The sequence below is a fragment of the Castanea sativa genome, chromosome 6, assembly GCF_040712315.1.
Source record: "Castanea sativa cultivar Marrone di Chiusa Pesio chromosome 6, ASM4071231v1".
Taxonomy (NCBI): domain Eukaryota; kingdom Viridiplantae; phylum Streptophyta; class Magnoliopsida; order Fagales; family Fagaceae; genus Castanea; species Castanea sativa.
The window spans coordinates 29,605,357-29,749,535 of NC_134018.1; the positions used below are offsets into that span (position 1 = coordinate 29,605,357).

Consider the following 144,179-nt stretch of genomic DNA (forward strand, 5'->3'; position numbering starts at 1 on the left):
TTTATGGTAATTTCGGTAGGAAACTTTAGTTTCATGCTCAACAATTCAATTATACAATGGCAACAATGGAAGGCAAAAATAATGATGACATGGCCGAGACAAGTCAGTTCGAAACTTCAATTTTTTTTTCCCATTACATAAGAAATTTTTTTTTTTTTCCAAAAACCAAACCCCAAATACAGGCTGGGCTTTATTGAAACAAGGAAAAAAACATCAAGAAACATCACCCAAAACTAGAGGGGCAAAGTCCTCAGGACAATCCTCTAACCAAACTTGTAAATCACACCCTACTTTAGCACGTTTGGCCAAGGCATTTGCTACTTTATTACATGACCAAGGAACAAAACAAAAATCAGAGAAATATAAAAGAGAAGCTTAGGCTAGAATGTCATCGACTATGTGACCATACAAGGATTGGTTGGCCGATCCATTAGAAATAGCGTTGATGATTACTGCTGCATCACCTTCAAAAATCACTTCGTGTAGCCCAATTTCAATAGCAAATTGTACAGCTCACCTACAAGCTAGAGCTTCAACCATTGCCACGGACTGGGGGAGTGGGACTTGCTTTGACAGAGCACCTATGACCGCGGCATTGGTGTCTCGAATTATCGCGCCCAAACTAGTTGAGTCAGTGCTTTTGAATAGAGCTCTGTCGAAGTTGGCTTTGTATCGTGGCCGTGTTGGGACAAACCATTTAGGCTGGACTGGATTCCGGACTAGGACTGTTGCATCATTGTGAACCTCAAGGAAGTCTTGCAAGATTCTGGCAGCTTTAGAGAAGACCTGGTTCAGTGGCATTAAAATCACTATGATGAATCTCCCTCAAGACTACACAACATACAAATAAATTAGATTAACATCACTTCAAATTTCTAACATATATTTTCTCAAACATCTTCAGTGCATTTCACAACTCAAACCACAATAGTAACATAGGGAATGAGAAAAAACTGATCCACTGTAACAAACTTCAAGCTGAGAGATTTTTATCAAGCTGAAAATCATAGTTCTGTTTCAGTGAAAGAAACTAAGGAATAAGAAATGGATACTCTTAGGCAAAGAAATCAAGATCAGAAGAAAAAATCATAGATTTAGTATCAACATTTCCAAAATGCCAAAGCCAATAGACCCATACACATAACAATTACAAGAAAACCCATTTTCATTCAATCACAACAGATTCGGCCATATTGCAAAGCCCTAATTTTCAAACTCAAGCAAAACCATCAAGCTTTACACTCAACAAGAAAACCCATTAATCAAGCTAATAAAAAAAAATCCAATTTCCATACACATAGCATCACAGTTTTGGCATAAAAATCCAAAAAAAAAAGAGCAGAATACAGAGAGATGAACTAAAACTCTATGAGGCATTTCAACAAATATCTTCAATGCCCACCCAAAAACCAACTTTAAAAATGCCAATAATAACAGTTATTGCTAATTCCAGAAATCCAAACAAGAAAACCCATTCATCAAGCTAATCAAAACTGAAACAAAATGTTATTCATAAAACAAAATCTCATCCCTCTCACCCCAAAATCAGTGAGCAAACAAAAGGAAAAAAAAAACTCACATAGAAAAGAAAATAAATGGAGAAAGAGAGGGTACCCGACGGTCACCAGCGTTGGTGACGTTGTTGAGAAGCACCGCCAAAGATGGTGGTGTTGGGGCAAGCAAAATCTTGGCCACGGCTAGACTTAAGAGAACGAGAAAAGAGAGGGACCTTAAGAGAGGAGAAGGTTAGACTGGCAAGCACCGCCGGTGGTGGTCGGTGGGCCTCGGAGGCTTCCAGTTGTAGCCATAGTTATGGAGATTAAACTTGTTGGAAGAGAGAAAAGTTTTGAAAATTGGATTTGGTGAATCTGAAGACAATAGAAAGGGGAGAGGTGAAGAAAGGTAGCCCAACACTAGGTGAGACACGGATCGATGACGTGGCAACTAGTTACAACTGTTGGATTAAATCAAAGGCTGAGATTATGAATCCAATTTTTCTTATACGAAAGTGCAGAACGGTTGTACTACTCAATAGGGAATTCCATAAAAGTGCACTGACATGTGACATTGGTGTTGCATAATGTAAGGATAGTACCTTCAAATGTGAGAAAAAAATAAGAGAATTATGAATGTGATAAAAGTACAGTCACATGTGATGTTGGTATTATGCAATGTGAGGCTGATACCATAAAATGTGAGAAAAAAAACAAGGGAACTACCGAGCGTGATAAAAGTATAGTCACATGTGATGTTAGTACAGTCAAATGTGATGTTAGTACAGTCATATGTGATGTTGTTATTACGAAATGTGAGGCTGGTACTATAAAATGTGATAAAAAAAATAAGGGAACCATCAAATATAACAAAAAAAATAGTCACAGGTAATCTTGGTACTGTGCAATGTGAGGATGCTACCATAAAATGTGAGAAAAAAATAAGGGAACCACCGAATGTGACAAAAGTGCAGTCACGTGTGATGTTGGTACTGCGCAATGTGAGGATGATACCATAAAATGTGAGAAAAAAATAACGGAACCATCGAATGTGACAAAAGTACAGTCACATGTGATGTTAGTATTGCATAATGTGAGGATGATACCATAAAATGTGAGAAAAAAAATAAGGGAACCACCAAATGTAACAAAAGTACAGTTACATGTAATGTTGGTACTGCGCAATGTGAGGATGGTACTATAAAATGTGAGAAAAAAAATAAGGGAACCATTGAATGTGACAAAAGAACAGTCACATGTGATGTTAGTACTACGCAATGTGAAGATAGTACCATCAAATGTGAGAAAAAAATAAATGAACTATCGAATGTGACAAAAATACAGTCACATGTGATATTGGTACTACACAATGTGAGGATGATATCATCAAATGTGAGAAAAAATAAAGGAACCATCGAATGTGACAAAAGTATAATCACATGTGATGATGATACTACGCAATGTGAGGATGGTACCATCAAATGTGAGAAAAAAAAATTGGAACCATCGAATGTGACAAAAGTACAGTCACATGTGATGTTAGTACTGCACAATGTGAGGATAATACTATCAAATGTGAGAAAAAATAAGGAAACTACCGAATGTGACAAAAGTACAGTTACAAGTGATATTAGTACTACACAATATGAGAATGGTACCATCAAATGTAATATTTTGGTAACCTGGTATAGCAGGTTGACTACTAGTGGGTACCATACCCCAAAAAAAAAAGGGGGGGTACGCTAGAATTACCCTATATATATATATATTTTGAGAAAAATATATATTCCTCTTTTGATATATCTCTTTTAGATGACAAATTTAATTTAAATACTATTTATTATTAATTTTCAAGTTCAAAATTTATTAAAGATAAATAAGGACATTTTTTTTAAGCGAAAATTTTGATTGAATAAGAATAATACTACAAATTTGCTTTAACTGTGTTTTACCCAATAAAAAAATAGTCTTGTTAACGGATGTTCTTAGGATTGGAACTCTAATAGCAATAAAGCCCACCAATCTTCCATTTAATGCTATGGAAAATTTGGGAATAAAATTTATTAGAACTCTAATGGCAATAAGACAGCTCATAATAAATTCTAACTCATTGAACATAAGCTTCATCAAGTTTATTTTGATAGCATAACAGGCTTGAGAAGCTTTCCTTAGGAAATAGGCCACTCATTGTCAGTTGGAAAGAACTAATTATAGGCATTAACAAGACACATTATAAACAGATTTTTGCGATGGTCATTCTATAAGCATAAGAGCTGGTAGGGTGTTGAGGGTAAGGACTGTGGTTCAAATCTCTAGGAAGGAACTTCACACACTTATACACTTAGATTAGGCTAAAGTAGAATTTTTATCTTGTAAAAAAATAAAAATAAATAAATAAACAGATCCTTGCTAGCAACATGATCATTTCAACGAAGACAAGAATAAGTGACAAAATGATGCATCTCAACTAAATCATCAATATATTACAAACTGACTCTCTCTCTCTCTCTCTGATTACATTTGATTTGCTACATAAATTGAACCCTGGAATCTAACTAAGTGTACATTGATTTGAATCCTTCTATAAGAGGAACCACTTTCGCAGACACCTTGGACTGCAACTTTGATACAGCTTGCCGAATGTCCTGCAATTGACAGACAAACACTCAAAACATGATTTGTGAAGGAGAAGAACTAAGGGTCATCCCTAAGAAATGAAACGCTTCCTGATGTTAATGTACGTGCTGCTCATGCAATTGGGCTTCAAGGTGCCATCTGTATTAAAACCCTTACTCTGAAACATTCTTGTGTGCAGTGGAAGATAATGCCCAAAAATAGAAATTAATACCCTTAGTGCATAAACGTTGCAAGTAAAATCTTAACACAATAATACACTCGACTCAAAAGAATTATATTGTAAAAGACCATGATCATCAAATGATTCAGGACCATTTCATTTTACCCTATTCCTTTTAAGTGGCTAATTTTTTTGTGTAAATGAGTAATCAATGCCATTAAAATTATAACATTAATAGACCTAGTAAAAGATTACATGTCAATTAAGAAAGTAATGGAGTGTATGGACTTCGAATAAAATAGAATGGCAAAAAAGAATACATGTGGTTAACCCTGACAAGTCTATTGAGGATCCTAGTTGATTCCAAAATTTTGATACTAAGGCCTGATTGTTGTTACTATAATTGATGCCATTAAAAGAGCCCCCAAAAGGGATGCAATCCCAGTATGCAGGGAGTGTAAAAGGAAGAACCCAAAAAAAATAAAAAGTGAAAAAAAAGGAAAAAATATTACAAAAGCATTATCTAAAATTCTATTCTAATGTTTTTCAAAAGGAGGAACTGATTTCAGCATTAACATTCTAATGCCTGAGGCATATTATTGTCAATGTCTTTCTTCTAGGCAGGAAACCCATGGTGTTTTACATATTGGAAATTCCACAATTAAATGCTGATAGAGGTATTACATATAGCTATTACTACTGAACACTGAAACAGACAATTTAGTCCAAATAATAATTACCTCTATGCTGTAGCGAGAAGAGAAATGAGTCAAAACAACTGCTTTATTTCGAATCCACTGAGCATGTTCAATGATCTGCAGTTTCAAAAGATCACTACCTCAGTAAACAAAATTAATCCGATAAAAGATTCAGTAGTCATACTTAAATATAATAAAAAAAAAGTTATTTAGACAAGAATTGGGAGGATGACAAGAAGTTGGTGTTTCAGGTGGACTGGATTCATATCTTAGTTATAGAGCCACAAAGCTAATCCAAGTCAAACAATGCATTGGTTCATATCACCATCCAATTTTTTTTTGGGTCATTCCATAAATTATGCATGCTAATGGAAGTGTAAAAAAAGTTGCTAAGTTTATTTCTTTCTGTCTTTGTTCTCACCAATTAACACCTCACTCTTTCCTTGGCCCCAATATATGTGACAATAGTTATGAAGTTCCAGGGAAAGACAAAATGAAAACAAAATTCCTCTCTAAGCTTGACATACCTCAAATAAATGTGTATGACCATGTTGTCGTGCATGCTCAATGCTGATCCCGTCATCTAGGAAAGTTGCCTGTTAATAAAGCTTCATCGATCAGATATGATATTTCAATGAAATCTCAATGAATGATGCAAAATCAAGGTTATTTTAGTTTCCAGAACACTAATTTAAGTCCAGCATTGAACCACTGCAACATAAGATGGAGCATATTCTGTTTTGAAAATTTTCAAGTTTCCATTCTTTCATATTAGGTGAGACAGAAAATAGTGTCTAGAAAATGGTCACTTAGACTACCACAGATATCAGACACAAACTACTGAACAAGAACATCAAGAGAGCCAGTAGAAACAATTTATTAATAGATGAGTTTGTACACACGTGGGATTAAATAAACTGAGGTCCTTTACCAATGTGTGGTCAGCAATAAGAATGGCAGCCATGCAAAGGCTAGGATCTGACCATTCATTTCAATAGCATATGTAACCATGTAGGAAAATTATATACATCTTATAGCACTTTTTAAATACCGAATAGGTAGCATGAAAAGAGTTCCAATTTTCAGGAGTACAAAGACCTATCTTTAGTGATTTAAACTCTGATTCTACTGAAAAAATAAAGATCAGAAAAGAAACTCATGGCTTATCAAAGTCTGCTGTACAGTAGAATTTCTTCAAGTATTACAGTTTATCATAAATCTGGTTTTGGAGTTTTATATTCACAAGTTAACAAATTGTTGCCAACAAATGTAAATTTAGCTTTTAAAAGTCAGTAAGGTTCTGTCCTCTCCACATGAAGACAACATCAAACAAACTTCCACTATGTAAATGGCAACAAGTGACTTCACAAGGAGTCTATCTACTGCATACCTCAGTTATAAGAACTTTGGCCCTCAATGCATCAGCATTACGTGGATCAAGCATATAATCTGAAGTTGTGTCGCCAGTAAAGGCTACCTCGGGAGACAATATAGTATTTGTAATCTTTAAAAAAGCAGAATTCAAGTCAGATATATGTAGATTCAACAGAAGATTAGAGCAAAGCTATATTGCAGAAATCACAAACCTCAACACCGGACTTCTTCAATTTCTCAATTTGTCTGCCTTTCATGTTAATGTACTTCATCTTCAGCTTTTTCCTAACTGAGTAGATGACATAACCCTAAACAAAACCAAGCAATAACATATTACACATTCTGAATAATATGTTGCAAACTCTTGATATGATTTCACATAAGCATCAATAATCATCTATAACAAGGTCTCAACCCAGGTCCAAAGTTCTCTAGCTCTAGTACAGAAATTGAACACAAGGCATGTGTTCATTGCTGCATAGTCTGCTCAGAAGTCCAAAAATAGACCTCATTAGGAAGACCAACTTTTAAAAATCACAATAGAACAATTTAGAATCAATCAATTTCTTGGCATCTCTTTAGAATAATTTATCCTATCTCAATTAATGACAAAGCATTAGACCATGCAATATTTGAATCCTAATAGTTCAACATACTGTTGAAACTAAGAATTTACAAGCCATTTATTGTTGGATCAGCTCTTCTTTGTCTTCTCTACATCATTCCAATTTTATCAGATGTCCTGAGAGAACTAGTTAAGTGCTTCTTTGAGGAAGTACTGTCTCTGAAACTGAGCTACTTCCTACAGTCTCAGTACTTTTAACTAATACTTTTCCTTTTAGTAAATTATACATAATGATAACATGAAGAACCATTAGATGAAGATCACCTGACTGGGTATGACATGTTGAGTTTTGAATGCTCGGACGACAAGGTTATTCCGCATTTCGTATGTTTCTCCTGAAGGCAAACTTGACAAATCAGATGCAGCAAAAAGTGATACAAACTCCTCACACAAAGACAAACAAGTAGACTAGAGCTGCATACCTACATCCAATGCAACCAAATCAAGGTTCAGATCTACTTGGCCCATGGACCTGTGAATTTCAAGAAGCTTCTCAACATCATCTTTGATGCAAGGAGGCACAAATACCGTTGGAGGTTTCAAGTTGTATAAACCACGGCTGGCTACGTACATTGGCAGCCCACCCTGAGTCGGTAAATATGGGTTATAAGCAAGTTGAAGGAAATAACTCTGAGCATAAGGAAAATAAGACCAACCAACACATGGGAAGTACAACAAAAACAACAAAGCCATAGTCCCAAATTTTTTTTGGGTTGATTATGGATCCTTAAAGATTAGTCAGGGTTGGCCACATACATTCTTTTCCTCCATTCTATATCGATTGATTCAACACGTCACTCACTATTATTTCAGTAACTGACAAGTGATGTAGAAATAAAAAATCATATTGAACTTGAAAAAACAATCATACTTTTAATCTTTATACTGAAACTCACCCCCAACATCAACTTAAATTTGGTTCCAACTTCCAAGACAAGAAAAATTTAACTAATTTCCAACTATATTTGAAATGCTAATGTCCACCACCTAAAATGAAATCATGGATTCACCACATACATTAATATTAATATTTATCCTTTACGCTTAAAAAACCAATGTTCACAAAGAGACCAAAAGTCAACACTGAACACACTTTTGTTGTTACCACTGCCAAATTATGAACAAATGGGGCAAAACCAAAAGAGGAAATAGAAAAAGCTCATACAATGTGATCAAGATGAGCATGAGTGATAAAGACAAAGCTTTGTTGAATGGCACGTGAGGGGCAGCGGCCGATATCGAAAGCACACTTGAAGTCAGGAATGATAACGCAAGTCTCATGGCCACCAATGGAGAGTCCCTCAATTGAGAAGCCTTCCAAGTCAAGTCCTTTGCGGAGAACTTCGGCACGTGCTCTGCGGTATTCCTCTTCTTCTTTGATAGCTTGGCTTATAGTTGATATATAGCCCGACCCTTTGAAGGAATTCACGGGACTGACATGGGTTTGGGAAAAGGTGTGGTGTTGTGGTTGTGGTGAAGAAGGAAGAGGTTTTGGTGAAATGGGGTTGTGGTGGTGGATTGGGAAAATTAAGGGGGTTTTGAAGGGTAAAAGGGTCAGAGACGTTTGCATTTTTGGGCAGTGAGACTGAGAGTGAAGCACATCAGAGAGGAAGAGAGAGAAGATGGGTTTTTGAGAGGTTTTTCAGTTTCACTGGAGAGGGAGAAGATATTTGGAGGGACAGTCACACATACATACTCACCAGAGAAGAGATCCTATCTTTTTATTTACAGTGCTTTAAGCCATTTGGGCCATTTTTGTTAAAAAGATAAAAACGATTACCTTGTTGCATGCGGACTTAGATACACTCCGGTCCAACTAGACGCTGCATCATTTTCATTTATTAGAGGCTTTTTAAGTTTTTTTTAAGGCTCATAATTTTCATTCATCGTAATATCATAATTTAGAGTTACTGTATTCTTTCATCCCAAAATACCCAGTGTGATGAGATTTTTATACAAAAAAAAAAAACATAAATCTCAACACACTCCTAGATATTTTGTGACAAAAGTATATAACAACCCTAAATTATGATGAATGAAAATTATGAATATTGAAGAAAAAAATAGAAGAGCCTCTAAGCACGCATGTGGGCACATGCTTAGAGGCTAGTATTTCATGGTTATAATATATATTTTTTTATTTTACAATTCTTTTAAGATTTACATGTTTATCCAATTATATTACTCATTTTTGCAATTGGCAAGCTCCAAAAAATGAACACCAAAATAGCATTGAAATAATATGATCATGCATAGATTTATTCATTTTTAGCCTAGTGAAATAACTGACAACGAAAAACTACAGAATTTGAACAAATATTTTGAATATTAATTAAACTTGCAAAAGTTAGATATACTTAACTAATGATTCCTTAATTTATAAATTTAAAAACGAACAAACTATAGCAAACGAGAGATTTATTCAATAACTCATAAATTTTAAATTTTAGTACCACCTTCGAATGAATGTATGTCGTACACATATATATGATTTTACTCATTGGGGTGGGGATATCACTTTTGATGTAGCCTATTGAATCATAACATGAAACTAATACATGTGCAAAAAAATCATATCAATCTTTCTCATTCGATCTGATAAATTCTTTATAATGTGAAAGCCTGGCAATCAATGTTTTCAACAATACTACACATATAACAACATCAACCCATCAAGGAAGAAGAATGATATGTCATTGATACTCTGGTGAAGCACAACCAAAACTTCTCTTCTTAATCTACTTGCTCAACTTGCAAATACGTCAAACAATGGGTCACTAATAGTAATCTCGATTGCTGATGGGAAAAAAAAATTGCATAATATAAAAATTTTTAAATAGAATTATGGGAAGACAAAACTAACCCATAGTTGGTACAAAATTAATTTCACACAAAATAATTCAAAAAAATGACGTAAAATGAAATTATTCTCAGACTTCACCTGAAATGTGACCAACAACACCCAATGCAACGGACTTTAGCATCAATTAAAACCAATAAATCATTCATCCAAGTAAGTTAATTTTTATTAACCATAAATATCAATTGGAATGATATTACCAACAAATACAAATATTGATGGAAAAATGCATGTGCGCAGCGAAAAAATAACGGATCTACTTCATTCATAAAAGTTAACATGTACTATATAAGTTTCAGAATTTAAGAACGAGTGTACCTTGGAACGATGAATTTCAAAATTTTTCAAAGATCAAAATCGCTTGGTAACACTTTCAATCTTCACTCCAATTCCACTAACGCCCAAGATTTGTGGTCTCTCAATCAGTTCCAAAAGAAGAATGTCAAAAAGTGTCTAACACACTTTTTGCACCACTTTGCAATAGTTCTTACAAAATTCTTTACAGAAAATTCTGTATGTTTCTCTCTTTATTTCTAACTGATTATCTAATTGGGCTGACCTATCTAATTGGGCTGGCCTTTTGGGTCTTTCCAATTGGTCTTAAGTGTGTGGCTTGGAGTGGGACCAAAAGGGACCAATAAGATACTAGCTCCAATGGACCTTGAGCTTTTCTGTCAACTCTTGACAAGTCCAAAGTTACCATTAACTATATTTAATACCACTATATAAATATAGTTGCACTCTAGGCCTTATTTACAAATTATATCCCAAGACTTTATTGTATATGCAATCCCTTCATAAAATATTTGTATTAATACAAAGTCATGAAAGAAGACTGTCACTTTGTAGATTACTACATCTTAATTCCTTGAGTACCCGGTTTAATCCTTTAAAGTTATTCATTATATATTTATGAAATCCAATTCCATAAATATATATACTTTAGTAACTCCTTACTAAAGTGGTTAGGCCTAACTCTCTGAATAACAATCCCATTAAACTTATCAAGGGGATATTTTGTATCTCCGTTAAGAGATTATGAATTCCATCTTGAGAATATATGTTCCATCAACACTAAATATGGTTGCCCAACATACTGAGGTTTTAACCGTTACTCTAGATCACTCCTGATATATCAAAGTAACCTACACATCATGATCAAGTCCATTATTCTCTCGGGATTAAGAGTTCATGCAAATATAAGTCGTGAGTTTATTATTCATATGACAGTCGTTGGAAGAATAATAAATCTCACACGGTCCAGTTCAATATGTTTTAACTCTTAAAACATATCAACATACCAACTAGAAATATAAATTTCCATGATCAAGACAAATCATCTTAGTTAATATGTTATAGTCTTCGCAGATGAAATGCCCAATTTTCATCACCGACTACGAACTACATTTTGAGTTTATAAGGAACTTGTGATTTACATCTTCTGTGACTAAATCACATAAATTACATACAATGCATCTCATGAACTATATCATAATGTCCCAATATTCATGTTACCATTATTTTTAGATAATAATAAAACAATTTATTAAACACGACATTAAGTCATACATAATGTTATAAATAATAACATACACAGCATCATACAATAGAATTTAAGGGCACTAATCCTAACAATCTCTCACTTGCCCTAAAGACTATTGTGCACTAATCTAACTCTCATCTCCTCCAAATGTGACTCGAAAGTCCTTTGGGGTAAGACTTTGGTAAAGGAATCCGCTAGATTCTTTGCACCATCAATCTTTGCTACTATCACATCTCCACGAGCAACAATGTCTCGAATGATGTGATATTTTCTCTCTATGTGCTTTCCTATCTTGTGATTCCTTGGATCCTTGGATTGTGCAACCGCTCTACTATTGTCACAAAACAATGTAATGGGAACTTGCTCAATTCTCACAACACCAAGATCAGAAATGAATTTCTTGAGCCAAACAGCCTCTTTTGCTGTTTCACAAGCAGCAACATATTCGGCTTCCATGGTGGAGTCTGCAATACAAGATTGCTTAACACTCCTCCAACTTATGGCTCCACTTCCCAAGGTGAAAACACATCCCAACGTGGATTTTCTGAAATCTAGATCCGATTGAAAATCCGAATCTGTATAGCCAATGGGAATCAAATCCTCACAACGGTAAACAAGCATATAATCCCTCGTTCTCCTTAGATACTTGAGAATATGCTTTACAGCTTGCCAATGTTTAGGTCCTAGATTTGATTGATATCGGCTGACCATGCCAACTGAATAACAAATATCTGGTCTAGTACAAATCATGGCACACATGAGACTTCCCACTGCAGAAGCATAAGGAACTTGTCTCATCATATTTTCTTCCTCTTGAGTCTTAGGCTTTTGGTCATCAGACAGAGGAACTCCATGTCTAAAAGGAAGCAATCCTTTCTTGGAGTTTTGCATGTTAAACCGTTCTAGAACATTATCTATATATCCAGCTTGTGACAAACCTAATATCCTATTCTTTCGATCTCGCCAAAATTTGGTCCCTAAAATATAGTTAGCTTCGCCCAAGTCCTTCATATCAAATTGGCTTGACAACCAAACTTTAACCGATGACATAACTCCTACATCATTTCCAATAAGTAGAATGTCATCTACATAAAGCACTAGAAACATCACTACTTTGTCTTGATGTCTCTTGTACACACATGGTTCATCAAGATTTTATTCAAAACCAAATGATTTGATTGCCTGATCAAATCTGATATTCCACGACCTAGATGCTTGCTTAAGTCCATAAATGGACCTTTTCAACTTGCATACCATATGCTTTTGGTTCTTTGCTATGAAACCTTCCGGTTGTAACATGTAGATTTCTTTTTCAAGATTGCCATTAAGAAATACAGTTTTGACATTCATTTGCCGAATTTCATAATCATAATGAGCAGCAATGGATAAGAGAATTCTGATAGATTTAAGTATGGCTACTTTTTGTGTATACATTTTCACCACTAGTCTTGCTTTAAAGGTTTCAACCTTTTCATTTATCCTTCTCTTCCTCTTGTAAACTCATTTGCAACCAACAGGTTTAATGCCGTTAGGTGCCTCTACAAGATACCAAACTTGATTGGAATACATAGAATCTAATTCAGATTTCATAGCTTGGACCCAATAATGTGCAGCTATATCATTTATTGCTTCATCATAAGTGTAAGGATCCGATTCAGCCTCTTTAGAGATAGCTTCATAAGTTTCTCCCAAACCTATGAATCTCACAGGCGGTCAAACAATTCTCCCACTACAATAAGGCTCCTGTGTACTAGACATCCCATCAGTAGTATCTTATGATGTATCTAATACAACCACATCATCCCTAGTTTTATCCCATGGTTGTTGATTTACAGATTCATTCATTTCAGCCAATACAACTCTACTTCTAGGAGTAAAATTATTCATATAGTCATTTTCTAAAAATCTAGCATTTGTACTAACAAAAACTTTGTTATCATTTTGACTATAGAATAAATAACCCCATAGTTTCTTTTGAATAACCCACAAGTAAACATATTTCTGATTTTGGTTCCAACTTATCAGGCTTCCCCTTTAGCACGTGTGCTTAACAACCCCAAATGTGGAGATACCTCATACTAGGCTTACGCCTACTCCACAATTCCATGGGTGTTTTGGGAACAGATTTTGATGGAACTAAATTCAAAAGATGCATTGTTGTATCTAAGGTATACCTCCAAAAAGAAATTGGTAAAGTTGAATAACTCATCATGGACCTAACCATTTCCAAAAAAGTCCTATTCCTTCTCTCCGCTACACCATTCTGTTGAGGAGTTCTAGGTGCAGTCAATTGGGATACAATCCCATTTTGAATTAGGAAATCCTTGAAATCCCCAAGAAGGTATTCGACACATCGATCAGATCGAATGACCTTTATGTATTTGCCTAATTGATTCTCAACTTCAGCCCTAAACTCTTTGAACTTTTCAAAAGTTTCGGACTTCCGTCTCATTAGGTACACATAACCATATCTTGAGTAATCATCCGTAAAAGTGATGAAATACTCATAACCTCCTTTTGCTTGGGTTGACATAGGACCACATACATTTGTATGAACTAATTCAAGCAACTCTTGGGCTATTCTACCTTTTGCATTAAAAGTTCGTTTAGTCATCTTACCTTCCAAACAAGATTCACAAACTGAAAATTCATCAAAGTCCATGGGCTATAAGAGTCCATTTTTTATCAGTCTTTGAATTCTATTTGAATTAATATGATCTAAACGCAAGTGCCAAAGATATACATCACTAGAAGGAAACTTTCTCTTTAATGATTTTACATGAGAGTTATCATCTAATTTAGAATTATGTAATTCATGCTTATCAGGAGTTAAAATATAAAGACCATCTATAATATTGCCAGAATTAGGGGTGGCAATTCGTGTTCGCGTGTCGGGTTCGTGTCGTGTCAAGTCATGAGTATTCGACTACATAGGTCAACACTAACCCGACCTATTTATTAAACGGGTCAAGATTTCTCAACCCTAACACGACCCATTTATTAAACGGGTCAGTCGTGTCGACCTGTTTATCAGATTTTATCAAAATGAAAAATAAAAATTAATGAAAAAACAAACAAATAAATATTTTTAATATAAAATTTAGAACTAACGAGTAACTGCATCACAAATAATCATTCAAAGTTAAAGCATATCCCAATATCACAAATAATCAATCACAATATGTCAAAGAAAATAAATCACAACAACTAATAAGTTTATATACCTAGAGTTTGAAGGGTATATTGGTAAAATATCATTTAATTAAACGGGTCAGACAGGTCAAACAGGTTCTATGTGTTCAACCCTAACCCAACCCATTTATTAAACGGGTTAGTCGTGTCAACCCGAATATGACACGAACCCGTTAAGCCTCAACCCATAACCTGCTAATTTCGTGTCGTGTCGTGTCGGGTTCGCGGGTCGTGTCAAATTTTGCCACCCCTAGCCAGAATAGATAAACATTTTATCCTTCTTTATTACAACATTATTTTTTAGGATAATACAATACCCATGTTTACCCAAATAAGTTGTAGAAATTAAATTCCTACAAACATTAGGCACAAACAGACAGTCTTTTAATATTAAAACCCTAGACTCAAAAAACAAATTAACAACGCCAACAGCTTCAACCGGAATTCTGCTCCCATCAGCCAAAGTAAGAAACAATTCCCCCCTCCACTCAGCTTTCTAGTCTCCTGAAACCCCTGCAAAGAATTGCAGATATGATTAGTACAACCTGAATCCACACACCAGGAATCCGTGAGATTCTGTACCAAACATATTTAAAGAAGAAAGGAAGTTTTCATACCCTTGTTCTTGGCAGCCTTAAACTTTGGACAATTTCTCTTCCAATGTCCTTTCTCACCACAATGGAAACACTTTCCTTTGAGCTTCTTTCCTTTATCGGCAACCCTTAAGGAAATTTGCTTACCCTCTTGCTTAGTGAAGTCCTTTTTCTCCTTCTTCTTACCCTTGCCTTTCGACTTAGGTTAAGAAGTAGAAGCTTCACCCACATTGGCTTCAACACTAGAAGTACCAAGGATGCATTCCGCCGCTACCAACTCATTCATTAATTGAGACAAAGAATAAATCTTTTTGTTCATATTGTAATTGAGTCTGAATTCCTTGAATGATTCCGGTAGTGACTGGAGTATCATATCCATTTGGGATTCTCCATCAATGTCAGCACCTAAAACCTCTAATGTATTCAGATTAGAGATCGTTGTAAGACAATGCTCTCTCACTGAAGTACCTTCAACCATTTTGGTATTATAAATGCCTCGTGGTTTCTTGCCTTGCTGAACGGCCTTGCTCACTAAACATCTTCTTCAGACTATGCATAATGTCCGAAGCAAGTTCTACATCCTGCATTTGATGCTGCAGAACATTTGAGATGGATGCTAGGATATAGCACTTGGCCATTTCATTAGATTTCTACCAACGATCATATCGCTGTTTTTCCTTAAGAGGAGCATCTAATGAAGGAAAGCTAGGACATGGTTGAGAAAGCACATATTTGTACTCTTCAGTTGTTTAAACAATGTCCAAATTTCTTTTCTAGTCAACATAGTTGGATCAAGTCAGTTTGTTTTGATTAAGAATAGAAACAAGTGGCTTAAATGATGCGTGTTTAAATCTAAAAATAATAAACATGAATATAATAAGTAAACTGGATATTATCAATTTAACATATAAGCATATAATATGGAATCTTAACAAAACCATAAAATAATATATGCAACGACAACCCAATCCCATGTTTAAAATTCCTTGGAAGCAAGTAAATTATAAACACTATGATTGATTGAGAACTATTTTCATTATTAGTGATATCATGATAACTCTTAGCGAACACTAATTATATGCCGTTTTTCCTTTAGCCTCTAAGTAATAATGACATAGCTCCGAAGGGAGGTTAACATTAAACTTAGTCTAGTGTACACCATTGACTGAATTCTATGTGAGTCATTAAGTAACTCCACAGGAGCGTGGTCGTTCTTAATGTAAAAACACATATTATTCATCATTAAGAAGTTTAACCTGTAGTACCATGAATTAAACGCCCTCTGAAGGGAGCAAGGTATATACGCTAAGGTGAGGTGCTAAATAACACTATTATAAACCGTCAATGGAGGCCGTGAGATCCAACCTTTGTATCTCTCTCCCACTAGATGTTTTAAAATAAATGTTTTTAAATTTAAAACATGCATAAACTAATTACACATTGCTTTACTTTTTATATATATGTAAAAACACTTAGGAAAAATTCTGAATCCACAATCCTCGATCGATCGAGAAAAGTTCTGGCTGCCCAATCGATCCTCGTCAGATTCTCGATCAATTCTCGATCGATCGAGAGATCTTCTGTTAGCTCGATAGATGCTCGACAGATCCTCAATTGATCGAGCGTCGCGAATTTTGAATTTTCAAGAATTTTTCTAAGATAGTTTTTCTACGTTTTCATGTACAAAATAACCAACATACGATCATAATGAATATAAATTGATATCAAAACTAAATTACATTGATGCTATAGCCTTGAAGTTCAGTTTAACATACTTAAACTAAAAATTAAACAACATCATAACATCAAAAACAGTTTTTATAAAACAATAATTTCAACAAACATGCAGAAAACTATTTTCTAACAACATGAAATCATTGCCAATAATTCCAAAACTATAAACATGTTAAACAGATACGAAATGAAGACCACTCTGACACCATTTGATGGAAAAATGCATGTGCGCAGTGAAAAAATAATGGGTCTACTTCATTCATAAAAGTTAATATGTACTATATAAGTTTCAGAATTTAAAAATAAGAGAGTGTACCTTGGAGCGGTGAATTCAAAATTTTTCAAAGATCAAAATCACTTGGGAACACTTTCAATCTTCACTCCAATTCCATTAACGCCCAAGATGTGTGGTCTCTCAATCAGTTCCAAAGGGAGAATGTCAAAAAGTGTCTAACACACTTTTTGCATCACTTTGTAATAGTTCTTACAAAATTATCTACAGAAAATTCTGTATGTTTCTCTCTTTGTGTCTAACCGATTATCTAATTGAACTGACCTTTTGGGCCTTTCCAATTGGGCTTAAGTGTGTGGTTTGGAGTGGGACCAATAAGATACTAGCTCCAATGGACCTTGGGCTTTTCTGTCAACTCTTGACAAGTCCAAAGTTACCATTAACTATATCTAATACCACTATATAAATATAGTTGCACTCTAGGCCTTATTTACAAATTATATCCCAACACTTTATTGTACATGCAACCCCTTCATAAAATATTCGTAATAATATAAAGTCATAAAAGAAGACTGTCACTTTGTAGATTATTACATCTTAATTCTTTGAGTACCCGGTTTAATCCTTTAAAGTTATTTATTATATATTTATGAAATCAAATTCCATAAATATATATACTTTAGTAACTCCTTACTAAAGTGGTTAGGCCTAACTCTCTGAATAACAATCTCATTAAACTTATCTCAAGGGAATATTTTGTATCTCTGTTAAGAGACTATGAATTCCATCTTGAGAATATATGTTCCATCAACACTAAATGTGATTGCCCAACATACTGAGATTTTGACCGTTACTCTAAATCTCACTCCTGATATATCAAAGTAACCTACACCTCATGATCAAGTCCATTATTCTCTCAGGATTAAGAGTTCACGCAAATATAAGTCGTGAGTTTATTATTCATATGACAGTCGTTGGAAGAATAATAAATCTCACACGATCCAATTCAATATGTTTTAACTTTTAAAATATATCAACATACCAACTAGAAATCTCTATTTCCATGATCAATACAAATCATGTTAGTTAATATGTTATAGTCTTCGCAGATGAAATGCCCAATTTTCATCACCGACTACGAACTACATTTTGAGTTTATAAGAAATTTGTGATTTACATCTTCTGTGACTAAATCACATACAATGTATCTTATGGACTATATGATAATGTCTCAATATTCATGTTACCATTATTTATAGATAATAATAAAAACAACTTTATTAAACACGACATTAAGTCATACATAATGTCATAAATAATAACATATACAACATTATACAATAGGATTTAAGGGCACTAATCTTAACAAATATAATCCCAAAGAAATTGAGAATGAGAATTTTATCTTGTATATGAATAAAAAAGAAAAAAAAGAAATAGAGTGTGAGAGAGAGAAAGAAAAATATGTGATACTAGTTGCAAACGGTTGTCTTTAATCACAAACCAAATGAAATTACACCCTCATCACTGAGAAAAACAATGAAAGAGAATCAAATAAACACCAACTTCATATGGGGAAAGAAAATGAATAATTAATATTTTTTTTTAAACAGTGAATAACCAACCTGGAAAATGAATAATTTGTTGGATATATTTCAACAATTTACTTTTGTGATTAAGCAAAAAGGAACAACATGCAGATCTAATTATAAGTAATAACACAAATAGATGTGATAAGCAAAAACAATAATTAAATACTATATATATAAGAAGAAATATGCAAAAAAATTAAAAATTCACAGACCAAATGCATGAAAGATGAATGATACAGATCAAGTCTTGTGTTCGACACAATCTCCTTAAAGTAGATTTCGCCCCTCACACAATATGTGGTACTTTGAGACTCACGGACATCTGCCTCCTAGGATAAAATAATCTACAGTACGAAGAAGAAGTACACAAGGTTTGTGCTCTGCAAACTACTCTATATCTTTTTCTCTCTCTTTGACTTAAATGAATGCACAAAAAATTCTCTCTGGGAGAGTTTTTTAGAAAATTATTTTTCATGAATGAGGGACTATGAATATATACATTACTAAACAAACACACTGTTTCAGTTAATAACTGCTATATATAGACTTATTGACTCAAAAAATAAGATAATAAAATATTATTATTATTTGGACAAGAAGGCCCAGTCCACACATGACTAAAGCCCAACTCATTGTCCAACCCATGAGCATATAACACTCATATTCTCTATCATTTACAATGTGGGACTTAAGGATTCTTATCACATTAATAGCATCTTCAAGTAGACACATTATGAGTCAATTTCGTATTCACTCCATACTATTTTCCAATATAATTACATATAAAAAAAAATCAGAGAATTACCAACTTGGATTGGAGATATAAGCCTCAGAATTTTCTATATAGGTCATTCCTTCTAGAGAGAGAGAGAGAAATGGGTGTCCATAAAAATAAAAATAAAAACCAAAAAAAAAAAAAAAGAGAGATAGATGAATGCGTGCGACTGGTGACGTTTTAATGGGATAAGTGATAAGTCTTCAATTTGTGGAAATTACATTTGAGTAGTTGTGGTTAATTTTAAATTTTAAATAAGAGTGGTGAGACATGAAATGACAGAGGAAAATAGATAAGTAGATTAGTGGGAGGGAAGAGAGGAAAACGGAGGAAGTTGGGTTTTTTTTTTTTTTGTGAGTGGTTTTATTTGTGTAGTTGGTAAATTGCTTAATGTTAAGATATTTTAGAGAGTGTTGATGCCCATTTTGACAAAAAGGCCTAATGGCAAAAGAAACCCAACAATATGAAAAAGAAAAGCAGTAAAGTAAAGATCATTGAGCCAGAATGGCAGGAATAATTGTCCACAAGCTCATAAGATAATAAGTGGCCTCAAAGAAAGCAAAATGGGCGTAGGAAGCCCCATAGGATGAGGTAGTAAGCCCATGGGAAGCATAAGAAATAGAAGGAAAGCAAAAGCGGGCCAAAGGAACCCAAAGTAAGGAAGTAGTAAATGGGATTGGTTCAAAGGCCAATAAACCCAAAGACAAAGGATGTGGTAATTGGGTCAAGGAAGCCCAAAGGATTTAGCAAACGCTCTTGGGAATGTAAGAGGTAGGAAAGAATGAAATGGGCCAAGGATGACCAAAGAATGAAACAGGCTGAGGATGCCCAAAGAGTAAAAATGGGTCAAGGAAGCCTGAGGTGCTGAATGAATTGGCCCAACAAGAATGCTGGGCAGTAAAGACTAAGAGAAGGAATGATGTTAGAAATTGGCATGGCAGACGCTTTAGCCCGCAAGCCCAGAAGTAATGATAAGACAAGTAAGGATGAATGATATCATAACAAGAACAATGCAGTGGCATGGCAAGAGCACCAGCTAGCCCACAGACAAAGAATGAAAAGGGACATGGGCCGAATTAAAGAAGGGAAAGCCCACACCCAAGCAATGCCCATCTTGAAGAAGAAATGAGATGCAAGGAATGAAGGCCCAAAAACTCATTCACACCACAAGAGTTAAATAAACACCAGAGTGTGCAACAGAATCAGACAAACCTGGAGGCAATGGCAAACGCATAAGAACCAAAAAAGCAATGGACTCATATGGAAGCAAAGCATGCACACAAGGCCCAGGCACCACCTACGTATACCCAACCAATACAAGGGAGGTGGATCACGGGTCAAAGGTAAGAGAGGGTATAGTCTAGCGGTGGGGAGAAAGGGGAGCCTATTTTAGGGTTCTCGCTCAAGCTCTTTTGGGGGAAATATCCTACTGGGATGACATCTCATCCAAAAGAGGTAAACATGAGTTGAAGCCACTAGATGCATGCTATAAAGGTTGGTGAAGGAGAGGATTAATCCTTATTCGAATGGGAACACCAAGGGAGAGTAAAAAACAAAAGAAAATCACTTTTGTCTAAGAATGAGGCATGGCACAGCCAACACAGAGTAGTGGTGGTAGCTGGGTAGCCAGCAGACCAGTGGACAACCCTGAAAAGACACCCACAACGGGCCAAAAATGGTTAAAGGGGTAAAAATGGTAAATCTTGTCACGAAAAGCAATATAAAAAGGTCATAGACATGCATAGTAAAACAACAACAACAATGGAGGGGAGAAGGAAAAAGAAAGAAAAACAGAAAACCAAGAGTAATGAAGAAAAGTCTAAGTGATAGGTGTAAAAGCATGCATCAATAGACTACTCACTTCTCTCTCTCAATGGCCCACTCTCTAACAAGTCAAGACTCTAAGACTAAGTCATCTGAGTCCATTTTCCAAAGTGAGTAACTTCTACAGCAAGATCTCCCTTTGAGGTTACCTACATTGGAGATTGGTTCCCTTTTGGACTTCAATCTGTTAAAGGGTCAAGTTTATTCCTTTAGTAAACTACTCCTCTTTTCCTTAGACATGGTTGAGTAATGATTAACATTACACCTCATTATTAATCTATTCCTGCCTTAATCGCATACTAATACTTCTTCCTTTGTGAAACTGCTCACGTATTGTTGCTGTTAGCAAAGAAAGATATTTTAGTTAAAGTATTTTAGCTATCTTGCTGTATTGTATTTTCTTGCTATAACACTTGTAAAAATTATTCCTACCGTGGGCACGTGAATACGCTCAAGATTCCTGTCAGGACGCGTCAACACAAGAAGGGCCTAAAGTATGCACAAGCTAGCCTAAGGTGCATCTCAATTACGCCAGTCCCAACTCCCCTACCCCAGAATCATAGGGCCTTGTCACAACAAAAGCAATTTTTCCCAAGACATAAAAAAGATCCAGCACATTTAAATTGGTGACTCCACTAAGAAGTTATGAAAAATACAAGGCAAATAGACAAAGCCCTCACAAGTTATGCCCCCGAGATCAAAGACGATGCGAAACATGGGTGTCGTGCCCTTGTAGGCAGAGTCAAGACCAGCCACGCCCCACCAACAACAGCCCAATCAAGCGGAAGGTGTTAATGGAGCGAGGGTTGGGTCGCAGCAGTAATAAAGAGTTCCTGCTGACAATACCAACTATTTTATTGAGGTGTTGCAATCTATGCAACATTTCCAGCAGCAATTGATGGAAAAGATTCACCAGATGAAGGCATACAAGACGAAAGAGAAAGGAAGCAAGCATAACCCAGAGCATGCAGCAGACAAGGAAGAAACCCCTGTAGGGGGTGGCCCACAGGGCACATAATAGCGTTTCATTACTATGGCCCAAGTAGCAGCACTTCTACAGCAAGAAAGGGCCAAAGTGCCCAAGGAGAGATTCTAAACACGAAGGCCTCCTTATCCGCTGATGATACTCAGTAAACCATATCCTAAGAGATATGAACTGCGAACCTTTACATGATACAATGGTAGAAGGGGAAGTGTTATTGAGCACGTGAGTAAGTTTATTGACACCCTCATTCCCTATGCAGTAGACGAGGATTTGTGTCTTTGGGAGTTTTCCAAATCCCTATGTGACTGGGCTTACACTTGGTACACCAATTTGAAGCCAGGATCAATCCTGACGTGGGATGACATGATGGCTGTATTTTGCACCAAGTACTTTCATGGAGAAGAAATAGTAACGCTTGCAACTTTGCAAGGAACTAAGCAAAGGAGTGGCGAAGACCTGATGGAGTTCATTAAGAGATTTAGGGACATAGCCTTGATTGCTATGATCACTATAAAGAGAAGACATTGGTGGAAATGTGTATGGGTAACATGATCATGGAATACAAAGCTGTCATGGAGAACTTGGAAATCTTTCAGTTCGCACAGCTATTGCGAAAGGCCAGGAAGACCACCCAAACAATAAGGCCAAGCTCTAATAGACCCAAAGAATGAAGATCTACACCGCAAGCTATGGTGGCATCTACTGGTGAAAAGAAAAGGAAATCAGACTAGAGGGAGTATGAAACCCCCCGTCACTACCATGTTCATCAAAGGAGTTAGATGTGCTTCTAGACAAATGGATTGCAGATGGGGTCTTCAAGCCTAATCAAGTTTCCAGAGAACCCACTGAGGAAGAGTGGAGAGACCCACGCTTTTGTCGTTTGCATAATTAAGTGCAACACCCTACCACAGAATGCTAGGCGCTTCGCAACTAGTGCATTGCAAAATCAAAGTGGGAACTCTCAAGTTGTCCCAGCCAGAAGTACAAAGAAACCCACTCCCCAACCACAAGGGAAAGGGAGTAGCAGTATTCTTTATTTGCACGGATTCAGGAGAAGACAAAGAAGAAAGGCTGGCCCTACCTACCGCAGCCATTACCACTTTGCAAAGAAACTCTCAAAAATTTGTTTGATTAGTTGGAACTCACAACCAACGAACGGAGAATTGCCATAGAGGCTATAATAAGCATTACCTCAGGGGCAGGAGTAGAATGCCTGTCGACAGAAACCATAGCTAACAAAGCCTTCCTACAGGACACTAACGAGATCACTTTCAGTGAAAAAGACATGAAAGTAGGATATTCAGACCAAAGGAGACTTCTCTACTTGGCAACATCCATAAACCAAATCTCCATCAAGAGAGCCTTAGTTGACATAAGTGCTTCAGTGAATCTCATTCCGCTTAGCACGCTACAAGCAGCAGGTTTTTCAGAAGGAAAATCTAGGGATGCCCAATGGAAGTAACGTGATTCGAGAGAAGAGGTGAGTACACCGTAGGCCACATTCAGCTAGGCCTAAAAGTGGGGCCAATAGCCTCCTTGGCTTGCTTCCATGTAGTGAAAACATAAGTTTCATATCATATATTATTGGGAAGATCATGGTTGCACAAACACAGGTTGGTCCCGTCTACCTATCATCAGTGCATGAAGGGAAGATTGAACAGCAGAATGATACAAATAGTGGCAAACCTATCACCCATTGAGCAAGCAAAAGCCCACTTAATAGAAACCATGTTCTATGATGAATGGGCAACATCTAGTGAAAGTTTGATGTCCAAACCGCAAGGCACCTTCGTCTCTAGGTGGGAGGACTCCAAGATTACCTAGAGCTTGATTTGAGAGAGTTGCTAATGCAGAGGAAAAAATAAAGGAAAGAAACGCCCACTTCGGAGTCAAATGGTATGCCATGATGCGTCAGGGTTCAAACACCTGACGGCAAAATAGTCTACAAGTTATGAAGGTGCGCGGGCCCAGTTGCAGTATGTGAGGGAGTCCCAGAAAAGAGTCACAGCATAAAAGTTTAGTGTACTGTGTGGCCCAAGAAAATTTGAAAAAAGAAAGCGACACGAAAAGTGAAAAGGAGGTTATAGCAAAAAAAGACACACAGGTAGTAGCAGAAGAGAAGTTAGAAGAAGTTGATTTGGGTACAGATCCGCAAAAACCAGGTTCCATTTCAATAAGTTCAAAATTGTCAGAGTTTGAAAAGACAGAGTTGATCCTGCTGTTGAAAGAGTTCAGAGATGTTTTTGCATGGGATTACAACAAGATGCTTGGGCTAAACCCAGGATTGGTGGTGCACAACTCAACGTAGATCCCGAGGCTAAGCTAGTGGCTTAGCCTGCCAAAGTGTTTCACACCAAAATAGAAGAATAGATAGTAAAGGAAGTTCAAAAGTTGCTGGCAGTTGGCTTCATCAAACCCATCCAGCACCTGCAATGGTTGTCCAATATAGTGCCAATGAAGAAGAAAAATGGGCGGACAAGATGCTGTGTGGACTTCAAAAACCTCAATCAAGTTTACCTAAAGGACGAATTCCTGCTAGCCAACATAGACTTATTGATAGACTCTGTAGCAGGGAATGCCATGTTTTCCTTCATAGATGGGTTCAATGGGTACAACCCGATTCAAATGGCGCCAAAAGATGCGGAGAAAATTACCTTCAAAATGCTCATAAGTAATTTCTACTACACTGTGATTCCCTTTGGGTTGAAATAGTCAAACGCAACTTAACAACGCACGATGACCGCCATATTCCATGACATAATGCATCGCGAGCAAGAAGACCATGTGGATGACATAGTCATGAAGTCGAGAAGGCGAGAATACCATGTTAAAGTGTTAAGAAAGGTATTTGAAAAGTGCAGACTTTTCAAGCTGAGAATGAATCCACTAAAATGTGCTTTCGGGGTGTTTGCTGGGAAGTTTCTGGGATTCTTGGTCCATAGCAGGGGAATAGATCTGGACCCTGCTAAAGCCATAGCCATAGCAACCATGAGGCCATCGGCCACAGTAAAGGAATTGAAGAGTTTTCTGAGGAAGGTTTCCTAAATTTGAAGGTTCATTCTAGATTTAGCATCACTCACTTCAGCCTTCACCAAATTGCTGAAGAAAGGACAAGGTTTCAAGTGGGAAGAAGCACAATGGCGGCCTTTTGAAGGCTACAGCAGATCATGACAAACCTCTCCATGGTGCAAACCCCAATTTGCAAGAAGCCACTGCTGCTCTATTTGGCCTCAAGCCCATCTTCCATAGGTGCTTTGATAGCCCAAGAAGACGGAGGCGGTGTCAAATAGCCAGTTTATTACATAAGTTGTGCCTTAAGGGATACGGAGACCCACTACCCCAAAGCCAAAAAGGCGTACCTGGCAATAGTTTATGCATCACAAAGACTGCATCATTATTTCTAGGATTTCATGATACACTTGATGACAAAGTTTCACGCCATCAAAGCCCTTCTCCGATAACCTATTCTCTCCAAAAGGATATCTCAGTGGTTATTACAATTGTTGCAATATGACATAGCAGACCTGCTAGCCCAATTTTTGGGCAAAGAGGAATTTTTGTTGGACAATGAAGTTCCAAGAGTGGTGCCTACAGTAGAAGTAACTAGAGAGCAATGGGTCATAAAATTCAATGGCTCTTCTAAGCAAACTTAGGGGGTGCAAGAATGGTCCTCTATCAGGAGTCGAAGCCAACAAACCAGGAAAAGTAACGGTGTGGGGAGGGTTGAAGAGTTCCCATTGAGGACGCCCTGTTAAAAGAATGAGAGCTGGCAGATTTGAAAACATTAAAGGACTCCATCCTGGTGAAAGGGGAGCTATATCGCAGAATGCCAGGAGGAATTTCGTCAAGGTGTGTGGGGCACGAAAGGCCCAAAAAAACTTAAGGAGGTGCATGGCAGGACCTGCGGGTTTTGCGGTGAGATCAGCCTTTACCGCAAACTCCAGGGAGCGAGTTTTTATTGGCCAAGCATGGGTAAGGATGCATAGCTAATCCAAACCTAGTGCGAAGCCTGCCATTTGGCTACAGGTAGGCAAGAAAGTTATGTCGTGATCACCAGTGAAGCCTGGAGAAGTCCATTCATGTAGTACCTAGCAGAAGGTGTCCTGCCACAGAAGCACATTGAAAGATATAAGCTTAAGAAGCTGGCATCCCGCTACTTTTTACATGAGGGAATCCTTTTCAAAAAGGGGTACAACGGGGACTTGTTATGATCCCAAAGAAGCTGGAAAAATGATAAAGGAGGTACATGCAGGGGAATGTGGAGAGCACTAAGGAAAGAAAAAGTTATATCGGTGTATGTTGTAGATGGGCTATTATTAGCCCACTTTGGAGAAGGACACGGCAGAATTCGTGAAAAAATGTCATAGTTGCCAAGTACATGCCAACTTAATGCACACCCACCCACAAAGCCTACAGAGCATGGTCACCCCCATGGCCCTTCCATACTTGGGGGCTTGATTTAGTGGGACTAGTTAATCCACCTTTTCATGGGTACATATAGATCCTCATGGCTACGGAATACTTCACCAAATGGGCAGAGGACATACTGCTCTGTAAAACCATGGGAGGAGCTGTGGCAACCTTTCTCAAGGAAAACATAATTGTCAGATTTGGGGTACCTTATAGGATCATAAGTGACAATGGCACTCCATTTGTCAACAATGAGGTAACAAACAAAACCCTTATCAAAATTATCAGCAAGATGAGTCAGGAATACACTAGAGGATGGGTGACACATCTGCCAGTTGCCATTTGGGCTTACCAAAGTTCGCCTAAGTCTGCCACATGATTTTCTCCCTTCTCCTTAGTCTACGAAATGGAGGTAATAAGCCCAGTGGAAGTAATGATGCCTTCTTTAAGGGTTATGTAGCTAGGCAGGAAGGAAAGAAAAAAAGAAGGAAGTCTTTGTGACAGAAAGATGCGAGGACCTAGAAGGGTTAGACGAGAAAAGAAAGGAGGCCCAAGAGTGCAGCCGCAGATATAGACAAAAGATGACCAAAAATTATGGCAGAACAACTAAAGAAAGGGGGTTCATAGAACGACAACTTGTGTTGAAGACAGCAGACCACGTCAGGTAAGGTATGGCAGGACCATCTAAATTCTTGCCAAATGGGAGGGACCCTTTGTGATAAGGGAAGCACATGCAAGCCCAGATGAATGGAAAAGATTTAATGGACCCCATTAATGGCAAATGGTTAAAGTGTTATTATGCCTAAGAAACATTATGTAGTTGTTCCTTTCTCGTGTTTTGTTTTTTTTTTTCTTTTTTTTTCCTTCCCCCAAGTGACCACCCTTGAAAGGGATAATGTCAAAAAAAAGTGTTGTAATGTGCTTTCACTTGTAAAAAGTAATGAAGACTATAGAGTATTAGCAAAACATACTGTATCATGATCATAGTAATAGCTATAGCAAATGTAGCATAGTAGATTACAAACCTAAAATATATAAGTCATGTTAAACTTATCAAATAAGTGCTAGACTAATAAAGAAGTGTACTGGGCAGGGAGAAAGGGGAAAGAAAATAAACATAAGGGAAGGAAACAAAAAAAAAACGTAATGTAACAGTCTAATCAAAGGCCTGAAATAAGGGTTTGATCTCCAAAATGGCTAGAGCCAGCGATGCCAGAAAAGAGACGCTCATGACTTGCCTATAGATCCGCCACCTCCTTCTTCAAAACCTCGAGGCAAGCATCTATGGCGTTCAGAGCAGGCTAAAAATTCTTCATAAAGAAGGCTTGAGCAATCTCTCACAAGTGATCCAACATAAACTCCACAGCAAAGCCAACTCTGATCAACTCCTGAATCGCAGCCCTCCACTATAGAATGCTCTCAGCAGACATAGTATATATGAAGTTATGCTCAATATCATTCATCATGCTCCCCAATAGCTTAAGAAAATGCTCCCTTGTGGATCGGCCAAAGAGAAACCTCTGCATGAAATCCCCACGGCTATTGTAAACTGTCTCCAAGTGAGTGATGCACTGCCTAAGAACCCAAAAACCATGGAAGTCAACATAGGGAGTGCCAGCACCCCAGAAGTTTGAAGGATCAAGATTGTTGGTCTTGGGTTGGTCAAATCGGATGAAGAAGGAAGCAGCCTCACTTGCTAGATCAAGAATGGTGGTAGAACTGTTGCCAACCTCAAACCAAGAAGATAGAGCCACCTTAACAGGAGTTAGACCTGGAAAGAAGTATGAGATAGAGCATAAGTTCATAAGAAATAGACAAAGTGAAGAGATGAATCCAATAATGAAGATCAAAGAAGGTACAGGAGAAGGGAAATTACCAGAACCCATAGGAGTGGGGGCTACGGGTGTGGCAGAAGCAGGAGCCGTAGGCATCGCGATGCCTGCCGTAGCCTTGGGATCCTCAAGAATGTCTATGGCTACGAAGAATGATATGTAAAGTAATCAGAGAGTTGCATTAGGAGATGACAGGAAGAAAAGAAAAAGAAGAATTTCCAAGGACAAAAGACACATACCCATAACCTCGGTTTCTTGCTCACCACCATCATTGTCCTCATCGAAATCAGAAACCCCCGTCTTCATGACAGGCTCATCCTCAGAATCCTCAAGAACCTCTTCAGATCCATCATCAGAAGACAAGTCTGCATCAGGCCCTCGAGTGGCAGAGCTAGAAATGAATGAAAGAGTGAACACCAAAAAGGAGTCATCCTTCACGGCCTGGAAAAGGGCAACAAAAGGATCGCTGGCGGAGATGACAGGAGCCGCAGCAAGAGTAGCACTCCCAGTCTGTGATACACATGCAAGAGTAACTTCTTTCTAGGGAGTAGGAATCTTAGCAGGAATGGGGATGGACTCACCAAACCTCTTGGCTTGGGTACTCTCCTCAACAAGAACGAGCTTGGGTGGAGGAATTGGAGCCTTGGCAAAAGCTCCCTATGCAGCAGCAGAAGAAGAGGTCATGGCCTCAGCCATGATATCTGCCCCATCAAAGAAGCCCTCCATGGGCATGCCTATAGCAGCAGGAGCTTCCCCACTTGTAAGGTGATAAACAAAAAGGGGCTCGGGGTCAACCTGAGAAAAAAAAAAAGAAAGGAAGAGAAAGAAAGAAGGTGGATGTTAAGGCAGGAAGAAGAAATAAATAAGCATGTAAAAGAAAGAGAAAACGCATGGAAACACGTGGCAACGCAAATGCATGTATGGGAAAAGAGTGTATCTCAAACTTGGGCTCATCAAGCAATATAGGGCGAGTGGCAAAACTGTCCTTCTTATGCTTAAACTGCCAAGGAAGAAAAAAAAGGGAAAGAGAGATGAATGAGTATACATGTGGAGTTAGCCGCAGGGAAGCCCCATAAATAAGTAAAATAAAGAAAGATATGAAGTTTAGAGATTACATACTCCCCTCTTGGTAGTGGCAGATGGGGTTGGTGGAGATGTCTTCCTCTTGCTGCCACAGGTCTTGCTAAAAGAAGGAGCATCCGTAATTGGCCTTAGAGCTGAAGGCTTGGGCTTGCTTGTAGTAGAGCACTTGTTGGAATGGGTGCGAGTAGAAGGAGGAGGAGAACTCTCAAGAACTATGTTTCCAATAGGAGAAAGGCCACCCTTATAAGGAATGATGTTAGAACAGGTCTCAGAAGAATCATCCACCCTCTTAGCAAATTTTGGCTTATCGGTCCGAGACACCGAGCCTTTCTCCACGAGCGCAGGAAGGTTTAACACCCTCACCTTCTTCTCCCAACCCGCAGGATACTCACCAGCATATAAATACCACCCTTTATACTTCTCTTGCCACTTAAGTATGGTGGACTAGCTCTATTTCCTAGCATACGTCACCACGGACTTGATGGGGAGTAACAGCTATGGGTTGGCAGAAATAATAGCATGAAGACCTTTGAGAGGAATAAGAGGAAACCCACAGCCACCCAACAACTTCTGCCCAAAAGAAGTCATCACGACTTGCCAATACCCATGCATTGCAGCCGTGCAAAGACCCTCTCTTTGTGAACCCGGAATGGTGACTACTATGAAGGCACTAGGACACAAAAATGGCCGAACAGAAGTAGTGGACTCTAGAATGGCAGTGAAATCATCAAATATGTCCTGATCTAGCCCAAATTGTCTCCTTACTCTGTTGGCAAAATAGTGCACAAAGCGAATGCCCTCATCGGTAAGGTAAGGCAACCACCCAGCATGCTATCAAATATGTAACCCCCCCTCTCATCAAAAGCAGTCAACGAGGTGGTGGTCCTAGCAGTGTCTGTAAGGGGGCCCATAACCGAATCAGCACTTGTGAAGCTAGTGCTTAAGTTGTATGCCCTCCAACAAAATCCAACTCCCTTATCAAATAATTCAACGACAAGATGCTTAAACAGCTTCAACCCAACCCAGCGGTAAGCCAACGAAAAATCAAATACGAAACGACCACAAAAATTAGTATTAACTTTCAAACAAGAATGGTACTTCTCTTTGGCAAAACGAACAGACTTGTACTTAGCCAAATGCCTGGCACAACACTCCCACAGCAGACGATGCAATATGGTACTATGGGCAAAAGTAGTAACTTTGTAGCACGAGCCTACTTGCCTCTCATCACTCTGCTAAATATCCAATTGCACATATAGATTACCTAAAAACATAGGGGCCAACGACAAACTCACCCCTGAAGAAATCTTTATGGCTAAGCAAAAGTAAAGAAGTTTTACAGCATAATGAGGGTGAGAGCCAAAGATAAACTTACAAAGCCAGAACGCAACAAAGGTCGCACGGCGAACAACATCAGAAGCCTTAGAGAAAGCCCCAACCCAATGCGACAACTTCGTGTTGCCACTTATCCCTTTTCTCAACTCGGCCTTCACGGCCTCCTCCTTGAAGGAAAGTTCAATGTTGCTTGGGTCCGCGTCGCCAAGGATAGGCAACAGTAGTTGGTTTGCCATATTCTCCAAGGTCACGGTGATCTTGCGGCAAGAAAGGAATAAGTTATGGGTGGCATTGCACCATTGGCAAACCAAATAGCAGAGATTAAACAAATCCCTATAGTTGGAAAAGCAATGAGACAATACAATAGTGTTCAACACGCCGGCCTGTTGCAACGCCACCATGAAACCCCGTGTTGAACAACTCTTCGTCTACCCACTCCTTCCAACCCAAAAAGGTACCCGAACCAAATTCGTAAAGAATGGGCACAGGAAGCGATGTCCCTTGGTGTGTATTAAGATTAGTAATGGAGGAAGTCAAAGGGGACCAAGACATTGTATCACGACGGCAAATGGGGAGCCACACACGGCCCGGCAGTGGAGGCAAATAATCACTAGGCACTATGGGCAAGTGAATGTGGGCATCATACCATGGATTGATAAGGGGAGGGCACTCGCTATTTGGGTGGCGACGCCTTTCCTCCTCCTCGGAACAGTCCAATTCAGAGAGGGGAGCCTCTTCGCTTATGGTCTTGGCAGGAGGATCATCGGCGGCAACTTCTTTCCCCTTATGGCAGGAAGAACCTTCATCTCTTGTTGGCCATATGAAGGGTATTTGAATGGAGAAGATTGATGGTGAGGTTTTGAGAAACAAGACATGTTGAAGAGAAAGGACGAGAAAAATGTTTTGAACGAATGATGGGAAAGGAAATAGTTTAAGTACTAATGACAATAAAGGTGACGTGAAAGGATGCAATGGGTCAGCCATCAAAAGAAGCATCGTATTAATGAAGCAAGGGTTGTGTTTCCGAATAACTGCTAAATTGGAAAATTTGAAGAGACAACATTGTTCACAGCAAGAAAGAAAATAAAGTGGACCCAATGCTCAAAAAACCCGTGAAAAAAAAGGGAGAAAAAAGGTGAAAGGAAACTTCGTTTTTCGCATATGAACCACGGAAGCAATTCATATGCTCAGAGGGTTGAATGTTGATGTCCATTTTGACAAAAGGGCCTAATGGCAGAAGAAGCCCAACAATATGAAAAAGGAAAGCAGCAAAGTAAAGACCATTGGGCCAGAATGACAGGAATAATGGTCCACAAGCCCACAAGATAATAAGTGGCCTCAAAGAAAGCAAAACGGGCCGAGGAAGCCATAAAAGATGAGGCAGTAAGCCCATGGGAATCATAAGAAATAGAAAGAAAGCAAAAACCGGCCAAAGGAGCCCAAAGTAAGGAAGTAGTAAATAAGATTGGTTCAAAGGCCAATAAACCCAAAGGAAAAGGATGTGGTAATTGGGCCATGGAAGCTCAAAGGATTTAGAAAAAACCCATGGGAATAAAAGAGGTAGGAAAGAATGAAATGGGCCAAATATGCCTAAAGAATGAAACGAGCCGAGAATGCCCAAAGAATAAAAATGCACCGAGGAAGCCCGAGGTGCTAAATGAACTGGCCCAGCAAGAATGCTGGGCAGTAAAGACTAAGAGAAGGAATAATGTGAGAAATTGGCATGGCAGACACTTTAGCCCGCAAGCCCAGAAGTAATAACAAGACAAGCAAGGATGAATAATATTATAGCAGGAACAATGCAGTGACATGACTGGAGCACCAGCCAGCCTAAAGGATGAAAAGGGACATGGGCTGAATTAAAGAAGCCCACACCTAAGCAATGCCCAGCCCGAAGAAGAAATGAGATGCATGGAATGAAGGCCCAAAAAGCCATTCACGCCACAAGAGTCAAATAAACATCAAAGCAAGCAGCAAAGTCAGACAAACTTGGAGGCAATGGCAAAGAATGAAATGAGCCGAGAATGCCCAAAGAATAAAAACGCGCCAAGGAAGCCTGAGGTGTTAAATGAACTGGCCCAGTAAGAATGTTGGGCAGTAAAGACTAAGAGAAGGAATAATGTGAGAAATTGACATGGCAGACGCTTTAGCTCGCAAGCCTAGAAGTAATAACAAGACAAGCAAGGATGAATAATATATAGCAGGAACAATACAGTGGCATGGCAGGAGAGCCTAAAGGATGAAAAGGGACATAGGCTGAATTAAAGAAGCCCACACCTAAGCAATGCCCAGCCCGAAGAAGAAATGAGATGCATGGAATGAAGGCCCAAAAAATCATTCATGCCACAAGAGTTAAATAAACACCAGAGTGAGCAGCAGAGTCAGACAAACCTGGAGGCAAGGGCAAACGCATAAGAGCTAGAAAAGCAATGGACTCATATGGAAGTGCAACATGCACACAAGGCTTAGGCACCACCTACTTGTACCCAACCAATACAGGGGAGGTAGGCCACGAGTCAGAGGTAAGAGAGGGTGTGGTTTGAGGGTGGGGAGAAGGGGGAGCCTATTTTGGGGTTCCTGCTCAAGCTCTATTGGGAGAAATGTCCTGCTGGGATGATATCTCATCCAAAAGAGGTAAACATGAGCTGGAGCCACTAGATACATGCTATAAAGGTTGGTGAGGGAGATGATTAATTTTTATCCAAATGGGAATACTAAAGGATAGTAAAAAAACAACCACTTTTATCTTTAAATGAAGTGTGGTACAGCCAACACAATGTAGTGGTGTGACTAGGCAGCCGGCAGACCAATGGGTAGTCTTGGAAGGACTCCTACAACGGGCCAAAAGCGATTAAAAGGGTAAAAATGGTAAATCTTATCACAGCATGCAATATAAAAGGTCATAGACATGCATAGTAAAACAACAATAACAACAGAGGGAGAAGGAAAAAGAAAGAAAAATAGAAAACCAAGAGTAATGAAGAAAAGTATGAGTGATAGGAGTAAAAGCATGCATCAATAGGCTACACACTTCTCTCCCTCTCAATAGCCCACTCTCTAACAAGTCAAAACTCTAAGACTAAGTCATTTGGGTCCATTTTCCAAAGTGAGTAACTTCTACAACAGGATCCCCCTTTAAGGTTACCCATATTGGAGATTGGTTCCCTTTTGGACTTGAATTTGTTAAAGGGTCAAGTTCATTCCTTTAGTAGACTATTCCTCTTTTCCTTTGCCATGGTTGAGTAATGATTAACATGACACCTTGTTATTAACCTATTCCTGCCATAATCATGTACTAATACTTCTTCCTTTGTGAAACTGCTCACGTATTATTGTTGTTAGCAAAGAAAAATATTTTAGTTAAAAGTATTTTAGTTATCCTATTATATTGTATTTTCTTGCTATAACACTTGCAACAGTTATTTCTACCATGGGTACGTGAACATGCTTAAAATTCCTGCCAAGATGCGTTAGCACAAGGAGGGCCCAACTTTTGCACAAGCTGGCCAAAGGTGCATCTCAATTAGGCCAGTCCCGAATCTCTTACTCTAGAATCATAGGACCTTGGTACAACAGGAGCAATCTAGCCCAAAAAGCAAAAAAGGCCCACCACAGAGAGTTGGAACTAAAATTTAGGACCAAATAGTTTGTAAGCTTTTTTTTTTTTTTAAATTTAGCTAAAATTTATAAGTTTTTAAATCAGCAATTTTACATATATATAACCCTATTATTTAAGCTTTATGAACTGATGAATTTGAAGGTATTGTGAGTATCAAAATTGAAGATTCTAAATAGGAAAGTACCTAAAATAGTAGTATAGATAATAATACTAGACACTGAACTGAACCTAATCTTTAGTAAATACCATCATTTGTTAAATTTTTCTTTATAAAATATTAAGATTTTTTTTAGTTAAATACTATTCTTTAGCGAGAATAGTACGTTCCAAAAAATAAAAATAAAGACTGCAATCGTAAATGTTTATACTTTATAGCATTCTCATTTGAAGTAAAAGTTTTTTTTTTAAAATTTATAAAAGAAGTAAAAGTTGAAACCCATAAAAATGTTCACTTAAAACAAAACCATAAAAATGGTTTTTTTAAATAGATAATGCTGAACAAAAACTCCTTCACCTGGTTATGCATTTTATAAAAATTTTACAATTTGTTATAATGCTTATGTAAATAGCATTGTATAAAACTTTTTTTTTTTTTTTAATTTTATAATCTCTCTCTCTCTCTCTCTCTCTCTCTCTCTCTCTCTCTCTCTCTCTCTCTTAATTATTTAGTACGTTATATTGTAAAGGGTCTAGATAATGAGTGCCTTTAGAGTATTTATTAATGAACAATTTTAAATAAGTTTTGATACTTTCATGAGAAATATAAAAAAATTATCCAAAAAAAAATTCCCCAAAATTTCTAAAAATATTTCATAAACCAATGTCCTTTGACTTTTCCCTATTGTAAAATGAAGACTCAATGTAGAGTTTATTGTTTAGTGGTTATGTAAAAGTAATAAAAAAAAAAAAGACTTTTTTGTAGAAAAAAAAAAAGACTTTTCATGATGCAAAATGAAAGAAGTCTCGTAAATTTATGAAAATTCTTAGAAGTTAATATAATTTTTACACAAATAGCTAGCTCCTTCAAATTTGAGAGAGAATTGTAGCATTTTTTTGTAAAATTTGAGTAGTAATAATAAGCTGAATATAGAGACTTTTTAAGAGTATCAGTTGTGAATTCTCTAATACAAGAGTATGATAGCTTTTGTATAAGATTAATACATCTTTCTCTTCTTTTGGGTATCAGTTAACTCAACTGATAAAGTCTCTGATAGTTGAATAAAAGATTTGGGATTCAATACTGGCTTACACTAAAAACCAACTAATGTCTTAGTCTGATAATAAAGAACTGTTATCAAGAGCAGACACCATAAGTTGGCGAAACTTTCTCAAAAAAAAAAAAAGTACACCTTTCTCCATTGTACTAATCTCTCTTCTTGTAAAAATAAAATAAAATAAAATAAAAAAACTTATCTTCTTCATCCCTCTGTACTCTCTCTCTCTCTCTCTCTCTAGAAAACTAGATGTAAATGCTCTAATTCAATAGTACGATAGTGTTTATATAATATTAAAACACCTTTTTATGTCATTCCTGTCTCTCCAAAAAATAAAAACCCATCTTTTGCAGCTGTACTCTCTCTCTCTCTCTCTCTCTCTCTCTCTCTCTCTCTCTCTATATATATATATATATATATATATATATATAATCATAGCTCTTGCATCTCTCTGTACTATGTATCTATCTCACACTATATATATATATATATATATATATATATATAGGTCCGATTAATGTGTGCTCTAAGGGCACAATAACCATTCATTTTTAGAAACATTTTATGAAAAATTAAAAAAACTGTAAAAAATTTCAATTCTCCATAAATTTTTTTCCAAAAATGGTATACTATTGTACCCTATAGGCACAAGTTAGTAAAATCCTATATATATATATATATATATAATCACAGCTCTTGCATCTCTGTGTAATATGTATCTATCTCACACTCTTTTTTAACTCTTAAGGTACCTCTCACACTGGATCAAGTCGGCAGCGTGTGGGTATGGATGGGCATTGAGGGTGAGTGGTCAAAGTGGCGCAGTGGTCGAATAGGAATGAGCCCCAGTCATCTTCTCTTGGGAATTTTTTTTGATGATAGGTTATGCTCTTAGGAATATTCATGCTTAAAATATATGTAAAATTATGCAAAAGCATTAGCACAAATGGCATATAATTGTGACTCAAAAAATAAAAAAGCGATATGGACATACCTGTAGTAATCACAATGTACAGTCAAATTTTCTGTTCAAAGAGTTTTATCTCAATGCACACATCCAAATGGTGAAAGGCTCAATCTAGACCATATATACATGTTAAACATGTACAAGTACAAGAAGGGGAAACTGATTCTTGATTTCCCTTCCTATAAACATTTCCAAGACATTTCAGAAGGGTAGCCTATATTTATCTATCCAAATGGACAAAAGCTGACTAAGATTGTTTGTTTCTGTATATATTACATCACTGCAAACCATAATTCTTGAATCCGAGCAGATAATGTTAGCATTGTGAAGGGTGAAACCATGAATGACGGGCAAAGGAAAACCTTGTACAAGGTGTGAGTTTGCATACGGCAAGAAAACCGTTTGAATAATTGTCCACATCACAGGCTGCAACAGAAGACGATATTGAAACTTTATATTAATAAACATGCAAAATAAAATTTTATTTTAAGTAATTACTATGTTTAAAAGTACCTGAACTAGATATAACCGCAAATTACCAATATTGCTCCACTTTAATGACATTGTGAAGTCATTTAATTTCACACTTCCAGTAAGGTTATTCCCTGCAACTTTAACTAAACCTGAGGCCCGAATTACCTGCACCAATAGAAAGCAATAGGGCAATTCTACTCATGAAAAATGAATATTAAAAAATAAAGAAAGAGCATCGCATTCTTCATATTTACATTTTAAAACACCCCCCCCCCCCCCCCCCCCCCGGCGGCAAAAAAAAAAAAGAAAGGAGGGGAATGGGGTGGAGGCGAACATTTTTCAAATTGCACAAATTCAGAAAAGGAACTACAAAAAGATACACATGAACAAGAAAAAAAAGCCATATATTACAAACGTAACTTGCAATTTAACATGCATAAACTACGTGTCTCACAACAGTGTGCAAACCATATAATTGAAAAAACTGATAGCTTCAACTGATCATGTTTGACAGAAACCAACAGGTGCTCATTTCTATGTTGTAATTTTACACAGGACTTAGAAGTTACAGAGCAAAACTGGGATTAATCCAGTTTCCAAATGTACAAAGGTGAAAGAAGGATTGCATCTTGGCATGGTGCTCGTAAATGCCTGATTTCAGTGCGTCAAGGTTCTATCATTTTGTCAAAAAAGAAAAAAAGGGTAATGAACTAAGTTTATGGTGTCCACGCTTAGCAAGGGGCAATTTCTTCAATTTAATTTTTCCCATAGGTGAATATGTGGAATGCTAATGACCACCTGCTACTTATATCTCATAAAATAGAAACACATTGCCTAAGATGAATTATAAAATTTTAATTCTGTTGATAACGTAATTTAAAGAGACATATGCAGATGTCCCTCAGCACTCCTCTCAGCTGTGCCCTTCATGTCAAAAACCAGTGCCAACCCCATGTCCATGACCAAATCAGCCACTTACTCTCATCACATTACCATTGATAATGATTATGCAAAATTCAAGCATTACAGGATGATGGAGACAAGAGAAGGATTTGAGAAATGATTAGCGTATCAATCAGCAACAAGATAGGAAAACAGAAGCAAATAAAAGAACATAATACAAAAACAGCGAAGACAAAGATCAAAATTGTTATTTCATCCATCAAAAAGCTTACCAATGAGATGCATGCAACCGGCACTACTTCACCTGCTTCCAAAACATCTATTACCAAGTCTACATTAATGGTTGCATCAATTTTGTTCTCTGCAATAATTACAACTGGAGGAGAAGATAAAGAAATATTCAAAGTCATATCATCATTGGGGTATTTCTTGTACAGTTGGGGAACAATGAATCTCCATCCGCCAGTGTTCAAAAGAGACTGATCCGGCAGTTTGTCCACAATCCATTGCATAAATGCTGCCTAAACAGAGAAAACATGTTTATTTAAGAACAGAATATAAATCAGGAACAACAACTATAAGTAATAGCAATATATTGCTGTTACAAAAGAGCACATGCTTACTCATTTCAACAATATAAGCAAGAATATTTAAAATGGATCATACAGAAACATAATCTTTGCAGAAGTTCCAGACTTACATTATAGTACAAAGCTGACGCAGAGTTAAAAACAGCCTCATCTAATGAAATTCCAACCATTTTAGATGAATCTGGGCAGAAAACTGATGTTTTTGAATTTTCATGATGGTATCCAAGGACTGGATCTCTTTTTCTTTCTGTGAACAACCCATTGATCTCAAATCCAACAGAAGCATTACTCAACAAAGGGTCATTTACAAAAGTTACATTCAGAGAAGCATTATCATCCACTGGGATTTCTTGTGGAAGAGCTTGCAGAAAGGTATCAAGCTTCAAAATCCCTTCTTTAAGTTTCTTAGTAATAGCACTTTCCACTGCAGACCCTATTTGCTCTTCAAAAGCATCAATCATCCTGCCAGATTACAAGAAAAGTGTTAAAGAACGGTGAGTAAGCAGACGACCCTCGTTTTTGTCTGAACTGTATGCAAAGCATATTCATCTGCAAAGTATGTACTGAGTTCTTTCATTTTTTGTGAGTGAGTCACTCTGAGGGAAAAAAGGGCAGGTACGGGGGGAATCAAACTAGTGACCCCAGCTCAAGAGGCCAAAGGACAATTGGAATTTAAAGGAGTAATAACACCCACAATGCCGCCACAATAATAATGCACATCATACAGAGAAATAAAATAAAGGAAGGGAAAAATAGCAATCTAAAATTGCTTGTATGGAGAAGCAAGGCACCCAGCATTACTTTAATTTTACCTACCCATACAAAACAAAAAGATTTCTTTTTTTTTTTTGGTTGTTGCTAACAAGGGTGTCTAGAGCTACTCGAGCATCTGACTATTCTCCCAGAAATGTGTAGACTAGTCCTCCTGTCCTATACATGCCAAGTAATTACCCAGAGGAATCCCTTGGGGTTGAACCCAAGATGCTGTCTAAAAAAATGAAAATATTTAAAACCACAGGAAATATAGATACACCAAAAAAAATATGATACACCAATGCCTAATAAACAAATTGAGTTATAAGAGAAAATTCCATACCCTTGATAGAGCCAGGACGCTCCTCCATCCAATTTAATTGAAATATCTTTAACATAACAACCACAGTCCAAAAGGGAAAGCTTCAGAGTCCCTTCCTGGTTGCCCAAGCCTAAAGTAAGCCCCACTTCCAAGCCTTCAACCTTACCCAGAAGCAGCACCCATCAAATTCCCTTTTTTAATGGGCACATGAGAAATGAACAGATAAATACAAAAGGCAAACCAAACAGGCTAAGAGTCCTACGAAGCACTTTTTTTTTTTGTTTTAATTTCACAAACCAGTCCTAGATTAAGGAGGGTTGTGGTAGGTTGACTGTCAAACATGAACCCAAAGATAAACTCCCTAAGATAACCGAATTCAGAGAAAAAGAAAGAATCTACATCAATGTCAATATCTTTCAAATTCATAAGACAACCATTTTTTTTATAGGTAGATAGTGGGGAAAGGGGAGGTGGGGTTCTAACCACAGACATGGGGTGCCACAAAGGAGATCATTACTGCATGGAAAATTCACAGACAACTTTTATAACCCAAAATTCAAGGGGAAAACTTTCAAATTCATAGACATAAAGGGCATGTCCAATTACTCTAGGAACGACAAATCATCCTCAGATTCCAGGTAATTGGCACACAATAAAAAAGGTAACTACCTAATGCTGGTAAGTGGCATTATTGTCGTGACGATAACCAATTTGAAAGTTCCCAATAATTCCAACTATATAACACACAATAAAGAAACTAAGTTCCCTTCCAAGTACATTTAATGAATTAAACCATATGTCATGTTCTAAAAGATTTGCATGAAATTAACCCATCAGGAAAAAAAGATCTGATAAATCCAAGCCAACTAATAAACAAGAAAAAACCAGCCAAACAACTACCATTTACCAAAACAGAAGCACAACCTACTGATAGAAATCATGCCGTAATTGAATATAGTCTCCCAAACAATTATGAATTTTCTAAGTTTAAGAGACCAGTCATGCCAACATTATTAAAAAAAATAATAATAATAACACTATGAAGCTGCCTAATTAACATTCAAACGCGCCTAACAAATGAAACCCAGATGCAAATCTCAATACTTGCATCAAATTTAGCTACAATTAAGTCCAACAATGAGAGCTACATCCGAACAAAAGTACCGTAAAGCCACCAAATTCCCATTCAAACTCACCCAATGAACAAATCTCAATTGCTCAAAGTCAAAACTCTAAAACTTGAGCAATACCTGAACAGAAGCAGACCCTCTATCCGAAATCTCAACCGGCACAAGCCACGTACTATAAGAATAATACCAATTCATACTCAAATTACAAGTAGCCCCTGACACAATAATCGAAACCCCCGCATCACCAAGCTTCGCATAAGACTCGGAAACATTGATTTGGTATATTGTAGTATCTGAAAGGACCATATCAACGCTACCCACAAATGGGATCTTTATAGATTTCTCAATCTTGGGCAGTTGGAGTGGGACTATTGAGGAAACGGCCTTTTCTATGAGCAAGTCTTTGACAAAATCAAGGCCTCGTTGGGATATGACTATGGAGGTGAAGGCTTCGTCGGTATTAGGTTGGAAATGGGATTGGGTTTGGGATTGTGTGGGAGTGGGAATGAAGAGAGAGGCTATGCCTATGAGCATGTAGAGAATACTAGCGGGTGCCATTGGTTTTTTCATGTTTGAGACTGAGACTGAGAGGTCTAACAATAACTGATGTGGATTTGGGTTTTTGTGGGGTGATACTTGAGAGGAAGACTATTGATCAAAGTAGTTTAGGTGTGACAAGTAATCAGAAGATTCAATTCAAGACACCTTTTTTTAGTGTAGTACAAGTATCAAACTCCTTTTATCAAATGTCAGGAATGCCCCCATATATATATATATATATATATATATATATGTGTGTGTGTGTGTGTGTGTGTGTGTGTGTGTTTTTTGTATATAATTATATGTTTTAGTACACTTTATTCATTCAAAATCACTCTATGCATTGGAAAGACGTGAGTTTTAAACCACAAACATATGCTATTCCATTGGACTGTTCAGTTTTAATCCTCTCCACCTTTCCTATCTGATTTTCGTGTAGATTATTATTATTATTATTTTTTTTTTTTTTTGTAGTGGAAATGATAGCATTAAAAAAAGAAGAGAATACAACAAGAGATCCTGCAGAAGCAGGATGTTACAATAAGGCAAAAAGTAACATAAGGGAAAAAAAATAAAATTTAGAGCATTCATATCAGTATATATTGATGACGCGAAGAAAATTAATAAGCTGGATGTTTCGGACTTGAAAGGACTACTAACTGTCTTGATGGCCTGAAAAATGAAGAAAAGCAATCAAAGGTGACCGGGGTCGCCGACCAAGAACCCTCCGATGGCAAAGTTAATTTTTCTCTCACAAATTTTGGAGTTCCAACTTTTTAGGATGTGTAAAAAATGTACCTTTGTTTGGTCTGAATAAGCATTTATATAGTGTCCTAAGAATAGTTATTAGACTTGCAACCTCCCCTGGATTTGAGAAGGTATGAGGGTTCAGGGATAACTTCCTCAACTGTTTAGGAGTTACATTTTTCTCACATAACGGTCACTGGAAGTTATGTGTGTGATATAGAGTTGTTGTACATACTCGGAAATTTTCCCAAGTGTCAAGGGCTCGTCTAGGGGTCCTCATCCAGAGGACCTCTGGACGAGCATATCTCGCTTCTAAGGGAGGTCATTCCTTTATGGACGACCCTCTTATGGACGAGGTTGATGGTTTCCTTGGACGGCACGGTGTGGTTTTGTAAAACTGACCACACAAAGCTTTGTCCAAGCACCTTCCTGCATGGACGAGCTTTTTATGGACAAGGTTCTCACAGCCTTTGCTTTCTTGGTCTAGCTCTGGACGACCTCCATGGACAATATTGGAGTTTGTACCCCATCATATATATAATAAAAAAATGTATTGAATCTACACAATTTTTCCTAAAAAAAACTTATATCATTCCATGTATAATTATGTAAATTTACAAGTTTGTTACAATAATCGTATAAATTTACATTATGCATGTTGTATTTAGGCTGCGTTTGTTTTAGTGTAAAATATTTTTCGGGTGAAATAATTTCAAGTGAAAATATTTTTGGGAAAGGAAAACAATTTCTAGTGTTTGATTGCATTTTAAAAATTATATTAGAAAATAATTTCAAGTGTTTGGTAACATTTTGAAAATGCAAATTTTCTACTAGTTTCTCATGTTTTCTCAGCATCCAACAAATTTTATTACAGAAAATTTCAAAATATACACTTAACCAAAATATACACTTAACATAACCAAAAATCAATATAAAAACATTGTAGGAGAGGAAGAAATAGCGAGATCGGAGGGAGAAAGAGTGACAGAGTGAGGGACAGAGAGATAGATCGGGAAAGAGAGAGATCAGAGTGGATGGAGAACGGCGGCAACCAGATCGGGTGGGTTTGGAGGTGGAGTGGAGTGGGTTGGTGGTTGGTGGTGGCCAGATCAGCAACGTTGAGTAAGAGGGAGAACAAGATCGGTGTGTAGAGAACGAGCTCGGTCTTGGGTGGATCGGTCTTGGGTGGTGACGATCTAGATGACGACGTCAATGAGCTTCCAGTGGCGACTATGGATGCGATCCAATTCTAGGGTGCGATCTCAGTGGTGCTATGGGCAGCGCGATTTAAGCGGTGCTTCAGGCGGCGCAATCTCGCCGATGCTGGAGTGCGACGAGATCGGTGCGATCTGGGGTTGCTTCTGGTCCTTGGTCTTCTTGTTGTCTCTCTCTCTCTCTCTCTCTCTCTCTCTCTTTCTCTCTTCTATTTTCCAGGGGTGGAAATCATTGGAAGGTAAAATAAAACTTGAAATTCATTTCCGGCTTGCTGGGGTTATTTTACAGTCAACACGGAAATTGATTTTCATTTGACCCAATTTTCTATGTTTACCAAACACATAGGCTGGTGTAAAATGATTTCCTGAAATCATTTTCAGTCAAAACAAACGCAACCTTAGTTGTTTATTATTTTTTTACATATCTTGAAGATAAAGGAAGAAAGTGGATAGTAGTTGTTGTGTATGAAGAAAGATAAATGATGATGCAAAGAAGATCAGTAGGCTGGATGCTTCGGACTTCAAAGGACTACTGGTTCTCTCTGCGGCCTGAAAAAGAAAGAAAAGCGAATCAAAGGCGACCGGGGCTGCCGGCCAAAAACCCTCCGATGGCAAAGTTAGTTTTTCTCTCTATGTTATCTGAGTTCCAACTTTTTTGGAGTAAAAAATGAACATACCTTTGTTTTGTCAGAATCAGTGTTTATATAGCGTTCCCATAGACGGTTATTGAATACTGGAACCTCCCCTGGATTCGAGGAGGCAAAATGATTAAATGTAACTGCCATACCATTTAGGAGTTACATTTCCATTTCACAATGGATATATGACAGTTATGCGTAGAATAAGGGATTGTCATATTATATTCGGAGATTTTCCTAAGTATGATGTCCTCGTCCTAGAATTCCTTCGACGAGTGTGCCTAGTGATTCCAATAGCATCCTCGTCCACCAATCTTTATATGGACAAGTCCTCTCGGGATAAACCGTGCGCATCCCATGGACGAAGGGTGGAGCTTCGCCATCATCCTCAAGACGGCCTTGCCTGTTACCCTCGTTCTGAGGATAACTCATGGACGGCTAGGTGATGACCGTCCAGGGATGGTCAGCGTTTTCGTCCCAAATCAGTTGCCCCCTCGTCCAGGAGTTATGCAACGTATCGACAGATCTTAGGACGAGTTCATCCCCCTTTATCCTTTTTTTTTTTTTTTTTTGCATTGCGTGTCGCACATCCATAGGGGACCAGTCATCTGTTTTTATTCCTTCGAGGCATGCACCACGTGTCGCCTTTTAGTTGGTTCCGTCGTTGTGGTTACCGAGACTTTTCTGCCTATAAATAGTGGTTTCCCTCTCATGCCCCTTTCACTTTTTCAAATTTTCTGCTTTGACACTCTCGTCCGTCGCTTCGTCTAAGAAATATCCTCAGCGTCCTTAGTGTCCTTCGTCTAGAGCCAGGTAATCTTTCTATACTTATTTTAGCTTTCCTTTTTAAGTGTTAGAGCATTTTCAATGGCCTCCTGCTCGTCTAGTGACAGTGTGGCCAAGGCCATAGACGAGTACCACGACGACTCTAGTTATGAAACTTCTAGTAATGTCAGTAGTAGTAGTGGTCATACAACTGAGGAATACACATCTGGCGTTCCTGGAATCCCCGTAGAAATCTTTCAAGAGAGTGTTAGGACGAGGACAGCCTCTGGGGCTGACACCTCGACGAGCTCCCCGCCGTCCTCCCCTTTGGACGAACGGGAAACCGTGTATAGTTGTGCTCTAGAGGTTCCTTCTAGGACGGACGAGAGAAGGTTAGATGCCCTTAGGACTTGGTTTCAGATTCCTGATGATCTAAACCCTAGGTTAGCTGTCCGAGGTGAATGGTGTTGCCAGCCTCGTTTTGGGATAGGTGTCTATGAGGCTTATTTGTTGGGGGGGCTTAGACTTCCTTTGAATGTCTTTGCTAGGGAATTACTCACTAGGCTGGGCTTGGGAATGTGTCAGCTTAACCCCAACGCATGGAGACTAATTGTCTCCATGCAAGTCTTATGGATGGAGGTGTTTGACGGGGACCGTCCTATCACCGTGGACGAGTTCTTGTACTGCTATAAACCCTCCGAGATAAATCAATCTCGAGGCTTCCATCAGTTCACAGCCAAGGGCAATGATTGTAGACTGATTAAGTCTTTGCTCTCGTCTGACAAAAACTGGAAGACGGAATTTTTCTTCGTCTCTGGTTTCTGGGCGGGGCATCCCGTTGAGGTTGGTAGAGACTCTTTTGCTCCTTATACTGGAGACATAGGGATCCTTCGTCCAGAAGGTATGTTATGCTCTTCATTTTTGTTTTCTTTTTATTATACTCTCTTTGGACGATGGTCTAACCATAACTTCTTTCTTCCCTTTCCAGCCGTTGGACGACCTTCTCTGAGCAAGTTCCACCAAGATCGCGTCCATAGGGCCCGTCTACATTCTGAACGAGACTTTCACTCGTTAGTGACCCTTAAGCGTCTACACAAGTGGGGACTTGGCCCTGAACCGTCCGTCGAAGCCTTAGCACATGAGCTAACTACCCGTAGACGTGAGTGCTCCTTTTAAGATATGCGTTTTCCATTTTTGTTTTTTTATTATTTTTTTTATTTATATATTTATTTATTTTTTATTATTATTATTAATTTTTTTTTTTTTTTTAGGAATGGCAACCATGAAAGGAAACAAGGGGAAGGAAGTGGTCGACGAGGCAGCTAGATCTGAACCTCAACCCCAACCTCGTCTCGTTTCTGGAGAAAAAAGGAAGAGCTTGTCTAAGCATGTGGACTTGGCTAGCTTGCCAAGTCATCGAGGGAAGAAGGCTAAGTCTGGGTCGTCCAGGCCTGAAACTGCTAGGCCTAATCCTCCTTCCCAGCCGCCCGTCCTGGTCGTTGACGTAGACTCGTCCACGCCCCTTAGCGTCACTCCGTCCAAGTCTCCTGCTCTTGACTCATCCCAGCCTCGAAGGATTTCTACCAATTTATTGGAGAATGAGGATCTGGCTTGGGAACAATTCCAAGAGGCTGTGAAAGGCGAGGACGTAGCTGCGTGCTACGACATGTCCTTGAAATAGTTCGAACACTCCGGCGTCCACGATCTCTTCAAGGTGAGCATTTTTCCTCATCCTGGTTCATCCATGTTTGCCCATTCTATCTTCTGAACTTTCTATTCTTCCATGTAGGCAATGTCAAAGTTCATTGCTGCGTCCAGGCAGGCCACAGAGATGGACAGGACGAGGATCCTTCTAGAGAAAAGGATAGAAGAGATCAAGAATGACTGTAGGATGTGGGCGGAGGTGGCGAACAAGGCCAAGGACGAGGCTGAGGAGTTGAAGGCTTTGGTGGGGGAGCTGAAGTCCGACGCTGCCAAGAAGGATGACCGTCTAGAGCTTCTTCAAAAGGAGAATGACGAGCTGAGTCTCCTTCTTAAGAAAGCTAAAGACGAGGCAGTGGAGGAATTCAAGGCGTCCAAGGAGTTTACTGACCTGATGGACACAAACTACGCAGCAGGGTTTGAGGACTTTAGGATGGACGCTATGGACAGCTTTCCTGAAGTTGACTTTAGCGTCATCAAACTCAACCTTGCCGCTGCTACAAGTTCTCTCGTCCACACAGGTTCAGACGATGTCAACATTGAGGACGACGCTTCCACCAGACCAGCCCAGGACGACCCCAACGTTGATGCCCCTTCCTCTTGAAGAAGATGTTTCTGTTTTTAACCGATTGTCATTGTCGCTTAGCTTTCTTTTCTTTCTTCTTTTTTCTTTTTATTTAAAATGTATTTAAGAATTTGAAATGTTATTCAAGTACAATTTCCTCGTCTAGAGTGTTCTAGACGAGCTTATGAACAATGTCTTTTACTGCTTATTTTATAAGGGTTTTTGGACGGTGGCCGTCTACCCTTTTCAAGTTAAAGAATATCTTCTTTGTTTGTTATCATTTATGCCATTGTCTTTTAAACAATGCTCTAAGTGTTGAATGACCGTCTATAATCTTTTTATGGATGACCCACTTAGGACTGATGATGACTGCATTACTTTGGCCTGTCCTTTAGGCAATTATTATTCGTCTTCTCGAAAGCAGTTTATAATGTTTATATTTTCTCGTCTTGACGAGTGCTCGTCTCTGGAATGTTATACCTTAAGGCTTACTTTTCTTTCTTAGACGAGTGGGCCTTGGCTTTTTTCCTTTTGCTTTATCCTTTTTTTTTTAAAGGAAAGCTTTGGACGAGCAGTCCTTGGCTTCTTTCTCTTGCTTTATCCTTTTTAAAGGAAAGCTTTGGACGAAAAGGCCTTCGCATTTTTCCCTTTGCTTTGTCCTCATTTTTTTTTTTTTAAAGGAAAGCTTGGACGAGCATGCTTTAGCATTTTTTCTTTGCTTTATCCTCATTTAAAGGAAATCTTAGACGAGTTACCTTTGTCCCAAGATTTTACTTGTCTAAGGCTTTTGCCTCGTCCATGGGTATTATCAGGGAAACTGGAATTCAAATACATAAGAAATCCAAACCATATTATTACATGAACATTGTTCACAAACTTGGCACATGCTTATAAGCTAGTGCCTTATTAAGATACCCAAGTACATAGCATCGTCTTTCATAAGCTAGTCTGTAAGTAGTGCAAAAGTTTAAGAACTAGTGCACTTTTATTCATAACACACCATAACAGTAGTAAAAGCAAAAGTAAATATAAGCAAACACGCAAATCACAACTGTAATTTTGCCACTGACTTCCCTCGTCCCTGCTCATCACTGATAGTACCTTCGCAGATGTTCCACGTTCCAAGGATGCTCTAACTTCCGCCCGTCCAGGGCTTCCAGGTAGTAGGACCCCTGCCTTTTGCAGTTGATTACCCTGTAGGGTCCTTCCCAATTGGGTCCCAGTTTTCCATGAGCTGGGTTCCTGGTTGCCAAGGAGACCCTTTTGAGGACAAGGTCCCCCACACCGAACCGTCTGGGTTTTACCATGGCGTCATGCTGTCTGGCCATGAGATTTTTGTACCTTGCCGTCCTTTGCTCCGCATCCATTCTTACCTCATCAATAAGATCGAGGTTAAGGCGAAGTTGTTCCCCATTGTCTTTCTCCTGGTACTCCATCACTCGGTGACTTGCCATATGGACCTCCGCTGGTATGACAGCTTCACTCCCATAGGCTAGTTTAAAAGGGGTCTCTCCTATTGGAGTTCGTGCGGTCGTCCTATAAGCCCAAAGAACACACTGTAGCTCGTCTGGCCATATCCCTTTCGCCCCTTCAAGCCGAGTCTTGATGATTTTCAGCAGGGATCGGTTTGCTACTTCTGCTTGCCCATTTGCCTGTGGATGGAAGGGTGAAGAATAGTGATTCTTGATCCCAAAATGATTACAAAAGTCCCTAAAGGGTGCGTTGTCAAATTGACGTCCGTTGTCAGATACTAATACCCTGGGTACTCCGAACCTGCATAGGATATTCTTCCATACAAAATTTTTCACGTTCTGCTGAGTGATTGCTGCAAGAGGCTCGGCTTCTACCCACTTGGTAAATTAATCTATTCCTACCACCAAAAACTTCATCTGCCGGATTCCTACGGGGAAAGGACCCAGGATATCCAGTCCCCACTGTGCAAAGGGCCATGGGGCCGTCATTGGGGTCTGATATTCTGACGGCTGTCTAGGCACATTGCTATAACGCTGGCACTGGTCGCATACCTTGACATAGGCTTTAGTGTCTGCCTGCATTGTTGGCCAATAGTATCCGGCACGGACGATCTTATGGACAAAGGACCTTGCCCCTGAATGATTTCCACACGATCCTTCATGAACTTCCCTTAGAACATAGTTTGACTCGTTAGGAGCCAAGCATCTTAAGTAGGGTTGGGAAAAGCCTCGCTTGTACAACACCTCATTTATGAGGATATACTTGGCCGACCTACCCTTAACTTTCTCGCTTCATCCTTATCCTCTGGAAGCCTCCCATCTTTGAGGTAAATTATTATCGGACTCATCCAATTCTCTCCTCTTCCTATCTGCTGTATGTCAGGGATGTCTATGCTCGGCATGTACTGGATGTCGCCGAACTCGTTTATGACCCCTGCCGAGGCGGCTTTCGCCAAGGCGTCTGCTTCCGCATTCTTCTCCCTGGGAAGTTGAATAAAACTTATAGCTGAAAATTTTCGGGCAAGGCGTTTCACTTTGTTGAGGTACTTCTTCATTCGATCTTCCTTGACATCACACATCCCATTTACTTGGTTAATGGCCAGTTGAGAGTCTCCTCTGATTGTTAACGACTCCGCCCCTAAGGACTTTGCCAATTCCAACCCCTTGAGTAGAGCCTCATACTTAGCCTCGTTGTTGGTAGTTGGATACTGCAGACGGGCTGCATACTCCAGCTTGTCACCCTCAGGGGATTTCAGTACAATTCCAATCCCTCCTGCATACAGTGTGGACGATCCGTCTACATTAACCACCCACGTTTCATTTCCTTCGTCCTTGTTCAGGTCGTCCTGACTAGGGGTGAATTCTGCAATGAAATCTACCAACGCTTGCGCTTTTATCGTGCTCCTTGGGAGGTACCTGACATCAAACTCGCTAAGCTCAACGGCCCACTGTACTAGCCGTTCAGCAGCTTCCAACTTGCTCATCGCCTTTTTTATGGGATGGTCTGTTAGGACGTTGATGACGTGTGCGTGAAAATAATGTCACAGCTTCCTGGAAGCCGTTATTAATGCGAAGGCTAGTTTCTCCATCATCGGGTATCGTCCTTCTGCCCCTCTCATCGCGTGGCTTGTGTAATAGACCGGCTTTTGGACTCTCCCCTCTTCTCTGATTAACGCTGAACTTACTGCGTGCGGGGATACTGCCAAGTACAAGTATAACTCTTCCCCAGGTACAGACGGACTCAACAGTGGTGCCGTCATTAGATACGTCTTCAAGTCTTGGAAGGCCTTTTGACACTCGTCCGTCCATTCAAAAGCCTTCCTTAGGACTTTAAAGAATGGTAAACATTTGTCAGTAGCTTTCGATACAAACCTGTTGAGGGCGGTGACTCGTCCAGTAAGAGACTGGACTTCCTTGATATTTTTCGGTGGCTCCATGTTCAGTATTGCCTGGATTTTATCCGGATTTGCCTCAATCCCCCTGTGCGACACCATAAACCCCAAGAATTTACCCGATGAAACCCCGAAAGCACACTTGCTCGGATTTAATTTCATGTGGTACCGTCGCAACGTATCAAAAGTCTCTTGAAGGTCGTCCAGATGTTTATCCTCGTCCTGGCTCTTCACCAGCATGTCGTCCACATAAACCTCCACATTTCGCCCGATTTGAGGACGGAACATATGGTTAACCAGCCTTTGGTAGGTTGCCCCCGCGTTCTTCAAACCGAAGGGCATTACCTTGTAGCAATACAAACCTTGGCTCGTGATGAATGAGGTCTTCTCCTGATCCGCTTCATTCATCTGAATCTGGTTGTACCCTGAGAAAGCGTCCATGAAGCTAAGTAGCTTGTGACCTGCCGTCGAGTCCACTAACTGGTCAAGGGCAAGCTTTGTTTAGATCAGTGAAGTCCACGCACATCCGCCACTTGCCATTGGCTTTCTTGACCATGACTACGTTTGCCAACCAGTCTGGGTAATGAACTTCTCGAATGAACTTCGCGGCGACCAACTTCTGCACCTCTTCCTTAATGGCATTGTCTCGCTCGGGAGCAAAAACTCTTCTCTTCTGACGCACTGGTTTCGAATAGGGACACACGTTCAGGCTATGGGTAATGACGCTCGGATCAATGCCGGGCATGTCCTCATGACTCCATGCAAAGACATCGAGGTTTTTCTTCAGAAACCGAATCAAAGCGTGCTTTGCCCCCTCTTCCATGCTCGCCCCAACTCTAGTAAACTTCTCGGGCTGGTTATCGTCCAAAGGGACGTCCTCTACTGCTTCAGTGGGCTCAGCCACGACCCTTCTTCCGTCTATACTCATCGCCTGCATGTGCTCGTCCATGGCCAGCATAGCTAAGTAGCATTCTCTGGCGGCCAGCTGGTCTCCTTGTACCTGGCCTACTCCGTGCTCGATTGGAAATTTGATGGACAGGTGGTAGGTAGAGGTTACCGCTTTCCAGCTATTCAAAGTTGGCCTTCCAATAATTGCATTATATGACGATGCACAATCAACAACAAGGAAATTTACCTCCTTGGCTATCTGCTGCGGATACGTTCCGACGACCACTGGCAACGTGATCGTGCCCACAGGTTACACCTTCATTCCTCCGAATCCTACCAACGACGAGTTCACTGGTCGAAGCTGATCTCGTCCTAGCCTCATTTGTTGAAATGCGGGATAGTAGAGAATGTCTGCAGAGCTGCCATTGTCTATTAGTACCCTCTTGGTCGTGTAGTCAGAGATGAGTAGGGTGATGACTATCGCGTCATCGTGTGGGTGGTGAATTCGTCCTGCCTCCTCGCCCGTGAACGTAACAGCCTATTGGTCTACCTCCTTCGTCCTAGGAGATCGTCTAGACAGTTGGATGTTCTGCACCACCTTTAGGTATGTCTTCCTTGACTTGGACGACTGCGCCGTCGAGTTTCTTCCTACAATTACCCTTATTTCTCCTAGTGGGGGGCGTGATGATTCTTCCACCTTGGCCTTCATTTTCTCATCTCTCTGGTCTCGTCCAAGGAAGTTCCTTAATTTTCCCTGTCTAATGAGATTTTCTATTTGCTGCTTCAAGTCAAAGCACTCATCCGTATCATGCCCATGGTCCCTGTGAAAACGGTAGTACTTGCTCCTATTACGCTTGTTGGGGTCTCCCTTCATTTTGTTCGGCCACTTCAAGGACGGATCATCCTTGATCTGCATAAGAACCTGCTCGAGTGGCATAGTCAGGGGCGTGTATTGCTGATTCCTTGCGGAGGAACTGGCCTTCTTACCCTCCTTATCTTTCCTCTCGTCTACCCGAGCTTTCTTTGGACGAGTTCCTTGATCCGAATAACGATGGTGACCCGCTTCTGAACGTTCTGCCCTTTTTCTCTTCTTGGCTATGATAGCGTCCTCAGCGTTCATAAAATTCTGGGCCGAATGTACGAGATCGGCCATGGTCTGTGGTTCCTGCTCGTAGAGCTTATGGATGAACAAGTCAGAATTGACCCCATTGTGGAAAGCGGCCAGTAATAGCTTGTCATCCATCTCGTCCACCGTCAGGGCCTCCCTATTAAAATGGGTGATGAAGGATCGCAAACTCTCATTTTCTCCTTGCTCTATGGTCAGTAAGCTGGAGGAGGAACGCTTGTGACGCTGTCCTCCAATGAAATTATTGACAAACAACTTACTTAACTCTTCAAAGGATCCCACCGAGTTTGGGGGTATCTTACCGAACCACACTCGTGCCGGTCCCTTAAGTGTGGTGGGAAAAGCTCTGCACATAATCTCGTCCGGGACTCCTTGTAGGTGCATGGTTGTCTTGAAAGTTGCAATATGATCGCAAGGGTCGCAATTTCCATCATACGAGTCCAGAGAAGGCATTTTGAACTTTGGAGGTAGGGGTGACTGCTGATGGAAGCCGTGAAGGGGGAGTCCGTTCGGTGAACCATATCATCCACTGGGTTTGCTCGCCTCATGTTTTCCTTCATTTCATCCATGGCTTTTCTCATCTGGTCCATTTCTTTTTCCAAGTGTGGCACCCTTCTTGAAGCGGTACCCCTAGTTTGATCTTCGGACTCTACATTTTCCCCTCCTCCTTCCTGACTTGGGGCCCTTCCTTCCATGTGTCCTTGACGCTGCCTCCTGAGGTTGATCTCCCTATTCAACTCTTGGTTCTGATGTGTCAGTTCTGCCATAGCGGCAGCCATGGATTGTATGTGCTGAATAGAAGGTGGTTGCATTACAGGTGCTGATCTGCGATCGCGAAGGGGATTGCTGGAGGCATCCCTACTCTCCTGGTGGCCTGGGCTGGTAGCCCTTGATCTTGTTCGAACCATTCAGCCTTTTGTCTGGGATAGAATAACTTTTTCCCACAAACGGCGCCAACTGATGATGCAAAGAAGATCAGTAGGCTGGATGCTTCGGACTTCAAAGGACTACTGGTTCTCTCCGCGGCCTGAAAAAGAAAGAAAAGCGAATCAAAGGCGACCGGGGCTGCCGGCAAAAAACCCTCCGATGGCAAAGTTAGTTTTTCTCTCTATGTTATCTGAGTTCCAACTTTTTCGGAGTAAAAAATGAACATACCTTTGTTTTGTCAGAATCAGTGTTTATATAGCATTCCCATAGACGGTTATTGAATACTGGAACCTCCCCTGAATTCGAGGAGGCAAAAGGATTAAATGTAACTACCATAACCGTTTAGGAGTTACATTTCCATTTCACAACGGATATATGACAGTTATGCGTAGAATAAGGGATTGTCATATTATATTCGGAGATTTTCCTAAGTATGATGTCCTCGTCCTGGAATTCCTTCGACGAGTGTGCCTAGTGATTCCAATAGCATCCTCGTCCACCAATCTTTATGTGGACGAGTCCTCTCGGGATAAACCGTGCGCATCCCATGGACGAAGGGTGGAGCTTCGCCATCATCCTCAGGACGGCCTTGCCCGTTACCCTCGTTCTGAGGATAACTCCTGGACGGCTGCCGAGGTGATAACCGTCCAGGGATGGTCAGCGTTTTCGTCCCAAATCAATAAACAATTTAAAAAATCAAGAAATTTGATTTAATGAAATGTAGTGTAAAATAGATAATCTGATGTAGAGTGTTAAAAATGAGTATGTAAAATAGAAAAAGTAGGTTCTTATACTAAAATAGACAGAAATTTCTGCATGAACTGATGTGAATGCTCTAACAAATTTTTCTAAAACTTCTTATAGATAGTGTATTCATCCCGAGATAATTTCGGGTTTGTCTTTTTTTTTGAGAAATTTCGGGTTTGTCTTTCTTTGCTATCCACTCAGAGCCAATGAACCCACTAAACTCGCCAAAAAAAAAAAATACACACACACACACATATATATATATATATATATATATATATATATATATATAAAATATGTTTTAAACTTCTTCTTTTTTACCCCCTAAAATAAATAAAAAACTGAACACATTGGCCCTAATTTTTTTTTTAAATCCAACTTAAATAAGTTTGAATATGATATTCTTAACAATATCTTGATATTTTTAAACAGTACACAAAAAAAGCTCAATAACAAACCAATTTAATCTAAAATCTAGAAAAATAAATTATTAAGCCTAACAACAAAAGTAGAAATTTGTTAATTTTAAACCATAAAAAAAGTAAATTTAGATCTTAATAAATTTGAAATAAATCAATTAAATGGGAGATCAATGAATGGATGATTGCTTGGCTATATAGTATGTGTATTAAAAGAGATGTAGCTCATATGATTTATAATAAAGATATTATACACTAATTTTAAAATATGAAATATCGTAAAAAGTAATTGTAAAATTTTATGTATTTTACTTTTTATTTTTAATTTTTTCTTTGTATTTATAATGTCAATATATTCAAGTTTTTTTTTTTTTTTAATTTTGTATATATAATTTATATTTCTTATTAAAACCCTAAAAAATAATCCTGGAGGCTACCATACAAAGACTTTTGTTTTTTTAATTTGTTTTGGGTAGGTTGGTCAATGGCCAATATGCTTTGGCATCTTCCATCGAAAAAAGAAATATGCTTTGGCATCACCGCATCAACATCAGTAAAATTGTTATTCAGACCAAAAAAATAAAAACAAATGAAAAACCTTCCAAGGCCTCATAAATCATAATAATAAATGATAAATCCCTCCGAGATGAATCCCCAGGGAAAATGGCGTTACGAGCTAGGATTTCACTTTCCAAGATTCTTGTCCTAGCCGGAGCAGCTCACCTTTTTTTTTTTTTTTTTTTTTTTTTTTTTTTTTCTTTCATTACTGGCTTCTGGGTTCAATTCAATCTTCCATTTGGTTTGAGAGAAAAAAAAAATGAGAGAATAGAAAATAGGGAATTGATAATAAAAAAAAAAGAAAGTAGAAAGATAAAATAACAAAAATTGATGATGTCGAAAATTGTCTGTAAGTTGCACAGTCCTCAAGTACTCAAGACAAGACTGCGCAACACTTAAAAAGAAGATGACCCTACAGAGAGTACCGGTGTGGTACCAGCCAAATACCCTCCAAATGTTAAGTTAGAGAACTTTTCATAACTCTAGAATGTCAGAGTTTGGGTAAATTATGCGTACCTTGATTTGTAAGGATTTGGGGGTTTTTATAGAAGCGTAGAGCCGACATTCGTTTCTTGGCAGAGATGATCTTTCCTTGTAGAGAAGATCTTCATTAATACGCGTATCTTTCGGGATCCTCTTAACTAGGGTTAACCGTGGGGCACAAGATGTTTCCTTATATACCTATTCGTGGAGGCCAAGTAAGGCCACATTAGACCCGTCATAGGCTTCTTTCTCCCCGTCAACTTCTTTCTGTCGGCCTCTTATCCCGTCTAGGCGTTCCCATCGTCTTATATAAATGTCGTCGGATGTGGAGTTGTTGGCCTATGATATCGTCATTTTTGTCTCTATGAATGCACAAGTGAAGCTGACGAGTTCATTGGGACCGTCGGCTTCCTCATATGTGAACGAGTTTATCCTCTTCCAGAATTACCCTTATCAAAAATAAAAAATTCCTTCATATGTATTTGGTTGGGAGAATGAAAAAAATGGAGAGATGACACACATTTATTTGGTTAAAAAGAAAAATGAGAGGATAGAAAATAGAGTTTAAATTTATTATTGTGTTCTTATTAGATAAAATAAAAAGTTACACATTATATTTTTCTTTAAAAAATTGTGTACAAGTGGACGCTTCATTTAAAAACACACACACACACACACAAGAAGTTCAAGAACCTAAATTTTGTTTTAATTAAAAAAAAAGGTTCAAAATGAACGTTACCCGTCCTAAATAGATGTTCAAAAATGTTTAAACCCACATCTGCGAATACCCGTCTCACTTATCCTTAATGGATGAGTTTTACTTGCCCCGTATAGCAAATAGGATGGGGATGGGAGTTAACAATTTCTCCCGCACCCACCTTGTTTATATTTAAATAATCAAAAAATATTTGTATAGGTTTTTTATAAGTTATACATATGTGTTTTTAGATTTCTAACTTTAAATTTATGATTTTTTTTATATTGTATTATTGAATTTATACTTTTATGTTTTAATATTTATGTTGTTTATATTTTTTTAATTGTTGTATTGCCATGTTTGAATTGTTTTAATATTTCTTATTACTTGAATTGTTGTATTGTTATGCTTTGAGAATATTTTGTAATGTTAGAACTTGTTTTTTTTTTTTTTTATGATTTATAAGTTTTAATTTAATGCATTTAAAATAAATTTTTAATAAATTATATATATAAAATTGGGTGTGGTAGGATGAGTACTCACGGGCACCTACTAGAATGAGGCAGGAAAAAAACCGCCCTAAAGCAGAAATGGTGCAAAGGATGATAGAAGAGATTTTAATCTTCCTTATTTGTATTTGGTTAAAGAAGCGAAAAAATAGAAGGATGAAAAACTTTTTTATTTGGCTCAGAAGAAAAATAAGAGGTTAGAAAATGTAGTTTATATAAATTTACAATCATGTCCTTATTAGATAAAACAAAAAAATAACATTTTTTTTTTATATTTTATTATATACACACATATACATACATACATATATATAGGAACCTCATTATAAAAATGGGGAAAAAAAGAAACAAGTAACACCTAGAAACACATAAAACGAAGATTGATGAAAAGAAAAAAGAGGAACGAATAACATCTTAAAAAAAGGCAAAACAACAAATACATTGTCGGTAGGGAAATTGAGTTTTGGTGTGCCCGAAGAGAAAACAGTCAGGCCCCCATCATTTTTCTCTCCCTCTCCACCTCCCACCCATTTTCTTTCCTATTTCCCACTCCCTTTTTTTCATCACAACCAAACATACCCTTATATTAGACAATATAATATTATTCACCTTTGTTTTGTCTTTATTGGTTATAATTCAATTTCCCAGCTTTCATCATCTCAATGTTACTATTGTTGTTATTATTATTCATATTATAAGTCTATAATTACTTTCCTTGTTGTCAGATTTCACTGATGAATTTTACACCTATTGTTTTGTGACTCTTTAACATTAGCTTTAGCATTAAGGGCATACATTAGTAAAATTACTCAAATCCTAGCATTAATCACTGAAATATTTAGTGGAACCTTCCTGTCACATACACGTGGATAGTACGTGTACAAGGAAACAAGTTAATAGGCCATTTACACTAAGTGACCGTTTGGATCCCATGTCCACGTTTAACGTTTTTTTTTTTTTTTTACCATCGCCTCTTGCACTGTTCATGGGACATGAACAATACATTAAGACAAATGAACAATGTTTTCAGCGTGAACAGTAACCTGAAATTTTTTTTTTTTTATTGTTTTTAGTTTTCAGCAAAATAAGCGGTATCCAAATGCACCCTAAAGCCCTATGTAAGCGAATAAAAGTTGTTAGCTACCAAACAATGGGTCGTTGCAATGCAAATATACATAATAGAGTATAGTTTTTGTTATGGTGGTGCGCTTTTGTTATTTCTCACTCTTTTGATCAGGTTTCTAATCTTGTCATGGCTTCACTTCACTTCTTTCTTATATGTTAGTTTGGTCTGATTGGATGGAAGGAAGGGAGGAGAGCAGAAGAGATTTGGACGAAAATTGGATTCCAATAAGACCTTATGGTCGGATTGGATGAAGGGAGAGTAGAGAGTAGGGTTTAGTGCTAAAATTCTTGCAATCCCCTTACCTAAAACTAATGGTGGACACAAGATAGGTTTTTATGGATGCACTCTACTTCGGGAGAGTACCAAGTCAAGCAAGCTTATGATCTTTTGTTTAGGAATAGTTTACAAGGTAACCCTCAGGAGAACAGGAACTCAAACATTCTAGCAGAAGTCTGGAGTTTGATTTGGAAAGTGTAGTTACCTACCAAAATCATTACATTGGTATGGAGGATTCTACATGAATGCCTCCCTGAAAGAAAAATCCAAGCTACTAGCATTATTTTGATAGTTAGAGCTAAACACCAAAGGACCAGAGGGTGTGGATATGCTTTTGTAGCAAAATACATGGTAGTAACAAGTAACAACCATATTTAATTTGAAGCTTGTCATAGTAGCGGAGCTAGAGCTATGTTAATGGCAAGCCAAGAAGCGTTAGTGGAAGCCATTTTGAAAGCTATGGAGATAGGCTATCAACATGTCATTTTTTTGATTGAGCACAGAAATATGGAGCGTATCTAGTGATGATGTGTGAAATCAGTAAGCTGTATGCTTCGAACTTTAACGACAAATGGATGACCTGAAAAGAAAGAAAGAGATTATTGAAGGTGACCAGGGTGAATTGGTCAAGGACCCTCTCACGGTTAAATCAGATTTTTCTCTAAGACTCAAGTATAGTGAGTGGATGAATAGTAGAACGTCCCTTGGTTTGGTGAGGCTTAGTCCCTTTTATAGAGAGTTTGGAGTGGGTCTACTTCTTAGGTGTCATTAACATCGAGGGAGATGTGTGGACTTAGTGGGGAGAATGGAGCGAATTTTCGAGAATTCACTCCACGTCTTGGATTGTGGTGCAACTGTTCTTGATTTGTAGAGAACACCTTAGAATTTACCAAGTGTTCATTGGTAGTCTACAGTTTTTGTTTGCATAGACTATCTATCTTTCTTGGACGACCTTTCTCCTTGGTATTACTGTTTTTCACTTTTCCTTCCAAACTATTATTTTGGATGAACCTTCTTGACTCGTATGGCCGATAAACACTTTTTGATTACCCATCATCTAGTATCAAAGAAGAAGACCTTAGTGGCATGAACAAGCGATGATGAATGACCTGCATTACCTTAGGCAGCAAGAATTGTGTCCAATTTTAAGAAAGGGCCTGCATTGCCTCTAAATACCCTACCCACACTATTGCTGAGTTCACCCAGACATTTTTGCAAATGTTTTCCTGGTATTTGCTTTATATTCTTGTAACTATTTTTAACATGGCATAAAAAAAAAAAACTGTAACTATTTTTAACATGGCATAAAATAAAATAAAAACACTCTTAAAAGTTGATAAAAGAAAGATTATATTCTATCTTTCGAAAAATAAAAAGTATAATAATATATCATAAGAGTTAAAATAGAGTCAAAATCTCTCTCTCCCTCTCTTAATATTAACGTTTAATTTCCATATTATTCTTAAATATTCTTAAACTCTTTAATAAAATAAAATTCTTAAATTTAAAATCATGTAAAAAATCCAAATTCTTTGAGTACACTCAAAGTGTGAGTGAAAGAGGTTAGTCTTATATAAATTAATTCAAGTTTTTTTTCCTCCATCTTATTATTTTTTGATGAAATTTTTCCTCCTTACTTGATTGCACTAGAACTAGATTATACTCTCTCTTTTTTTCTTATTTAGGTATATCTTAAAATTTCTTTTCAAATGTTGTATTAATAAATCAAAATTTTCATCTTTTGATTATATAAATAAACAAGATTCCAATGTGAATAAAATGTAACAGGTGAACAGCTTTACATATTTTTCTTAGATAGGTGGATAGTAAAAAAAGGGTAGATGTGAGTTCAGAGGCATTTTTGATAAAGTAACTATAAAATCCAAACTATATCATTAGTAAGGCAACGTTTGAAACAATCTGGATTTCTAACAAATTGAGTCCAAAGGACTCGATTTCCCCATGGTGCCAATAGCTGACGTGGAAAATTTGTCTTGCTGTATGTCCACCTGTAAATCGAGTTCATTGGACTTGTTTTCCAAAATCGATTCCAAAGGACTCGAGTTTCTGGTGTCTGAGCCCACCACCTTCTAATTTCATGTGCCTGGTCACGTGGATCTCTTTAATAGAAATTGAGTCTAATAGACTCGATTTTCTGTCTGGTCGCCACCTGGACAAATCGAGTGAATTAAACTCGCTTTCTTCTTCTGGAAATTGACTCTACTAAACTTGATTTTTATGAATGGTCCCCAGCCCGTCCACGTATCATGTGGGTCCCAACTGGGACATTTTTCCCCCTTACCCAGCTCACACCCTCTCTTCTGCTCTCACACCTCTCTTCTGCTCTTACAGCTTTCCTCTCTCCACTCACACAACTTGCCTCTCATCACTCACACAACAATCACACTCAACTTTCATGCTTGAGTGAGTTTGAGCATCTGGGTGTTTGAGAGTGAGAGACTGTGTGAGAGAGAGTGAGTGTTTGAATTTTTGTGATTTTGAGAGTGAGAGATGAGTGTGATCTATGGTTTTGAGAGCGAGAGCGAGAGACTGAGTGTGCGAGGTGTTTGAGAGTGTTTTGGTGAGAGTGATTTGGGAGTTTGAGTGTTTGGGACACGTGGACGGCTGAACACAAATCGAGTCTATTAGACTTGAGTTCTTAAAACGTCTTTAATGCACTCGAGTTTTAAATCTACGTGGACATTTTGTCCAGCTTAACCGATGTCACGATGGAGAAATCGGTACAATGTACTCGATTTATAAGCCCAAAATCGAGTCCACCAAACTCGATTTGTTAGAAACCAAATTAGTTTGAAATGTTGACTTACTAATAATATTGTTTAGATTTTATAGTTATTTAAAAATTTTGATCGAGTTCAGATCCACAAACATATGACATTACAAAGAAAGTCATTGCATTAGATTATCAGTTAAACCCTCTCTACTTTTTTATTATCTTATATTCATATAAATTATTATTATTATTATTATTATTCTATTTTATTATTTATAAATTGAAAAAAGTAACAGAAAATAAAGGTTAAAAAAAAAATTAACTAGAAACAAATTTATAACAAGAACTTATAAATTACAGCGAGTGGTAGTGGTCTGAAGATAAAAGAATTAGTGTAAATCGTAAGAAAAAAAGGGGTTATTTATTAGTTACAAAGCTGGGCTGTTTAGTTTAGTTTAGTGTAGTTTAGTTTGGGTAGGTTGGTCAATTCCCTCGCCACCAATCCAAATACTAATACTAATTAAATTCTTCTTTTTCAGACAGAGCAGGCAAAATGGCCTTACAGGCTGGGATTTCAACCTCCAAGGTTCTTGTTCTTGCCGGAGCAGGTCAAAATCATCGTTTTCCATTTTTCTTTGGTTACTGGGTTCTGTTCTGTGCTTCAATCTTAATTTGTTTTGTTCTGGGTTTTTTTAGTTTAGACCCATATTGACTTTTTTTTTTTGCTGGCTGTAATTTACTTTCCTGGTTTTCATTATTATTCATGCTGTAATTTGTTTCCTTCTTCTTGTTTTCATATATGCTGTTCAATTGTATATGGTTATGATATGGTGCATTTTTTGTTGCCGAATTTCTTGTCAAAATAAAATCTTTTGTAACAATCAAACTCACCACACTCTAGAAAAACCCACAATTCTCGATGAATGAAAGAGAAGTTTAATGTTGATACTTAAAAACATTTCACGTTTTGCTAGTTGCTACACCACACTTGTCTTCTTTTTGATAATTTGATAGTTACAACGGGAGAGAGGGGATTTCTCTGTTGTGAGCCACTCTTTGCTTCTCGTTTCACTTGCATACTTTTGCAATTGATCGGAAGCTTTATATATAAATATAATCATGAAAGATAACCTCCTAAACTATAATCCAAAACAAAAGAGACGAGGCAATAAAATCAAAATCAAAATCAAAATCAAAATCCTATCGCCTAAAGTTATAAGCTAGCTCTTTCTTATTTGTAGTCTACCACTCAATCTAAGCTGGTAAAGATATGCAAACTTACTAGATAGCAAATATGCAAAACGGTTCAAAACAAATCACCATTCTAATGCTAGAATCGGTGATGACTCTTACATTTGTAATGTGTTTCGTGATTTAGGTTGGACTTGTTCGGTTGTTTTGAGAAGCGGGCGATTGTCTGAACTCATTGCACAACTTCAAGCATTACTCAGAGGCGTAGATGAAGCTGAAATCTCGTCTGACAAGTATGACAGTGCGGCTCTTACAGCTCAGGTTGCTTGGTCTGAAATTCCTGAATGTCATTGCATTGCCTTTAACATGCTTACTATATGATGAGGGCTGCTGTAATTGTTGAACTGATAGATGTATATGGACAAAACTTAGTTACAATACCTTGTATATATTCCTCAATTGAATTCAACCATGTGATGTGGCCGCATTTGATCAATGCCGCACAAAAAGTGTTATCTTACCTTAAGGACAATTAAATTCAACTTGACTCATTGGTCAATTTAGTCACGTGGTTAAACTTAATTGGAAATCCTAAGGTAGAACATCTTTGAAAGTATACCTAATTTTTGTCCTATTTATATCTTCAGCTTCACAAATTTGGTATTTAGTTATATTATATATGCTCATATTTGTGTGTTCTCATTGTCAGATTCGACAATTGGCTCAAGAGATCAGGGAGTTAGCTGTTTCCCATCCTGTTACTGTTTTCAATGGGAACTCTGCCTCCAGTGGTATGTAGATTAATTGTATTGTATCTTTTTTCTCTGAAAAAATGTGGATTTTTAGTATGGTTTAATTTTTTCCATTCCATCTTTTTGACACCCTGATTTGGCATATTTTGTTACTTTTCCTTCACTCCCTTTAGCTGAATCATATCTTCTAATATTGGAAAAAGAAAGAAACAAAAGAAAACAAAAACAAAAACAAAAATCTTAGCGTTTCTACAAGGTGGTTAGGCTGGCAAACAATTGTTATAGTGTCAACAAGTCTATCAATATCTTTGTCTAGTTATTGCCACCCTGCTTTGCAGAACTTCTAGGTGAGATTTATGGAGGGTTCGATTAAATGGATTGCTTTTGGATATGGGTGATAGTGAATTGATTCACTCATTTGAGCGCTTGAATTTACTGAATCAGATGATCAAGTTTGATAGGCTTGATTTGAGCAATTAAGAATAAACTTTTTGTTCTGTGTTTCTTTACAGATTACATCAGTTGATCAATTGTCAACATATAAATCAGAACATCTCTCTAGAACAAAGGAAAAAGTACCTAAACATTTCTATTTGAGCGTGTGGATAAAAATATTTTCAAAGTCAACAAATTATATTTCTTCCCTTTGGGAAAAATTAACATACAGGTACCTTAGGTTCCCTTATTAAAATTCAGCCATGTGGCTATTTAACTAAATCACTAAACAGCATTACAACAATTTCTACCTTCCCATGAGAAAACCCACTTGCATTGAATTCAAGAGACTCTATCTTCCCCCTTCTCTCTTTGCAAATATCAAGCAATCCAGGCCCTCTGTTGTGGGAGAGGATGATGGGGCTGCATTTTATATACTTAGATTCACTTACAGAAAAAGTAGTGTCTATATCGCCAAATTTGTCTTGTAAATCTCCGGAATCCGACATGTTGACAGCTAAGTTGTTAGCTGTGGCCAATTGGTATGGTTTGGAGAGGCCTATACTGGTGTGCGAGGCTCACCTCTACAAGGATATCTCTATCAACTATGTTGCTGAAATTCTTGCCTTGGTTGACCACTATAATGCCACCAAATTGAAGGATATTTCCCCCAGATTTTGTTTTTTGAAAACCAATGTATATTTTTGGTTAACATGAAGTATTTCCTCATAATTAAAGTTTTCTGGAAAAGATTTTGGAATGTTATATAAATTTTTTTGTATGAATGTTCATAAAATTGATGAGGGTTTAATTAGACAAGCAAAGACGGACAGATCTGTCTTTCCACTACGATTTTCAATCCTTTCGTCCTCTGTCACCTTCCAATTTCCATTTTTTAGAATAGCCTTTGGTAACTTTCAGCAGAAAATACACACCAAAAGTGCTTGATTTTTATTCAAGTGGACTTGGGTGCTCGACTACTAGCAAAGAGAGATGAGGGGGACTGAGAGAGAAAGTGCCTCTTGAGTTCAATGCAAGTAAGTTTATCAATGGGGATAGTAGAAGGTGTTTTAAGTTTTAACGCTGTTTAGTGATTTATTTAAATAGCCACATGGCTGAATTTTAATGAGAAAACCTTAGGTACAGGACATAAGGTACTGTACTTATGTTCTGCCCTTTCCCTTTTCATTTCTATCATCGCAATTGTTGCTCCTTAGTTGTTTGCCAGAAGGAATTCCTCAGTAATTCTCTACTATCATATGTAGTTTTATTCTCGTTCAACATTTATCTTTCAAAGGACATTATTTGCTGTGTTACGAAATACGTATGATTTTTTTTACAAGTTGAATTTGTATGGTTTTTATTAGAGGGGGTTAATTATATAGAGATGCATATATATTTTTATGTGCACAGGGAGTTATGCTTCTTATTTAATGCCTGCCGCTGCACTGGGAGCAATGGGATATTGTTACATGTGGTGGAAGGTAAGCTTTTGTAACCGAAATCCTTAGATTTTGTTTGTAACCCAAATCCATAGATTTTGTTTGTAACAAATGTGTTGTATTCGGTACTGCACTTATGGTAAGCTTTTCTTGCTTATTTATGGGTGAATTTGTAATATTTCTTTCTTTTGTTGTGCAGGGATGGTCACTTTCTGATGTAATGTTTGTAACAAAGAACAATATGGCAAATGCTGTTGCAACTGTCTCCAAACAATTAGAGAATGTCAATGAAGCACTGTCTGTAAGTAGCATTGCTTTTTTGCTTTGCCATCTCGTAGTAAGTTCCTGACGTAAAACAAAGGGAGCAAAACCAAATCAGGTTTGGCAGTTCCTGGGCAGCTTTGATTTCAAGGAATTAGAGTTAGGATTTGGTGGGAAAAGGCTGGAATATATTAGGGAGTATGTGATTTCTAAAGGTGAAAAGAAATAGCAGGATTTGTGGGTGACATAAAGGGAAAAAACCAAGGTCTGGGTTACTATTCCAGAGCTGTGAACTGTAATTGGGCTGTTTGTTGATTATTTGAGGCTATTTGATGGGTGGGTGGTTTACGGTTATGAAGTTTTGGATAGGGTTTTAAAAGATGACAAATCAATGTGTGGTTGCAAGGTATTAAGTTGCCGGAAATTTAAGAACAGATGCAAAAAGTAATAAATTTCTAGACATCACATCTAGGATTTACTTGGCATCACACATCAGAGTAGGTTGTGTCACACAAACCTTAAACAAAACTTTATAGCTTCTGTATGCTTTAGAAAACTTATTCTTCTTCCCATTAATAGAGTATTACATCCATATAAATAGATGAAAATACCTATTCCTGTTAGAACTTGCACCTTTTTGAACCCAGACTAAGAGTTAGACTTGGACCCCTTGGGCTCTTATTTCTATGCCCAAACTAAATAACTAAACTCAAATAAATCCAAAATAAGACCCAACAGACTATTAGAACAGGCCATGTCCAGAAACTAGGAAATTACAGAATTTCCCTTGACAAATAGTAATTCTTTCCTTTACAGTGTTTAGAGTTCACCCCTGTTTTAAATATCAATTTGTGCAGGCGACAAAGAGGCATCTAACCCAGAAGCTAGAAAGCTTGGACTGGAAGGTTGAGGAGCATAAGGAAACATCCAAGCTTATTGCAAATGATGTATTGAACTATTCTTCTCCTCTCTCTCTCTCTAGATTCACGTTTCAATCTATAAGACACACGATGCGGTGGGGGGATCTTATTATTTGATAAAGACCAAATCACCTTGCTCTTCCTTTTCCCTTGTTTGAAGCATCACAATTCACGATCATCAGAGGATCAAATTACCACCTATTTTAGTTTGTTATCCTTTCTGAGATCACAATAGATACACCTAACTTTTGATATCTGCGTCGCTTGTGCCATCTGGATTTGGGTTCACAATAAATACATTCAGGTTATAGTGGCACCACTGGTGCTTGGGGTACGTATTGAACTATGCTTATATTCATTTGCAATCTTTTATGCTTGAAGGTTAATGAGGTGAAGTCAAACCTTTCTCAAATTGGGTTTGATGTTGAATCTATCCATCAAATGCTATCTGGGTTGGTGAGTTGTTCTTTTCCTTTTTTCAAATTATAAATTAGTCTCTCTCTCTGGCATGCTAATTTCAACTAAGCTTTTAGGGCTACTGATGTTTTATATGTCAATTAACTTGACAGGAAGGAAAGATTGAGCTTCTTGAAAGCAAACAGGTATATTTCTGCTAATGTAAATTATTTAGTGCCTTTTGCTGTATGTGTTCACTTAATGTTTCTATGGTGGTTAATATATTCCTTTATCTTCTTCCCAACATCATACAGGATATGACCAACTCGGGCCTATGGTATCTATGCCAAGTGGCTGGAGGCTTCAAAGATGGGCTTAATGCTAAACTTTTTAAGGTCAGAAATTAGATCTGTGTGTTATATTTATGCCTATATGGGATGAATAGCTAAGCATCTAAAGCTGTGGCTAATAACTGGGATTTAGATGAACACTTCATGCCGTGTCTACTGATTTAGGTGACAGCCAATTGTGTGGCCTATATTTATAATAGTGATATTTGATCACAATTTCTGAGGGATGGGAACTATTTTTTCATGGACTCATTTTCTCTAGTTCTTAAATGTTACTAATGTCTGCTTCCTTGTATCTCGGCAGGATGTCGGTGATACAGTAACAAATCATTCAACAATCACATTTGAGGAGAACTCGCTCAAGGTATCCCGAGTCTCATTCTTCAGTATAATTATATTTTCATTCACCGATTACATGGTGTAATGATTTTATTTCAGGGACTTCAATTCATTGCTGAAACGAAGGACTCAGGTGTGATTGATATATCGACGAGAACCGCAAAGAAAATTGATCTTGACAACTTCCCTGGGGAAAAAGCTCCGACACTGAATAATAGAATTCACAGGTCATATCCAGTTGGGATGTCTTTGGCTGAGATATTATGAATTCATATACATGATTTTGTTGTCTTCAATATATCATTGATTTTTTGAGCTGAACGTTTTCCTATTGATTCCATAGATGTATATGGCTCAATGGGATTCCTTAGTTCTTTTCCAGTGATAAATGTGTTCTGAGTGTTTGATTTGTACATCCCCGGCTGGGAGAGTATAGAGTGATAGCATTTTGGTACGAGTGTAAATTTCAATGTTATTCTTTCTCAAAATAAAGCATCATAATATCAACGGTGCTGATGACATCGTATTTTTCAATGACCAATTTAAGAATAGCGTGTTCAATGGTTCAATTTTCATTTAGCGATTGTCGAAAATCCATCCAAGGCCAGATCTGTGTTATATACTTTGTGCAGTTGTCCTAGTATGGTATGTTAGATTGGCACAACACAACATAAAGCCCTGGGAAAAAGATAATGAAATCATTGGGTATAGGCTGCATTTTGAAAGTTTCCTTTGCACAGAAACCGCCTGGGTGAAGACTGAAGAGTGGCTTTGAAGTCCTTAAGAGTTCTTTCTTAACCTTCCCATGTGTGAAGAGTGGCTTTGAAGTTCCTAAAGTTCTTTCTTAACCATTCTGAATTGAATAAATTACTACTGTATTACTTTGTTGTAGAAGATTGTAATTTGGCAATCAATTAAGTACACAAATTTGGGAAGTTATCAATAGCGTATATAAAATTAACTCAATAGAAACTATTTAAATTTTCCTCATTAAAAAAGATTTACGGAATATTTTTAGAATTTAGCTGAAAGCTATGCAATTCAGATATGGGGAAAAACTTCAGCCATACATGAAAATAGAAAATAATGGCATGGATAAAGTGTTTCTCTCAATGTATAGGTCTACCTGCGGAAACTGTTTGTTGGTCTAATCTTAAGTTTATTCACATGTTCTCAAAAAAAAAAAAATAGTAATAATAATAATAAATACCAAAAAAGAGTTCATTCACATGAACTTCTTATAAAAATTCATATCAAACTAAGCAGAAACAATAGCTAAATCAGCTTGAATTTCAGTAGAAATGCGTGGTGGGGCATTTTTCATCCACAAAAGAAAACTTGTCACATGGATTACAATTTTAGGAAGTTTGTGAGTTACAGAGATTCCTTCATCGATATGAGAAAAACTAATACTATGAAAAGAATGTTAATATTTTTGCAATTTTGTATCAGAAGATCAAAGGAGGCCTTAATTATCAAATTGTATTCATGTGATAGAACAGTTTTGCTCACAAGTTTGGTGAAGTGCTATTTAAAGTTATAGCAAAGCTTCCTTTCAAGTCATATCCCTATTTCCAAGTCAGGACGTACTCATCGTAATGTTTTGTGATATATGGTACATGGGAAATGTTAAATTAGCGAAATAAATAATTGAAAGTATATGATTATCAAAAAATAATAATAGAAAGTATACGAGAAAGTGTGTTATGTAATAAAATTTGAAATTAGAATTAAAAATATCCCTCGTAATTATAAGAATCGAAAAAAAATTGATCTAATGTTTTGGAAGACATACAAAACAATTAAAAGAAATAATTAAATTGTCTCCCCCCTATACATTTTTTAGTTCAGCAAAAAAAGAAGAAGAAATAATTAAATTAATAATGTTTCACTGGAATTGTACACAGAGTAATAGTATGGTGGAATTTATATTGTTATAGAACTTATAAAAGTTATAATTCAATGAAAATATAAGTAAACTTTATCAATAAATTAACTAATTTTTAAGTTGCATTATTATTATTATTATTATTATTTTGTTTTGTTTTGATTTTTTAGAGAGTTTCAACTTATGACGTTTGCTCTTGATGATAGTTCTTTCTTGATGATAGCTCTTTATTATCAGATCAAAATACTAATTGGTTAAGTGGGGATTAAGAGACTTTACTAGTTGAATTAATAAAAACTCATGCTATTTTGTTTTGTTATAACATATATAACCATATTCTGTGGTTTAAGCTACCTATAAATTTAATTAGATTTTATAACTTATGCTATGAACCGCAGTAGTTATACTCCAAGTGAAAATATATGCAAACTTTATAAATATAATTATCTAATATTTTAGCACTAATTTAGTCCACTCATATCTTAAATGTGTTGTGGTTAATCATATTTATAAGTTAAAAAATCTACGTTACCAAAAAAATTTTAATATTAAAAATCTAGGTAGATTAAAAGTATCACTAGCCATCATGAAAGGTCACCATAGTCACATGAACTAAATAAATAATACTTACTGAGATAAAATAAAAAAATTAAAAAAAAATTTCTCAAGTTGAAGTTGCTGAATGATTCTCCGAGGAACGAGGGCCTGCATTTTATATTGATGTCAAGGTTGGACATTGTTGATTTGTGAGTTTTGTAAATAATGTGATTAACTGTAAGTGTTTGAAATATGTATTTTGTTTTAGAATTAATTATGAGAAAGAAAAAGACACATTCTATATCAATTTTTATTCTAGTTGGTTGGAGCCTGAAGCTGAAGGTAACACTCTTTCTCTTCTCTATCTTCTTTGTTTGGTGCGAATTTTGTCTCACTTCATCTGATGGGTTTAACTTGTTTTTGTTTTTACTAATAGTAATAAATATGTTCCAAATTAGGGTTTCTTTAAATTAATCAGATAATGTACTACTAGTTAGACAAGACTGAAAATTTTCATATGGCAGTTGCTTGCTTAATGCTTATACACTTTGCACTTGTTGTTTGTGGAGAAATTTGAGTTACATACATGTTTCAAATTATTATTATTATTATTATTTGCATGACTTGAATTGCTTGCTATATGTTATATTATGTTGTCTGCTCAGCCATTTAATTCAACACAACCAATTGCAGGCAGTAAAAAATAGCTGCTTTCACATCTGACATCTGTTTTGTTGTGTTCACACAGTCACAAGAATGTTTATGTTCATCTTTAATGTCTTTGTTTTTGTTTTAGACTAGGTCAAGTCGTAGCCAGACATTTCATAACCCAGTAGGCCATTAATAATCACTATGCTAAGTTTTATTGATATGTTATACTTAAATGGCTTCAACTAGTGTTATGGCTTCATATATATGTGTGTGTGTGTGTAGAAACCATGTTACAATTTAAAAATCAACTTCTTCTAATTGATTGACTGGTGGTGGAGACATTTGACATAATTGGAATGACATAGAGATCAGATGTATGGAGTAATGAAATTTCTAATTGTCAAGGGTAATTTTGCAATCTGAATATGAGCTTACTGTTTAAACCCTCCAATCAAGCCTTTTTTCTTTTACTGGTTTTCTCTCATTGTACACCAACTGATTATGCTCTGAAGTTGGATTAGTTGCGTTTATTTGTGTCTTTATATGATTTTTATTTTTTATTTTTTATAGAAGTTGTAATTAGGGCTTCCCCCTCCTGGATGTTTCCTTGTATCACTAAGCAGAGAGTTCGATGATAGCTTTTTAATTTTTAAACTGTCTAAAAGACAGAGCCACTCATGAACCTATGTTGTTGGGTCTGTTAGGGAGTTTCGACTAAGTTAATTTTCTCTGATGCAGCAACAGAGTCAGTAGACATGCCAAAGAACAAGGGAAAAGGAGGAAAGAATAGGAAGAGGGGGAAAGAATGAAGCAGATGATGAAAAACGTGAGCTTGTTTTCAAGGAAGATGGGCAGGAGTATGCCCAAGTGCTTCGCATGCTGGGCAATGGCCGGTGCGAAGCAATGTGCATTGATGGCTCCAAGCGCCTTTGCCATATTCGGGGGAAGATGCATAAGAAAGTATGGATTGCAGCTGGTGATATCATACTCGTTGGTCTTCGTGATTACCAGGATGACAAGGCTGATGTGATCCTCAAGTACATGCCAGATGAAGCAAGGCTTCTGAAGGCATATGGTGAGCTTCCTGAGAATACGCGTCTCAATGAAGGCATCATTGATGATGAGGAGGATGGTGGTGGTGATGATTATATTGAGTTTGAGGATGAAGATATTGATAAGATATAGGGTCTAGGAATCAAATCTGTCCGGATTTTATCTTCAGTTTTTAAGTGTTGCAGTTAATGGCACATACTAGTCAAAACTTTGAAACTCACTTTGTGAGTTTGGATCTCTGGAGTGAATTGGATGTATTCCATTAGCACCTCTTACTAATTAATGTCAGTTATGTTTGCCTTTGCTAGACTACTATGGATACCGTTGCTTTATACTCGGGTTATAAATTTTACATGGGCAGAGATGCGCAATTCTTTTGTGTTTGTGTCAAAATTTGAGAAACTTGAAGCATGTATGATTATTGAGAAACATAATTCTTAGGCTACATTACAATTTACACCCGCTAAGTTTGACATGTTTTCAATTTAGTACTTCTAAGTTTTATTCTTTTCATTTCAGTTCTTTAACTTCCATTTGTTTCCAATGTAGTCCTTCCCCCATCCATTTCACACCATTAAGTCGAATTAGATGGAAGATTGAACAGAACCAGATGGAAGGATTAAATTGAAAATAGATTAAAGTTAAAGGATTGAGATGAAAAAAAAAAAGAGAAAGTAAACATTGAGATATGTGTTCTTGGATGCTTGTTTGGTAGCAGTTTAGCAGATACGATAATGATTTTGAGTCTTGACATTTACAAGGGAATTTAGAGACATTTAGAATCCACATAATTGATAGAATACATTCTAGACAGTAAAAATAAACATGGGTTGTCTTGACAGATTTTAGAACCACTTTGGGCAAGTTACTGATCAGGAAATCAGGAGACTGTTAAGATGAATTACTTTTGCATTTAATTTCTCTTTTGCTGCCCACTTGGTTTTGATTGCTCTTTATTTCCTTTTCAGTCTCCCTTGAACCATCCTTCATACTCACCTACAGCATCATAAAATATCCCAGTTTGAAAGAAGTGTCAATGAACTGAAAGAAAGAAGACAACACAATGACTCATAGTCTCATGCTTAAATTTGCCATTAGCAGATATCAATCAACTTTGATTGTTGTACTATGCAGTATTAGATTGAGTGTCAAAAGTCATGCAAAAATCCAAGAATTTTTATCATGCTTAACGAAAATTCTTTGACCATTGAAGTCTGCAGATTTATAAGTTGATTTGGATCATCGCTCATGATTCAAAATTGTATATATTTTTAAATTACTATAACTCTAGCCAGAACATTCTACCTTGGTGTACTCTTTTGTGCTATGGTAGCTTGGCACAGTTTTCCGCCTAGACACAGTTCTGGGAGCCTTAAGCCTGTTTTTGTTAGGCTTCAATCCATCTTTCACTTTTGGTGCAGCTACTTTAAAGCTGTCAAATTGGACAGACACCTCATTTGAGCCACAGCTTTCTTTTTCTTCTCCTGCTACATCGAAAAATCGTTTGCTGAGCATGAGTCTTTGATTACTGTCAAATGGTTCAAGCTGCGTGTTTATATGGCTTTCAACTGAGGAGCTTTCTGGAAGGCGGGTTGCCATCCACCGCTCTAGCCAGCTCCAACCCATGTTTGGTTCTTCGCCATTGGCTTTGGACTGTTTTCTCTTTGAACAGATTCGAAGCTACAAACAAATAGGTTCAAGTAGATTTATATCAGCACTAAACTTACATCAGAAAAAATATTTCAGATGTACCTGTTGTGAGAAAGCATAAGCTAGGGCTCTCTCACGCCTAGTTGTTGCCTCCAGTCTGTTCTGAATCCTCATTTTAGATATGTTGCTACTCACTTTGCTATCATCCCAGTCTTCCTGTACATTTCATGAGGTAAAATATATAAATATTGTACTTGAGCTTTGGCGCAATTGGTCAGGGGTTGAGAGGGTCAGGTTCAAATCTTAGCATACAAAAAGTAGAAATGGCGAAATGAGAACTAGCTGTTTGAAGTTTTTGAGTGTTTCTAACCATAAATCCTAACTGAGCGAATCAGCAATTTTGCTCCAAGTTTAGTCATTTCAATAAGTATTCATCCTTCAGATTTCAAGTGAATTTGTGCAAGGATCTGTTTTGCAAGAACACATCCAATCTTGAAAACACCTCTGGCGCAATACTCTTAAGTCATCTTTGTTCATTCCATTTATTCTTGATTTAGTTTTTTTTAAAGCTATTATGATTTCCATATTTTCCTCTGATTAAAATTTGCCACTACTTGTTTTTAGTATATCTGGCTCTAAGAACTAAAGCACAGAAGTTAGAATTGATTTTTGTTCTACCTTCAGCTGTAGAACTTGAGTTCTGGCCTTCTGTTGCATTCGGTGGGGAATTGCCACTTTCTCTTCTTGTACTGAGAAGACTTCAGCAGAATTTCCTGTTTGAACTTCAACTGAAGTGCCCACAGACTCCCTACTTGGACTTTCTGTTTCCAAAATAAGATCCTGGTTACCATCTTTCAGTTTTATTCCTTCAATTTGATGCCTAACCTGAAATTTGAGCACCCCAATGACCGTAAAGTTCAAGAATTGCAAGTGCCACAAAGCAGATTCGTTGGTTGTCAAATGCAGGTAATGTAAAGGTACATAGATATTTAATGCACGTTCAGTTCTTGTTTTGAAAATTGGCATTTTCTCATAATGTTTTCCATTGGAAGGTAGATTTTTCCGGTAAAATTGAACCTAGTGCATGCATGTAAACTTATTCTTCAAAATTAAAGATCCCAAGATACTTTCATGTGTAATTTAATTAATCAAGATAAATTCCATTCAGCATGATATCTAAATTTGAAGAGAACTAAAGCTTTTGAATAGTAAAATTGATGTATTTTTAGTAGTATGAATTAACCAGAAAGCCTCTAAATGCTGACTGAATGATGGTTGCGGCATTTTCTTCACACAAGAAATTATGGGTTGAATCCTGTTCTTCCTCTGGTATATCTTCCTTGGTTTCTTCACTCCGGATATCTACTTTGTCTGTCAAGTCTTCTAGTATGGGCTGTGTAACAGTGGCCTCAGAGCTTTTAACTGAAGCTGAATCCTCCTCTGCAACAACTGAATTGAATTCATCACCACAAAGGTATGCTCTAACAGAGCTCCATCGTTTCTTTTCCGCCACATTGCTCCTTACCTAAATAGAAGTAAAATAGAAAACCAGATAGGTATTTTACTCGACTAAAAAAACAATGTGATCAACCAAGTAGACTAGGAAAACCAGACCAGTGTAGACATATGACTAAGCACAACCCATAAAGTTTGTTTGATGCATATGGCATACTTGATAACAAGCAACAAGAATGCGAAGAATAGGCATTTTCTATAACTAGAACCTAGACCATGATAGCTTCAAGAAAACTGTAAAACTGCAGTAGTAGAACTAGACACTCACATTGCTTTCATGAGTCCCAACTGACCGGTTTCTAGAGAAGACACTCCGTACCAACTCTCCAGTGATGCCCATCTCAAATGAGCAATTTCAAGAAGAATTCTCAAGAAAATTGTCCTCAATTATAATGAAAACCATTAAAACTGCTGAGTTTCGTCTATATATGATTGCAAATGAAAGTTGGAAAGTGCAAGTGACGTTCTCTTTCAGTAGTAGTCCCTAATATGCTTTACTGGATAATAGTACTTAATTAAGATAAAGAAAATAGCTAACACGTTTTAATAAATAGAGTAATGCAACATGTTAAGCTAGAATTAGATCAGAGGGTCTTCAGGGATTGCAGAGCTTTAGAGCTGGATTTTTACAAAAATAATGCAAGCTGAAAAGTAAAATTTAGATAGAAAAGCATATATTTGAGAGTACATATTTTTATCACTTTTGCATATACTTTTTGCACATGGCGTGCAGAAGATTGGCCTAATAAAAAGTTTGCTTGCTATAGGGGTTGTCTATTCCTTTCAGCTTACTGCACCTACCCTTAAGTTGATTCTTTTGGGTTTCTGCAGTTTATTAGTTTGTCGATCCTGAAAATGAAAAGCGCAACAAATAATCTTAGGGACTGTTTAGGAAGCCAAAATTTTTGGTCAGGGACTGTTTAGCCTGACTTTTTTTTTTTAAATATTAAAAAAATGCTCTAAGCAATAGCAAATGCCAAAATCTTGTTATTGACCTCAGATGGACTTAGATGATGTCAAATATGCCCTTAAACTATTAACTAGCCACCATTTGTTATTGTGCTGAAGTGGTAACATCAAGGTTTTTTTGTTGCAAATATTGGAGTAAAGTAATAAGTTCTTGTGATACTAGGATGGGTGACTATGTCTTGATACGCTTGCACATTAGGAATAAACTAATGGTCATATGCCATATTATAGCTACCATTTGTTTAATTATGATGAAATGTTTAATATTTTTTAAGGCTATTTTTGCAAAGATTGGTGCGTCTTAATTGTGATACTAGGATCAGGATGGGTGATGGTGACATGCTGGTGACATGCTACTACGCATACACTTCAGGACCATTGAATTTTCAATGCCAGGAAACTTCTGTCTGTCTGCTCAATAAGATCATATGGATTATGGACAAACACTGCAAGTCTAAAAATTGATATTTCAGGGTGCAAGAAAATCATGAGATATAGGTGATGCCAGCCATTGATGCATCAGACATGTGAAGGTCATTATCAGCGCAATCGTGGTCCTGATCAGCATTTTTTTATTCGACTCAAAATCTTGGTGTTGCCAACACAATTGAGTTATGCCTAAATATAGCGTTGCTCTTGCTCATGTCTAAATTTTCACTTTGTCCTGCGAATATGGATCCAGTTAAATACACAAGGCTGTTAGTTCTATTATTTATTTATTTAATTTTGTTTTGGTCTTTCTTTGGGCTGACATTACACGATAAAATAAAAGGGTGGCATGTGCCATACACTAAAGGGGGTTTAGTTTTACTATGCATAGAATGAGGGGTTAGTTAGTCTTAAGCTGGAAGGCCTTGTGGCTTGTAGCTGAGGATAAGAATGCTGAGCTTAATTAATTATTCATCATCATTCCAGAAGTGGTCCATCATATTCATATGTATGTATATATGTATGTACGTACCTGGCCGATATCTCACGTGGAAATAATTGAGGATGATGGATTTTTCAAGCTTGTCTATGCTTATAATTATGAAAGCTGCTGCCTTTCTTTATCAACAATTTTCCTTCAGGAAGTAAAGGTTTGTGGTATAGTCCTCATTCTTCAACATGAAGAGTACTACTGTACATGACATTATTTATTATCATAGTCGTGTATTGTATTGATGATGCACCGTAGAAATTTCAAGTGAAAGTGGCCAAGAAGGCAAATAAAAAATATATTAACTCAACAAATGGTAGTAATCAGCACTCAATGGACCAAATCACCATTTTAACCAAAAAAAAAATCACCATTTCTATCCTGATGAGCCCTCTCAAAAGCCCAAAACCATATTCTTCAAAGTAGGACCTGGACGCATGTGTGTGCGTGTACAAAGCAGTACCTCATCATTGTATCAAAAAGTGAAATCTCCTTACAAAAAGTTTGTGGTAAACAATCCATGGAGACAGCCTAGTTATAAATGCCAGCGGGCCAGTCCTTATGGTCCATCTCAAAAATGGGGATTTAACACTCTTTGGATTTGAGTTTGATGAGGTTCATTTCCTCAATTTTTTCGAGGACGAGTGGAATATTTCTCATGCCTGTGACAATGACGAACACGAATGACTTTTCTGGCATGGGAATATGGAAGAAGAAACAAGGCATCCCCGAATTTCCTGACTTACCCACGGCCACACCTCCATTGGGCCTTGGATACAAGCCCACTGAAGAAGGCCTGTTCTTGTTGATGCAATAATGAACGGTTTGAAACCGTGCTTTAGCCTAAGCTCGGGGACTCCCTTATGAGCCCATCTCTATGAAACTATATACTTTTTTTTTTTTTGGATAGGAATGAAACTATATAAGTTAATCCTTAATGGTGTATCTATAGATTGGAAAAATTTGCAAACTAACACCAATTCTCAAACAATTTTGTTAGTTAGCAACGTTTTCAAACTATTTAGGAAACTAGCATCTCGAGTTCAAGAAACTCGATTTTGCAAAGAACTTGAGCATAAGAGACTCGATTTTGCCAAGAACTCAGCTTAAAGAATTAGAGGAAACGAAACCTTTGCCTAAGGAATAAGAGGAAAACGAGAGAAACAGAGGGAAAATGAAACCTTCGTCAAAGGAATCACACGTTCGTAGGTTCAATCCGAGATTGGGTTTGTGGGTTCGCCACCTGAGTACGTGGGTTTCACTGCCTAGGTTCGTGGGTTTATTGCTTGGGTTTGCTGCTGGGTTCGTTGGTTCGCCGCTGGATTCATCGCCTGGGTTTGTGGTTTCTATTTTGATCTCTTGCTTCATGTGGTTTCGGCTTTGATCTATTGCTTGTGTTTGTGTTTGTGTTTCTATTGTTTCAAGGGGAGAAGAGGGAGACCAGAAGAAGAAGACTAATACGTTTTTTGATTTCTTGGTTTTCTTTCGTGGAACTCGAGTCTTAGAGATTTGATCTTTATAGAAATCAAGTCTTTCATACTCGATTTACTACAGTGAACTTGACTCCATTAGACTTGAGATGCTAGTTTCTTAAATAGTTTGGAAACATTGCTAACTAACGAAATTGTTTGGTGATTGGTGTTAGTTTGCAATTTTTCCCTTATAGATTTTCTAAACCTTAGTATAATAAAAATACTACAAAAAGATTGCCTAATTGGGAGAACTTTTCAAATTTTAAGATTGAGATTGAAGATCTGGTCCAAGGAATAAAGAAGCTAAAGATTGGATATTGGATCAAAAGCTTGATGTTGAAGCCATGAAGAACTTACTAGGAGATAATGTCAGAATGCTAAATGGAGCACACACTTGATCCAATAGATTTGGTTGTTCCTACAGAAGCCACTCTCAAGATTGGACTTGGGAAAGAGATGATTCCTAAGATAATCACCAAGATGCTGTCAAGACCAAGTTCATTGAGTCTGTTAAATACAGAGTGTGTCTCAAACGAGTCTATTCCTTCGAGTCTAATTTTGTTTGTCTCTAATTCTGAGTCCACCTTTGAGTCTAAGTCCAAGTTCGTTGAATCATTTGAAGATTCCAATTAGAGGAAGTTTGATTCTGCTTATATCTTGGCCTTAAATGTTTTTCATTGTTGCATTAATACATAATAAAATTGTAACAACAATGAAGAAAAACCTCGGTTTGATTATAAAATGGGAAAAGTATATCAAACCAATTAATAAAATGGGCTGCGTTTGGTTCAGTGTAAAATATTTTCCAAGTGTAAAATATTTTCAGGTGAAAACATTTTCTGGAAAGGAAAATATTTTCTAGTGTTTGGTTGCATTTTAAAAATTATGTTGGAAAATAATTTCAAGTGTTTGGCAACATTTTGAAAATGTAAATTTTCTACTAGTTTCTCACATTTTCTCAGCCATTTTCTCAGGTTCCAAACAAATTTGACATCAGATTATCCACCACCACCCACACACTAGCACCCACAGAAAATCCACTAGCACCACACAACACTAAAATTTCCAAAACACCACCACCCACACCACCACCACCACAACAACAACAACAACAACAACAACAACAAAATCAGAGATCAAAGAGAGAAAGATTGAGAGATTGAGCGACGATCTTCAGCAGCGGCATGAAAATGAGATGAAGGACTCCGATCTACCACCACCACCACCACCACCAACACCCCAGCACCCACAGAAAATTCACCACCATCCGCACAAAACCCACCACCACACAACACAAAAACCACCAAAACACCACCACCCACATCACCACAACAACAACAAAAAAATCAGACATCACAGAGAGAAAGCAGATCGGCGAGTGGCGGACGACGAGATCGAGAGGAGATGATCTAACCCAGAAAGCAGATAGGCGAGCTCTATGGCGCAATCGAGAAAGTAGATCGGCGATCTCGCGGCTCGATCTCGCCGGTGCGAGCTCGACGGCTCGTCTGGGCTTGGGGCGGTGGTCTGAGCTCGACGGCGCTCCTCGATCTCACTCTCTCTTCGTGCTCTCTCTCTCTCTCTCTCTCTCTCTCTCTCTCTCTCTGTTTTCAGTCTGTAAAATGTGATTTGAAGGTAAAATAGGAACTGAAATCATTTTCCGAGTGAGGAGGCTTATTTTACGGTCAACGCGTAAAATGATTTCCGTTGACCCAATTTTCTGAGCGTACCAAACACGGCGAGGAAAGGAAAATGATTTCCTGAAATACTTTTCAGCCAAAACAAACACAGCCTAAGTCCAAGTTCATTGAATCATTTGAAGATTCCAATTAGAGGAAGTTTGATTCCGCTTATATCTTGGCCTTAAATGTTTTTCATTGTTGCATTAATACATAATATAATTGTAACAACAATGAAGAAAAACCTCGATTTGATTATAAAATGGGAAAAGGTATATCAAACCAATTAATGTACAAATTGAATTTTTTAAATTGGAATTTGAAAATGAAGCTAAATGGTACATATTGGTCAAACTTTAACCTTGGAAGTAAAGGAAGAATTGATTGCACTTCTAAACGAGTTCAAGTAAGTATTTGAATTGTCTTATAAAGACATGCCGAAGATTGATATAGATATCGTTCAACATCAGATTCCCATTACGTCAAATGAAGAAGATATGGACACTCAAGATCATGGAAGAAGTTGACAAATAGTACAACGCTGGATTTCTAAAGGGAGCCAATTATTTGAATGGTCGGTTAACATGGTACTCGTGCTAAATATGGATAAATAAGTTAGAATGTGTGTGGATTTCTAAGATCTCAACAAATTTAGTTTGAAGGACAATTTTCTGTTACCTTACATTGACATGTTAGTAGACAATACAAAAAGGCATGCACTTCTTTCCTTTTATGGATAAATTCTCTTGTTTTCAATCAGATTAGTATGGCACATGAAGATATGGAAGTGACATCTTTCATCACTCTATAGGACACTAACTATTATAAGATATACATTTTGGATTGAAGAATGCTGGAACCACTTATCAACGTGTAGCTACCACGTTGCCACATGAAATGATACATAAAGAAGTAGAAGCCTATGTTGATAACATGATAGTGAAGTATAAAGATAACAAGAGGCATATGAATACTTTGGAAGTTCTTTGAAATAATTTGTCATTATAAGTAAATGCTAAATCCAAAGAAGTGTACTTTCTAGGAAGCTACTAGGTTTTATTGTCAGTTACAAAGGTATAGAAGTGGACTTGGATAAGATAAGGCTATTCCAAAGATGAAAGAACCTAGGAATGAGAAGAAGATCCAAGTTTTCTCGGGTTGATTTTAATATATCACGCGATTCAATGCACAACTAACCATTCAAGTTGCTTAAGAAAAATGTTGGTAAAATAGAATAAATAATGCCAAGTAGCCTTTGACAAGACCAAACAGTATTTGTTAATCCTCCAATGCTATTGTCACCACATCAAGGAAGTCATTGTGTAGACACCGCATTTTGTACCCCTTATGACTCGGGTCCCTGTTTCCCAATGATGGCAGTACTCTAAAGCCCAATGTTGGTTTAGGCCCAATCAGATGAAGATTGATTTAAGGAAAATATTTGTAGAAAATATAACTTATTTTTTGAAGAATAAAATTATTTTTCGAAAAGAAGGATTGCAAGAAACCCTAAGTGTGTGCACGCATACATGTGTATGTGTACGCACATTTAAGCCGTATGTACGCATGCTTATTGCATGTGAACGCATTTACGGTTATGTGTATGCAGCTAGGGTTCCAGAAACTATGTAAGGAAAACTTTTTTTTGCAATAAATCTGGCTTGGAACGAATTCCACATCATCTGGGAGCCACCCCAAACCCCTATTTTTCAACTATATAAAGCCATAAAGACACTTTTTCAAAGATGTACGAAATATTAGTAAAAATACACAAGATTCACTAGAAAATAGTGAATCAATGAAGGAGTTTTTACAAAATATCATCAAGTCAAATTTTGCTTAATTGAGACATTTCCTGGTCTTGATCTTCAAGTTCTAATTTTACTAATCCATATTTGATTTGACTGTGAATAGATTAACTAAGGGGAATGATCAAAATCAAGCTCTAAAGAGTTCTAGTGTTGAGGTACAGTTTCTAATTTTGTCTCTTCACTTTTCTTTGTTCATGGTTGTTTGTATATATGTTTTAATGCTTTAACATGTTTGTTTAGTTTAGGGTTATATAGTGTTTATGTTTGAATCATGCTAGTTGTTAGATTTCTTGTTTTTTGTGTGTTTTTTTTTTTGTGTTTTCTGGTTTAAGGTTTCGGGTGTGTTTGGGTGCGAATGCTCCTTGCATGCATACGCATACTCTTGCATGCGTACACATACAGTTGGGATGGGCACACATACTCTTGCCTAGAAATCCTAATCCGTCTCTGTTTGTTTTTCCTTTGTCTCATTTACATATTTAGCCTCTGTTTTAACTTAGGTTGTTAGATTTCTTACTTTCTATGTGTTTCTTTTTTTGTGTTTCTGGTTTAAGATTTTGAATGTGTATGCGTGCGCATGTTCCTTGCATGCGTACGCATACTCGAAGTATGCGTATGCATGCAATTGGGATGGACATGCATACTCTGGCCTAGAAATCCTAATTCATCATTGTTTGTTTTTCTTTGTCTTATTTACATGTTTAGCATTTGTTTTAACATAGTCAACCCATCTTTAAGTCTCTACTTCTCTGTTTTATATTATTTTGATCTCTTTGATGCTTATTAGGGTTTTGTTTATTTGAATACCATGAACATGCATATACCATTGTTGACGAAAATTGTTAACAATAATGGTTAGATTATGTCTAACAAACGTTGTCAAATTATGTTCAATAAATGTTGTCAAATTATGTTTAACAAACATTGTAAAATTATGTTTAACAAACGTTGTCAAGTTATATTTAACAAATGTCATCAAATTTGTCAAACATAATTTCACCCATAGGCCTTTTTGGCGTATGAGTTTTATTAATGTGAGTAATGCCCTTTCAAGATGATATATCTCTTAATTACAATCCCTTGTTTCAAGGGAAGACCCTTGGATTCCAACTACGTTGTCTTTGTACATAACTTTATTTATTTTTATGTTTGAAGGGATATGTGTTTTTATTTATTTGTGGCTGCACCTAATAATTTGTTTAGGTTGCCTACGTACCCTTGGCGGAGATCAAGCTACTTTGTAGTTCTTAATTTGAGATCTTAGATTTAAAGTCTCAAATATGGTTTTGTCCAATTTTAAATGATGGATCTTTAAGTCAATACTTGGTGTTTAATTAAGTATTGACATAATTTTGAATTTGGGTGAGATTATTGATTTTAATCTCAAGGATAAGTTATGGACCATTTTTTTATGGAAATTGAACCAAGGATTCTATCTTTGAGAAGTTAAATGTCCAAGCAATTTTTCCTTTCTTTCATTTGCTTCTTTGTAGGAATTTTAATGACATTTTGATTGAGATTCCCAAATTTAATTAAGGGAAAGAAAACTCTTTTGAAGCAATTTAATCATTGTGAACATATTTGGAATTGGAAAATTTCCTTAAATCAATTTTTATGGTCATTTTATTTTAGGAATTATTAACTCTAATTTTGATTAAAGAATTAATAATCCCAAAGAATTCGACATGATTAATATGGTGGAGTCAAGGACTCCACTAAAATAAAATAAAATTAGTCAAAGACTCCATAAATTTAGTAGAGTTAAGGACTCCATTAATTTGGTAGAATCAAGGACTTCATTAATAGGATAGAGTCAAAGACTCCATTGATGGGTAGAGTCAAGGACTCCATTAATGGGGTAGAGTCAAAGACTCCATTATTTTTGTAGAGTCAAGGACTCCATTGATGAGATAGAGTCAAAGATTCCATTGATTGGGTAGAGTCAAGGACTCCATTAGTTCAGTAGAATCAAGGATTCCAATTAAAATGAACATTACACCACAACTTGAGAGAATTTTTATTTGGTAATGTACAAATAGGAGTTACGAGTCTAGTTAGGAACTCCCCATGAAACTTGATCCTATTTGTATTACCAAGCAAAAATTCAGATTTGAGAATGAGGGAGAGAGATTTTGGTAGAGAAGAAAGGGACTGATGAAATCCTGTATACAAACCTATGTTGCGTATCTTGGTGTTACTCTCTCAGTCCACGCCTCTCTTCTTTTTCTTCTCTCTATGTCTTTGCTCTGTGTGTGTACTTGCTCTCTTTTTGTGTTTCTACCTTTTCTTCTTTCTTTTTTCTTCGTGTTCCTCTCCAATTTATAGAGAAACTGATAAGCAGTTTTCCCTATTTTTGCTCTTAACTGATCAGTTCATGGAGCAGTTTGAGTCAGTTTTTCTTCCACAATTCCGAACTTCATGGTCAGCCGTGCCCCACTATTTCCAGTTTTCAGATAGTTGGCAGGTTACTCCACTTCTTTTGAGGTGTGGGGTTTTATAGGTATTTTGCTTTAAATTTTTTTTTTTGACTCATGTGATGTCAATTCCCTTATTTTAAGGTGATATGTTGTAAAAGCAACCAACCATTCCCTCCTTCTTTTTTATTTTTGGCTGCATTCCTTGCTTTATTTATTGCAGTGGTACGTGTGGCTAGAGACATTTTATTTAACCACACGTCCCACCCTTCAACATTTTATCATTTTTTTTAAGTGAATGTATATGTTGCAAGAGATAAGTCTCATAAATCTGTCTTATAAAAATACTTTTTTCTTATGAGAGTAAATGTTTTTAGTTGAGCTTTGAAAAAAAAAAAAAAAAAAACCGAAAGAAAGGAAAAAAATTTCGGGCATTAGAACCCAGTTCCCATGCCCTTATAACCACATTGCCCATCGTCCCGACCGCTTCTTTGGTTTCCTATATGTGTGAACTAAACTCTAATTAATATCTAGGTTGGGTTTGAAATCTAAGAATAATATAGGCAAGAAAATTAGTAACAGTAAGCACTTCTCTTCAACTCTTAAACCCTCTTCATCTCTCCTAAAATGCTCAAGTTCTAGTTCCGCTTCAATAATTTTTTAAACATAATTTGTCAAAAATTTGATTTGTTTAGGATTGCACACATTTGAAACTATGATTTCCATATAGAGATATGTACACAGTTACATACACAGTTGTATATTATGGCATGTGAATTAAGTTTGTGAAGTCTTATATGTCTATAGTTTATGGTTTGAGAAGTATCTACACAGACACGGATAAGGATATGGTACAATAACACGACTATTTTTGAAAAAGTAGGACACGGGTACGATGAGGGTATGTTTATTAATCAATTAATCAATTAATTATATATATATATATATATATATATATATATATATATTCAAGGCTTATAAAATTTGTTTTATAACATAATGTGCGTTGACATAATCAGAATGGATAGAAAAAAGATCTGAAAATAAATCAGTCTGATCGTGTAGTTTGCAACCTTGTTGCAACATGGCTAGTCGCGACTTGCCTAGTTAGCACTCTAATTAGGTTCTTTTGCATGCCACTTGTGGGAAATTTTCTATTCAAGTTTCGTTTTAACTTTACTTTTGGAAAAAAAAATCCAAAAATGTGTGATACTCACTAAACAAGTCATAAGACTCATAAAGCGGCAGTCTCATAAAAAGAGTTGAACCCAAAACAGTAAAGAAGTTGTGAAATATTTTACGAATTGAAAAACCCTCCTTCCAAAACCTCTTTCTCTCTCACAGAAAAATTAATATTCGTTGTTAAGCTATATTCAAAATTTCAATCCTAAAACCGTACGTTTAGTCCTTAAACTCTTATTTCCCCAAACTACATTCACTCACTCAAAAGTCAAAAGCGAACTCTCTTTCCTAAATTCTTTAATGGAAGAACCAAGCTCAGCCTCTGAAGATCAAGGTACCCTAACTCTCCTCGATTTTTTTTAGTTCGCCTGTTTGGATGCCCAGAAAATATATATAACAAAAGAAAAAAAAAATAGGGTCTTGTTTATTTATTTAGTTAATTAAACTCTTTCCCTCTCTAAATTTGAATAAAGAATGAAAGTCTCACTTATTGTTTAGCCAATATATCCATTTAATTGGTTATTAAGGTCAATTGAGTAGAATGTTAACTATTTAAGCAATTCCATATTTTTTAATTTTCTCTATTAATTAATTATATATATTTTCAAAGTTTATCAAATTTGTTTTATAACAAATAATTATTAAAAATTCTTTTGGAAGAATATTAAAGCCTAACTACTAATAATATTTCCATGTTTCCATGTGTCTAATGTCTACTATCTACTTTGATAATTAAAAAAATGACTGTTTCTAGGCCTGTTCAAGGATATATCGGCACCGACAAAATCGGTTTGACCGCACCGCCCCGCTCAGCGCTCCATTGAAGGTTTCCGGCACAGTGGTTGGCGGTAGATTTTCAGTGCTGACGTCGGACCGGTGTGGCCATCGGCGTCAAGATGTGCACACTGACAAAGACCGAACCGACCTAAGCATGTTATATATATATATATATATATATATATATATATATATATATATATATATATGTATGTATGTATGTATGTATGTATGTATGTATGTATGTATGTATGTATAAGAAAGAATTGAAGAAGGTTAGCAAAAAAAGAAAGAATTGAAGAAGAAGAGGCCTAACGTTCTAAGAACTAGAAGAGGCCTAATGTTCATCCATGAACAGGGCCTTATCAAAAAGAAATTGTAAATTAAAAAGGAAGTTAATGTGTGTGAGGTTGTGAGCTACTTTTCTTAGTCCAAAACGTGTGTCAGAGGAATAATTTGAGTGGTCTTGTCTAAGTCTGTGTCTCCCAGTTGCATTTTTTGAAAACAAAAATATTAAAAAAATAAAAAAATGTTGTATGGTCGTATGGGTTAGTGGGTTACAATCATGCCACTTGAGTTTTTGGAAAAAACAATATTAAAAAAATAAAAAAAATGCTGCATGGTTAGTCATTCTCTTGCCACTTGTGTGGGGACTAAAATGACCTAAGTAAGTATTTGGGCCTTAGGCTTTATTAATGGGCGCTAGTTTGTTTTGGACTGAAAGCCCCCTAGAACTGCAGGTCGACCCATGAGTCGAGAGTCCAAGGATTCGTTTGAGGACGAATCTCTCCTCGGACAGACCCACGATGACCTTGGAATTCGTCAAAAAGATCAAGGCAGAGTTCTGGAAAAATCGTTGGTTAAGAGGGGGATTTAAGCACCCTCTGGACGCAACGGTGTGAGAAAATATCTCAGAAAAAGGCTGCTACCTCCACATTAAAGACCCTGCACCTACCTCCCTGGCCGCATTAATGGGGAAATGACCCCTGAATAGTAGAAGTGAGCCTTCTTGCTATCGTTTGAAGACTTCCAGAGGGTGGTGGATGGGACAGGTGTCTAATAGGGTGATTTGCGTTACACGTGGATAAAGAGGGAAGAAGAAGAAGTATTTAAGGAGGAAAGAGAGTAAAGAAAAGGGGGGCTAGACAAATATTAAAGACTGTAACCTTTGAAAGAAGAAAGAGAAGTAATATATAAGTTGTCCTCGGCTTACGTCCGAGGAGGCTCTTTTTGCCCTGTTTGTCTATTGTTTGCAAATACTGTAACATTCTAGCCTGTTCATCGAGTTTCGAATATCACTAAACTAGATTGCTAGCCCACACTCTACAAATTTTATTGTTTAAGGTTCATTGGGCCTGAGCCCACGTGTGTTTTTGGGTCCAGGCGCAATTGTGCACTTACAACTTGCATTTTTTGAAAAAAAAATTAAAAAAAAATAGAAATAAAAAATAGAAAACGATGCCTGTCACTGTTTGAGTCAGTCACTATGCAAAATTTTTTCCCCCCTTTTGATCTCAGCCACACAAGTCTTTTCTCTTGAGTTGTTTCTACTCAGCTACTCTCATTAGTCATTTCTCCTCTTTACTCTCATTTCTCCTTTTCATTCTTTAGACTTCTGCACTTTTAAGTCATTGTATTAGATTTTTTTTTCTTGTTTTCTCTCAGCCGCACACCGTACCTAGTTGTCTAATACTCTAACTTGTCTCTTTCTCTCTTTTTTAGACTTTTGCTCTCAGTCTCTAACACTCCACTCACTCCATCACTCAGCTTAGTTAGACTCAAACAAGTGGTTTGTAATGGGTTTTAATATTTGGGTTTGTGATGGGTTTTGAATATTTTGATATTTAGATTTGATCTAAGTTTTGTTTGTGATTTGAATCCTTGAGTTTTTTGGGTTTAATTTTGGTTTTAGAATTTAGATATCTCTTCCTCTTTGTGTGTGTGATAGACAGGTGGACATCGACCATCGACCACCGCGCCGACTGGAATTGCCACTGAGGTTGCCGGAGAACCGTTCCTCAGGCGTAGTGGCGGCTTGGGTTTTAAGGAAACCGAAGATTCCAGTGCGGTGCAGAAACGGCCACAAAAACTGGCTGCACTGCATTGTGTACAGCCCTAACTGTTTCCTTAAAAAAAAAAAAAAAAAAAAAAAACCAAACATACACCCAAGTAGGGGTAGACGCTCAAAATATGAAACACCTAGCTAGCTACCATGCATGGGTTTTTGCTAGACATGGCAAACCAGGTGAGTCGGGTTGGGTCAATCTGGTTATAGGTCAAACAGGTTGCGAGTAAAAAACGAGTCATTTTAAGTGGGTTAAAAAGGGGTTTGGTCAATTGGGTTGCAAGTTAGGTTGAGTTGGAAGTTGGGTTGAGTCGGGTCGGGCTGACCCGTATTTTCACATGGATTTTTTTGTTTTTTTAAATAAAGAAAACAATATGTTTGTCATTTGGAAAGTTATGCAACAAATTATTTGATGTAAAATGCATTACTTTGAATTCACCACTAGGGATGGCAATTTATACCCAACTCGCGGATACCTGGTCCGATAAAGAATAGGGTCAGGTTTGGGTTTTTAAAAAAAAATCCCAAAACGGGTTTGGCCCGGGTCCGAGTTTTGGTAAAAACTCGGCCCGAACCTGGACCTGACTCGACCTGTTTAAACTTAAGTAAAATTACTAAAATACCTACCTATACATATATAACTTATATCAAACCCTAAGACCACTAACCCTATTTTCATTTCTTTGGTCTCTCTTTAGCTCAAGCCACCTCTCACTCTTAGTGCTTTCACCCTGTCTCATTTTCTCACAAGCCACACAATCTCAATCTCACTCTTACTCTCATTCACTCACCGACCCACCCTCACCTTCACTCTCATCACGTGGTGGTTGCTATTTTCCAGGGAGAAGCACGGAGGTTAGATCGGGTTGAGGTTAAGCCTGAGCTCTTGGTCGTGGCTGAAACCACCACCGATCATCGGAGATCTTGGTGGTCTGAGATAGAGAGAGGTTGAGTAGGAGTCCGAGATTGAAGAATGAAGATAGAGCCTTGGTGGACCGAGTTCTCCAATTTTATTTTTTTGGGTTTATGTCCTCTCTCAAATTTGTGAGTTTATGTGTTGTGATTCTGTGAACCTGTAAACACAAACTCACAGATTAGTGTTTGTAAGTTTGTGTATATGAATCTGTGAGTTTGTGTTTGTGATTCTGTGTTTGAAAGGGAAACTCTTTTTTTTTTTTTTTTAAATTTTATGGTTATGGATTAAGGCCTGTAGATAAGGCCCTGAAGTGGCTGGTGGAGCCCGTGGGGCCCAACGGGACTCGAAGGGGCGGGTTTGGATGTTAAAAAAAACTCATTTATTAAATGGGGCGGGTTCGGGTTTTGGGATTAGGCTCACGGGTCGGGTTCGGGCATAAAGAAACCCAGCCCGAACCCAACCCGTTGCCATTCCTATTCACCACTTATATCAAGAATGAACTTAGTTAAACTTATTAATACTTATTAAATAATTTAAAAATTATACAAATCTCCCCATTGCTAACTAAAACAAAATAACACAAAGATAAATAAAACAAATAAACAAGTTTTATTTTTACACAATATCAACATCCCAAAATATAAAACAAAATTACAAATGGCTTATTGGATAACTCATTTGACAAAGAATAAAAACATATAAGAAATTTACAATCTTGAAAATTAATTTTATAATCTATTATTAATTGTGATTGATACTCTATTTCAATTTGAGAATATATATTAAAGTTTGATTTTTTACTTATCTATACATGGTATATGTTTGTTCGTTTAAACTCTTTAAACCAAATTGTTTAACCTAATTTATTAACTAAGTAATTACTTAGAGTAATTATTCAGATCTAGGTTAAACACAAATAAATCATATCATGCAAAGATGCGGAAAAGTAAATAACACACGATATGATGACCCAAGAAAACCGATAAAACGAACCGTTTCAAGGTAAAAAATTGGGGAGGATTTGACCTAGCTATCCTTAAGGTAAAACAAATCCACTATAAGAGAATCAAAGTTTTTACGATTAGATTTAACCTTAAATCTATTACTACCTCATGTAGTAACTTACTGACACGACCACGTGCAAACTTTGAATTCACGAACTCCTTCTCTTCTTGGATTTGCACCACACAAGCACCCACGCTTGTGACTTTGAGATCTCACTCAAAGGTTTCAACAATACAAACTCTTTAGTTTGTGACTCCAAGACCAACCTTGAGGGTTTAGATTATCAGCAGTTGTTGATCTTGTTGTAGCAACTTCAGATCTACCGGATCTAATGATATATGAATGATTTCCGATAGTGACTTTGAAAGAGGAAGACACAATACCTTTTAGATCTCACAAGAGCACTTCCAAAGTCTCTCAAAAGTTCTGAAAACGTAGTTAGAGTTTTCCTTTATATACTAGAAGTGTTTCACTTGAAACCCAAAACATTTAAGTAGAGTTTAAGCTGAAATAGAATTCTGTAGAAATTTTATGTCTGAATTTTTGATCGGTTGGATTTCACTGAATTTGAATTCTTGTATGTTCTTGTAGCTTGAATGTTAAGCTGAAACATTTAACTCGTCTTTCTGCAGCTTGAATGTTCTTGTATTTTGACATGTAGTACATTGAGTATTGTCTAATAAACTCTATAAACTCTAAGATCTATACCTTGACAAGTTTGGTCTCACGGTTTGTCAGTTGTTATAAACTTTTAGAATCTAATAGTCTATTTTATGAATATCATATTATTGTTAAGCAATACACACTCTAGGAAATATTATAATTTATTTTGAAAAACTGTTTATTTTGGACATAAATTGTTAAAAAATAAGCCTAAGCATTCATAATTTATGCTAATTTGATACTTTGGTTTCAATATTTTTACACTTATGAATGTTTCTCACAGATGTCTAAAATTTTAAGTCTACATTTTTAACTCTACTGTAACTAGATTATCTTAACACGTACTTTGTTATTTGGTATCTAAAAATCTTTACTCATTATAGAATGCTCAACTATTCATCTTTCAATTGATTTGCATGCAGTTATGTCTTAATTATTTCCTTAAAGTTCACAACAAACAATTAAACAAATATTATCTTAATTTTATTATTTTTTTACCATTTTTTTTAAATGTTTCAAGTTGTGAGTTGGGCCGGGTTTATTTACAAAAAACACGGATCAGATCATAGGTCAACTCATTTTTGCTTCAGTTAAAAAAAAAAAATCAGATTTGGGTCGGGTATTTTTTGGGTTGGGTCAGGCCAGGTCGGATCGGGTTAGGTCATAAAAATTCTAAACCGTTTTACATCTCCCAAACCCAAAGTACCCCATTCGGGGCAAAAGGGGAAAACTGTAAAATATGTAAGGGCATATTTGGCAGAAGAAGAAGAAGAGGCAAAGGAGATAAGCGTGAGAGAGTGAGAGTGAGACTGGGAGAAGGAGAGAGATCGCGAGAGAGAGGAAACTGATTTTGGGTGCAAGTGATGCTATCAAAGCGCAGCGTTTGAGGTTAGGATTTTTACCATTTTTTCCCCCTCTCCTCGCCGTGTCCCTTACGCGTACGACACGGGCACGGCAGGCAAATTGCCGTGTCCCTGCTTTCTTGTTTATGGTTAACTGAGTTATTACCCCTTAAATAATTGGTGGGTTTTTCTTACATGCCTGTGTTTTTATCTTTTTTGTTGATATATGAGGTTCTTGAAATATGAGATAAACAATGTGGATGCACATATAGATATACACACAATTGTATATGGTACTATCAAATATGTCAATTTAGCTTGCAAGTTCTGTTTTTTTTTTTTTTTGGTTTTAGTTTATGAGTTATGACAACCTTAAATAATTTTTGGGTTTTGTTTACATGCCTGTGTTCTATTATAGGAAAGTTTTTTTTGTTTGGGGTGGATGGTTGAAGTGCTTGAGTAATGAGATAAATACTGAAGACAAGAAAAATGAGTATTGTGCCCAAGGAGACCATTGAGGTCATTGCACAAAGCATTGGGATTAACAACTTGTCTCCAGATGTTGCACTTGCTCTTGCTCCCGATGTGGAATATAGAATGCGTGAGATCATGCAGGTAGATTTCAGCTTTATGCAATATTATTAATATGAGTTTGTTTATCCACTGCTGTTTTGATACATGTAAGTGTGATTTACTAGGCTGCATTGCTTGGTTGTTCCTGGGCATTGTTTTTTTTTTTTCTTTTTGATATAGGAATTAGTATGTGTTTCTAATTGAGTAAGAAATCATCAAGTAATGGTTGGCTCTTCCATTTTTGTTGAAAGCATTTGCCATCATAAAGCTAAGTTAGATTCATTATTGATATCAAGTACATTTGAGCCAGTTTGTGAAAATGAATTAGTGATCCCGTTATAACAAAGTTGCGTGGCCTCAGATGTTTGTGTTTAGTGATTATATTGTATGGAGTGTTACTGTACAAGAAGCCTTGGGTGTTGTCTCTGAAATTCAAGTCAGAATAGCAAACATTTGGAATATGGTATAGATTTCATAGGAGTAAAATTGAAAAGAGAGGCATATTATACTGTCAAAGTGAGGCTAGTAATGTCAATATTGGAATTTAGGTTTCATTTCCCCCCCCCCCCCCCCCTCCATTTTACTTATAGTGTGAGGAGTTTTCTTACAGTTGGAGGAGATAACACAGTTATTTAAGGAAATAAAGTTACCGAAGACCTAGTAAAACTTCTTCTCACAAATTGCAGGAGGCCGTCAAATGCATGCGTCACTCTAAGAGAACAACATTGACAGCAGAGGATGTTGATGGTGCACTTAACTTGAGAAACGTTGAGGTTAGTCTTGCAGAATGATTAGAATGTAGGCTTTTGGCGCATATTAATATGTTGCTTTCTTATGACATTTTTTCATCTTTAAGATGCTTATAGTTTGCCCACAGATACACTTTCATTTTATAGAATTGCAAGGTGGCAAGACAGCTACAGCATGTTTAGTGCTTTGGTTTATTCTTCATAAGCAGATCCAAAGTTTATATATTGGTATTGCACTTTTTTGCAAGTTATTGTAAGGACAGTACATTCTTGTCAAATGTCTTAATTTTAGATGTATTTCTTCCAAAGTGTTAGTTAAAGTAAGAAGTGTATTTTGTAGGTTTTTTCATTTAGGGTTTTGGAGAGGGTGGGGGGTTGGGGTTGGGGTTGGGTCAGTCCTGTGTATCACCAAAATGTAATACTGCCTTTGTACACAGGCTTAAAGAACTTTTTAAAGTTGCATGACTAAGGCTACAAGCAAATAAATTGTAAATTCTATAATTACTCTAGCTAGTGCTTGTGATGCTGAATGAAATTATTGATGAATATGATAGCATAACTTTGTTAATTTTTATTTTCATTGTTTTAGAAAACTTCTTTTGTTCAATCTCATCTTGTTTAATCTTCTTGCATCAGCCAATATATGGCTTTGCCTCTGGGGGTCCTCTACGGTTCAAAAGAGCTATTGGACATAGGGATTTGTTTTACATAGATGACAAGGATTTGGATCTTAAAGATGTAAGGATTTTCTGGTAATTTTCATTGTCATTTCTGATTAATTGGGTGCAGCACCTTATAAGGTTTAGTAATTCTGTTTGACTTGTAGGTGATTGAGGCTCCTTTACCAAAAGCACCTCTTGATGCTGCCGTTCTTTGTCACTGGCTAGCCATTGAAGGTGTACAACCTGCTATTCCGGAAAATGCTTCTGTAGAAGGTTGGTATATGCATAGTTACAACTGGCAATCACAACATTGTTGGACTTGTTATTTTGACTAATTAGGATGTAACTTCGAGAAGTCATTGGTAGATGATTGATGGAGTGCAAACTAAGCATTTTACTGGGTTTATAGAGTCCCCTTCTATGTTTAACTTGTGTCAGGGGCTGGCATGCTTTTTACCCATTCATAGCACAAGATTTTTCATGAATGGTGTGATATGATGTGGTTTTTGGATGGATTGGGATCTGTGCTTTGTCTTGTGGGATTAGATCTACAAATTCAAATTAGAGAATGAGTCAGTTCGTCAATAAAAACTTTTTACCTGCACTTTTCTGTTCCTTGTCTGCAGTAATTACAGCTCCTTCTAATGTCAAAGATTATGAACAAAAGGACAATGGACTTCCTGTTGATATTAAATTACCAGTTAAGCACATATTGTCTAGGGAGCTTCAGGTATATGATATGTTATGTGCATTTTCAATTTATTCTTTATCTCATCCTGCAGTTTGTTAGGTGTCCTCTGTTGTTGTCTTTGCAGCTTTACTTTGACAAAATCACTGAGCTAACCATGAGTAGGTCAGATTCGGTCCTTTTTAAACAAGCATTAGTGAGTTTGGCAACAGACTCAGGACTTCATCCATTAGTTCCGTATTTCACATACTTTATAGCTGATGAGGTAAATACTCTGTATTATAGTATCAACAAAACTGATAGATGTAAATATTAGCCTTTTGTTGCTAATTCCACCTTTGAATTATCCAATATTTTCAGGTATCTCGTGGTTTAAGTGATTATTCCCTTCTGTTTGCTTTGATGCGTGTTGTGCGGAGTCTTCTTCAAAATCCTCATATTCACATAGAGCCTTATGTAAGTTTACCTCTGATTTAGTGGGGGAATTTGTTTATTATGTACATAAAGCTTAAATTTTGTTTAAATTGGGTATCATTATTAATCTCTACCTTGAGATTATTGGGTAGACCATTAGAGGGGGGGAGAAGGGGGCGGGGGGGGGGGGGGTAGTTCAAAAGAACAGTCCCATTAAACATGCATTTTAATGTGGATGTAGCATCTGTTGACCTGTTAGGCTGGCACTAGGTTTTTCAAAGAAGACCACCTAGACCGCAGCCACTGATTCAAATGAAACTGGCTTCTAACCAGTCATATTCCAGAATCTTCAGTCTATTTTGAAAGCATTTGACCTAATTATCTCTGGTGTGGATTAAAATTGGATTGTGAGTTTACAGCGGAAGGATTTTTATTTTTTATTTTAAAAAAAAGTGGAGCAAGAAGCAATGGTAGATCCAACAGGAATGAACATTCTGAAAGTTCAACAATGAAATTGAATTGCAGAAGGAGATATCTTTTCAGAGGACGAAAGCAGCATAACCTTCTTTTTTTGTGTGTGTGGATAAATAATAACTTTATTGAAGAAAGAGGAGAGGCTCTGTATACACAGGGTGTGTACACAAAGCTCTCTTAAAAAATTACAATGAAAAGAGTTTACACTCTAAAAAAGAAGCATAATAGTCAGAATGGCATTACTATCTGATTCCATATCGAATCTGTTAGATATTCCCAACTTCACGGGGTGGCTGCATGATTCCTTTGCCAATCAGGCACTATCTAGACTCTAGACCCACAACATCCGTCAAATGCTTGGCAACTATGTCTTTTCACACTGCCCCTACCCTCATCCTTTTTGGCCTTCTCAAAGTTTTGGCTCTTCAATGATAAAACCGCATTCTGTATATTCATAGACTTTCATTTTCAATGGCTGAGTAATTGTGGATTACCCTTCCTTTCCTTGGAAGAGTTTGTGGAAGCCTAAAGTTCCAACAAAGGTTAGTTTTTTCCTCTGGACAGCAGCATTGGGGAATATTGTAATTACTGATATCCTCTGGAAGTGGAGATGTGATAAATTTGTGTTGCAGATGGACTATTGATGATCTACTTCTCCATTGCACGTTTGTTGGAGAGCTTTGGACCATGGTATTTTTGTTGTTTGGGATTTATTGGGTTATGCTGAAAGGTGTTTGGAGCTTTCAGCCAGTTGGAATTTTGGAAAGGCAAGATCAGGAGGTGTGGTAATGTTGAGATTTGGAGCATGATCCCTCATTGCCTCATGGGTGGGGTATATGGTGGTTGAGGAATGCTCAGGCTTTCGAAGGTTGTCAAAGATCAGTGCATGACCTGAAACTCTATTTAAGTCTTTGTTTGAGTGGATAAATGCTTTGGGTTTTTTTTTTTTTTTTTTTTTTTTTGTTGCTTCTTTGCTTGACTTGCTTGATTGATGTACTTTTAGTGTTTAATTTTGGTGTACCTATTGTACACATTCTGTGTACTTGGGTGGTGCCCTTTCAGCTTCTTGAATGAAATTTTACTTAAATGTTTTTTTTTCAATAATACCAAAGAGATTGCCTCATTCAGATGCAGCAATTCCTCAATGAATTCAAGCAAATTTTGAGTTGAACACATTTCTAATATAACATATATGAATTCATCTTGTAAATTGTGTGAATGGTCTTTTATTGGTTTATCTAAGAGGGATTTCTTTTATTATTACAATAAAGATATGGATGTAGACATCAAAATTTTCTTGATGTATTTACAGTCATTTGATTGATCATGATCACATATTTGTGATCAAGTTAACTTATAACTGATGATGTATCAATAGCAGACAATGAACAAGTCTCAACCCAATGAAATCAAGCCACATGTCAAGCCTTTGAATTGTCCCCGATTCACATAAGAATGATGTGTCACAAGCCACGTAAAGCCATGCGGCAGTTTCAAATGAAGAGTCAGAAGAAAAGACTCATATGGAAGGTTCTTATTAAATGTAAGACCAAATTAAATTCAAATTTGAATTTAAATTCAAAATTTGTAATTAATTCTCAAATCTCAATAAATACTAAGAGAAAATTCCTAATTAAAGACCATTGGGCGGTCTATAAATAGAAGCTGCTAATATGAGAAAGGGGACAAACACTTAGAGAGAAAAATCATATAGACTACTTGACGTAGGACAAGGGGGAACAACAAAATCTGATTTAGAACACCAGGGGCAGATCTGGTATAACTTGGGTTTTGAAGGATTAGGGTTAGGTTTTGGTGGGGAATAGGCTAGAAAATAATAGGGGTTATAGGATTTTCAAAGGGGACAAGGATTAATAGGGTTTCAGAATGAAAACAAAGGTGAAAATCAAGAGTTGGATTGTTGTGAACAGTGATGTGAATAGCAAAATTAAAGAAAATAGATAAATTCTAGGCATCACATCTAGACTTCCTAAGCATCACACCTAGGCTTCCTTGGCATCACACCTTGGAGAAGGTTGCATCACACAAACCATAAGAAAGCTTCATAGCTCTTAAATTCTAAGAACATTAATTATTAACCAACTCAATAGAAAGTACTACAACTCTTTAAATAGAAAACTAATACCTAATCCTAGTTGAACTAGGATTTCTTAAAACCCTAATAAGACTTGGACTTGGACTCAGGCTTTTACTACTAAGCCCAACTAAATAACCAAACTTAAAATAAAGCCCAAAAGAAGATCTAATGGACTGTTAGCACAGTCCATTCCAGAATATTATGAAATTACAAAACTGCCCTTGATACATAAAATCAAATAAAATATAATAAATTTGTCTTCCTATTGCCTCCTGCATCACTACCAAAATAGAGAGTCATCTCTAAGTAAAAAAAAAAAAATGCTTTCTTTCTCATTCAAAACCAAGGCCACTTCCTACTTCAAATCAAAGTAGGGATTTTCCTTCAAGTTCCTTCAATTTGGTTCAAGACTAAGCTAACAGCCCTTGGCATCAAATCAAATATGTTCAACAATGCATTCAACATGGAGACATCAAGGCATGATCCAAGATCAAGCTTCATAGCTTTTTGGATCATAAATTTTCTTGGAGATCGAATCAGAGGAGTTTATTGTATTCTTTCATTGTAAAGAGTCATACAAAGAAATGTACCCACTTTCATATAAATCAATAAAAGTTGTTCATTTGTTACCCTATTTTGTGACTCTGATTTATTATTATGAAATTTGTGTGTACAATGTTTATGAAGGGTCTTATATTTGTGAATCTGAAAATTTTATTGGTTTTCTTGTCAGCTACACCAATTGATGCCTTCTGTGGTAACGTGCCTTGTTGCAAAAAGGTTGGGAAATAGGTTTGCAGATGACCACTGGGAACTTAGAGACTTCACAGCTAATCTGGTTGCTTCAATATGCAAAAGGTGAGATTTTCCCTTGTGTTATATGTTGAACATGTAAAGGAAGAGGCTTCCTTTCTGTACAGTTGTGATTACCTCTCTCATGATGATATGGTCGCAACAAGTATGTGATCAATATACTATTATTTCATGCATAATATTCAAAAGCATGTTATACTGGAAGACCCCCGTGTTTATGCATATTCCACTTTCTGCCAAGTTGGTTGATGTGACTAACATTGCAGTAGTGTTACATTCCAGTTCAATCTCCTTGTTTAAACTATTGGGCTGATGCCTTGGACATTCCCAGACCAAGATTTGGATCACTGACAAACCTGCTGCAACTTTTTATACCTATATATAAAGAAAGCAACCATTGTGACCAGATCAACACAAATTGTTCAAATGGATTATTTGGGGTTTCTGCCGCACATCTAAATAGTTTGAAAAGTAACTTAGCTATAACTTGACTTCACTCTAGGTGACCTGGACTGACCTGCCAATGGAATTGATTTGTCTCCTAATCCAATATGCCTGATTACAACTGTTCCGGTTATGAAAGTGTTACTCTGCATATTTACAAATAGAAAATTTCAATTTTTTCCCTGTTATTACATGGTCCATGCAGATACTTTATTGTAGATTTAACAAATTTTTTTTTTTTGGGGGTCAAATTCCATTGCAGATTTGGGCATGTTTATAACAATCTCCAGACACGTTTGACAAAAACTTTGCTCAATGCATTTTTGGACCCAAAACGGTCATTGACTCAACAGTATGGTGCAATTCAAGGCTTAGCAGCCTTAGGACCCAATGTGGTATTCTCAACTCCCATGCTCCTTTCAATTGAGGACGAAAACAAATCTTATTTACTATTAAATCCATGTTTGAAAGTAATTCACAGATTGTTGTCCATGCTTTATCTTTTAGAACCCAATTTAACTGATTAAGTTGTTGGCTTAAGATAAGCGGAGGGAGTGAAAAGAGGAATTAGACTTGTAGACGACAATGGAATAGAAGAGAGATTTAACTTTTGTCTTTGTTTGAATAAGATTTTTTGTGAAAAGAAGATTTAGTTCACACCTATCAAAAAGAAAAGAAGATTTAGTTCACATTATGTTTCATAACTCTTGTTCCTCTTGTTTATAGTTTCTATCTGAATCTCTGTAGACCTGCAATTTTTTTTTTTTTTTCCTATTTTCTCTAGTAACCATTTTCTATTTGAAACCAAAGAGATTTAAGATTTGTAATATCAGGAAGGAGGTTTCTTGGTCCAGTCTTGAGAAGTTCTCAATTTTCTAAAATTAATTTTTGTCTTTTGTTCAAATAAGATTTATCTTGAAAAGAGGATTTGGTTCACATGATTTTCTTTATGATTTTTCCTTTAACAGTTTTCCTTGCAACCCAATGAGAGATTTAAGATTTGGTAATATCAGGCAAGGAAGTTTATTGGTCCAGCATTAAGAAGTTCTCAATTTTGAACCCTAAAAATGATATTTGCAAGTAATCTCCCTCAGTCTCAGCATAGGGTTTCTTTTCCACTATGATTCAAATTGTATTTAGTGTTTCTTCCCAAATTCTTATACCAAAATTGGTTTAAGGAAAGTCACACAATACTTAATTCCATTTGCAATGAGGCTTTCACAGTCTAAACTCTAAAGTAACTTTCTTTGAGAAAAGTAAACATGAAAACCTGAGGCAATATCTGAACTCTCTCATTTGAGTCATTTTGTACCTTTTCTTTTTTCCCTCTTTATAGATGTGGGTGATTGTTATATATCTGAATCTATGTTATGTTTGAGTTTCTTCGTCGTATTTGTACTTATCTACAGGAATTTTGAGTTGTTTTTTATGCTTCTGTTCTTTACAAGTAGGTTCGCATTCTTATACTTCCAAATCTTGAGCCATATATGCGACTTCTTGAACCAGAGATGCTTCTTGAGAAGCAAAAGAATGAGATGAAGAGGAATGAAGCTTGGCGTGTTTATGGAGCCCTGCTGGTGAGATTCTCTTCTTATCCAATCCTTGTATGATTCTACATTGGTGGAAGTTTTAAGTTGGATTTGCATGGGTGTAATAAGACCTTGCTTTTGCCAGCATGCAGCAGGTCAATGTATATATGATCTGCTCAAGATGTTCCCACCTCTGACATCCCTGCCAGCACATGCAGTATGGAGGTCCAATGCAAGAGTTACTACCACAGTGCCAAGTAAGAAATATACTGATTTTTTTTATTGGCTTAAATTGAATAATCCATTTGAACTTACCTCAAGTGTTTACACTGGTAAATGTATGTAGGGTTTCGACTTTCAAGTGAACTGCAATTAGGGTAAGATTGTGTAAATGGTGTTTAAGATTTCTTTGGAATACTAGGATTGGGCACACATTTATGGTCACAAGTATGTTCAAGGGTCAGGTTGTTAGCTCTTAGCCACATGCATGTTATGTGCTTCTTACTCATAATAACATTTTGCCACCTTATGATGCAAAGGAAAGGTGTTTTGTAATGATTCTTCTATCGGGGGGGGGGGGGGGGGGGGGGTAAGAATTGGGGACTATTTCCACTGCAATTGATGAACCTACAATGAGCCCATAACAATGAGTAACATCTATAAAAAATGCTAAGCCATTAATCAATATGCCAACTCAGCTCTTAAAATCCAACTCTGCAAATCAAACAAAATTACAACCTTTGCCTCTCCCTCAATAACCCCCTCTCCCTCGGACACTCCACCGCATCCAAGTCCAGAATGATGAAATCTGGGGATGTGTTTCAGTGTGTAGATGCCTTGCTTGTTCCTTGCCATGTCAATTTTGGAGGTCGTGGCAGATATGGTGCCGTTTGAGGCCAAGAATGAGGCTTTGGTTTTGATGCAGGAGCATCTTCTAAGCTGTTTTAAGATGTCTTTGTTTGAGTTCTAGTTAGCAGCCTTAGCTGTTGAGAACAGTTAGTTACAACTATCTTTGTGTCCAAACAAGCGCCTTAAGGCAGTTAGCTTATATGGCAGTCATTCTTATTTGAATTAGTTAGTCTTGTTAATGAGTTAGTTACTTGTATTAGATGTAGCCAGTTTAACTTTAACACCTTTGTGTGCTTTTCTTTGGAACTTAGTGTTCTTGTAGAGGTGCCTAACCACCTACTAAATGTTCTAAGCAACCCTCATTGCTAAACAAGCCCAAAACAATTCAGCCTACGCACGTTCCCTACACTAGGTTTGGAAATGGCTAGGGGTGATAGATTGAGATGCGGATTTTGAAGCATGTCTGTTGTTGAAATTGATTGAGTAATTGAGGAAGGGGAGACTAAGAGGAATGGAAGGTCCCTGGATTCATTTATGAGCAGATTCATAGTTTGGTGGATTGGGGAAAGGTGGCTTTGTGGAGGAAAAGTGAGGTGAAAAGGCGTCCATTGCATTGATGAGAAGATTCATGGTTCATTTAATGTTTTTGCGGCAGCTTTGAGATGGTGAAGATTGAGGTCGAGATCTCTCCGCTCCAGCCTTGGACTTGATGGCACTGTGGTGGCATCTATGGGAGGGGGGGTTGTGGTGGGAGGTGCAAAGGTTGTAATTTTTTCAGATTTTCTGAGTTGAATTTTTAAGAGCTGAGTTGGCCTATTAATTACTGACTTAGCATTTTTTTATTGATGTGGCTTACTGTTATTCGCTCATTTCAAGACATCGTAGGTTCATCGATTGTAGGGGATATGATCCCGTAGAATTGGCTCTTGCTTTTAAAGGAAAAAAGGGGTTTGTGGTTTGGGTGGGGGGGGGGGAGTTTGTTACTCATGTTCAAGCGGAGAACTGCAAAATGCAGTATACCTGAACTGTTTTATTCTATTTCTGAGCAGGATCTACCTCTTTCAACTTTGGACTTAATATTTGATCAATATTCCTATAGTTGAGGTCATGCTATAACAGCTTTTTAACCCTTATTTAAATCACCAAGATAAACGCAAGGAGAGCATGGAGCACTTGGAAGAGCAGCCACCCCACAAGAAAACAGCAACTGATGGTCCAATTCTTCCAGTTTTTACCAATTCCTCTCCATCTCACATGGAAGGGATATCTGTAGTTCCAGTTCCTGGTGATTCTAACATGGGTCCATCCTCATCCTCTGGACAGACACCTAATGAGAGAGTTGATGGCATCGATAAGAGAGACAAAGGTGATAAACATACTCTGAAGAAGTCAGCTCTCCTCAATCAGATATGGAAAAATGACTTGGATTCTGGGCATCTCCTGGTATCGTTGCTTGAGCTGTTTGGTGAAGGTATTTTATCCTTCATTCCAGCTCCCGAGATGTCTTTGTTCTTGTGACCATTTGTACAAAGATGGAAGCTTCCATTTTTATGGTTATGTATATGGATTTGAAGATTGAATGATAGAGATCTCAAGATCAAAATTTCAGTAAAATTCTTCGAAATTTTTATGGCATTCATTGTTATTGTTGATCTTGATCATGTGTTAGATTATTTGGAATTTGGATGTGTTTGACAATATATGAGTAGTTGTAATTTTTAGAAATCCATGTTATGTAGTCATCCATGATAGTTACTGATCATAAATAACCATTGCACTAAGAAAGTGTGTTTATTTCCGTTACTACTATGATCTGAATTTAGGAAATAGGAGAACAAAACCTAAAATAAAACTGTTTCACTTGGTGAAAGTAATACATGGAGGATGCATTAGCATTAGGTATTTAGGTTGCAACAAACTTAAATGGTGGTCACCCTTGTCATTATGGACTCTCGGTCCACGGCCTTCTTGAGGAAGCTGTCCTCTTCAAGGACCATCTGAACTGGCAAGAACCCCATTCCATTAGCCATAGCAAGCATCATTTGCTTGGTTTCCCCTTTGAACTCCTCCAGATCAACTGTCCCATTAGAGTCATGATCAAACTGCATGAATAGGGAGTCATATACATGAGCAAGCTCAGCAGGATCTGGCTTCACATCAATGCCAAAGTGGGTCTCAAAGACCCTCAAACTCTGCAGCTCCTTCAACATCTCTGCATATGAGAGAAGGCCGTCATGGTCGGTGTCGAGGTTAGCAAAACGGTCACATATTGAGACATTAAATGCTTCTTCGTCTTCCACAAAGTTGAAGATGGTGGCAGCATCCAAGACTTCTACACTCATTTTTTTTCTTAGCCTTGAAATGAAAAGATAAAAGGTAACTTTGAACTTAAGAAGAATAAGAATATTTTGATTTTGAAGTTTTGATGAAAATGGTGGTGTCCTTCTCATATATATATATAACCATGTCTAGTGGCGTTAGATTGTTGAAATAGTGAATTGTGTACGCATTTATGCAGTTTCGAATACTCCCATGTTTTTAGCCCGTGGTTTCTCTTTGCCTTTGTTTTTGTGATTTCTTATGCAAATCGACCAATTTTGATGGTTCCGGGAGGCATCATCGTGCATGGTAGGCTAATGCCTTCTACTTTAATGGTAATATTTTGGTCTATGATGCAGTGTAAAGCCGATTATCATTATAATTATTTTTATGTAATGGAATATAAATGAAGGCTTTTGATTTTTAAATAATTTAGTTTAATGCAGCTTATCACATAAATTTTTGAAAGATAAAATTGATGTATAATACTTTAGGTGTTGTTCCTTAGGTTCCTTCTTAAGATTTTGACATGTGATCACTTAACTAAAAAATACACTTCCAATCTCATTAGAAAAAAGCCACATGACAGAATTTGAAGAGGGAAACCTTAAGAACAGCACTTAAATACTGTATTTAAGTCTTATCTCATTTTGAAACCTACATTTTTACACATCCTTCTGGTATATATATTTTAATTCGGTTTTTAGAATTACAGACAATACTAAATTATGTTAGTTTAAAATAATAATAACTCACTGCTTTTTGGGATAGAACAATCTAACATTAAAAAAAGGACAAAATTTAGATACAAAATTAGTTGTAACTTTAAGCTACCAACTTATTTAGTACCCGTTTGGGTACAGTTGAAATAGGCGCATTTTAGTGTCTGCATTTCCTTCTTTTTTTTTTTTGTTTGTTTGGAAAGGCGCATTTCAGCCCAAACATGTGGGTCTCGTGCATTGTTTATGGGACCCACAAACCTCTTTTTTAAGCAATTTTTTTATTAAAAATGGGTCTCACGGCACTATTCACATATTTAAAATTATTTTGCTACAATATTTTCAGTTTTTAGCAAAATAAGCGGTATCTAAACGCACCTTTAATATCTTTTTATTGGAGGTGAATTTTGACAAATCTGCCATTGGATTACATCTTCTTCTTATATCCTTCATACTTGCAAAATTTTAAAAAAATTAAAGATCAATAGCTGTGTCATCAATAAATTTTTTAAATTGCAAATTTTTGTAATTTAAAATTATGTACAAAATATAAGCTTACAGATCATATAGTAAATAATATCCGATTAATACAAAATTTAATGTATATTAAGAGCATAACGAATATGCAATTCAACTATTAGATTTTTAAAATATGTTGTAATATTTATTTTATTGAGTGAGTTTGTAGCCTTAAACTACAACCAATTTTGTAATTAAACTTTGTCTTCAAAAAAATTCTTATAAAATTAGGTTTGGTCTTCATTAAACAAGTTCTAACTAAAATAAGGATGCTCTTTTCGTATTTATTACTATTTAATAATTAACTTTGTATCACATATGGAACTTAGATCATATATCATGTAAGAAAGATGTTGCGTATATGTGCTCCATGAAATATCTATCACTAAGGTTTGATGCAAGAGGAACATCTGATTAAACTATTTTTGCACATTTCGAGTCATCGCTCTTTGATCGTACGGTGTGATAATTCCGATCCGGTCCTATTTTTTGAAATGGGTCTATGCAAGAAAAGGTAGGCTTGTATATTAATATTATTGTTTCCTCGTGAATCCATGGGCCTGTGTTAAAAATCCATTGGCTTAGTATGTCTCTAGAAAGTCAAAATCAAAAGGAAACGACTTTGAATGCATCCAAGAGGACCACCTTTAATACTTGGATCCTTGAGGTAGGTTTCGGGTCATAAACAAGGAAATCCACAGATCCTGTTTTGTAGTTTCATATATCCATCCCTAAAATTTATTTTTTTAATTATTGAAAATACTAAGCCTTTTGTCATTCTTTCTCTTTTCGTTAATTTTTATCTTAAGAGCTGGTGGTTTAGCCATGTTATGGAAACAAGAGGTTGATTTACATGTTTAAACCTATTCCCTCAATCATGCTGATGCTCATGTTATGACTGATCCGACTTCACCATGGAGAATTACTGGCTTTTATGACAGACCAGAGGAACATCGTAAACAAGAATCTTGGGGATATTTGAGAAATTTGAAGTCTAGAAGCTCATTACCGTGGCTGTGCATCGTTAATTTTTATCTTATTGAAATTTCTTTTTAAAATTTAGGGATTGGAATGGGATTCCCTTCCATTTAAATCCTCTAATTTTACTTAGATATAAGACATGGGACATTTAAAAAATCTTAACAATCTTGAAATATTCATGTAAACAATATAAAATCAATACGATCGACTTTTGGGACTATGTTTCAATTGTGGATTACTGGGACATGATGCCAAGGCTTGTACAAAGGAAAAACTAAGGGATGGTAGAGATAGTCCGTATGGGGACTGGTTGAGAGCAGGCTACTGAAAACAGGGTGACAAATTCAGATACAAACCACCTAGTCCACCAAGACGGAACGTGGGCGAGAATGATGTCAACCGAAATGCCAATTTACTGCCGCAACCACCACCTAACTCAGAACCAAGTACTTCAAGAGGTAAATTCGGTGAGCATGTAACGGTTATGGAGACTATGTAGCAACATGTAACTGCCCTTAGACATTGTTGGAATATTCCTTAATCCTTTGGGGGGCAGTTTGGATAACCGTGTTACTATGGTTTTAAATTGTGAAAAGGGGATAAATCAAGAAACCGAAATTTTTGAAGACAACCTGGTTAGTGTCCCTATCTTGTATGAGCAGCAGAGTTTGAATAAAAATATACCTTTTGCCAACAAAGTCCTAGTTGAGTCGGGCATGACTGACCAACAAAAACATGGCACGCCACAAGTCCGTAGGTGGAGAAAATTGAAAAACCCAAGGGTCACATACAAGGCTGAAACAAAGCAAATTGTTAGTGGGGTGGGGAATAAACGAAGGACCAAGGTGGAGACTAATGGAGATCAGAAACGTTCAAAGACTTTGAAGGATTTTTCAACAAGCACAACGGCGGAGGCTGAGTTTCAGCCCCGCCAAGCACAATGAAAATATTAAGTTGGAACTGCCGGGGGCTTGGAAACCTCCGTGCAGTTAGTGTCCTCTCTCACTTGGTGAGGGAAAAAGTTCCCAATAGTTTGTTTCTCATGGAAACAAAACAAATAGTAGATGAGATGTGAAGAATTCAAGCTAAATTACATTATCACTCTATGCTTTCAGTCCCATGTATTTGAAGAGCTGGTGGTTTAGCCATGTTATGGAAATAAAAGGTTGATTTACATGTTTAGACCTATTCCCTCAATCATATTGATGCTCATGTTATGACTGATCTGATTTCACCATGGAGAATTACTGGCTTTTATGGCAGACCAAAGGAACATCGTAAACAAGAATCTTGGGGATATTTGAGAAATTTGAAGTCTAGAAGCTCATTACCGTGGCTATGCATTGGAGATTATAATGAAATTTTATCCTCCAATGAAAAACAAGGGAGGATTGCAAGGTCAAACAGATTCATGGAGGAGTTCCAGAGTGTTTTGTTGCAGTGTGGATTAATTGATCTTGGCTTCAATGGCAATATCTTCAAATGGAGGAATGGAAGACTAGGAGAGGCCTTTGTTCAAGAGAGGCTAGACAGAGCATGTGCTACAATTGAATGGAGGGCTTTGTTCCCACATAGCAAGGTTACCCATCTTCAAGCATCCTATTCTGATCATGATCCAATAATGCTTACAACTAGTTTGGACACACAAGTGCCAAGCAGGAAAAAAGTTCCCAAGAGATTTGAAGAGAAGTGGGCAATGCATCCGGAATGTGAGGGAATTATTCATGAAGCTTGGAATGGTGCAAAATTTGTGGGTAGTCCGATGTACAGATTATTTGAAAAAATTAAGACAACCTGTATGGACTTGGTGAGATGGAGTAGACAATTGGGAAACTCCAAGACAAAGCTAGAAGAGAAGAAATTGGAATTAGAGCATCTTATGGCAATGAATAATGCAAATAATCTTGATGTGATCCAACAAGTTAAGGATGAGATAAATGCTTAATTACTACAAGAAGAATTATTTTGGAGGCAGAGATCTAGATCAATTTGGTCACCTGCAGGGGATAAAAATACAAAGTATTTTCATCAAAGAGCACGTTAGAGACGTAGGAAAAATCAGATCTCAGGTTTATTGGATGCTCACGGGGATGGTGTACTGTCGAAGCTGAAGTTGCAAGGGTGGCCGAAAATTACTTTCAAAAATTGTTCACTTCAGGTAATCCGACAAATCTGAATCTGGTTTTAAACTCAGTGGATAGAGTGGTTACTCCTGATATGAATCAAACACTGCTTCAACCATATACACCTGACGAAGTTAAGCGAGCTCTTTTTCACATGCACCCATCCAAATCACTCGGACCAGATGGTATGTCCTCTTTCTTTTTCCAAAAATACTGGCATGTTGTAGGCCATGATTTAACTGAAGCAGTGTTATCTGTCTTGCATTCTGGTCATATGCTCCATAAGATTAATTACACACATATTGCTCTAATACCCAAGAACAATGATCCAAAAAATGTCTTTGATTATCGGCCTATCAGTTTAGGCAATGTTGTATCTAAAGTTGTCTCAAAAGCCTTAGCCAATCGCCTAAAACTTATCTTGCCCAATGTTATATCAAACTCACAAAGTGCTTTTGTTCCTAACCGGTTAATAACTGATAATACTACTATAGCATTTGAAGTATTACACAGGATGAGGAATGAAAGAACAAGGAAGAAAGGGCGGATGGCTATCAAATTGGATATCAACAAGGCATATGATCGGATTGAATGGGAATTTTTGAGGCATATTATGCTAAAATTGGGTATTGATGCCCGTTGGGTATAGCTAGCAATGGAAACAGTGACTACTACTTCTTATTCGGTGCTTATTAATGGTGAGCAGAAAGGTTTTGTCATACCTTCTAAGGGTATAAGACAAGGAGATCTTCTATCCCCATACTTATTCCTATTATGTGCGGAAGGCCTCTTGTCTCTAATTAGGAAGGCAATGGAATCACAAACTCTTCATGGAATTTTATCATGTACAAATGGGGTATGTATTTCTCATCTTCTATTTGTGGATGATTGCTTTATTTTCTGTCAAGCTACTGTGGAGGAATGTCATCATCTTATGAATTTGCTTGAATGCTATGAGTTGGCATCTGGTCAAGCTATTAATAGACAGAAGACCTCAATCTTTTTTAGTAAAAACACAAGCTTAGAGGTAAAGCAGGATATACGGGCTTTGTTGGGTGCAAGAATTATGGAGGATTGTGAGAGGTATCTTGGTTTGCCAATGGTTTGGGGAAAATCTAAGGCTAATACGTTTAAGGATTTACGGGAAAAAATTGCTAATAGAGTGTTAGGATGGAAAGAAAAATATATTTCTAAAGCAGGTTGAGAGATCTTGATCAAAACAGTTGCTTATGCCATTCTTACTTATTCTATGAGTATTTTTAAAATCCCAAGAGCTTTATGTGATGCTATCAATTCCATGGTGGCTAAATATTGGTGGGGTTAGTCAAAGGATGAAAAGAAAATCCATTGGATCAATCGGAAAAAACTTTGTAATAAAAAGGTGCGTGGTGGTATGGGATTTACGGACATACAAGCTTTTAACTTGGCTATGTTAGCTAAACAAGTTTGATGCTTAATTCATAATACTCACTCTTTGTTCTACCGAGTATACAAATCAAGATATTTTCCAAATTGTTCCTTTATGGATGCGGAGATTGATAGCAATCCTTCTTATGTATGGAGAAGTCTTTTGGCAGCTAGAGACCTTATTAAGGAAGGCTCACAATGCTAGGTAGGCGATGGAAGCTATATTAAACTCTCAACTCATAAATGGTTGATGCATAAACCAATTTTTTTTGGGAGAGGTTAGACCTAATCTATTGGTGAAGGATTTGATTGATGGTGCCACTGGACAATGGGATAGAGAGAAGGTGTTTGATCTCTTTGCTTATAAGACACGAATAGAAATTCTACAGATGCCACTGTGAAGGTTGTTGCCAAGAGACAAATTGGTTTGGAAGGAAAATAACTTTCAATGCTTCTTTGTGAAAACTACATATCAGGTTGCACTTTGGATGGAGCAGTAGCAAAGGGTTGAACACTCTGCTATGGTGGGGGACTATAGGATTTAGAGGAAATTGTGGAGCTTGAATGTACCTCCTAAAGAACGAATGTTTGTAAGGAGGGCGTGCTCAAATATATTGCCAACTCGGGATAATTTACATCGCCAAAAATTCGATATTAACCCAAGATGTGAAATTTGCTGCCAACATGTGGAATCCGCTGCCCATTTGCTATGAGAATGTCCTCTTGCACAAAATGTTTGGGCGCTTTGCCGAGGACAACTTCAAAAATGTTCAAATGTTGCTTAAGATATCTTCATGCTATTTAGAAGGTTGGTGGACAAACTTTCTCTACAAGAGCTGGAAAGGTGGGCGGTGACGACTTGAGCAATTTGAAATGCTCGAAATAAATATTATTTGAACATGTCCAGATTCACCCCAAGTCCGTTCTTGATAGAGCAATTGGTTTTCTGCAAGAGTATCAATGTTTGGTAGCTGCTAAATCAAGCAATTTACAGTGATCTGACCACGTTCTGCATGTTTGATGTATTTTTGCAGAGTGTTTAGTTTCTGCATAATTTTTTCTGTAGATAATTGTTCTGCTTTTTTGTATTGTTGCTATTTCTGCAGAATAGGTCCGGTATTGTTGTTTTTGTAGCAGGTTGTCCTACTTTGTTTAAAGGGTTTGGATGTAATGTTTTGTTTCTGCTGAATTTGTTGTCTTTTTATGCATAATTGTTATGCTGTTAAGAGAGGATCAGGTTTCCCTATTGCGTAGGTTGTGGTCTATCTTGTCTATGCTGAAGTTGTTGTTGTTTAAGTATAAGTGTTGCTGTTAGCAGAGGGTCAGAGGTCTGGTTTTCCCCTGTTTTGTTTGTATAAGGTCCTTATGTACTGTTTTTACATGTTTCACTAAATCATATTTCTATCTTTTGTCTCAAAAAAAAAAAAAAATTGAATAGAGTTGAAAGATGAAAAATAAGGATCTTATCTATTGTGGGAAATGACTTGCATAAGAGCATTAGCATTGAGGGGTGTAAACACCCTCTAGTTGCTATTTTGCCTACCAACAAGCCAAAATACAGCTCCATTCGGGTATGTATTTCAAAAAAAGAAAAAAAAGAAAATCTACAACCTATGAACAGTCAGTTTTAAATATAGAACTCGCTGTACAAACGGATGTAAAACCGAAAATAATATCTTATTCTCACTCTCTCTCCATATATAAAAAAAATACATTCTCTCTCCTCATTCTGTATCTCATCTCCCTCTCTCTCTCTCTCTTGCCAACAGTGCCAGCTGAAACTATAGGCGATTTAGTCCACCGCCTAAGACCCCCACTTGTAAGAGGGGCTCCCAATAATAATAATATATTATATAATATTGGTTTTTCATCTGGAAAAAAAAAAAAAAGCCCTTTCCCACAAATCAAAAAGGCTGAAGTGACATGAAGAGTAATCCTATCACCATCACCAAATCTTTAGCTTGCAGTTCTTATCTGGAAAAAAAAAAAGCCCCGATTCTCTGAAGTGACATAAAGGCTAATCCCATCACTAAATCTTTAGCTTGCAGAAGAAAAGATTACAAAAGGCAAAAAATTGAAAGAAGAGACAAATAAGAAAAGGCAGAAAAAAAGAAAAGAAAAAAAACACTCTTCACTCTCTGACTCTCTCCATCTTCATTCATTCTAAAAGAAAAAAACACTCTTTTTAGTTGGCTTACTCATCAATTGGTGTTGGCAATAGACTTGGTGTGTTCACAGATCTTCATTTCAGGTTCATTTCTTGTTTTCTCTCCCTTTGCCTCTTTCGTCTTCTTCATGGTTTACTGTTGGGTGTCTGGGATTTTTTTTTTTTTGGAAGAGGAGTTTGCTGTTGCCTGCTAGGTTTTTTTCTTCTTTTTGGCCGAACTTTAGTTTAGTTGCTTGTGCTCTTTACTTTTTTTTTTTTTTGGTTTGTTCTCTTAAATTTAGATTTCTCTAGAAGGCTATAGAATCAGAATGGTCATTGGTCAATGGGCCCACTTAAAGAGTTAAAGGCTATAGAATCATTTAGATTTCTCTAGAAGTCTTACACGTTTTGTTTTTTGTTTTTTTGTTTTGTTTTTTTTAAGAAATTAGATTTAGTGGGATGGAGCTATGGAGGGATAGTGGGCTGGTCTTAGTCTTAGTGGATCAAGTTGAGTCCTTGCTACAAAAAAGGTTTACCACTACAATCTTCCTCACCACTTTGGCATCTCCAATCTTCACCCCAAGATTGAGCTTGGCAATCACTATCTCGTTGAGTCTCCCATAAAAGGAATCAAACGACTCATCATTGCTCATCTTTACTTCCTCAAATCGAGTAGTGAGCATTTGAAGCTTGGTGTCCTTGACCTTCTTGGTACCTTCGTAGGTTGTCTCAAGAATGGTTTATGCCCCTTTGACAGTCTTCACGTGTGAAATCCTATGAAGATCATCAATAGAGGCACCGTAGAAAATAGCATTAATGGCTTTGCTATTGGCATTTTCCAAAGCAAGAGTAGCCTTATCCAATTCGAATTTGGCTGTTGTAGGTCTTACCCATCCATTCTCAACCGAATCCACATCGTCTCATCAATAGCACAAAGAAAAGCACGTATACATACTTTCCAAAAATCATAGTTTCTCTTATCAAAGTAGGAAGGTGCATGAAGGGATTGAGATTTATCCATCTCGCATGGGGTCTTGGATTACACTAAGATATTGAAATCCGAAAAGTGTACACGCTCTGATACCAATTGAAAGCTCAAATTTGTGCTAAACCACAAGAGCTTGTTTAGACTCCCAAATAAAAGTTACTGCTAGATTGTTTTTACTCTAACTTAAACAAAGTGCGGAACAAGAGTAAATGTGCGTAATGAACTAATAACACCACCTTAAGCCATATTCATCCATCATCAACAATATAACGCAAGGTTAAAGAGTAGGGAAGAGAGATGCAAACATAAGATAACATCGAGACGTATTATTGAAGAGGAAACTGAAGAACTCGGCGAAAAACCTCTCCGTGACCCTCCAAGTTGAAATTGATTTATTAGAGAATAAAATTGGAGTACATGAATAACAAAAAACCCTCCAAGCCTAATTTATCCCATGCACTTGAGCCCTCAAAGCTCCTGCTACCAACGGACTTCTCGGAATCTTTTCTTCTCTAGCTTTCTGGATCCTACAATTCAGCCAGATTGCATCCGCCAATGAATGACTCCTTCCAATACTTTCCAACAGCACCAAAATCTTACTTGGGACTCAGAATGGGTGTATTAAGTATTTAGGCTAGCAATCTCTCAAGGATTTAGAAATGAAGAGGTAGGAGTTGAGAAAAACTACAAGGAAATGTGTAAATGATTGTGGGTATAATAATCTCTAACTCTCAAGTGTATTTGCTAGAGTTTTCTCTCTGAAAAATACTCATTACAATTCATGGGCAATGAAGGTATATATAGTGTGGGTAAAAAATTTGGTAAAGTAATACAACTTTTTGCCAAATAGAATCTTTCACGGGTTGGCCCTTCTTGCGAAACATTCACGAAACTAACAGCTTGGCATGACTCTTCAGCTTCCTATCATGTGCACCACACGTGGTCTTTTCGCAAGTTACTTCTCGCGAGCTTTTCAAGAGCTAGTCGCGAATTCCACTAATTCATCTTTTGAAGCTTGCTTCTTCATCGATTTCTCATACTCATTCCTTACAAATAAACCCACATACATATAGGGAAAAATGATTGATGAATTTACAATCAAATTGGCATAGAATAAAAGCCATCACAAGATAGTTGGAAATCACAACTTTACAATCTTGATTCTGATTCTCCATTGCTTCAAGATACAATCCGGGAGTTTCATTCTAGAGACACAAGACTATATCTGGCATTGCAATGTGTGCCAGAGACATAAGACGGAATGCACCAGCCCAGCCGGTTTTCTCCAACCTCTACCTATTCCAACTAAGGTATGGTCTGATATATCTATGGATTTTGTAGAAGGTTTTCCAACTTCTATGGGTAAATAAACCACTTTTGTGGTTGTGGATTGGCTTTCCAAATAATAACATGTTATTCCTATTTCTCACCCATACACAGCTCAGAGTGTGGCCAATGAGTTCTTTGATCATGTTTTTTGGTTGCATGAGCTACCTGAGTCGGTAGTGTGTTGTGATTGTGATACTACATTCATAAGTAAATTTTGGGAGGAATTATTTCTCCTTAATGGAATTAGCTTCAATTTTAGCTCTGCTTATCATCCGCAAACCGATGAGCAAACGGAGGTAGTTAATCGCACTTTGGAGATGTACTTGGTGTTTCTCAAGTCCTCGACCCAAGGAGTGGGTTAAATGAATTTCTTGGGTTGAATATTGTTACAATACAAGCATACATACGACCACCAAAAAGACCCCATTTGAAATTGTGTATGGTTGGCCCCCACCAAATTTATTGTCATATGTTGCAGGTACAACTAGAACTGAAGCAGTGGAGAACGAATTGATAGCACGGGATGAGGTTTTGAAGGAGCTTTATGAAAATATTTTGTTGCACAGTTGAGGATGAATTTTTTTACAGATAAGAAGCGTATAGAGAGATATTTTGAAGTGGGTGAATGGTGTACTTGAGGTTACAACCGTACCGCCATTTATCTGTGGCCTTGTGTAGGAATTTGAAGCTTTCTCCCTGATTCTTTGGACCTTTCCAGATCATACAAAAAGTTGGTGTTGTTGCCTATAAGCTTAAATTGCCAGAAAATTGCAAGATTCACCCTATGTTTCATGTTTCAACCTCAAATAGTCACTTGGCCACAATGACCAACAGGTACTACTTTGCCAGAAATTCATGGGAGCAATAGTGTTGTGGGTCTTCACACGCTTTATTGGATGTTCATTTGTTTTGAATTACTTTATCCGTTACCTTTTATTCATATTTGTTTTTGTAGTCTCTCTGTGCTAGTAGAGTCAGGGAAGATAATAATGACAAGCTATCTTGGATAGGTGAATTCGGAGAAACAAATAAGAAGTTTTGATCCATTGGCAGGGGCTATCACTAGCGGGAGCTACCAGGGAGGATGCTTGCACAATGTGGCTTCATTTCCCTGATATTACCCTTGAGAACAAGGGTCAAATTTAAGGGGGAAGGAATGTTATGTCCAAAGAGAAGTGACTAGAGCTACTGGGTTCATAGGCTTTATTGGATGTTCATTTGTTTTGAATTACTTTATCCATTACCTTTTATTCATATTTGTTTTTTTAATCTCTCTGTGCTAGTAGAGTCAGGGAAGATAACAATGACAATCTGAATAATTAATGATCAGATTAGAGTATTAGGAGTTTGGTTTTATAATAACAATCTAAATAGTTATCGGATTGAAGTATTAGGGAGTTTGGTTTAGGAGTCTTGCTTATCCTTATCTAGTTGCTAACTTGTTTAGGAATATTAGAGTTGTTTATTTTTTATCCAAGTCTGTAAAGCTATTTATATAGCTTCACATTATATCAATAAAAATCAATCAGAATATTATTCAACAAATTTGCTAATTGGGAGGTCAGTTTTTTTCTCAAACTAAAACCAAATTCATATAATTTTTATTCAATTTGTTACAATAAAAACACTATAGCTCCTTAAGGTAGACGTGGAGGTAGTCATGGTCGAGGTGGTTGTAACAAGTGCGTAGTTAAACACCGATGACATTTGGACTTTGGTACTGTGAAAAAGTTTTTTTTTTTTTTTTTTTGAGGGTGATAATGTGGAAAAGTGCAGACCACTAGTTTAACCAAAAAAAGCACATGCATGCATGCTTATTTATATTTTCTCATACTTCAAAGCTTACATTCTACATTATTCAAACAAATACATGCATAATACTTTTTTCCACTCTAGTTCTCTAGGGCTTGGCTTCAGTTTCCATCAGGGCGGCCACCTCCACGGCCTCCATGGCCTCCACCACGCCCATGCCCTCCTCCACCATGGCCTCCTCCATGTCCTCCATGGCCTCCTCCATGTCCTCCTCCATGTCCTCCATGTCCTCCTCCATGTCCACCGCCATACCCTCCATGTCCACCACCATACCCTCCTCCGTAACCACCATACTTTGAGTCTTCTACAGGCTCTGATTCTTCTGCTACGTGCAATGCAAAAGTAAATAACTCATTGCAAAATAATTAATCACGACAGATCAAGAAATATATACATAAAAGAGCGTTCTGGTTTATTAGTACTGCCTCATTCTTTTCATAGGAAAAACCTAAGTTTATTTCCCTTATCCTTAATTTACTTGTAAATAAATAATAAAAGAAACGATACATATACTAACTTCTTGCTAGAGCATATAATCATGATCGGAATATAATGTGTAGTTCTTAATTGTAAAAATAAAATCACATTTGTCATTTAATTTAAAGTATTTGTGGCTGCAGGTTCATGATTAATATTAAGATATCATGATATTCATATTAAAAAAAAATTGAATAAAAAATAAATAAAAGAAAGCTCTCCTACCTTTTTTTCAGAAATATGAATGAAAAATGTAAAGAGAAAATGAAAGAAATTTAAAAATAATAATGGGTTTCAGACTAACGTTTTTCCTCATATTTAGATGTCTCAGTAGCCACGGCTGAGGAGATAAGAAGAACAGACGCAAATAGAAGAGCTAAGAATATAAGAGCCTTCGGATTCATTTTTCTTGACCAAACGCTATTCAGAAATCACACTCTAAGATTTTAGGAAGGATGAGAACTGTTAGGTTTCCTTAACCGTTATTTATAGTGGTGGAGCAGTACTAAAAAACGAAAGGGTGTAAACGTAAAAGACAATAGATTATTAAAGTGTTGCGTCATTAATTCATAAACAAAAGTTTAGTTGGCTGTTGGAAGTTGGCTCTTTAGTATGCATTATCTAATTCTTAATACTTTCCATTGACAGACATTCAGATTGAATAAAAACATGTGTATTAGTTGAGCTCAGCAAAGGGTGAAGTGGTGCCAGGTAGCAAATAAATTTGGAGACTTCTGCATGCACTCACGATAGTAGTTCATAAATGTGGACAGATTTGTCAACAATAGTAATGGAAGATTGGTCCAGCACCCGTATTAGTCATCCACAAACTAAGTACATAAAGTACTTGTGAAATAAACTACATCCATATTGAGAGGCTCAGGGCCGGCCCAAGGCCTAGACAATTTAGGCCTAGGCCTAAGGCCCCTACAAAAATATATTTGCCCTTTACAAAAAAGACCTCATCTTAAGGTCTATTTTAAGGTCTATTTTATTGTAAAAGACCCAAAATTTTATAATAAATATGAATTTTTTCAAATGATTATACATTTTTTAATATTAATATATTATGGATATTAAAAATTTTACTAGAGACTTACAAACTGACATGTTATTAATTACAAAAAAATATTTAAGTACTCATTAACTACGTTATTGAAGCTTATCAATTACTGTTATTGCCACATTATATTGTGAACATTTTGTAGTGCCTTTATTATTTTCCTTTTTTATTTCTAACAAGATTTAAAAAAAAAATTGCAAATGTGTCAGCTCATCAATGATGATTAATCTTCACTAATAGTTTGAAACTTTAATATTTGTAAACTAATTTATTACAAAGCCACACATCAATTAATACCATAGATTATAAATTAGATTATAAATGTAATTAACTATGTATTGTCATATGTCCAAGATAAAATAATTTTCTTTTTAAAAAATAATATTTTTTCTTTTTGTTAAATTTATGTTTGATCTATGGTGTTCAATTCTCTATATAAAATTAAACTTAGTTTTAGTTAGTATTATTCATTAAATTATGTATTTAATACATCAAATTAACCTCAATTTAATTAATATAAAATAATTTTATTTAATTAATATTTATATATTAAAGGCCCCACATAAATCTTTTGCCTTGGGCCCCAAATTAGGTTGGGCCGGCGCTGGAGAGGCTTTAACAATACAACTAGGGACGGACCCAGGATTTTAAGTTAGCGGGGGCTGGAGTATAAAGGGAAAAAAAACTTTAAAAAGGCATCCATATAGTATTAAAAAAATATAAATACTCAAAATCGTTGTTTTTAAATACATTAAGATGTAATCATTTACCAACAAATACAAAAAAAAAAAAAAAATTTATTACTAGGCTGGCTAGGATTTTTTGTTGTTGTTGAAATTAGAGCATTCATAGTGGTGGTTCTAAAAATTTTAGCTTTTAGCACTTAAAAAAGGTACTTTATCTATTTTATCACCTCAATTTACAATACACTCAATATCAAATGTTTTATTTTTTTTATCACTTCATTTAAAATAATATAAACAACTCATTAAAATAATAAAAAAGTAGGGAACTTGAGTTTTTTAATTGAAGGAAGAGATATAATCTTAATAAAATATTTTATTTTATTTTTAACAACTTACTACAGTCAACTGGTATTTATACCAGTTTACTTTAATTGCAAAAAAATTTAGCTTTAGTTTCTTCAATAACACATGATTCTTTAGTTCTCTGATAGTAAAATAGCTTTTTTGCTAAAATCAATCACCATTGTGATTGTTTTTATTGTTTTTGTTAAGTTTTTAGGTTGGATAATTGCTATTTAGTTGGGGATAGTTAGGCTTATTGAGAAGAAACAGGGGCCTAAGGTTTTGAAACGAGGCTCAAATACAAAAATAAAGTACATAATAACTATATAAAAAAGAAAGAAAAATTGGACCCGAAGTATAAAGGGAAAAAAAACTTTAAATAGGCATCCATATAGTATTAAAAAAATATAAATACTCAAAATCGTTGTTTCTAAATACATTAAGATGTAATCATTTACCAACAAATACAAAAAAAAAATAATAATGTTTTTTTTTTTATTACTAGGCTGGCTTGGATTTTTTTTTTTTTGTTGAAATTAGAGCATTCATAGTGGTGGTACTAAAAATTTTAGCTTTTAGCACTTAAAAAAGGTACTTTATCTATTTTATCACCTCAATTTACAATACACTCAATATCAAATGTTTTATTTTTTTTATCACTTCATTTAAAATAATATAAACAACTCATTAAAATAATAAAAACTGAGAGAACTTGAGTATTTTAATTGAAGGAAGAGATATAATCTTAATAAAATATTTTATTTTATTTTTAACAACTTGCTACAGTCAACTGGTATTTATACCAGTTTACTTTAATTGCAAAAAAATTTAGCTTTAGTTTCTTCAATAACACATGATTTTTTGGTTCTCTGGTAGTAAAATAGCTTTTTTGCTAAAATCAATCACCATTGTGATTGTTTTTATTGTTTTTGTTAAGTTTTTAGGTTGGATAATTGCTATTTAGGTGAGGATAGGCTTATTGAGAAGGAGGGGCCTAAGGTTTAAAAACGAGGCTCAAATACAAAAATAAAGTACATAATAACTATATAAAAAAGAGAAAAAGATTGGACCCGGGGGGACCTAGGCCCCCTTGGGCCCCCACTTGGGTTCGTCCTTGAATACAACTGTCATTAACTGAGAGTAATACTAACAGTCTTAACACCCTAGGCTAGGTATTAAATTTACAACCCTAATCAACCAATTTTACTGCTTAATCACTTTTACATAATACCCTAGGCCTACGTATTAAATTTTGATCCCTAATCAATAAATTTTACCTAGCACTCTAGGTTTAGGTATTAAATTTAAACCCCTAATCAACCAATTTTACGGCTTAATTAATTTTACCTTAAATTAGCATTAAACTCAAATATACATTATTGACCAAATTCACAATTCATTGCATCAATACCAAAACCTCCACTAGTGAAGCAATAAAAATAGCAGTAAAGAAATGCAAACCACATAATAACACTGATAGGTTATTGAAGAGAAATACTGGAGCACCCAAACGGAAAAACCTTTTTGTGGCATTGACACCAAAACCTCCACTAGTGAGTAGTTGTAGTACAGGTTTATAGTAAATCTTCAACATAAAGCTAGCTAGCCTAGTACTTGAGCCCTTCAAACTTCTGTGCACAATTGACTATGCCAATTCCTTTTTCCAACTAGTATCTAGAAAGTGCGCATTGAGCGGCTAACCCCAAGCCACCAAGAACCCTTGGATTTGTGGTGTTGCTTCAAATGGCTTCCAATATTGATCAACTCTCTAACACTCAAATAAGGTGCAAGTAGTGATAGTTTAAATTTCCTCTCATGGATATGAAAATAGTGAGAGGGAAAGAGATGAAAGAATGGCTATGGTTTACTCAGTGGACGTGGTTCTCTCTCTCTCTCTCAAAGGTAAAATCTCAATATTACCCTCTAAAACTCACAATCTAGTGCTCAAGGGTGTTTCAAATGCATAGGATCATATTGAAGTGGGTTGGGGTTGGGGTTGATTCAAATGGGCTAGCCAAGAGATATGATGAATGTAAGACTAGAACGCTATCATCAAGCAACTCATGAGAGTGAGTTGCTCCTGAAAAGGTCTCTCTTTTTCTGCCACATGTTGAACTCGCGGCAAGGGTCCACCTTGCGGGAGCGAAAGTCCTCTTCAGAAAAACAGTGACCAAGGTTCAAGTAGATTTACCCAATTACAAATAAACCTAAAAAATACATGAAAATTAACCACAATTACAAGAAAATATGTCATGGAATTAGCCAACAAAAACAACAACTTTACATTAACAATATAAGAAATTCTATTTTCCTTTTAAGATTCTTACACTGGGACAACGACATAGCATAAATAGCTAGTGTCACAGACCTCAAGTACTAAAAAGGGTAAAGCAAACAAGTTCAATAAATTGATTGTGATTCAAATTGTCTTCTTCTACAGAAGCCCAAACCTTTATTATGCAATCCAATGAACATAACAACAAATACTGATTATAGCAAAATAAGAGACTTTAGCACATCATCATGGCCATTCAGTGCCGTAATACACGACAAATTTTCACCATCCCAGACCCAGACCCAAAACAAGAAGAATATAAGAAAATAATTAATGTTTCCTTTCTCTCTCTCTCTCTCTCTCTCTTCTTTTCTTTTCTTTTCTTTTTTTCTTCTTTTTTTTTTGGTTGTTGTTGTTGTTGTTGTTGAAGGTTGCTATAAACAAGGTTTTGAATTCTATTCTAGATAGGTTATTAGAACAGAATATTACGGTACAAAAGTGTACTGGTGAGCCATTTTGAGATTACACACTAGGTATGTATACTTAAATTTTTTATCTATGGATGAAATTTTCATTTTTTTTTGTCCAATCACTACTTATATATTAATAATAATATTATTATTATGCATGCATGGTGTAAATATATAATAATAATAATAATAATAATAATGTCTTTGTTTTATAAAATTATTGATACTTAATGATATCAATTAATTTTATGTTGGGCTTGAGCTTAATTTGAGATGACTTAAATTGGATTTAGAAGGGGGTTAAACCCCCAAAACCAAACGCAACATAAATTTAAAATTTATTTTCCTTTTCTTTTTATTTTCCTCCCTCTCCTCTTCAACCAACTAACACGTAAATGCCTTGTCAAGTCAAATCAAAATTTCAATTTCCCAATGTTCTCTCTCATTTCTTCTCTACTATTTTGTCCATTTTAGAAAAGCTTTATCTCCAAACTACTTTGGAGGAAAACTCTTTAAACTCTTCCTATATTTTTTTATTAGATATGAAATTTTCAAAATCTAACTATTGGATTGCATGTTCTTTATATTCTTAACACGCATGCTAAATTTTTTTTAAATTAGATATTATTTACTATTCTATCAGTAAACTTGATTTTATGCATAAATTTTTTTCACAAAAAATTTGAAATTTAAACATTTTTTTATGACTAGCTATTGATCTTTGATTTTCTTTAAATTTTGCAAGCATGGATATTATAAAAATAACATGCAATCCAACATTTATATTTTCAAAATTCACATCTAATAAAAGATATAAGAGGAGTTTAAAAGGTTTCTCAACAAACTAGTTTGGAGATAAATCTTTTCCTTTTGTGTCTACCTTTGGTTATTTTAATTTTATTTTTTCTTTCTTTCTTTAGTTTTTTGGAGCCAGCAAGTGAGCCAAGCTCTTGTCTTCCTTGTCTAACACCATCACCGTTGTCATCTTCTGCATTTTGGATGCAAAACCCCTTAGTCATTTCATTTTCTGTCTCTTACTTCCATGTCTCTTCCTAATATTTCACTCTCTCACTGTGTTATAACTTCATTCCAGAACAAGTATTTCAATTGGCAAACCGGTTCAAGCCAGAAATTGAAGCAAGAGAAAACAAAGGTATTACTTGCACTAGTCTACGCGCCAGAATAAAAAATTTCATCCATTCTGGCCCAAACAACACAGAATGAAAAAATTTGTCCATTGGTTATTGTTGGTTTATAGATTGACCCCGATTAATTAATTCAATTACCCAAATTGATTAATTAGGTCAAATTACATGCAAATCGTGGAGGCACCAACAAATTGCCAAATAAACTAATGTGCAATGGAAATTAAATGACACAATAATTTGTTGACGAATGGGAAAAATCTCTCGCAATGAAAAAAACCCCCTACCGGGTGATTTTTAAGTCACCACTTTCAAGAAATCACTAATCAAGAATAATCAGTTACAAGTTTGAAGAATCTTAACACTACCCTGGGCTATCCCAAAATACAAACTTACAGTTGAACCTTTACTTCAATCCCCAATTAAACTTTACTCCAAAAAAAAAAAAAAAATCTCCAATTAAACTTGATCTTGTAGAGACTTCTTCTTTAGCACAAATCCCAGTACATGATTAACTCCTAGCAACTAAATGATTATTGTTGGCTGCAAAGTTTTTCACTTCAAAGCACATTGAAGATTTGGAAGCAATTGGTTACAAAATTTTAAGGCACACAAAACGTAGTAGCTTCTCACAAAGTGTATGAGTTCTCTTATTGAGTCTCTATGCATTTGATGACTTTAAAATAAGCATTTTATATGGTCTAAGGGTTTAGAGAACGACACCCTAGTAATCCAAGTTATCATGGTCCGAGATTTAGATCTGAGAATTCTAAAATTGTAGAGTTCAATAGATTGAGCTTGTGTCGAAAATTCTTCATTAAGTCTTGATAGATAGTGTCGAGCTTCACTAAAGTCAATCTTCATGTCTTTAAAGGTACTACTTGTTATGTTTGTGCAACATACTTCTAGATATATTAAACTCGTGTTAGAGTTTGCCTCAACTTACACTTTTCGGGCACAGTTTCAGCCTTGGTGACTTGAGATTCGCCATGATTGATGCAGCATCTTCGGCATTTGCAGTGAGGCTTTGCATCATACACTGGGTTTATTTCTTCCATTGCTTCCATTGTAAAGGTTTATAAGCTTAGAAACAATTGTTTAATGTGTTCTAGAACATCAAAAACATATGTAAAATACTCTGTATTTGTTCTTGCAAAATACTTAATTATGACCACTCAAATGACTCGGTAGCATTACTTGATACATAAAATACTATTTTCTTATCTAGAAAGATACATATATAATCTTGATTAGTATATAATTGATTTATTATTAAATTCTTGATTGTGAAAAGGGAAAAAAATTAATTAATTCTTCTTCCTTTTACATATTTGTGACTACTTGTTCATGATATTTATCTTTAAAAGAAAAACTATAAGAAAGAGAAATGTTTTCTTACGTTTTTCAGAAAGATGGGTGAAAATATATAATGAAAATGGAAGAAATTTAGCAGTAATAATGGGTGCTAGACTAACGTTTTCCCTCATCTATAGATGTCTCAGTCGCCAAGGCTGAGGAGACGAGAAGAACAGACACAAACAGAAGAGCTAAGTATATAAAAGCCTTCGGATTCATTTTTCTTGACAAAACGCTATTCAGAAATCACACTATAAGATTTTGGGGAGGATGAGAATTGTTGGATTGTCCTAACCATTATTTATAGTGCTGGAGCAGTACCTAAAAACGAAAGGGATAAAGAATAAGACACTTGCAATTTAAAGTGGTGCATCATTCATAACCAAAAGCTTAGTTGGTCGTTAAGTATATATATATATATATATATGTGTGTGTGTTGTTTCTTAGTTTGCATTTTCAAATTCTCAGCACTTCCCATTGACTGACATTCAGATTGAACAAAGACGTGTATCAGTTGAGCTCAGCCAAGGGTGAAGTTTTGGCAAGTGGCAAATAATTTTGGAGACTTCTGCATGTAGATAACAGTTCATACAGGTGGACAAATTTGCCAGCCCGAGCTATATAAGATTGGTTTATCGTTGCATCAGTCATCCCTTTATGTTGTAGTGTAGTAGAAGTTATTATGAAAATATTATGGACTTTGAGAAAGATTTTCAAAACATATAATAGTAACGAAGAGAATTTAAAAAGAAAATAGACCAAATCACTAAAAAACTAAAAATTTAGGTGGTTTAACAATAGCCTACGCCCACAGCTAGTAAGGGAGGATATATAATTGGTGTAAAAACACTCTCACATAACCCAAACCCTAATATATCCAAATGAATTTTTCTTACAAATACAAAGATTAGGGACTTCACCTAATTTAGGGACTTCACCTATAAAATCAGATTCTTGTGACCTATAACATTCTATCGCTCACTTTACTCCTTTATCTTTTTAATTCAAACCCATCAAATAATCCATAAAAACTCTTTGATCTCACATTCTCTTTCTCTTCACTGTTACGGCTGGAGCTCACAGCTCGGCCTTCTTCTCCACCACGCGCCACAGTAGCTCCAAGACTGAAGGTAAAAACTCTCTTCCCTCTCTAATTCTCTCGGTTTGAACCACTCTCTCTCTCTTCGATATGCATGAGGTGGTGGGAACTTGGTGAAGCTACATCTAACGTTTTAGTTTCTTGATTTGGGAACTCGGTGGTGGTGAATGGGTTGATCAGTGGGTGAGGTTAAGATCGGTAGTGGTGGTGATAGATGGGTTGATCGGTTTGATTTGGTTTTGGCTTCATATGGATTTGATGGGTTTGATGGGTTTGATTTGGTTTTGGTTTCATATGGGTATGATTGGTTTATCGGTTTTGATTTTTTTTTTTTTTCATATGGGTTTGATCAGTTTAATCTCACATTGATGGTTCTGTATTAGTTTTGGTTGATCGGTTTGCTGGGTTTCAAGAACATGAACAGTCATGTTCTGGGAAGAATGGGAAGAACACCAAAGAAATAATGAAAAGCAAAAAAAAAAAAATCGATTAAGGTTTTAAAAAATAATTTATTTCATTATTTTGTTTTTTAATTTTTTGAGGTGGCTTTTTTTAAAAAAAAAATGCTGACGTGGATGCTGACATGGTATTTTTATTATTATTTTATTAGCGACGTCAACATTTGATATGCCACTTATACACTCTGTTTGTCACGTAGGATTTTTCTGTTAGTCGGTTAACGGCAAGGACCAAAATAAAATTGATTTTTATTTTTTAAGGACTACATTAATAGCAAAATCAGTTTAAGAACCAAAATGAAAATCGGCCCAAAATATAAGGACCAAAGTGTATATTCGCCAAGTTTTTTTTATGACAAAAAATACGAGTCATTACGGGTTGATTCGATCTGCTCCATCGAAGATTGGGTAAAGAATATAATATTTGCCACCTCTTTTAGTCCAATAAACTTTTGGGACAATAATTTATTGACCCGAATCCGAGCTGATATGATATGTTTACCATCTGTAGCTATAGGTAGGAGTTGGGTTGAACGCCCACAATATTTGACCTTTCTATTGTTGGAAATAGCCGAGTTTGATAACCTCACTCAAGAGTATATTTGGAGGCAGAAGGAGTAATCACTAGTCGGTGGTCAACAATTAAAAAGTTTCGCCAAAAGTTGCATACTTGCTTTTTATGTTTTTTCTCCTGCTCCAGAGTTTACATTTTTTTTATTTTATATATATATACACACACTCCAGAGTATACAATTAACGTACCAAAAAAGAGTTTATATTTAACATTTTTGCAAATAGATGCATTTCTTAAAAACTCTAGTTCTAAGGCTTGGCTTCATTTCCTTGTGGGCCGCCACCAAGCCCACCACCACGCCCTCCATGTCCACCACCATCATGACCATACCTAGGGTTGTACACGGTGCGGTGCGGCCGGTTTTGGAAGGCTTTTTTGCACCGCACCTACATGGGCGGTTTTTCCTCATCCCTGACCGCACCTCATCTGTGGAGAGTTGGGAACCGGTCTACACAAGGTGCGGTGCAATATACCGGTTCGGTGCGGTTAGTTCGGTTAATTTCTCATTTTTTCAGGTACCAAACACAATGCAATTAACAACCCCAAACTACATCATCCTCATTCAAAAAAACCCAAATATTCTATAAACAAAAAAAGAAAAAGAAAATGAAAAAAAACTACAAACAAATTCACAATATTTTCTCAAACATAACCCATTTCCAATCACAAAAAACCCAAAAAAAAAAACTAAACCAAACCCATAAAGATCAAACAAACACCATTGAAAATAAATTACATAAACAAATCGGGTAGAAACTAGAAACCATTGCATTTGTAAGGAGAAGCATCTGAACCCTGAAGTCAGAACATCACTAGAAACTTACGGAAGTTGAGGCGAGAGAGAGAGAGGAGCTGTGAAGAACTGAAGATTTTGCTAGGACTGAGAGTCTGGGAGAGGGAGACTGACGAGAGTGAGGGAGAGAAAGAGAGGAGATGGGTAAATAATCTTAGGGTTTAAAATTAAAACGTCGTCGTTTGTAGCTTATGTTTGTTTGTTTTTTTTTTTTTTTTTTAATCTGATGATAAAATGACATCATTTTGGAGCTGGTATTATTTTCTTAAAATCAGGCACTAAAACGACGTCGTTTTAGTGGCAGATTATATATATATAATCATAGAAACTAACTTTTTTAAAACGGCATCATTTTTAAAACGGCATCATTTTTAAAAACTAACTTTTTTTCTCAAACTTACCCAGCGCCGTTTCCTTCTTCTTCTTCTACCTTGCTTTCAGTTTTCATCTCTAGATCAGCTTTCAGTTTTCTTCTCTAGTTCCCTTTACACTGATACATATATTTTAAATCATAGAGTGTGTATATATATACCGGTGCGGTGCGGTTTCTCGTCGGAGTGCAAAATGGCCACCACTCACCACACTGGTCGTCTTCGGGTTGCCCATATCCCCGCCGATCACTGCGCTGGATACCTGCGGAGAGGCTTGGAAAGGTTCGGATCAGTTGGGCGCCGGTCGGTTTCATTGGTGCCGGTCAGATCCTGAACAGGCCTAACCATACCCTCCTCTACGTCCACCATACTTTGTGTCATCTACCAGGTTTGATTGTTCTGTTGCATGAAATGCACAAGTTAAATGAATTTCAATTATTATTATTATTATTGAAAAATTGCTTTCGCCCCAGGTCTCTACCATAGTTATTTTTAGAGAAACTAATTAAATATGTTGTGATACAAATTTAATTTGATGTATACTTTTTTAATTGATATTTTTTTTTTAATAATTCAGAAAATGAAAATTTGAACATCGGATGTTGATGACATCAGAATGCGAAGAATATAAGGTTATTGGTATGGGAACGATACAGTGACATGAGTAATTTTAAAAAAATTATAACATGATACAGTAGATTGGACACTGTTACGACACGGATATAGCACCTCAAATAAAGTATCAGTGCATCTTGGCACATAAGTAGTGAATAAAATGCGAAAATAGGAACAAAAAATAGGACGAGGGATTTATATTCACATCTCTAATACCCTTGAAATAAATTAAAGTGTATGGAGTTTGAATCAACTCACGCTTTTCGCCAGGATAGCTGTAGCATTTTCTGCATTTGGTAAAAGGGCCTACCATAACATCCATCTTTGCAGCCATCCACTTTGTTTGTTTCCACTTTTGCTTCCAATACTGTACATGTTTATAAACTTAGAAATAATCGTATAATTAATGAGTTTCAGAACATGAAAAACATAGAAGTATTTTTTTTTATAGAATTTTTTTAGAAAAAAAGGTGGAAACAAGACATATAAGTAAACTTCTCTTTTCTTGTTCAAGTTTGTAAAATTCTCTATCATGACAAAACAAGATATATATATTTTTTGTTAGGTTCTAAGACCTTAGGGACTAATGTATTAGAACTTTAATATGTAATGTGTTGGCAAACCATGATAAAAACATAGAGCCTAGGTTTTGGCTTGCTCAAAGTATGTTTAATTATAAAATTGGAATCGAGTGATTGTAGAAATTATTGGACAAAACCTACAAGGCTCGATCGATCGAAAATTAGATTCGATCGATCAAAACTCGTGCAGATTTAATTTTATGCACAATTTCCAATTCAGCCCAAGCCCATTTGACGTGTAGGGTTTTATGTTTTACTTCACATATAAAAGGAAAAACTCTAGCTACGTTTTAGTGGTCTTTTGAGTGTTGTGTGGTGAATCTTTTGTGAGATCTTGAGGTATTTACCTTCATACACACACATAGAGTCATCAAGATCAAGATTTGTATCAAAAGCTTGATAATTGCTTCAGTTGCTGCTTAAAGAACTTAAAGAAGATCTGAAACCTTTGAGTGGAGTTTCAAAGTCACAAGTAGGAGAACTTGTGGTTGTAGCAGATCAAGGAAAGAAGTAGTCTGTGGACTCGGAGCTGTCATTTGATCGTGGTAGTAAGTTTTCTACACAAGGTAACAATAGGATGTTAGTGGTCTAAGTCTTATTATGAAAACTTCAATTCTTTCATAGTGGATTTGTTTTTACCTTGAGGATAGTTAGGTTAAATCCTCTCCAAGGTTTTTACTGGTTAGGTTTTCCTTGGTTATCATATCGTTGTATTCTTTATATTTTTGCATTATTTACATGATATGATTTATGTGTTAACCTAGAACTGAATAATTTATCTAAGTAATCACTTGGCTAAATAACTAGGTCAAACATATTGCGTTAAGGGGTCTAAAAATTTACAAGTGGTATCAGAGAGGGTTAACTCTAGGTTGATCCTTGGCCCTTGTTGTCATGGAACACAGTCACTCTCTAGTGATCCCACCTCACTTTGATGGGAATAACTATGCCTATTGGAAAGTAAGGATGAAAACATTCCTGAAATCTATTAATGAGAAAGTATGGAACTCCGTTGAATACAGATGGGTGAAACCGACTACTCCTGTAAGCGAGTGGTCAGCTTCTCAAAAAGAAGCAGTCGCTTTTAATAGCAAAGTCATGAATGCTATTTTTAATACTGTTTCTATGGAGGAATTCAAGAGAATCTCAAATGTTGAGGTTGCTTATACTGCAAGGAATATTCTCCAAACTGTGCATAAAGGCACAAATGCAGTTAAAATTAAAAAGTTGCAGCAGTTAACAATTAGATTTGAAAGCATTGGAATATCTGATGATGAGTGTTTTGATTAATTCTATGCTAAGCTTAATGATATTGCTAATTATGCTTATAATTTGGATGAAATTTATGATCAACCTGATTGTTAGTAAGATACTTAGATCCTTGACTGAGGATTTTAGACCCAAAGTGACTACCTTTACTAAAAGCAAGAATGTGGACTCCATCCCTATTGATGAGCTTGTAGGATATCTCCAGTCCTATGAGCTAAACCTACCCAAAACAAACAAATCCAAATCAATGGCTCTTAAGTCAATTTATGATGTTGATGAGAATGGATTTGATGATGAACTCTCTTCTATAGAGATTTCTTATCTTGCCAAGAACTTTAGAAATTTTTTTAGGAATAAAAATAGAAGAGCAAGAGGTAAAAACAATGCTGAACTTAGAAACTTTAAGAGGAATGAACCAACTAAAATTAATAATATTGATAAATCTAAAGAGAAAGCTAGTCAAACCTTTAGTAACTCTCTAGGTCAAAGGGTAAAGCTATGGCTGTAACCCTTAGTGATGATGAAATTTCTGATCACAAGTCTGGTGGCGATGAAGATGGTAACTCCATTGCTTTCACGGCTACTACTGTAGTTGATGAAAGTGTCTTGGCTAAAGAGAACCCTTCTGATGGGGAACTCTCTGAATGTGCTAATTTGCAAGAAGTTTTCAATAAGCTATGCAAGGTTGCTGCAAAGGATGCAATGGATTTTGATTTAGGTTTAAAGAAAATTGTCTCCCTTGAACTTGATAAAAAAGATTTGTTGCTGAAATTGCTTGATGCTAATACTTTGATTGATAAGGTGAAGACTGAAAACAAGTTATTGCTTGATAAGATTAAGAACTTGGAACTAGAACTATCTGTTGCTAGAGAACAAACAAATAGCTCTGCTAGTTTTAAACTTGATCACTTGTTAAGTGTTCAGAAGTCTCCCTTAAAAAAAAATGGACTAGGTTTTGTAGAAATCATCTTAGTGTCTGAAACCCATTCCACAAATTATGTTCCTTCTTCTGAGCCTCCCTAGAGTGAGACTGTCAAACTAGTAGAAGGCACTTCAGCTCCTAGGAAGATTAGGGTTGATCTTAAAGAGTCTAAGTCTAAGAATCCTAACCTCCCTAATGATAAGAAGCATGGTAGACCTTTGTGGGTTTGTCATTTTTGTGGAAAGGCTGGGCATACTCGCCTAAACAATTTCAAGTTGCAAGCTGCAAAGCGAGCAAATAAGCCAAAAGTACATGTGCCTCAAGCACAAGATCCTATAGTACTTATTGGTGAATTGGTTAAGGCATTAAACCTTTATACCAATCCTAGAGTTGCTCATCATTCTAATGTGAATAATAACTCTAGATCCAGAGTTGCATCTAAGAAGTTTTGGATACAAAAGGCTCAATCTAAGTGAGTCTTTCTGACATGGTCTTTGTGCTTCATCTCAATATTCTTTGTGACCATTCTGTTTTTTTTTTTTTGTTCTTGTTTGCTTTTTGCTTTTAGGATTTGCATTACATTACATGATAAGTTTTTTTTTTAAAATAAAAAAATGAAGGAAAAATGTGTTTTGTATCACACATCTTGGATTTGTAATCAAGGTTGGCCTATTATCTTTACATAACATGCTTGTGTACCTTGCTTAGCTTGGATGAGCTTATTTTACTGCACTTAGCTAGTTTTAGCTATGTAGAGCATGTTGTGTGGGAGTTGTTTATAGTTTTTGATCACATAATCTTGATTTTAAAGTCACATACTTTTGATTGCTAGGACTAGAACTTAATGAGAAAGATATAAATAACTATCTCACCACTGTTTACTAGCCAATCATGAACACCTTAGTGCATATCATAAGATTTTGTGCTCAAGAAAGTGTAGCATATGCATAAAAAGAACATAAGGTGTAACCTCGGATTAATAATAAAATTTATGTGTACATTATTGGGATATAATAAAGATGACACAAATAAATAAAATTGGTGTATACATTATCTGGCTTAAATATCAATTTAACAATGAAATAAAATTGGTGTATAGTATGAGGCAAAATTAAAAGAAACTTACATGATTGCAAGCTTGTTTTCTAGGAGATGTGAGAGTTATATGATATAACTCCTTAAGTGATAGTCTCTTTCAAACTTATGTGATAAATGATGTAGAAATTGTAATTGATTACTATCTACTTATCACCTCACATGTATCTCAAGTTATGACTAGTTGCACACACTACACAAGTTATGCTTTGCTAAACTTAGTACATGATTGTGTGTGAATTTGTTTTGGCCATCCAAGATTATATGCTCTTTGATTTTGATGCAAAATATGTTTCATGTTTTGCGTTTTGGGGACAAAAGTGTGAAAATCTTGTTTTTGGAAGATCTGGATTAAATTCACGTGTTTTTGAAAATCTTTTAAACTCATAATCATGCATTTCATTCATGAAATAAAATGGTTTGAGTGGTTTCTGCTTAAAACTTGCATGGTTTTTCAAAATTTTCAAAATTCCAGATTTCAATCGATCGAATTTGTTTCTAGACCGATCGAAATTGCGACAAAAATTTTGGTTTGAATCTGTCTGGCTCGATCAATGCTCGATTAATGCTCAATCGATCGAATCTATTTTTCGATCAATCGAAGATCCATTTTGACCGATCGAAATTCAAACAGTGAGTGTTTTAAAAAGATCTTTCTCACGTGTTCTTCATACTTTTCAAACTTTTTCAAAAGCTTTCTCACTCCTTTTCTTCGACCAATCCAATCAATGCTATTTTTGTCATTTTCTTCCTCAAATTTCTCAAGGGTTTTTGTCTTCAAGTACTAGTAAGTCTCTTTTACCCTTTCTTTTTCAATTTAATCACATTTTTCATGCATTTTTTATGCATTTTCTTTGAAATTTTTGAACCAATGATTTTTGGGGTTTTTGATTTTTGGGTTGTTTTTGTTCACATTTGATCATTGGGTTTTTGTTCTTAGATGATATAAACATGATCATCATGCATTAATTTGATCAATTTTGTGATTTGGGAAAATTTTGAAATTCTAGGGCTTGAAACTTTGTGAAATTGGGGATTTAGTTCAATTGGGATTTAATTTGTGAAATTGACTTGTGTAATTGATAGATCAACTCATTATATGATGTTTTCTAACTAGTATAGTGGTTAATTGATCAATTTGATTCAATTTTTGAATTTGGGTTTTTCAAATTTGGGGTCTTTGGAATAAAACTCTGTGTTTAAGTCAATTGATGGTTTCTAAAGTAAAATTGAACAAATTTCAATGCATTAGAGTATGCATCATAAAGATTGATATTTATTAAGATTTTTGTGCTCTAACCCTCTCTAATGCAATCTGCCCTTGGTTTTTCTTTGTTTTTAGTTTTCCTTTGATTTTAAACTCTTAGCATCATGGCTAGGAAAACTAGAGCCAACAAGAAAACCACCACTCCCTCTACCCCTAAGTTCCAAAGTGATAGGTTCAGAACCCTTAAGTGTCAAGAAACCTATGAAAAACTGAACATTTTTAGGTCTGTGTGGGTTGAGCGTAGGATCATACTAGATGAACTTGATGGGGAGATTAGGAGGAGTTTTGAGCATAGGGGTTAGTTACCTCTTTTAGATGTAGAGCATCCTCCTTTAGCTGCTTTGATTAGAGAGTTCTATTTAAACCTCTCTGTCCACTTCGATGATTTCAACATTTAGTTTGTGAAGAGTTGAATAAAGGGTGAAGAGTATGTCATTACTCCTCAGGTAGTGGCCTCTGCTCTTGGAGTACCTTTGGTACAATAGCCCGTGTACCTTTACACCAAGTCTCCTCCCCTTGATGACATTATGTCACTTCTCACTAGTACTTCCATTAGATGGGGTACTGATCCTCGGATCACTTCTCATGAGCTTACCGAGCTCAATTACTTGTTTTCTGGATTTCTTGTCACAGTATTTGGCCTATCTCCCACCTTCATACTATTCCTATTGAGAGATGTGCGTTTTTGTACGCTCTAGTTACTAATGCTCCTATGAGTTTTCCATCTCTTTTCATTAGCTCTCTTGTAGAGGTTCATAGGAGTAGTGCAAAATCTCATAGTTTATTCATTCTAGTTTTCATTCATAAGATTTTGTTAGATTTAGGTTTAGAGGATTTTCCTACATCCGAGCTTGTTCATATCATAGCTCCTATAGGTGCCATCTTTCTTAGGCAAAGAATAGCTCAGTTGAAAGTTAGCTCTAAACGCCCTAGAGTCGAGTCTTCCACAAGTGACGCATCTAGGCCTCCTACTTTTGGTGATCCTACTGTTGAGGAGTATGTAGATCCTACCACCACTGTTGATCCTCCACCTTCTTTCTTGAGCAACTCGTCCTTGCGGAACATGTTGGATACAGTTATGATTGTTCAGGTGGCGCATGGACTGATTCTGTTGGATGTGCTCACTGAGCTTCAAGCTTTACGAGTTGATTTGGCGGGTGCTAGACACTCTACTTCACCACCTCCACCTTTTGATGATGAGTCATGATTACCCTTTGGCAATTCGTCACAAAAAAGGGGAGTACATACACATGGAGATAGGGGGAGATTGGAAATATAGATTGTATCTAAGAGCTCTTTTTGATGTATTTTTGGTATGGCTTTGATGTATTTATTCTTTATGGGTTGTATGTGTTAGGGGGAGATATTATGAGACATTTTGTTTTGTTTAGTTGTTTTATTGTTTCTTGTTTCACATATGGTACATTTGATTATTGATTTATATTTATGAGGTTATTAATGATATATGTCTTTTATTTTATGTTTTATGAAATTAAGAAGTTTAATTTTGGTTTACTTGTATTTTCCACACATGCGTTTATGTGTTTGTTGAGTGTTTTAGGAATTTACAGGTTAATTTAGTCGTAGCTGCTGTCTACATTGGCAACTGATAGATTGTAGTTAGGTTGAATTGTAATTAGGGCTTTTTAAATCTGATTGGGCTAGTTTTAACTTTGAGTATTTCATTTTTGTGATGTGTTTTGTCACGGATTGCCAAAGGGGGAGATTGTTAGGTTCTAAGACCTTAGGGACTAATGTATTAGAACTTCAATATGTAATGTGTTGGCAAACCATGATCAAAACATAGAGTCTAGGTTTAGGCTTGCTCAAAGCATGTTTAATTGTAAAATTGGAATCAAGTGATTGCAGAAATTATTGGACAAAATCTGCAAGGCTCGATCAATTGAAATTAGATTCAATCGATCGAAACTTGTGTAGATTTAATTTTCTGCAGAATTTCCAATTTAGCCCAAGCCTATTTGACGTGTGGAGTTTTATGTTTTACTTCACATATAAAGGGAAAAGCCCTAACTACGTTTTAGTGGTCTTTTGAGTATTGTGTGGTGAATCTTTTGTGAGATCTTGAGTTGTTTACCTTCATACATACACATAGGGTTATCAAGATCAAGACTTGTATCAAGAGCTTGATGATCGCTTCAACTGCTGCTTAAAGAACTTAAAGAAGATCTGAAACCTTTGAGTGGAGTCTTAAAGTCACAAGTACGAGAACTTGTAGTTGCAGCAGATCAAGGAAAGAAGTAGTTTGTGAACTCGGAGTTGTCACGTGATCATGGTAGTAAGTTTTCTACAAAAGGTAGCAATAGGATGTTAGAGTTCTAAGTCTTATTGTGAAAACTTCAATTCTTTCATAATTGATCTGTTTTTACCTTGAGAATAGATAGGTTAAATCCTCCCCAGGTTTTTAACCGGTTAGGTTTTCCTAGGTTATCATGTATTCTTTATATTTCTACATTATTTACATGATATGATTTATATGTGTTAACCTAGAATTGAATAATTTATCTAAGTAATCACTTGGCTAAATAACTAGGTTAAACATATTGTGTTAAGGGGTCTAAAATTTTACATATATATATACTATTTGAAAAAGGACTTTTGACTCAAATTGCATTGTCTGAACCTGATTCTTTTTATATGTAGGAAGAACCTGGGTTTGTTTCCCCCTTCCTCCACCATTATTTCGGTAGAAAGACACATACTTATGATCAATGTATTATTTTTATATATTATTAAGTTTTTACTTGTGAAAATGGAATCACATAATAGTCGTCCTTTTAAATATATTTGTTGCTGCAGCCTGTGGGGTTCATGATTACATTTAAGATATCATGATATTCAAATTAAATAATAATAATAATAATAATAATAATAATAATAATAATAATAATAATAATAATAATAATAATAATAATAATAATCTCTCTTACGTTTTTTAGTGGAAATGTAGATAGAAAATGAAAGGGTTTTTTTTTTTTTTTTTTGTGAGGCATAAAATGGGGAGGGGGGGGGGGGGGAGAACAATAAAATGGGTGCTAGACTAACTTTTTTCCTCATAGTTGGATGTCTCGGTCGCTATAGCTAAGGAGATGAGCAGAAAAAACGCAAACAGAAGAGCTAAAAATATAAAAGCCTTTGAAATCATTATTTTTCCAGAAAAAACATTATTCAAAAATCACACTGATGAAAGATTTTGGGAAGGATGGGAACTGTCGGGTTTCCTTAGCCATTATTTGTAGTACTAGAGCAGTACTAAAAAACGAAATTTAGTTGGCTGTTCAGGATATATTGATGATGCCGAAAATGTCACCAGTAAGCTACACGCACTCCCAAATCGAAACAACACCTGCAAAACGAAAAGAGAAGATCTAACAGAGAGCACTGGTGTGATGCCGGCCAAAAACCCTCCGAAGGTCAAGTTAGAGTTTTTCACAACCCTAAAGTGCCAGAGTCGAGTTGATTATGCGTACCTTGATTTGCGAGGGTTTTGGGGTATTTATATTGGTGTAGGGTTATCATCCATGCCTTGGCCAGGAAACCCTTTCTTTTTAGGATAACACCTCGTCGATCCTGCATACCTTATAGAGTTCTTTTCCTTATAGGAGTCTTTTGATTATGGTGAAACGTGTAACGCAAGAACTCTCTTTATTCACGTTTGTGTGGAGATCAAGCAAAGCCATATTAGACTTATCGCGAGATGCAAGTTGATTCCAGTTAGGAATCCTTAAAGCCTAATCAATACCAATGGAGACCAAATGTTACAACCGTCCACTACATGTCCTTGTAACATTGACCCATCGACCATCCACATGTCAATACCGTACCGTCATGCTTCACGAAGAGAGATCCGTCTGAAGCTGCCTTTGCGAGTCGGTCGGCTTCTTGGTTCTCCTCCCTTGGGATTTGAATCATTTTGATTTGGAGGTTATTCACTCGACCCTTCACTTCCTCAAGATATCTTTTCACCCTTTCATTCTTGCAGTCATAGCTCTCATTAACCTGACTGGTCACGATTTAAGAATCGGAGTAGATGACCACACTCTTAGCTCCTGCCGCTATCGCAAGGTCCAGTCCCGCTACCAAGGCCTCGTATTCCGCCTCGTTGTTGGTAGTAGCAAAGTCCAGACGGATCATGCATTCAATCTTGTCCTCTTTCAGGGTGTGGAGTATAACTCCAACACCTCCAGCATGTTTATTGGAAGATCCGTCTGTATGAACTCTCCATATGGGCGTCTCTTCTGCCCCCTGATCTTTTGTGATAGTGAATTTAGCAATGAAGTTTGCCACTATCTGTCCTTTCACGGCTGCCCATGGTTGATATCGAATATCGAACTCACTCAGCTCAATTGCCCATAGCGCCATCCGTCCAGCAGTTTCGGGACTACTCATTGCTCTCCGTAAGGGTTTATCTGTCAGGACATTTATGGTATGCGCTTGAAAGTATGGTTTCAGTTTCCGAGCTGTGGTTACTAGAGCAAATGCGAGTTTTTCCATCTGAGGGTACCTCTCTTTTGCTCCTCTCAATGCCCGGCTTGTAAAGTATACGGGCTTTTGTACCTTTCCTTCTACTCTAATGAGAGCTGCACTGACCGCAGCTGAGGAGATGGCAAGGTATAGGAACAATTCTTCCCCCGGCATAGATGGGCTAAGCAACGGCGGAGCGGAGAGATACACCTTTAACTCTTCAAATGCCTTTTGGCACTCATCTGTCCATTGAAATGATCTCTTCAGTGTGCGGAAGAATGGGAGGCATTTGTCCGTCGCTCTTGATAAGAATCTATTCAAGGCTACAATCTTGCCGATCAAGCTTTGTACTTCCTTTACCATCCTTGGAGGAGATAGTTCCATGATCGCCTTTACCTTCTCTGTGTTGACTTCAATGCCCCTCTAGGATACCATAAATCCCAAGAATTTTCCTGTGGTTACTCCAAACGCGCATTTACTCGGATTCAGCTTCATTTTATATGACCGAAGAGTATCGAAAGTCTCCTAGAGGTCCCTCAAGTGTTCGGACTCCCGCACGCTTTTTACCAACATATCATCTATGTAGACTTGCACGTTTCTGCCAATTTGGTGCGTGAACATCTTGTTCATCAATATCTGATATGTGGCTCCTGCGTTTTTAAGCCTGAAAGGCATTACATTGTAGCAAAAAAGCCCCTGACTTGTTACGAACGAGGTTTTCTCCTGATCAACCTTGTCCAATTTAAGTTGGTTGTAGCCAAAGAAGGCATCCATGAAGCTCAAGAGTTCATGTCTTGCGGTGGAGTCTACTAGGGTGTCAATACGTGGGAGTGGGTAACTATCCTTAGGGTAGGTCCTATTCAGATCTGTGAAGTCAACACACATTCTCCACTTCCCATTTGCCTTCTTGACCATTACTACATTTGCCAACCAATCAAGGTAGTACACCTCGCGTATGAAGTCCGCTTCTTGTAGATTCTGTACTTCTTCTGCTATGGCTCGATCTCGTTCAAGGGCGAACACTTGTTTCTTCTGTCTAACAGGGGAGAAAGAGAGTGACACGTTCAAGCTGTGAACTATGACTGACGGGTCTATCCCCGGCATCTCCTCGTGACTCCATGCAAAAACATCTTGGTTTTCCTTGAGGAATAATGCGAGCGCTTGTCGGACTGTTTGGCTGGTCAAGGTGCCGATTCTTGTGGTCCTTTCAGGCCTAGAATCATCCAGGTATACTTCTTCTAACTCTTCCACCGGTTCTGCCACCGTTCGCTGTTCCTCGACGCTCATTACTTTTAGGTGATTATCCATTTCCATCATGGCGATATAGCATTCCCGTGCAGCCACCTGATTTTCGCGCAGCTTTCCAACTCTGTATTTGGTGGGGAATTTGACCATTAGATGGTAGGTCAAGGTAACAGCCTTCCATGCATTGAGAGTGGGCAAGAGCAGTCGACCACAAGGAAAGCTACATCCTTGGTTACTTGCTGTGGGTAATCCCCGACCGTCACAGACAACGTGACGACTCCTAAAGGATAGACCCTTGTCCCTCCAAAGCCAACAAGGGGTGCATTCATTGGGACCAGTCGTTCTCTACTAATCCCCATTTGCTGGAACGTGGGGTAGTAGAGGATATCCGCTAAGCTTCCGTTGTCCACCAAAACTCGAGCATGTTGTAGTCCCTTGCCTGTATGCTGACGACGAGCGTGTCGTCATGTGGGTGGTGAAGGCGTCGCGCATCTTCTTCTGAAAACCCGATGCTGGAGTTATCTCATCGCGTCACTTTCAGTGAGGAACCTATCGACTGGACTCTTTGAACCATCCACAAATAGGTCTTTTTGGCCTTTTTGGACGACCCTGCAGAATTAGTGCCCTTTACAATCATCTGTATGTCTCCTACAGGTGGTCTGGGACGTTCGTTCTCCCGTCGTTGATTTTGTTCCTGGAGTTGATCTGTTCTTTCCTTCCTCACAAACCTCTGCAACCTTCCTTGCCTAATGAGGGCTTCAATTTGCTGCTTTAAGTCATAACAGTCCGTCGTATCATGGCCATGATTGCCATGAAAACGGCAGTATCTGTCTTTCAGCCTCTTGTTCGGATCTCCCTTCAGCTTGCCAGGAAACATCAGGGTTCCTTCATCTTTGATCTGCATTAATACTTGGTTGATTGGGGCTGTGAAAGGGGTGAAGTTCGTGAATCTTCCCATGGGCAGTTTGGGTCGTCGATCTTCCTGTCGCTCTCCGGTTCTAGCCATCTTTCTTCCCTTATCCGATCGTATATCTTCCTGCCTTTCCCTTTTTCTAGGTTTTTCCTCTCGGGCTAGCAAGGCATCCTCCGCGTTCATATACTTCGTTGCCCTATAAAACACTTCGGACATAGTCTTTGGGTCATTCTTATACAGAGAAAACAGGAACTTACCCTTCCGCAACCCGTTTGTGAACGCTGCTACAAGTATCTTGTCATCCACCTCGTCTATTGAGAGGGCTTCCTTGTTAAAGCGGGCTATGTATGATCTTAGAGTCTCGTCTACTCATTGCCTAATGTTCATTAGACACGCAGTAGACTTCTTATGCCGGTGACTTCCGATAAAGTGTGATACGAACTGTGCGCCTAATTCCTTAAAAGTGCCGATGGAATTAGGCGTCAACCTACTGTACCAATCCCTCGCAGGTCCTTTCAACGTGGTGGGAAAAGCCTTACACATGATTTCATCCGGTACCCCCTGAAGATGCATTAGGGTCTTGAAAGATTCCAAGTGATCCAACGAGTCCTTGGATCCGTCGTAACTCTCCACTTGAGGCATGTGAAATTTTGGGGGAAGGGGGCATGAACTTACGAGCGCTGTGAAAGGCGAATCTGTTCTATGGACTAGGTCATCCAGGTCGCTGGAGATTCGACCTCTGAGGGCGTTCATCATGACATCCATCCATTCCCTCATCTCTTGCATCTCAGCTGCTGTGTGAGTTGGTAAGGTGTCAAAGATGGATGGCTGGTTGGTCTCCTGCCGCTCCGGTCTACTCGGAGCGTTGCTACCCTCAGGCCCTTCCGCGTTGCTACCCTCCGCACTAGCACCTTCCTGGTCTTCCTCTGGTGCGCTTAGATGTGCATTCCTTTGCCGCAGTTGCTCTTCTAAATCATGATTCTGCTTGGTTGGACTTGCCTCTCTAGAGCTGTGGCGTGCGGTTCATCGCCTTGATCGTTGGTTGTTGCCATCGATCGAGTGAGTACCATGCAACTTTTTGTCTTAGGGATAGAGCAAAGGCTAAATCAATTTCCCACAGACGGCGCCAACTGATGATGTCGAAAATGTCACCAGTAAGTTGCACGCACTCCCAAATCGAAACAACACCTGCAAAACGAAAAGAGAAGACCTAACAGAGAGCACCGGTGTGGTGCCGGCCAAAAACCCTCCGAAAGTCAAGTTAGAGTTTTTCACAACCCTAAAGTGCTAGAGTCGAGTTAATTATGTGTACCTTGATTTACGAGGGTTTTGGGGTATTTATATTGGTGTAGGGTTATCATCCATATCTTGGCCAGGAAAACCTTTCCTTTTAGGATAACACCTCTTCGATTCTGCATACCTTATAGAGTTCTTTTCCTTATAAGAGTCTTTTGATTATGGTGAAACGTGTAACGCAAGAACTCTCTTTATTCACGTTTGTGTGGAGATCAAGCAAAGCCATATTAGACTTATCGCGAGATGCAAGTTGATTCCGGTTAGGAATTCTTAAAGCCTAATCAATACCAACGGAGGCTAAATGTTACAACCGTCCACTACATGTCCTTGTAACATTGACCCGTCGACCGTCCACATGTCAATACCGTACCGTCATGCTTCACTAAGAGAGATCCGTCTCCTATTTTATCCTCTTCATATATGTTGGTTCATGGTATGCATTTTCAAATTCTCAACACTTCCTATTGTTGACAAATATTCAGATTGAACAAAGACGTGTATCAATTTAGCTCAGCAAAGGGTGAAGTAGTGACAAGTGGCAAATGAATTTGGATACTTCTGCATGTATATGCAGTTTCATAGTTCGTACGGGTGGCCATATTTGTCAACACAAAGTGATACAACATTGATTTAGCATCCACATCGTCATCCCATGAGGTGCATACGATACTTGAAAATCTATTGCTTGACACCGTAACATAAGGCTTTAAAATACCACTTAGTTTTGACGTTAGAGAAATGTTGTGTTCACAATAATTTCATAACGCTTTCACAAATCTTAAGTGACAAACGATTATTGGTTATTACTTGTGGGTAAAAAGTAATTAATTTCAATATGGGTTCAAATTAGAACCAATAACAACTTATCACTTATGATTTATTGTGAAATTGCTGTGGATATAGTACTTCTCTTGACCATAACAAAACAACTTCCTTTACTTGAACAATTAATGAAATTCATAAATTAACTAGATACACGACTTTGTTTATTTCAACGTTAATGTTTTTTTAGAAAATTAATGAGTTATTCCCCCCCCCCCCCTCTTTGCTATGTTTTGGTGCTCTTTTTATAGTGGACATGGTTTGGTACTCCAGGCTGGGAAAAACTATGTCCTCTGACAAAATCTAAAGGAGTTCCTTAGGCAGAATTTTAGCTTAGTTTGGAAATTATAACTCAAAAGAGTATTTGGCTTTAGCAACAAATGGAAGATGCCTTCTTGGAAAGTCAAAAGAATAGGGGGGATATTCAATGCATGGGTGACAACTTTGATTGATAAGGAAGACTAAGAGAAAGTTCAGGGGAAATGCATGCACATGGAGGAACTGAGTTAGGCCTTTGGTTCATGCATTCCAAGCAAATACATTAACCAAAGGCAAAAACATCAACATTCTCCTTTCACAAGAAATCACTCCCCTACCGGCCAAACCATTTCTCCCTTACTACCAATTCGAGATCCCATAGACTTGGACCATGGGTTACAAAGAGGATACCTAGTTTTGTTGGATTTTTTAATGACTTTTGCTGGGAATCTAAACGTACACCTTGGGCTCGCATGGCCAAGAAGATCTTCACTTTAAGAGGCGAATTCATGGTCCACATTTTCTCATCATCAATTGGGCTCATGACCCACAATATCATTAACATCAATATATGGATTGGGCTTAAGCAGTGATTCAAGGCTCAGCCCATTTTATCTCTCTCATGCTAATGATGATTCAAGGCTTAGCCCATATTTACACAAAACAATGAAAAATCCCATGGTTCAAATTCCATGGAAATATTATCTCATCAGAGCTCATGACATGTTATCTCATCAAATCCCAAGGTAAATCATCTCATCTTTAGCTCATAAACCAAGATCATGAGTCTCATCAGGGAAACTTTGGGAGTCATGGTATGGAAGGCCAAGAAGTAAGTTTAGTAAAACTCCAGCAGTTTCAAGTAAAAGAAACATGTTGCTTGGCATGTCTTCTCCAACTCCCTGAACTCTGATGAGTCAATGTGTAGCAGATAACATCTGTTAAGCATCTCTTATCACCTAACACTTAAAATGATAGAACTCCCCATTGCTCTTTACCTAAAACTTAGTACTTATCATATAACAAATACTCAATAGATCCAGCCATCTAAATGCTGACCAAATAACTATTCATTCAATCTCCAGCTGTTCCTATACAAATTTGGAAACCTAATCATATTATTTCACATAAACTACCTCACTTTTTTCAGCTAAAATCTAACTCAAATACATTGCTAAATCTAATTGGCTATCTTTAATCTTCAAATATAAATATTCATGATATCTTTAACACCCAGCTGCCATCTATCATAATCAGAGAAACTATTCCCCTGCCAGCTACTTGAGAATACCATTAAATGCTCTTCTTGCTCACCAAGATTAAGTCACAATACAATGAGACCTTGATTAGTTCTCTAAAACTTCATTTATTATCAATCAATCATCTTATTACTTACTAAAAATGTATTATAATAGAATCATGAACCCAAAAATATAAATACCTAAAAAAGAAAACATTTCTAGCAAAACACTAGCAGTGTGTTCAACACTTGATACCTGGCTAAAAGTGACATCAATAGTCATTTAATGCACAATCCCAGCATTCAGCTACTATACCCAAAATAGCAAGATATCCTTAAAAGAGATCTTACCATTTTCAGTTAAATCCAATAAATAAATTCTAAATATTCTCTCCAGTTGCTTGACATCATCCAGCTAACCTCATTTACTTCAGCTCCAAGCAAAAGCTGTCTTATGACAGCTGTGATAGCTTTTTCAAGCAGTTGTGACAGTTGTTTTAGAACATATGTGATAGCTGACCTAGCAGCCTTGACTATACAGAATTTCCTTATTTGGCTAAAACCAAAACCAACTAAAGAAACTATCTTTTTCTTACTAAAATCCTTTCCTTTTTTGCTGGTTTTTCCTCCAACTGAACTGATTTAGTTTTAAACTTGGCTCTATATAAAAAGGACCAAGCCACACACTATTACCCATCTTATACTCACTCCCTCACTCCCTAATTCTGAAACGTTATCATCTTGCTACCCATATTCTCTAAACACATCTTCAGCTTCACTTCTCTTACAAAATCTCTTCTCTTAGAAAGCAACATAAGCCACCAATATACCTCATATTATCTACTACAACCTCTCCAACAGCTATAATCTCATATCTTTACTACATTTAACCTTCATATCTCTCATACTTCCATGTATCTTACAAATGCATTCCTCACTAAATATCTATACATATTTCCCATATCTTTAAACTCCATAACTTGCAAAGTATCTATATACAAATTATGTATCTCACAACATACTTATACATATCTCTCATACATCTCACAAATTACACATCTCATAAAATATCCATAATATCTCTTACACATCTTACAAATTATCTCACAAATTATTCGTACATATTCCTCATATATATATATATATATATATATATATATATATATATATATATATATATATATATATATTACAAACCCATCTCTCACCTAGTACACTTACTTATTATCTATACATATTACAAATACTACAATCCACAAAACATCTATATCTTTTACCATCTGCATACTTCTCAAAAGATATCAAACATTAGTACTAAAAGCCCTTCTCATGGAAGGCATAAACTTCTAACACTAAAGCCCTTCTCCTAGAAGGCACAATGACTTCTTGCAAAAGCCCTTCTCATTGAAGGCATAGACTTTCAATACATAAAGTTATTCTCCTAAAAAGCACAAAGACCTCATACTAAAGCCCTTCTCATGGAAGGCACAAACCTATCTTACAAAAGCCTTTTTCATGGAAGGCAATACTATTCATAACTTCACAATAACTAAAATAGCATTATCACCAGGAAATTCAATTAAATACATGATAAAAGGGATAAACTTAACCAACCTCTACACAAAGCTGGACATATTCTTTGTCCCTCCAGTTGCACCATTTTTCCCCTTTAATCTTGAAGTCATAATGGAAGGACTTATCATGGCATACTGCCTCTCCACCACTGCAGTCATTCTGCTGGAATATTATCAACTCACTGATAATTTATAGCTAGAGTTACAAATCATACAAAGATAAATGACTATGTTTCCATGTCTCTAAATTTACATTATTGAATATATGTGTTAGGCTTTTAGATCCCTGTAAACTAGATTGTTTAACATAATTAATTAACCAAATGAATACTTAGATTTATTATTCAGATTTAGGTTTAAAAAAAACAATCATATCATGCAAAGCAGCGAAAAAGTAAATAACACAACGATATGATGACCTAGGAAAACCTAGCCGATAAAAAACCTGGGGAGGATTTAACTTAGCTATCCTCAAGGTAAAAAGCAAATTCACAATGAAAGAATTGAAGTTTGTACAATAGAACTTAGACCACTAACATTCTATTGCTACCTCGAGTAGAAAACTTACTACCATGACCCCATGATAGCTCCGAGTCCACGAACTACTTCTTTCCTTGATCTGCAGCAACCACAATTTCTCTTACTTATGACTTTGAGACTCCACTCAAAGGTTTAGTAACAAAAACTCTCATGTTTTTTACTCCAAGACCACCCTTGAAGGTTTAGATCATCAACACCTTTGATGACTAGAGAAGGCAGCAACTTCTACAACACCGGATCTTAAGATT

General features: G+C 36.8%; 7 protein-coding genes, 1 long non-coding RNA gene and 1 pseudogene across 12 annotated transcripts; 4 read left to right on the forward strand and 5 right to left on the reverse strand.

The window, feature by feature from the left end:
* Nucleotides 1-3,935: 3,935 nt before the first annotated feature.
* On the reverse strand, nucleotides 3,936-8,724 carry LOC142638199 (tRNase Z TRZ2, chloroplastic). The gene is made up of 8 exons (XM_075812214.1): nucleotides 8,153-8,724; nucleotides 7,410-7,572; nucleotides 7,252-7,322; nucleotides 6,575-6,670; nucleotides 6,379-6,492; nucleotides 5,516-5,584; nucleotides 5,031-5,105; nucleotides 3,936-4,138 (listed from the first exon to the last, which is right to left on the reverse strand). The coding sequence occupies exons 1-8, from the start codon at nucleotides 8,555-8,557 to the stop codon at nucleotides 4,049-4,051; spliced, it is 1,083 nt and encodes a 360-aa protein (XP_075668329.1). The 5' UTR covers nucleotides 8,558-8,724; the 3' UTR covers nucleotides 3,936-4,048.
* A 28,060-nt stretch (nucleotides 8,725-36,784) lies between these two features.
* On the reverse strand, nucleotides 36,785-41,604 carry LOC142641088 (putative BPI/LBP family protein At1g04970). Its single transcript, XM_075815464.1, has 6 exons — nucleotides 41,070-41,604; nucleotides 39,841-39,980; nucleotides 38,855-39,206; nucleotides 38,427-38,675; nucleotides 37,291-37,416; nucleotides 36,785-37,203 (listed from the first exon to the last, which is right to left on the reverse strand). The coding sequence occupies exons 1-6, from the start codon at nucleotides 41,517-41,519 to the stop codon at nucleotides 36,979-36,981; spliced, it is 1,542 nt and encodes a 513-aa protein (XP_075671579.1). The 5' UTR covers nucleotides 41,520-41,604; the 3' UTR covers nucleotides 36,785-36,978.
* Nucleotides 41,605-61,420: 19,816 nt separating this feature from the next.
* LOC142641742 (uncharacterized) lies at nucleotides 61,421-67,628 on the forward strand. Its single transcript, XM_075816228.1, has 11 exons — nucleotides 61,421-61,581; nucleotides 62,352-62,485; nucleotides 62,874-62,955; nucleotides 64,765-64,835; nucleotides 64,993-65,094; nucleotides 65,912-66,001; nucleotides 66,356-66,430; nucleotides 66,544-66,576; nucleotides 66,685-66,765; nucleotides 67,025-67,084; nucleotides 67,159-67,628. Exons 1-11 carry the CDS (start codon nucleotides 61,527-61,529, stop codon nucleotides 67,324-67,326), a joined length of 951 nt encoding a protein of 316 aa, XP_075672343.1. The 5' UTR covers nucleotides 61,421-61,526; the 3' UTR covers nucleotides 67,327-67,628.
* Nucleotides 67,629-70,363: 2,735 nt separating this feature from the next.
* Nucleotides 70,364-71,515, forward strand: LOC142637862 (eukaryotic translation initiation factor 1A-like; annotated as a pseudogene).
* A 331-nt stretch (nucleotides 71,516-71,846) lies between these two features.
* On the reverse strand, nucleotides 71,847-74,891 carry LOC142638728 (protein IQ-DOMAIN 33). The gene is made up of 6 exons (XM_075812796.1): nucleotides 74,622-74,891; nucleotides 74,082-74,363; nucleotides 73,517-73,723; nucleotides 72,941-73,054; nucleotides 72,494-72,868; nucleotides 71,847-72,184 (listed from the first exon to the last, which is right to left on the reverse strand). The coding sequence occupies exons 1-6, from the start codon at nucleotides 74,691-74,693 to the stop codon at nucleotides 72,080-72,082; spliced, it is 1,155 nt and encodes a 384-aa protein (XP_075668911.1). The 5' UTR covers nucleotides 74,694-74,891; the 3' UTR covers nucleotides 71,847-72,079.
* Nucleotides 74,892-90,987: 16,096 nt separating this feature from the next.
* On the forward strand, nucleotides 90,988-102,085 carry LOC142640591 (transcription initiation factor TFIID subunit 6). 5 transcript variants are annotated; one of them, XM_075814761.1, is made up of 14 exons: nucleotides 90,988-91,113; nucleotides 91,486-91,682; nucleotides 92,327-92,413; nucleotides 93,026-93,127; nucleotides 93,216-93,324; nucleotides 93,678-93,781; nucleotides 93,867-94,004; nucleotides 94,100-94,195; nucleotides 97,459-97,583; nucleotides 98,245-98,377; nucleotides 99,434-99,559; nucleotides 99,657-99,768; nucleotides 99,858-99,888; nucleotides 101,410-102,085. In XM_075814761.1, the coding sequence occupies exons 2-14, from the start codon at nucleotides 91,557-91,559 to the stop codon at nucleotides 101,435-101,437; spliced, it is 1,317 nt and encodes a 438-aa protein (XP_075670876.1). In that variant the 5' UTR covers nucleotides 90,988-91,113; nucleotides 91,486-91,556; the 3' UTR covers nucleotides 101,438-102,085. The 5 variants fall into 5 exon arrangements, with proteins under 5 accessions (XP_075670876.1, XP_075670871.1, XP_075670873.1 ...); XM_075814756.1 differs by lacking the exon at nucleotides 99,858-99,888 and having other exon boundaries at nucleotides 101,508-102,085; XM_075814758.1 differs by lacking the exon at nucleotides 99,858-99,888 and having other exon boundaries at nucleotides 91,041-91,247; nucleotides 101,508-102,085.
* Nucleotides 102,086-102,279: 194 nt separating this feature from the next.
* On the reverse strand, nucleotides 102,280-102,702 carry LOC142639760 (uncharacterized). Its single transcript, XM_075813898.1, has one exon. The coding sequence runs from the start codon at nucleotides 102,700-102,702 to the stop codon at nucleotides 102,280-102,282; it is 423 nt and encodes a 140-aa protein (XP_075670013.1).
* A 3,412-nt stretch (nucleotides 102,703-106,114) lies between these two features.
* Nucleotides 106,115-106,843, forward strand: LOC142639761 (uncharacterized). The gene has a single exon (XM_075813899.1). It carries the CDS (start codon nucleotides 106,115-106,117, stop codon nucleotides 106,841-106,843), a length of 729 nt encoding a protein of 242 aa, XP_075670014.1.
* Nucleotides 106,844-114,675: 7,832 nt separating this feature from the next.
* LOC142641246 (uncharacterized) lies at nucleotides 114,676-115,663 on the reverse strand. Its single transcript, XR_012845345.1, has 2 exons — nucleotides 115,485-115,663; nucleotides 114,676-115,025 (listed from the first exon to the last, which is right to left on the reverse strand). It is a non-coding gene; the product is annotated as an uncharacterized LOC142641246 (long non-coding RNA).
* Between the last annotated feature and the right edge of the window lie 28,516 nt (nucleotides 115,664-144,179).

Bases quoted from the DNA above. Each gene is read 5' to 3' on its own strand.
- LOC142638199 (XM_075812214.1), bottom strand. From the start codon at position 8,557: ATGCAAACGTCTCTGACCCTTTTACCCTTCAAAACCCCCTTAATTTTC. The intron at 6,671-7,251 runs GTGATCTTCATC...GGTTTTGTTTAG, and splicing joins AACATGTCATACCCAGTCAG to GGTTATGTCATCTACTCAGT. The intron at 6,493-6,574 runs GTTTGTGATTTC...GCTTTTTTAAAG, and splicing joins TGAAGAAGTCCGGTGTTGAG to ATTACAAATACTATATTGTC.
- LOC142638728 (XM_075812796.1), bottom strand. From the start codon at position 74,693: ATGGGCATCACTGGAGAGTTGGTACGGAGTGTCTTCTCTAGAAACCGG. The intron at 74,364-74,621 runs GTGAGTGTCTAG...ACTTCTATTTAG, and splicing joins TTGGGACTCATGAAAGCAAT to GTAAGGAGCAATGTGGCGGA. The intron at 73,055-73,516 runs GTAGAACAAAAA...TGAAATGTACAG, and splicing joins CTCAAGTTCTACAGCTGAAG to GAAGACTGGGATGATAGCAA.
- LOC142639760 (XM_075813898.1), bottom strand. From the start codon at position 102,702: ATGAGTGTAGAAGTCTTGGATGCTGCCACCATCTTCAACTTTGTGGAA.
- LOC142641088 (XM_075815464.1), bottom strand. From the start codon at position 41,519: ATGAAAAAACCAATGGCACCCGCTAGTATTCTCTACATGCTCATAGGC. The intron at 39,207-39,840 runs GTATGGAATTTT...GTAATCTGGCAG, and splicing joins GCGTCCTGGCTCTATCAAGG to GATGATTGATGCTTTTGAAG. The intron at 37,204-37,290 runs GTACTTTTAAAC...CTTCTGTTGCAG, and splicing joins TGCGGTTATATCTAGTTCAG to CCTGTGATGTGGACAATTAT.
- LOC142639761 (XM_075813899.1), top strand. From the start codon at position 106,115: ATGACTGATCTGATTTCACCATGGAGAATTACTGGCTTTTATGGCAGA.
- LOC142641742 (XM_075816228.1), top strand. From the start codon at position 61,527: ATGGCCTTACAGGCTGGGATTTCAACCTCCAAGGTTCTTGTTCTTGCC. The intron at 62,956-64,764 runs GTATGTAGATTA...TTATGTGCACAG, and splicing joins TGGGAACTCTGCCTCCAGTG to GGAGTTATGCTTCTTATTTA. The intron at 65,095-65,911 runs GTAAGTAGCATT...CAATTTGTGCAG, and splicing joins ATGTCAATGAAGCACTGTCT to GCGACAAAGAGGCATCTAAC.
- LOC142640591 (XM_075814756.1), top strand. From the start codon at position 91,557: ATGAGTATTGTGCCCAAGGAGACCATTGAGGTCATTGCACAAAGCATT. The intron at 93,782-93,866 runs GTATATGATATG...TTGTCTTTGCAG, and splicing joins TATTGTCTAGGGAGCTTCAG to CTTTACTTTGACAAAATCAC. The intron at 94,196-97,458 runs GTAAGTTTACCT...TTTTCTTGTCAG, and splicing joins ATATTCACATAGAGCCTTAT to CTACACCAATTGATGCCTTC.